Source organism: Pinus tabuliformis, chromosome X (genome assembly GCF_031772625.1).
Source record: "Pinus tabuliformis cultivar Carrire ecotype Pingquan chromosome X, CPIR1, whole genome shotgun sequence".
NCBI classification, from domain to species: domain Eukaryota; kingdom Viridiplantae; phylum Streptophyta; class Pinopsida; order Pinales; family Pinaceae; genus Pinus; species Pinus tabuliformis.
In genome coordinates, this window is record NC_142308.1 from 343,065,959 (window position 1) to 343,210,137 (window position 144,179).

The 144,179-nt window shown below is 40.9% G+C and overlaps 1 protein-coding gene across 1 annotated transcript; it reads left to right on the forward strand.

Moving 5' to 3' along the window:
* Window positions 1–46,219: 46,219 nt before the first annotated feature.
* LOC149139871 (protein TOPLESS-RELATED PROTEIN 2-like) lies at window positions 46,220–104,367 on the forward strand. The gene is made up of 13 exons (XM_089449529.1): window positions 46,220–46,330; window positions 46,754–46,902; window positions 47,003–47,670; window positions 47,761–47,918; window positions 95,881–96,166; window positions 101,724–101,838; window positions 102,098–102,159; window positions 102,421–102,808; window positions 102,962–103,010; window positions 103,380–103,507; window positions 103,646–103,879; window positions 104,077–104,140; window positions 104,260–104,367. Exons 5-8 carry the CDS (start codon window positions 96,164–96,166, stop codon window positions 102,613–102,615), a joined length of 375 nt encoding a protein of 124 aa, XP_089305655.1. The 5' UTR covers window positions 46,220–46,330; window positions 46,754–46,902; window positions 47,003–47,670; window positions 47,761–47,918; window positions 95,881–96,163; the 3' UTR covers window positions 102,616–102,808; window positions 102,962–103,010; window positions 103,380–103,507; window positions 103,646–103,879; window positions 104,077–104,140; window positions 104,260–104,367.
* Window positions 104,368–144,179: the final 39,812 nt, after the last annotated feature.

A 144,179-nucleotide genomic window follows, 5' to 3' on the forward strand; every position in this document is an offset into this window, starting at 1 on the left:
ACCATACATTTCACAAGTAGTGGGAGTATTGAGCAGATTTATGACAAAACCAGGGAAGGAGCACTGGACAGCAGTGAAGCGGGTTTCCAGGTATTTGCGTGGCACTAGGGATTATGGTTTGTGCTACCAAGGAATACCAGGATTGGACAGAGTGTTGGATATCCGTGGCTTTGTTGATGCAAACTGGGCTGGAGATCTGGATCAGAGAAGATCTACAAGTGGGTATGTTTTTAACCTATTTGGAGGTGCAGTCAGTTGGATGAGTAAAAAACAATCTGTAGTGGCACTATCAACTACAGAGGCAGAATACATGGCAACCACTCATGCAAGCAAGGAAGCATTTTGGTTGCAGAGATTGTGCTCAAGTATGGGGTTAGTACAGGGAGCTATAAGGATAGACTGTGACAGCCGAAGTGCAATTTTCTTGGTAAAGAACCCTGCTTACCATTCAAAGGCAAAGCACATTGATGTTCAGTATCAGTTTGTGAGGGATATGATAGAAGACAAAAAGGTGTTGCTTGTAAAGGTGGACACTTTGAAGAATATTGTAGATGCATTGACAAAATCTGTGAGATCTGAGAAGTTCTCTTGGTGTAGAGAAACAATGGGCGTTGCAGGGCTGGATAAATGACTAAGCTCTCTTGTGGCTCCCTGTGGAAAGAAAACAACAAGTGGGAGAATGTTGGACTATGTTATATTCTTTCCATGACTAGCCCACGTAGTTAACCGAGGGGTTAGAAGAGGGGTGGAGCCTCCCCTTCATTGTGTCGATTGCGTAGTGAGGGGAGTCATAGGGGGTTTGAGGGGTGCAAGTAACCCCACTCTATGGGGTCCAGAAAATTTTGGTTTTGGACCCTATATTAGGTTGAGCGGACCTACCTATGGTTTTGGACGCAATGGTTTTCGGTCCATGGTTTTCGATGCTTCAACATGTATAAATATGTATTGTAACATTGAAAGGAACATAATGAAAAATCAAGCTGGTAGTCCCGATTTTGGGATCCAGGGGAAAATTTCTGTGTATATGTGTTTTATGTGTTATTCTCTCACACTGTTTATTTTCTGTGTTTTAGAATTCGTATGCAAGTAATTTTTGTACGGGGTTAAAATTTACACTAACAACAGGTGGTTACCCAGAGGGATACATGGCAACATAGAGGCAGCACTTGGTGGTTAGAGCAGCAGATTACCAGCTCATTGCTAGACACCTTTACAAAATGGGCTTGGATCAAATACTCAGACGTTGTGTCCTGCAGCATGAAAGAAACGCCATCCTATGGGAGTGCCACGCAGGGGTTGTGGGAGGCCATATAGGAGGCAAGGCCACTGTAATAAAGATACTACGTACAGGATTATGGTGGCCCACTATCCATAAGGATTCTAAAGAATTTGCCAAACAATATGACGTCTATCAGAAGGTCGGCAAGCCTTCCTGATGCGATGGGCTACCACTACACCTGGTCCATTTGGTGCAGATCTTTGATAAGTGGGCAGTAGACTTCATTGGGCCTATTTCTCCACTAGCAAGACACTCGCGAGCCCGATACATAATCACAGCGATAAAATACCTCACAAGATGGGTAGAGGTCATGCTAGTAAAAGACTGCATAGCAGAAACAACGGCAAGATTCATTTTTGAAAATATTATTTCAAGGTTCGGATGCCCGAGGAGCCTCACAAGTGACCAGGGCACCCACTTTCTAAATGAAACAATTGAAGCTATGCTAATGAATTTTATGATCTAGCATAATAAGAGTAGTCCTTACCATCTGCAAGCAAACAATGCAGTAGAAGCATTTAAAAAAATACTGGGGAAAGGGCTAACAAAAGTCGTATCTGCCAACCGGGACGACTGGGAAGAAAGAATTCCAATAACCCTGTGGGAATATAGGACCATAATCAAATGAATCCACAAACAAACTCCATTTCAACTCGTGTATAGTAGAGAGGCGATGGTACCGGCAGAATTTATAATTCCTAGCATGTTAATCTCAGAGGCTAAAGGAATGACGGATAGTAGTGCCTTGCGGAACAGGCTGAGCCAGCTGATGGAACTTGATGAAACCTAGTTCCTAGCAAAATTCCATCAATCAGTCAATAAATGAAGACAAAAGTATTGACATGATAGGCACATCAAGAAGAAATCATTTGAATTCGGAGACCAAGTGCTCCTTTATGACAACAAGTTCCTGAAATTCCCAGGAAAACTACAGATGCACTGGTTAGGTCCATTCATATTCACAGAAATAAAAGAATCGAGTGCGGTAAGACTCACGCAACTAGATGGACACCTACTGCAGGGATGGGTGAATGGTGCACGCCTGAAACTCTTCCGCAAGTACAAATAAATAAATTATTATTATTAGCTCAAATAATAAGGTTGCGGCCATGTTTGGAATACCGCAACCCATTTATGGTCGGGGGGTAGTGCTCAACGGTCATATAAGGAGGCCAAGTCACCAGAGGGTGGATAGTGCCAGGGGTCGCATTGGTAGGCCTAGTCAGCGAGACAGTAGCCACACATGTCACCCTCGTCAGCAGAAGACACGTAGGCCCGAATCTTTTCTAGAATTGATGGCCGCACAAGTACCTGTCTCATCCACCGTACAAGTAGTTATTTTTCGATTAAGTAATCAATAAGGCAACTATGAATATAGGGTCTCAAAATATTTCCTGTTAAGCATAAAATTAGTTAATAAATAAACCCATCACAGCCAAATAAAGACACCATGCAACCCACTCTATACCTTCCAGACCACATCATAGTTGTCACGTACCAGTCGGCTGACGATGACAAAATATAGCTAGAATAAGTTGAAAGGTCACCGGAGTAATTAGTTGAATGAAGTGTCGTCATTCAGGGGACGTCATGTCAGAGTTGGCTACATAAATCGCAGGAGGATGTAGGGAACGCTAGAGTTTCAAACCATAGAAGAATTCCAGGATCACTCGGAAGAAAAGGAGTAGAAGAAGAGAAGCAAGAAACCTCTAGTACATATTGTTTACTGCATAAGAGAAGCAATGGAAAAAGGAATAATATCAGTCCCACAAAATGATTTTGATGCACAAATTGAAGTAGTGGACGATCTATATGGGAAGTATGACAAGTTGAATCTGATCGACAATGACTTCACCGATGGATTCCAGTTTCCAGCCATGAAGAGGGAGGTGTATGCGGAAGAATTTCAAAGGGAGGATGGCACCAGGGCCTCCAGAATCATAGATGACTTCAAAGGGATACAGAGGTCCACGTTGTTCCACCTACGAAATTTTCCCGTATTCGGCACCCAATTTGCTGCCATGCAGTGCACAAAATTACTAGCAAGCAGGATGCATGGTGGGTCGCTATGGTTGGACAAGGAATACCCCATTCATGTTGAGGACATCTATCGACTCACTGGGTTGGCAGAAGTTGGGAATGTAGTCAACACAACGTTCCAAGCTGGGGTCAAGCAGGGAAAGAAGCAGACGGAGGACAACATCTATGCCAGATACGAGATAGAGCGAGGTGGGAGGGGCGCGAAGCTAGAAAAAATCAACAAGGATAATATCAGGTTTGCTTGCTATCTTATCGCAGGAAAAACAATGAGGCATTTCACGAGGAACGAGTGCACCTTGGACATTGTTTCAATTGTGGAATACTGCTGCCAAGGAGAATTACTCAACTGGTCATCTTTCGTGCTCAACAAACTATTCGAGGCCTATGAAGACGTCTATAGGAGGAGTACTGGGTTTGTGTTCAGATACTTGGTAATGGCACTAACAATGTGGAAATGGAGGCCACCACCAGAAAGGCAAATGGCAACCATTACTGAAGACCAGCCAATTGCACTCAGGTACGAACCGTGGAAGGCATCGGGGGATCCCAACACAAAGGAGATCAACGAGAGGGCTTTCAAGAGCTAGTACGAGCAGATGGTGGGCACCATTCAGTCCGCTGAGAGGATACCCAAGGCTCTCTTAGATGATTTCTCATGCAACCTTTGATTTGTCACGTCCCATGCACACACTTATCTAAGACCGTAGTGTGTCAACCCGAACACATTCAAATTGAGGCCACAGAGGTTTAGCCTAACGGAGGAAGCCTTATGCAGAGAAGTGGAGTCCTGGCTGGGAGTGGCCTACGAGATAAGGGAAGGGAAGCTAAGGTACCTTTTAAGAGCTATAATGCCACAAGACCGAGAGGGAGATGGGGCAGAAAGCAGTCGGAAGTGGGCAGTCGATGAAGTACTCTAACCAATGTTGCTCCAAATGGAAGGAAAAAATTTTGAAGCAAGAAGAACAGTCGCTAGCTTCGACCCAGGTAAGAGTGACTATCCTGAGCACTTTCAAGGTTCCACCATGCTTTTCCCCATTGTAATGCCACCACTCGCTATGGCACTTCCTGTAGGAGCCGCTCAGGCTCCCTCCCAGATGACGGTCCCCAAACCATAAAAGAAGCGAGTCATCCGCACCCCACAAGTCAAAAAGTCGGCTACTAAAAAGCTGAAAATTAACCCACCAGCTCCAGTCGTCAACCTCATTGTTGAGGTCGAACAGCCAATTCCCACAACCACCATAGTCGAGGAGATCCCTGCCACTACATCCACCGCAATACAGTCATCGTGGAGTCATCCCTGCAAACTGCTTCCACTTCCGCGCCTTGTCCGAGATCCTCCCTTTTGACCGCCGAAGGACTACTGCAAAAGCAAAATTTCAGTTGGTTGGCCGGGCAGAGGGCACCACATCGACCATAGGGATGCCACCAGCAGATAGTACAACACCAATGCTTGGGTTGGACCCACCAGCAAGGAGACGCCTGGATACCATTTGGCAGAGAGAAAGGACTGACCCATACTTACCCGCTCTCCCTATAAAGCTCGCAGTCCCTCCAAACCCTAGCATTACTCCAGCCACACCACAGTTCACTCCACCATCCCAGCAAGAACACTCACCCACCTCCCATTCAGATAAGTCCATTGCAAGTGGCCTACCCCTACAACAACAATTCTTGGAACCAAGCACAATGCAGGTTGATACACTCCATCACTGGTCATCAACCCAATTATTTTCTTTTATTCAGCAAGCAGCCCACAAGGCCGAGAGCCTCCATGAAGACCTGGCCAAAGAACATGAGCAACAGAAGATGCAGTTGCTCCTAGTGACGGAAGAGCAATATCACCTACGGGAAGCAAACACGGGATTGCAAGCCTAGGTGGATCAGATTACACAACGGTTCCAATCCATATGTCCAACCGTCACCAAAGCCAACACTGAAGCACCAGCGGACATGTTCGCCTGCATGTTGATCGACTGCTACAATCACATACATACATCGTGCACGTGCCTAGCAACCACAAATGCTGAGATGAGGCGGAAGCTAGAGACAGTAAGGTCCGCACTACCAGATCCCATGGAAATCTACACGCGGACGGTTGAAGGAAAGGTCAGGGAACTGGAAGTAAAGAAAAAAGCCTTGGCCGAAGCCCTCACTGATGGATACGCCCTAATGGGCAAGGTCCACGACTGGTCAGGCAGTTACCACTCAAGAACCACCAAGTTTACCTGTTAAGAGAATAGATTCAAACATTGTTTTCCGACACAAGGGATTGCATAGGCCATGCTCAGCTGCAGCAAATCAATGAGAAAATCAACATCCTCCAGGTCCAGGTTGACAGCATTGAGGAGGAATCAACAAGCATGAAACGGATAATCAAAGACATGCAGCCCCAGTTCGTATGCGGGTTCTACTCTTAAAGGAGGCATGCGACTCAAGCGACCAACAATGGGACAACCTGTAGAAACAGTGACCAACATCTCTAACATCGCAATCTGTCGAGGCGTTCACTCAAGGTGCCGATGCAATCCTCGCCAACTGGGAGCTGGAAATTCAAAGATACACTGAGTTTAGGCAACAAACAACAACCTTAGTCCCAGAGTTGGAGCCTTTGTTTGGAATGGAAGAGCCACAATGGCAAGAAAGGGCCATAGGAACAAATGCCATGCCGCAAGCTAGGATTGAGACAGAAGAGGTGCCTACTCCGCAAGCAAGTATCGACGCAGCAAAAGTGCCAGCACAACAGAGAGCGGAGACAACGCCAGTAGTAACGCAGCCACTACCAGTAGAGCACATGGAAGTAGCAGTAGGACTGCCAGAGGTTAAAATGACTTGACTCGGGAACAAGTCAAAAAGTTGTGGTTGGGGCCTTCATTAATTTTGAATTATTTTGACCAGTTTTGACTGACCGAAGGGTGGGAAAGAGACAGATGGCAACAATGGTTGGGTGGTAGAACGAAAAGTTGCGGAGGAGTGATGGCAAGGTGGCAGCGAAAGGCAAAGGAAGCCAAGGAGACGGGAAGGCGCAGAAGTAGCCAAGCGAGACCTGGCAGTCCAGGCAGCCGGGAAGGACATAAAAGGGGAAGACCAGAAAGGAAGAAGGTTGTTGTTGAACTCGCCAGAGGAAGAAGGAGTTGGTTGCAGAAGAGGTACATAGGTGTAGATGCTGAAGGAGGGAGTGTTGGGATCTGAGGGACTTGGTTGCGAAACTGATCTAACCCGAGCGACTGAGCCGGGTATTTTATGTAATGTTTATGGCGAATGTTGGATGATGATGTATTCTGTTATGTTAAGTTAATGTAAGACAGAGTTGATGGTTATTGAGACTTCTAATGTATTGAGTATCATGCTTAGTGGGTCCATTAAAATTTTAAATAGTCTATCTAATTGCATGTAGATGGTAATTCATAGATTGATGCAAGGATGTTGTTAGTTCTGTGTTCTTTATAATGGATCTATGTGTATGATTTAAGGATATTGTTATCATTGTTTCACATATTATGGATACATATGTGCATGATCACCTGTGCCCGGTTGATATTCCCTCAACCCTATGTTGAACCCTTCTCCCTTTTGGTCGCGGTGCGCCTTGGGTGAGACTCCTTGCCGTTCAGGGTGAGGTGAAAATGTTGGCACTATCCTAGACTACAACGAATCACTGTTGGCCTCTTGTGCCCGAACCTGGGGTCTTTTCCCTGATGACTCTTTCGAGCCAAAAAATTGGGCCTTCTTCTTAGCTAAGACAAAATGAAAATCATCCATATTGATCATTTTCTTGATATACTCCAATGAGAAAATTCTCATAGGAATGTATTTTGGCAATCTATATGGTGGCATCTCACAACCATGCACTCTGATTTTTGTGTAGTTCTGGTACAAGTACCAATCTCCTATTTTGGCTTGATCACTGAGGTGTAAGGTTCTTTGAATGTCATAACCTATTATGGGTTCTACATTGTTGTTTAGAAGACACACCACTATATGTATAAACTAGTCAATGAAGTCACTAAAGGTAAAATCACTTGAATTCTTCCTTACTAAAGAGGTCCACTATATAACTAACTATGCATTACCTTGATCATCCAATTTCTACAAGGTCGTTGGAAATATATCTGCCTAATGAAACAAAAACATGTACACTAACACTGATGAATGTTTAAACATTCCTTCTGTTGTGATCAAGGAATTGGTCATGGATGATGTCTACAAGGAAATGGATAAAATTAAATATTACAGAAGGTTTGTCTTATGTGGAAAAGATGGACATAAAACCTAAAATAGATTCATCTACCCATTGATTTGAGTGGCATCCTAGTAGACAAGACACTAATGACACAATTTGTTTAGTTTTTTCAGGAAACATAGAGGTTGGGTATGGTGGATTCTTCTTTGGGAGTTTAACATCTTCTGGTAGGAAAATCTCAAATATCCTAGCTCTCTAAGGGAAGGTCAACTTCTAGTAGAGTTCCATGAGGGAATCTACAGAAAAAGGGCTCAAAGATTCATTATGGGGGACTTGCAACATTTGGTTAATGGACTCTAGGGTTATGGTTAGCCGAATGTCACCATTATGGGCCATAATGGCTCTCTGATTAGGAATATATTTGGATTGACACCATATGATAAAGTTTGAGAAAGGGTGAGCCTGGGGAAAATAAAATTGAGGCAAAAGGGATTCCCATAGGTTTATTTCATCACTGTGGTCCAAGAAGATTTTCTTGAGCCAATTGTGCAGTTCAAACAAGTCGAACTCACAATTGGTCTCTGCAATTTTGTAGTGTTGGTCTACAAATGGTATATGGTCTAAGTCAATTGTAGGAGGGATCATCGGATTTTCACTGGTTTTCTTTGACTTTCCTTTAGTTGCAATTGTTCATAATAATGAGGAACAAAGCTGAGGACTTTTGTCTTTTCCCTGAGAAGATTTGAATGTTTTTTGAGTAATCTGTTTTCCGTAACAGGTACGCGCCAGAGAGCAGTTGTCTAGAATCTGAAATTGTAATGGGGCTTTCTAGTTGATAATGTGGCAATCTTAAATTTATGTAACTCCTATCTGAAATGAATGGGGGGAATAGAAAAGGACCACACTAGACAATTTGGGGGTTTTTATAAGCAAATTGGGAATTTCCCGTTATCAATAGTTCGTTATGGAGCGGATCGGTTTCCAGATGGTGAATGTTCGAGAGGTAATGGGCATGGTGTAACGAACAAATTGCAATAGAAATGGAGGGGTGTCAATGAAAAAGACAAGTGGCAGAGGGAAAATAAAGGCATATGAGAGCTGGGATATCACGTGGTGGAATAGGAGTGGAGGAGAAGTGAGGATGTGACGAGAAGATATAAACGTTCGCTAGAAGATGAGCGATTTTCAAGGGGGGTGCGAAATAAAAAGTGCCTGCCATGTATCGTGGGGCTCGGGGATAGGAAAACAACTTTTCAGACCCCCCCTACTGATAAAGATAGAATAGGAATTGGGGTCCAAAATTGGTTCTGCGCCGTTGATCTGGGGGGGGTAAATCACAACCGATGGATGATGCACGCCAGATATCATAAGCCGACAAAAGAAGTATTTTCGCTTTTCAAACTTATAATAAAATCACAACTTTAGTGCCCAAGCATAATATTACAATTTTATTAATCATGTTTAATTAACATAATTAAACTAAGATTAATCTTTTCAAAATATAGCTAATGTATCCTAAGGGCGCATTTAATCTAGCTGGCCCTTTTTATTTTTCTCAGGTTGCTTCCAACCCTATTCTAATGCATATTTAAGCAATTAACCACGTTTAGACACTTTCGTTAATATTCCTCTAATCTACCTATTTATTTCTGTTAGAAATAATATTGAGAGGGGGGGTGAATCAGTATTATCAGGTCAATTATTTTTTATTTCATAATCAGATTTGCATACGCTACTTCAGTTAGTGAAAACAGCGTATATACGCAACTACAGTTAAGGAAACTCGCGGATAACTTACAGACTTATAATTTAATTTATTCTTCAGATGTTGATCATTAATCTGTGTGTTAGAACCATATAACCAGTAACCAGGAACATTAAAATAGAACAGATAGTCACACACAAGAATGCAAGATATAAGGTGGAAACCCAATGTGGGTGAAAACCACCTGCTGCAATTCGTCTCTATCTTCTTTCAATTAGAAACTTATTTTTAAAAATGGATCTGTACCGGTGCAGTCTTATACTAGTACGTAGGCTTCTACCTGCAGAAGGCTACAACCTTCTCTCGTTCTCCAGCTTCTCCTGGAAGGAAGCTACAACCCCCTTAGCTCTTGTACTAGCTGATGTACTAGTACATAGGTGCTGACCTACAGAAGGCTACAACCTTTTCTTTTCTTCCAGGGACCAAGTTTCATAAATTTTCAGTCTGGATCCATCAATGACAATAATCAAACATCAAATACATCTGCATCAACCAATCTCCTTTGCTTCAATCAAAACTGAATCAAACAACTACTTCTTTGAACGCTGTAACTAGACTACATTGATAGTAACCATAAACCAATCCTGAACCCAGAACTGCAACAATAAACAGAAGTAACATATTTCATGAGACGTACACTAGTTCAATATGTACAACCTGCATACATGCACTTCTGTATTAAGACCAACCAGCGTATACGTAGCTTTGACTTACGTAACCAACATGTATACACGCCTCTGCTTTGTTGAACCTGCATACAGATCTATAAAAGATAATTTACCCTTTTCACTTATTCAGACATGAGTTATACCCAGATTATCAGATCAACTCATGCACCAAATATAACAGATCAAAATCACACAAAGATACTACTATTTAAGCCTTAAGATCTTGACCCAACAATAGAACTTATCCTTCTTCTTGCGCTCAGGTTCCTCCTTGGTTCAGATCCAGCTATGCACCATAACCTAATTCTAGATCTTGCTCTTCATAAGATATTCAATGCTTGAGTGAATGCCTTTGCCAAATGATCTCCTTCCCTTTTTATAGTCTTAGGCCTTACTCAATACCATGGTCCAAAACCATAAAGAATCAATACCATGGACCCGTTCAACACTTCGTACAAGATACCACGGTCCAAAACCATAGGTCCAAATACCAAGGACTAAATACCATGGACCAAAAATAATTTTTCCCACATGTACGCGCTTTTCCTTGCATAAAAGTGCGTGCATACGTATATGCGCCTTATGATCGTCGAACCCGCGTGTATACGCAACTTGGTTAAGAGGAACCTACGTATATCTCTTTTTCTTTCATTCTGAGAGCATGAACTGTGATCTATCATTTGAGTGAGTTGCCATCAAGGACAACACCTGTGTCATAACGCCAAACCTGTGTCATAATGCCAACAATCTCCCCCTTTGGACTTGATGGCAACCCCAAGTCACTCAAATTCATTCTCCCCCTTTGTCATCAAGGTCAAAGGGTTATGCTTCCCTTGAGTACATAAATCTTTGCTCCCCCTGACTGTAGGCAAGGTTTGCACGAAGATGTTCTACAAGAAGAAACATGACTTTATACATCATAAATGACTTTCCTGTCACCAAAGACTCATACACACATCCATCTCCCAACCAAGTGGGGATATACCAATATTGACTCATCCACCCAACCAAGTGGGGATACACCAAAAGTTTACACATGATAAAACAAGAATATTACATCCTTCATCCCAGGCATAGTGGGGAAACCAACATAGGCCGTTACATGACCTTGACAATAAAAGAAATACATGACATAGAGACTAAATATTTAAGACAAGGCTATGATAGTCATCAACAGCATCTGTCAATCAAAACCAACAACCATGATCTCCCTCTGCACTTGTTCCACCTGAAGAAAAAATGAACCAAAAATATTCTAAGATAATGCCAACAATGCATTATTAGAAGTATATGCTCCCCCTGAACCTGTGCCAAATGGTCTCTGTCACACCCATATCAGAATCTTTTCATCCTGAGTCTGGCCCCACTGTTTGTCTTCAAACCAACATATACGCGACTGTACCCATAGAAACTGGCATATGTACACGGATACACTTCATGAAACTCGCGTACAACCATTGTTTTCTGAAACAAATAGTTTCAACAGCAATATGATGCATCAACTACTCCCAGCTTCTGTCTGAGGTATTCAAATGTCTCCCTGGGCAATGGTTTGGTGAATATATCAGCAACTTGTTCCTTGGAGGAGACATACTCCAATTTGACCTTTTGTTCAAGCACTTGTTCTCGGGGAAAATTATATTTGATAGGTATGTGCTTGGTCTTCGAATGCATGACTAGATTCTTTGAAATACTAATTGCACTTGTATTATCACAAAAAATGGAGATAGGTGGAGTACAAGTGATTTGAATATATTGCAATGTTTGCATCATCCAAGGAGTTGTGTGCAGCAATATGCAGCAGCCACATATTCCGCTTCAACTATAGATAATGCAATTGAGCTTTGTTTCTTGCTGAACCAAGATACTAATCTGGAACCCATAAAGAATGCACCACCACTAGTGCTTTTTCTGTCATCCACGCTTCCTGCCCAATCTGCATCTGTATATGCATGAAGTGTGAGATCTGTATCTCTAGGATACCATAAGCCATAATTTTGAGTTCCTTGAAGATACTTGAAAATTCTTTTGACTGCCTGAAGATGAGTTTCCTTTGGATTTGCCTAAAATCTTCCGACTATTCCAACTGCATACATGATGTCTGGTAAGGTACCTATTTCTTCAAATCCTCCATCCCATATTTCTTCAAGATCTGCTTGAGGTACTTGGTTTGTGATAGAAAAATACTGTCTTTGTTTTGTTGGACTTGTAAACCAAGAAAATATGTGAGCTCACCAAGTAAGGACATTTCAAATTCTTTCTGCATCACCAAAGCGAAGTTTTTACTCATGGTTTCTTCATTGCTACCAAAGATGATGTCATCAACATACACAACAAGTATTAGCAATTTATCATTATCAATTTTTATATATAGATTGCTATCTTTTGATCCTTTTGAAAAACCTTGTTGATGGAGGTACTTATCCAAACGATAATACCAAGCCCTTGGAGCTTGTTTAAGGTCATAGAGAGCCTTTTTGAGTCTGCACACAAGTTTTGGATCATTCCCAAGGATGAATCCATCTGGTTGCTCAATGTACACTTCTTCTTCTAAGTCTCCATTTAGAAAGGCAGATTTCACATCCATTTGATATACTTTGAACTTCTGAAAGCTAGAAAGAGCAAGGAACATTCTTATGGCATCAAGTCTAGCAACTGGTGCAAAAGTTTCTTCAAAGTCTACACCTTCTTGTTGAGCATACCCTTTGCAAACAAGTCTGGCCTTGTTTCTAATAACATCTCCATTCTCATTCAGCTTTCTTTTGAATATCTATCTTGTCCCTATGACATTCTTATCATTTGGTCTGGGAACTAACTCCCAAGTGTTATTCTTTTCAATCTGATCAAGTTCTTCATTCATGGCCTTGACCTAGCATTCATCTTTGCATGCTTCACTTACATTTCGTGGTTCATTGGAGGAGAGAAATGCTAGATAGCTTGAAGCTTCTGAAATTTTTCTTCTTGTTTGTACACCTGCCTCTTTCTGCCCCACTGGGAACTGACTCCCAAGTGTTATTCTTTTCAATCTGATCAAGTTCTTCATTCATGGCCTTGACCTAGCATTCATCTTTGCATGCTTCACTTACATTTCGTGGTTCAATGGAGGAGAGCAATGCTAGATAGCTTGAAGCTTCTGAAATTTTTCTTCTTTTTTGTACAGTTGCCTCTTTCTGCCCCAAAATTTGGGTTTCTGGATGATTCTTCTGGACATACCTCGATGGAGTCTTTTCTTCTACCCTTATCTATTCTTTTGGTTCCTCATAGGTGTCTTCTTCATCATTAGTCTAATTTGATGTTGAATGATAGTCATCATCATCTTCGACATATTCGGATTTAACCTGCCTTGGAATGTTTCCTTCTTCATCAACCACTACATCAATACTTTCAACAATTTTTCTAAGTCTTTTATTGTAACACTTATATCCTTTGCTTTGGGGAGAGTAACCAAGGAGAAAGCCTTCATCTTCTCTAGGTTCAAACTTGCCAAGGTTTTCATCAGTCCTTTTGATGTAGCATTTTCTTCCAAAAATTTTGAAGTATTTTACCGTAGGAGTCTTACCATACCAGAGTTCATGAGGAGTTTGAGTGTTGTTCACATGGACGTTTGTCTTGTTGAGAATAGTAACGGCAGCAAATGCAGCTTCACCCCATAAGGTTGCAGGAGTTCCAGACTCATCAAGCATAGCACGAGCCATTTGTTGAACCGTTCTGTTCATCCTTTCTACTACTCCATTTTGCTAAGGAGTCCTTGGAGTAGAAAATTCCCTTCTTATTCCATGTTCTTCACAAAAATCGACAAATTCATTCGAGGTAAATTCCCCTCCTCGATCAGAGCTGAGGCATTTGATTTTGCGATCTGATTCATTTTCAACCAAGGCTTTGAATGCTTTGAACTTTTCGAAATCTTTGTCTTTATGCTTCAGAAGTCCTATCCAACACATCCTAGAAAAGTCGTCAATGAACAATATGAAGTATTCTTCTCCTCGAGGTGACCTTTTCCTGGATGGACCACATACATTTGTATGGACAAGTTCAAGTGGCTTAGTTGCTGATCCTTCCTTCTCAGGGAAATTAGTTCTGGTTTGCTTACCAAACTGACATGATTTGCATATAGTATTGTCTGGAATTCTGATGTCAGGGAGATCATGAACTGCCTGATATTTGCATGCTTTCCTTATCTGAGAGAAGCTTAGATGCCCCAATATTCTGTGCCATAGCCAGTGTTCATCATTCTTGCTTAGATAGCATTGTTGTTGTCCTCCCTTGAGTATGTATAAATTATTTGGAGTTCTTATGCCTTTGACCACTGTTTCTCCTGTATCAAGCTCACGAACAATACATCCATTTGATCGAAATATTACCTCATTTCCTTGATCACATATTTGACTGACAGTCAATAGTTTATGTTTTCAACCATCAACATACATAACATTTCCAGCTTTGACTTTTTCTTTCAAAATAACAGAACCTTTACCTTTTATGAAAGCAAGGCGTCATTTCCAAATGAGACCTTCCTTTCCTTTTCAAAGGCACTATATGACTAAATTTTTCTTTATCACCTGTCATATGTTTCGAGCAACCACTGTCGATGTACCACTGATTTTCCTGTCCTTTCGCATATAAGGCTATACCACATCTTTCTGGTTGTGGTTCTTTCTTCCTCCATGTTTTGGGACTCAATGAAGCTTGCTCCTTCTGAGTTGTTTGCCGAAACCTAATCCTGCATTCAGAATCTTCATGATCGAAGTTGTTACAAATAGAACATTCTATTTCATTTTCAAGAGAAGAAAAGTTATTGTAGGTTCTTTTCATGATTCCAGTCACACTCCTTTGATTTCGTGCTTCTCTGGTCATGATGGTCTTGTAGGCAACACATTGAGCTACTTTGTGTCCAAAGTTAAGACAAGAGAAACATTGGCCATTGAATAAATTCCTGCGATTATCAAACCTTCCGTCTAGGTGATTGTAGTTTCCATAGCCATTTGTTCTTGAGGCAAATTGAGAATGATTTACCTGCGATTGGTTGTAGCTTATGTTCATCCTTGAAGTAGATTGTCACTGATGTACTTGGTGATCTCTGTTCAGCCTTGAGGTAGATTGACCCTGATTTACCTGGTGATCTGCTTTATGCCTTTGCTGTCGATTGTCAACCTATTCACTTCTCCTTGCTGCATCAAGATAACTTTTGGAGGTGGATGGCTTCTGTGCTTGAGATGCTTCTTCAGTATATCCAAGACCTGTCTTGATTAGTGGAGAACACTGCACTTTGATAATCTCATCTAAAGTTTCAGATCCTTTAGCAAATCTAAGATTAAGAGCTTTTGTTTTCTCAATATCTTTTCTAAGTCCCACAATTTCACATTCTAACTTTTCATTGTGTTTTTCCCTTTCAGCAAGTTGGAATGTCAAAGTATCTATGATCATACTCTTTTCTTCTAAACAGATTTTAAGTTTAGAAATTTCTTCATAGAGATCATTTTCATCTATATCATCCAAGAAATCATCATCTTCAAAAACCATCAAAAGTCTATAATCATTACATTGTTCATCTTCATCACTAATTGAAAATCCATCACTGTCTTCATGTGTATAATAACTCTTCTTACTTACATTTTGTTTTCTATTCCATCTAATTGGCTCCTTACCTTTATCAAGCTTATCTTTATGTGGACACTTGGCTGCATAGTGACCGACTCTTCCACAAGCAAAGCATTTGAAAGGTAGCTTACCTCTGAATCTTCCAGAACCCCGTTGAAGGTTCTTGACAAAGTTTGATTCTTCCTCTCCTTCTAATATATGTCCTAACTCATTGTAATCTCCTTTCCTGAAGCTTTGAATGCAGCTTCTCTCCTGTCTGATGGTCCCCCTTTTCTCATTTCGAAAGCAGTGAGGATTCTGTGCAGCTGTGACATGGTAATACTCTGTAGATCCTGTTTTTCTTCTATGGCAAAGAATTTTGATTCAAACTTAGAAGACAAAGATCTTAGAACCTTTTCAACCAAAGTAACTTCTTTTATCTCTTCACCCAAGTTTTTCATACGATTAACAATCTCATCTATATGTAAGAAATAATTAGCCACACTTTCATCATTGTACATTCTGAGATTTTCATATTGAATTCTGAGAGTTTGTAGTTTTGCACATTTTACCTGATCGTCTCCTTCATAGTTCAGAACGATCTTGTCCCATATTTCCTTTGTGGTTTTGAGCTTCATAACCTTGAAAAATTCTTATTGAGATAAACTCCCTAATAGAGTATTGACAGCCTTTGCATTTGTTTCATACTGCTTCTTACCAGCCGTATCTGTAGGAGTTGCTGATGGAAATGTGTATCCTGCTTCCACAATATCCCAAACTTCTATACCAAGAGATTGAAGATAGGCTATGATTCTTACCTTCCAATAGGCGAAGTTGCTCCCATCAAAGATTGGTGGCCTGATCGATGCCTCTTTTTCGTAGTTGCTCATGATGATAGATCTTCCTTAAAGTGATCAAGCTTCTTTTGAAGGACCTACTCTAATACCAATTGTTGGAAATAATACTAAGAGGGGGGGTGAATCAGTATTATCAGGTCAATTATTTTTCATTTCATAATCAGATTTTCATATGCTACTTCAGTTAGTGAAAACGGCGTATATACGCAACTACAGTTAAGGAAACTCACAGATAACTTGCAGACTTATAATTTAATTTATTCTTCAGATGTTGATCATTAATCTGTGTGTCATAACCATATAACCAGTAACCAGGAACAGTAAAACAGAACAGACAGTCACACACAAGAACACAAGATATAAGGTGGAAACCCAATGTGGGTGAAAAACCACCTGCTGCAATTCGTCTTTATCTTCTTTCAATTAGAAACTTATTTTTAAAAATGGATCTGTACCGGTGCAGTCTTATACGAGTACGTAGGCTTCTACCTGCAGAAGGCTACAACCTTCTCTCGTTCTCCAGCTTCTCCTGGAAGGGAGCTACAACCCCCTTAGCTCTTGTACTAGCTGATGTACTAGTACATAGGTGCTGACCTACAGAAGGCTACAACCTTTTCTTTTCTTCCAGGGACCAAGTTTCATAAATTTTCAGACTGGATCCATCAATGACAATAATCAAACATCAAATACATCTGCATCAACCAATCTCCTTTTCTTCAATCAAAACTGAATCAAACAACTACTTCTCTGAACGTTGTAACTAGACTACATTGATAGTAACCATAAACCAATCCTGAACCCAGAACTGCAACAATAAACAGAAGTAACATATTTCATGAGACGTACGCTAGTTCAATATGTACAACCTGCATACATACGCTTCTGTATTAAGACCAACCAGCGTATATGCAGCTTTGACTTACGTAACCAGCGTGTATACGCGCCTCTGCTTTGCCGAACCTGCGTACAGATCTATAAAAGATAATTTACCCTTTTCACTTATTCAGACATGAGTTATACCCAGATTATCAGATCAACTCATGCACCAAATATAAAATATCAAAATCACACAAAGATACTACTATTCAAGCCTTAAGATCTTGACCCAACAATAGAACTTATCCTTCTTCTTGCGCTCAGGTTCCTCCTTGGTTCAGATCCAGCTATGCACCATAACCTAATTCTAGATCTTGCTCTTCATAAGATATTCAATGCTTGAGTGAATGCCTTTGCCAAATGATCTCCTTCCCTTTTTATAGTCTTAGGCCTTACTCAATACCATGGTCCAAAACCATAAAGAATCAATACCATGGACCCAATACCTAGGTTCAACACTTTGGATGAGATACCATGGTCCAAAACCATAGGTCCAAATACCAAGGACTAAATACCATGGACCAAAAATAAGCTTTCCCACATGTACACACTTTTCCTTGCATGAAAGTGCGTGCATACGTATACGTGCCTTATGTTCGTCGAACCCGCGACTTGGTTAAGAGGAACCTGCATATATCTCTTTTTCTTTCATTCTGAGAGCCTGAACTGTGATCTGTCATCTGATTGAGTTGCCATCAAGGAAAACACCTATGTCATAGCGCCAAACCTTTGTCATAATGCCAACAATTTCAACCAAGATTAGGCTTGATGGTTGATTTATTATCTAACCTATACAACCTTTTTATTTGGCTTAATCATGATTAAATTGTATGACCAAACTATAAAATTTATCCCTATGTGGCATTTAAACGAGCTGCACACTTTTATTTGAAAAATTTCTGAAGTAACTTCAATGCATTTTGTTCTTTTTTTTTATGTGGTGGCATTTAGACTTGCTCACTTGCATACATATATTTCTTTTTGGGGTTTTCATTCTTTTATTTTTTCCTTTTTATTCTATTTTTCTTTTCTCACATACATTTTTATCCCCTTTTTCATCATCATTTTTTATACGTATTTTTGTAAATAATTTGCAGAATACAATATTATTTACAATTTCTATCAACTGAAAGATAATATCCAATCATCATTTGATCCTATGAATTATAGGACCATAGCAGAACCTAGTAGCAGTAAGGTAAAGAGAAGCAAAAGAAAATTGTCTGAAAACCCTACTGATAACCCACTTCCACAACCAGAGCAACATTCATAAGATGAAATTCCCCTTGTAAATGTTTTAGAAAACATAAAGAAGAAAGGTGTTAGAAGAAAGAAAGGTAGTGAAAAAGAAGAAAATACACCCAAAAAGAAAACAGAGGAAAAAAAGAAAACTAATGACAAGGAAGGAAGTATGTCTAGAAAGGAATTAGAGGAAATGGAAGAGGAAAAAATTGAACATGCAAAAGCTCAAATTTCTTCGACCTTGATTTGTGTGTAGATGGAGGCAAATATAAAAAAATTGAGCATATGGGATTTTTTCCAATATAGAAAATTATATAAAACCAAAACCATTTCCAAAAATTTGCTATGGTTAGGAAGATACATGAGGTTCTTAGAGGCAGTTTTGTAAAAAAATGCAACTTTTTTCTAGAATTCTAGGATCTTGTCCAAATTTAGAGAAAATAGAATTTTCAATTTCTAATACACCAGATCTCAATTTCTTGGTTTTTAATATGGGTGCAATAAACTTCCATCAATGGAAAATTGTTGGATCACCATTTATCTTATTCTGTATTCAATTTGTAATGTAAAAATTTGTATATAAACAAGGTTATGGCTCCAAGCCTACCTAGCAGAGAGCTATTCCATTTTACATTCTCATGTTGTGGGATTAAGTTATGGGGGTGTTCCCCCATCTTATATCAACTGGATATGATTGATTGGCCTCAAATGTAACAAGCGACTGAGCATTATTAATAAAAGCTTTAATGCTAGGTTTTTCTTCTCATTTTCTAGTGTATTTCATGATCATTTTTGCTCTGTGATCTAAGTTTTTAAAAGAGTGTATGAGTTGTACTAGTAGGGTCCGCCAGACTAGCTCAACACCTCTCTGGTTGAATATTTTTAGCATGCTTTGTAGGTATGGTGAATGGTGTGCATATTACGATACTATTAGCATATCAACGGTGTGGCTCATTTCCAAATTCAACAAATCTATGTTTGTTATTTTCTTACACTGAGTTTTCTCTACATTTGCATAATGCTTCGATTGATGGTCATTTGATATTTGGATATGGAAGATTAAGGTTTGTGTGTGATAAATCTTCCTGGATTCATTATATATATTCCATTGTGTGAATGAAATATCGTAAACTTTAAATTCCATGTTATGTGCTTAGAGGTAACTTATTTGACAAAGATTTGATACTAGATTTATCTTGAGGTTTTGATCTTGTTGAAGATTCAATTTATATTTGTTTGATTTGAAGATTGTAAACAATGATAACCTTGGTGACAACAATTTGAAGAGTGATATGAAACCATCCTTTGAGTTAAGTTTTAGTTGCAAACCTTATGGTAACATTGGACTTATTTCATATGAAACAAAGCTTGTACATTGAGCTTGTATGATTATTTATTCATTGAATTCACACAGTTAATCATTGTTGAAGCGAATTATATTCATAAGAATCACACACTTATAATTTTGATAAATATTGTGTGCAGGAAGAGCTATTGAAAGGAGACTTCAATTATTTGCATTAGATACTTGTAGCCGTGTTTACTAGATTTGCATTTCAAGATTATGAAATACTCTGTCTTTTGTACCTCTCTTCCTTAAGCATTATTAGCATTTGAGAAATTATTTGTTGAGGTGTGTTTTGAGGCTTTGAGAAAACATCAAATTAAAATGAGTAACTTGCTTTTATTTGCACGCACAAAGAATGTTTATTAAGTTGATACATGTAATTACATTGGTAACTCTAGGAATGGATTCAAACCATGCTTTTAGCTTTATGTTTGCACATAGAGCGGAGTGGATTTCAACTTTTAGGTGGCACATAGGATTGAATGAAATTAATTCAGGAACTTTCAAAGAATTTCCGTTTCTAGTTAAGTATCCTGTTGGAATTAAAAGCATTTGAATTAAATGATGGTTTTGCATGCTTGAGTCTCTAGTTGATCAAAACAATCTTTAGGTTTGATTTGCTTAGTGAGTTAGGGGGATAATGCTTAGGTTTCCATTAAGTTAGTAGCTAGGACTTGCACTTCAATAGTTAGTGTTTTATCTTTATTACCAATAGGTAGGGCTTGTTTTCAATTGATCAATAATTAAGGTTTACTTTTCTGTTATTAGGGTTTACTTGCAATTATTGATGGATTGCGGGATTGGTGTTTATGTTTTCTTAAGTTGACTTTGAGTGTAGGATTCAAATTAATTGTTGTTTGTGGGAATCTATAAAGGGATTGATGCTCAAGTTAGACTAGAATCTGATTTGCATGTTACTAGGGGCTCTCTTTGGCATTTCTAGTGTTGTGCCTCAAAGTCCACAGACTCTGAATTGACATTAAATGTTGGTTTAATAATCCACCATATATTGCACCCAGTAAGAGGTTCATCTTGATGAGTGATCACAACGGATTAACATACTTATTTGACCAACCTAATTTGAATGCTAAGCAAGCTAGGTGGTTGGATACACTTAGTGAGTATGACTTGGAGATCGGATATATTAAGGGTAAAGAGAACATGGTTGAAGATGCTCTTAGCAGAAGAGTACAGGTAAATCACATAAAAACTATGAGTTCATATGGAACATATTTACATGATCAGATCTTGTAGGCAGGACAATAGGATGACATGTACCAACAACTTAAGCACAAGGTATAAGTGAACACGATGTGGACTATTGTTGTAGTGTGTTCTTCTCAATGATGTATGAAAAGAACCCACTTAAGATTGTGGATGACAAACAATCTCAACAATAGAAATGATTGCTAAACATTGTAGATCTGCAGCTATTGATAGAAACAAAACCTGCCAAAATTTTGATCTATGCTACGATCATAGTTAAATAGTGAAAGAAAGAGTAATAACCCTAAACATCCAATGGAAACCAGATATGTAAAGAATAATTTAATAATAACACCTGTGAAGAGAATAGATAAATGTTACCAGTCCCCCTCTATGGGATGGGTTCTTGGCTATCCTCAAACGTCTTCAGCTTCTGTAGAGTCTCTCTCCTCTATAATGCATAAACCCAACAAAAATATGGTGTGCGACAATGAAAATAATCAGAGTTACAACAACAAGTGCAACAATGAAAATAATCAAAAGTGAATAATGAATGGAAAATCCTCCTATTTATAACAAAATATTGAGTTATCTTCGAATAATAAGCAATAATTATATATTATTGATCCCATTCTTGGAATTACTACTTGGAATATTTTATTATATTAGTTTAGGAGGGAAAAAAATCAAACTTTTATCTAGAAATAATAAATAAATAAATGATTTATTTCTTATCTCAATGAATTAGTTAAGGAATAATAAAAAAATAATGATTTATTTAGTTATTCCTAAGGGATTTAGTCAAATTTAACAAAGAATAGTAATTAATTAATGATTACTTAGTTATTCTAAGAGAAAAAAAGGTAAATAATGATTTATCTCTTTATTTTTCATGATTGGGTCAAATTTAACAAGGAATAATAATAAAACAATGGTTTAATTAATTATTCCCAAAAGAAAACCAAATAAATAGTGATTTATTTAATTATTCTTCATGGGTTTAACTATAAATTACTTAATAAAGATGGTTTATTAAGTAGTTTCTCACAGTGAAAGCAATTTTGTAGGGTAAAATTGGCTTTACATGGTTTACTTCGATCCATCTAGTAAATTAGGCTAGATGATCAATTTTTTGGTGATAACATATTGCCCCCAAACGTACGAGTGTTAGAAGAAAAATGTATGACCGAAGTATGTTGTAAAGACACAATCACTTAGACAACACATGGGAGTCAAGGAGGGAGAGAGAGAGAGATACCAATGAAGATGAAGCTGAGAGAGGATAGTGACAGAGGGGGTGAGACTAATGCAAGTCTCCTTTCATGTTGTGGTACCGGACCTGAATGAGGTGGGGGAGGCATACCCATACCCACTGAGATAACTTAGTACAAAAATAATGGTTTTCCCATAAATATAAAACTGAGCAATAAAGCACATGTTGAATGGTACATGATATGCTGGCATAACAAAGCCAAAAAATAATACAATGTGTCCCATATACATAATGCACCTAGTAAAAAACATGAGCTAGGACTGAATACAATAATATCTGAGTACATGAGATACAAAGCCCCTTCCCTCAAGAAATGAGTGGGAGGGAGATTAGAAAAACTGGAGAAGCCATGCTGAATAGGGAAGCACTTTGTAAAACTGAACGGATCATCTGAAGGAAACGTGCATGCTATGGACACTACGATCGGTAGGAACCGAATCCATCAACTCTGTGGAATTGCACCTAAGTCTGTAGCATAATAGGTATGCATCCGGGCATGTGGGGGGCTACCTGAAGGGCCACCCCCTCATGAGGTCTGAAACATCTCACACACACCCAGGAATCACTGGTACAATTTGATGCATCACTAGGCCATCAAGTGTATGGATCACGAACATGAAATGATCAAGTCAAAGGGAAATAATGAGACCCTCTGCTCGATCCAAGGCGTCATTCAAGAATGGAAGCAGGAATTGAGATACATTGCCCTCTAGGCCATTCTTCTAAAATAAATGAGCTGATGTCGACATAATAGGGCCCGTGATAGATGAGGCAATGAGGATCCTCAACTAAAGCATGAGGGAAAATAGCAGTGTGACTGATGGACCAACACAAGGGATAATGGGAAAAGTGGGACTGAGGGACAAATAGATGACTTCCCTTGTCATAGCATAAAGTGCATGGTTGACTTGGCAGCAACTGACTCAACTTCGTAGGGGATGGGGACAGTATGACTGGAGGCCAAAATGGGCAACACAGGATGAACAATAGGCAAATATGGATGGAATATTGTGACATGATATGATGGGACATGAAATAGACTCCAAAAATGCAAGGGTGACTCGTCTCGGATGTTCTGAACAAGGGTGACTCGATGAAGTTGCCACACAGTGTTGGGCGTGGGATCCCCCCAAGGCAAGTTGCAGGGTTTGAAGCCCAAGTTTTGACTAAGTTCGATATAAAGACTCCGCAATTTTTGGGCGTGAAGCGCGAAGTTGTAATTGAGTCATAGGGTTGTTCGCCCTTACTTTTGTAAATGTAGTCAACTTGAGAGTTCTACCCATGGTCCGCGAACCATGGGAGTGTATAAGTAGAGTGAGGCTCTAAGTGTAGAGGGACATTGGATAGAGGAAATAGAAGAAGATCTAATGATGAAGCATTGAGTCTAAGTGGAAAGTCGAGTCTTTGGATCATAGAGTAGGAGAAGGCTCTGCACCTGAGTGTGCAGAGGCCTAGTAGTCTGCAGTTGAGTGTGCAGAGTCCTAGTAGTCCGCAGCTGAGTGCGCGGACCCCTGCAGCTGAGTGCATAGGATAGGTCAAGTCTATAACCGATTGAAGCATTAATAAAGAGAAGTTTTACATTATTTCTGTGTATCGTTTCTTGTTTTATGCATTGAAGTATATTGGGCATGAATTGCAAGTTTATTGTTTATTTGTTACGCATACTTATATGAATATGTTGAATAAGTGAATATAAGATAAAGTATCTACTTACGCAAAGACAACGAACTATTATAAGAAGATAAGTAAGATCCGCAGTGTAACTTGGGGAAATAGCGCAGATCGCTGCTCTAGCAGCACAAAAGCTCCACAACCCCTAGTTAGGGCTGCGCGAAGGTCTCGTAGGTTTAAGGAAACTGTGCGAAGTGACCCGCGTGAAGGTAGTCACAGTTGGACTAAATCCACCCCTCAGACATCTCAAGGGTGTGGAAACTTGGTTATAGTACCCCCCATACTGCGTCGGGTGAGACCTCTGTCTGTGCTCCACGGACTGTTGCTGAAAGGGCCAGTAGTACAGGGATTTGTTTGGATAAATAACTCCAAACCTCGGTCAGGCCCCATCAAGCCAAAAAATGGTTCCGTTGTCAGGACCGTATTCTACATAGAGATGTCCAATGTTGTATCATTGGTATCCAAATAAGAAGGAAATTGAAGGTTGGTTAGATAGGAGAATCCACGAGTTCGTGGTGCAGGAGAACAGGAATTCGTGACTATCAAAAGAAGAGTGGTTAGACTGCTACATGTACACGAAGATCCACGAAATTTTATTCGCATCTTTCCCTACTAAGTTGTACGAGTGGATCACAAAGCTAGAAGATAGCCAAGGAAGGTGGAAACTCGACAATACTATTGTGTGGACCCCAGAGTTGGTGCGCAAATTGGAAGCATCAGAGGATAAGATCGCACGCACTGTTGACCACTGGCTCGATTAGATTATAGGAGGATTCATTACTAAGTTCGTGGTAGATACTTCAGTCAGCTATAGCAAGGCAGAGCGACGCTTTCTCAAAGGACCACGAGGTAAGTACGTAAAGTCTCTGAATACTTGGATTAAAATGTTATTGTGTGAAAAGAGGGTTATGCAATTACCTTGATGTCTAGAGCTACGCGAAGTGAAAAAAACTACACAAACGAAGGAAGTAAGGGACCCTAGAATAACCCTTTGATTTCACCTCTGCGAAGGGACGAGGAAGAGCTCGCGAAGGTCTCACCAAGAAGTGAAATCAATTTGATAAGGCAGAGGATTTCATGCATACCACCCCCGTCCACACCACCAACAGCTTCACCGCTTTCACCCCCATCTTCACCCATACCACCTCCACCACCACCGCTAGTCAATATGGCAAGCGCGATAAAATTGCCTGTGTTCAAGGGAGTAGGAAATGAAGATCCGAACTAGTTTTGGTTCGTCATAAGGGTTGTATGGGAAGCGCAGGGAGTCACAGATGATAATATAAAGAAAGCGACGCTAGTCAACGCCCTAGGATCGCACACTGAATTGGTATAGTACGCATTCCAATGACAATCTGAATGTGGGGATTGCGGACATCCGAATTGCGCTGAACAGAGAATTTAACAGGCCAAAGTCAGAGTCGTAGTCGATCATTGGGTTCAAGGAGATCACAATGCTACCAGGCAAGACCCCTTGGGAATTGGATCAGAGATTGAAGTACACGATTCACGAAGCTAATATGACTTTGACGGAGGGACAACATCGCAAATGGTTTGTAGCATCGCTAACGCTGCATTTGAGGAACGCGTTGTCACAACAGAGGTTAACAACTCAAGCAGAGGCCTTGGAGATCGTGATGAGGCTGCATGAGACCCCGATACAGGATCCTAACTTGGGAGTTCAACAGATCCATGCGCAGTTGAAAAACTTATGCCTTGAGATGCAGAGTCTGAAACAAGACAGGACAGCCCGACCAGAAGTGCGCGAAGAAGTATGGTGCATTAAATGTAAGGGTCAAGGTCATGATAAGGACCACTGCCCGGTGTTCGCAAATTACCTCACGGGAGGAGGACCGATGCTGTTAATACCAGAGGCACAAGCAGGACCTAGTGCGACACCTGCTTTGTGGTGCGCGATTTGTCAAATAGGATGGAAACATGCTACGAACAACTGCCATTTGTTACAGAAGTACACACAAAATTCGTAACAGTTGTTTTGTAATTATTGTAGATCGGTTGGACACGATGAGCGCACCTGTAGAAGCTATGAGCTGATGATGGATAGGACTCCCACCTATAGAGTTCAAGCCGAAACACAGACCCTTGACCAAAATGCAGGAGTGGCGCAAATCGGATTTCAGGGGCACAGATGAGGCCGAGGTGGAGGAGGACCTCGAAGAGGTCACAGATAGTTGATATGTTATAATTGCGGGGGGCTAGGACATTATGCCTGTGATTGTATGAATCCAACGCGTCCATCATGTATGTATTGTACCTTGTTTGATCATGAGACTGAGGATTGTCCCACACTGATAGTTAGGTTGTGCGACAAGGGAGTGCTCCAACCTCCCCCGACTCAAAACCTGCAAATGATGAGGTCTTAGTCGCGCGAGGAAGACCTAAATGTGAACATTGCGCTCCGAAGTGGAATTACGACAGGAGATGATAAAGGCAAACAACCTGAAGATAGTACTTGGGTTCACAAGGCTCCGACGAAAGAACTAGATTTTGATTTGGAGCACGCTAAGGAAACCTTCGTGGAAGCTGGGAAGAGCTTCGATGATGCCTCCACTTCAGGAAGCAAAGATAGCTCGAAGCCAAAAATGGACCCATCTATGCTTACGATGTTCCTATAAACATTCATGAAGCTACTGCGCGATAGTAAGTCTATAAAGGGATTGTAGGAACTCATTAACAGATGCGCTGGGACCATGCCAGGAGAGCCACACATATTCCGGAAGATTGGAAAGCATGCGACGATGACGGGAAGAGAAATGAGGTTGACCGTGCAAATTGTAGAATATGAGATGGACCAAGTAATTCTAGACCTAGGATCAAACGCAAACGTTCTACCGAAGCAGACATGGGAGTGCATGGGAAGGCCTATGTTGCAATGGTCTCCTATCCAGCTATGAATGGAAAACTAGCAAATGATCATATCTATGGGGAGATTGTAGGGAATCACTATGGATATTGAAGGGGCAAGCGTGCTAGCAGACTTTGAAGTGATAGAGATTGTTTATGGCAACAATCCCTACCCAGTGCTCTTAGGAATCGATTGGGTCGTTGACATGAATGGCGTGATTAATTTGAAGAAGTGTAAGATGATTTTTTAGAAAAATTCTATGTGCGTAATCGTACCTTTCGACCTTGCGGAAGGATTTCACTACACAGAGCTAGTGCGCGACTATGAAAGTGACGACGATTTGGACTACAGCTACAAGATAACCACGCGAGAGCAAGACTGGGTAAATCCCACTGCGAATGGACAAATCTCATGGGAGTGTGAAAGCTCCTATATGTCAGATTTGAATGAAAAAATAGAGCGATAGCAAAACTGGTTACATGAGATAACCACGTTGAACTGTAATATGATGACAAGATCGCTGCCATGCGTATTAATGGAAGTAAGGGATCTACCTACTTATGATGGGTAAAGTGAGGTAGATGTTTTCTTGAACAGATTTGAAAGGGAGGTGTCGGAACAACAACGTTTCGAGGCTTTGAAGTGGGTACTACACGCTACGCCTGTGAGGTGGTGGGGTACACACCAAGGAAGCTTTGAGGATTGGCACGAATGTAGGAGAATGATGCGCATGTGTTTTGAGAAGCCTCAGATGTGGCTAAAAAATAAATACAATGTATGGGATGGTCCGCGTGCACATCTGTCCAGGTGGGTACAAGCATATGGTAAAAAACCTGCGCAGATGCACATGGACTTCGCGTTGGGGAACACGGTCAATAAGCATGTGTTGGCGAGGCAATTGCGTGAATGGTCCCTCTAGTTGGGACGACAGAGTGTGGAAAGAACGAGTGTGCAAAAGGTTACCCATGCAAAATCCTTTAATGAAGTGTGCGAAGCACTGAACAGGGTATATAATGCGCAGCGAAGTGATTGGGACCTGCGCGTACCAGTAGTTTTGTGGGCTTATAGGACAACGTACAAGAAACTAATGGGACAGACGCCTTCTAGGTTGGCCTATGGAGCAAACACTGTAGTCCCAATAGGGTATATTATGCCTAGTCCATGCATATCAGCGCCCGTGGATATGATGGTTTGCGGAGCCTTGGAAGAAGGGATCGCGCAACTGAACGAAGAAGAACATTTGGGACCTGAGGAAGAAATCCAACAGGGCGATCTTGGGCTCCAAGACCTCATGAAAGTAAGAGTGTGATTAAGAGATAAAAGTGCTCTGATGGAAGCGGAAGTCAAGAAGCTTGAGGAAGAAATAAAGAAGGATTTTTTAGATAAGAAAAATGTGGTGATAAAATAAGGTGCGCACGATTACATTGATAAAATTGGGGACTACCGTGGAGAGTTGATCAGCTTGATGCCTTGGATTGGACTTTATATTACTAGAGGGATCACCCATGGTGGTGCGATGCAAATGGTACAGTGTGCGACGCAGACAGTAAAAATAAAAGGCAGATTTTTTCCAGGAAAAGTGATGGATGGTCGGTTGAAGCCGTATACAGGTGGCTCGACCAGCTGATCAGCCATGGGAAGCATAGTCTTAGCACTCTAGGTAGTTGAAAGGAGGCGCGGGACTATAAACTACTCTACCCAAGAGCTACGCAATGTCAGGGTTGTGCATAAGAGCGAAGTGTCACAGGGTCCGTGAAAGCGCAAGGGTGGTTGTGCCACCGCGTGGGTTGGTTGGAAAGTGACCGTTCTAGTAACTATTTATGATGTGATGCTTGACTTGAGACCAAATGGAGCGGGTGGCAGGCATTTAAAACAAGATTTATGGGCAAGATTTGGGAAAATCTGCCGCCAAGGGTGCATTAATGGACTGGATTTGGGGGGGACGGTCGAATTTGAATTCAAAAGGCACTATAAATTACAAAGGGCTTCCTAGTAAACAACACTTGGTCATTTGCGAATTGAGTTGTCGTGTGCCTAGGCTATTCTAAACCAAGACTAGTTTAACCTGTTGAGAGCATTGTTTGAGCTGCCGGTGGCGCAGTTGAGATATTTTTGGAAAACATAATGGCAGCGTTTGAAGAAGCCAGGGAAATCAGAGAAATGACTGCCAAAGAGGCCGCGCAGGCCATGACAGTAGAAGATGCCCCTAAGAGCGTCGGGATAGTTGTGGAAATCATAAATCATCACGCACACCAAGGCCTAAGAAAGATAAGCAGCCCATGATTCTGGTGCGCATGTCCCCTTACAACCTGCTAAGAACTAAATTGACCATGGAGGAAAAAGGGAAAGCAGTTAATTTGGAAACTGATGAGGAGGAGGAAGATCTTGAGGACATCTTAATCAAAGAGGACAAGGACGAAGAAATTGAGGAAGAAACCGAGGGCGGGCACCCTCCAACCAGGCTGCCCTGTATGTTCCACCGTGGAAGGGGAAGGTAAAGGTGCCTAAGGGCCTCGATGAAAGCAAGAGATCTTTGCAGACTCCGCTTCTCCCGAACGATATCATATTTGAAGGAACGCGCCTGGGAAAGGTGCCAAGTTTGAAGTTCGAAGATTGAGATCTTGCTGACCATGAGAAATTCCCTCACTTGGTGACCGTGCAACTCATGAAGCCGAAGCAAAACACCACGGCGGGAGTCATAGAGTTGGAGTTGTGTAAGTGGTTACGCGAAGTCGAAAAGGCAGGGTTATTGAACCTGCTCTGGGTGCCACATTACCATCGCGCCCCAGTGACTATCTTCATCATCAGGCAGCTGCTCTGCTTGGTGCATGGTGGGTGTTTGTGCTAGAGGAGCCCATCGCCATCACGGACCACCTAATCCATAGAGTTACCCAACTCCCTTGTAAATGGGAAGATCCAACAGACATTTCGGAGGGTAAAAGTAGTGATTTGGCCATTGCGGAGGCCATGAAAAAGAAATACAAGCTGGAGAAGAAAAAGGGTGCTACGCGATCTCCAGTATCAATAACAAGGCAGTTAGAGTTGCGACTCAGATACTGGTGGTTAAGGTCATGGGGAAGTGTCATGCGGATGAGGTGCCTGAGCCAATGATTGCACTTGCCGAACAGTGCGCAGAGGGGGTCCAATTTAATTGGTTCGAATTCTTGGGCAAGGAGTTCCTAGAGAATTTCCACGAGGCATAGGAACAAGGGAAAACCTTCCACTATGCATGGCTTCTGTTGTCCATAGCGCTGGTGGCTGGGGAATTGCCTAAGAACAACCAGTTCCCCACAATTTCAAGGGATCTCTCGGAGGCCGCGAAGTACGCTTCGTTATGGGCCACTAAAGATGCGCATCGGATCTAAGACAGTAAAATATTCTAGGTGTTCATGGAGATGAACATTAGAATGGGGATTAACTGCAAGCCACGGTTATCACCCACTGTCTATAACAACTTACAAAGCTTTGTGGAGTTCAAGGTGGACTTCACCACATCTACATCACGGCGCGCAAGGACCCTACGAAGAAGTGGAATCAACTCCCATACATGGCCATGGATGATGTTATCTTCGATGTACTTGAGGCATGGTTGCCGGAGTGGCGCGCTCTAGCCACTTCCGCGACAGAAATGGAAAAGTCTGTTGCACAGTAGAGGAAGGAGGAGACAAACCTACGGATGGCGCAGTTGGCAGAGAAAAGAAGAAAAGAGGTAGCAACAACACAGGCGCATGAGGTTCGGGACGCTGCGAAGGCAGCAGAGAAGGATCACGAGGGTCAGAAGTCGCCTTCACCTGAGCAAGAGCAAGAAATGGAGACAGAGACAGAGGAGGCTGGTGCGGACCTAGAAACAACATCTACACAGTTAAAGCGCCAGTGCTCGAGAGAGCAATTGGGGCTGCGAAAGAATTCGAAAGCGTCTAAGACTTCTTTCGACCCAATCACCCTCACTGAGGGAGATATGCATGATATAGGGGAGACGGTGTGCGAAGTCACAACGGAAGCCCTCTAGTAGTTGGCGGAGGAGAATCAAATTATGTTTGGGGCCCTCCGGACACAGATTCAAGAGTTGCAGGTGTGCACTCCCCAGGTTGGTACTCTCTCGACCATCGTCGCAGTAGGAATGGCCGCGATTGAGGAAATGCTGCGCACCCGCACAACCAACACAATAGCGCTGCCAGAGGGGGCACTGGTTACAGAAAACGAGGCTATGCCTACGGTCAGTGTGCTGAAAGGGGTAGTGTCACACGGAATGAGTCGTTCTTGCAGACAAGATCGTCCTCCCTAGTATCTAATGATATCTAGTGACAAGCAAGCCAATCAAACTCTATCTTTCTCTAAATATGTAATTTATAAATAAAGGAAAACAAGTGTTTTAGGCCTACCTTGGGTCCAATGCAAGTTTGTGGAAGCCTCGCTCCTTTGATCCAAATGAGCTCCCTTGTAGCGAATCTGCAAACACAAACAAGCACACAAATTAAATAGCACCTGGAAAGCCAATGTAATAAAGCATACTTATCATGATGATCAAGGAATTCATGAAACAAATGACATAAGACAATTTGTTGAGAAAAATGAATCTGATTGTATTAATTCAAATCAAAGAAGAACTTTACAACCTATGCCTTGATGCTGTACAAGCTCCTCCCAAGGTCCAACAAGAAGTCTCCTCTACTTTGACAAGTTTCACTCTCTTCCCAATGAAGCCAAAAGGTATGTGATCTCTCCTCTCAAGCTTAACTAGGAAGTCTCAATTCCACCAGCATTTACCCTAAAAAATGTCCAGCTTCTAACCTCCCTAGCAACCAGCCCAATGCCTTAATTTATAGTGCAATGGAGGGAAGTTACTGGGTCCACCTTCAAAGGGATAGAGCCCTCCTTCAAAGGGATAGCTCCTCTCATCAAGGGATTAGCTCCTTCTCTTTTGGGATGCATGAACCACTTAAGAGCGAACCATCCACGTCAAAATTCCTTCTATAATCATCTAGAATTAACCCAAAGTGAGTTTTTAAGAATAAACTTGTGTCTTTTTTACTTTCACAGGGGTCCGCACCCACTCCTTTAGAGACAGAGCGGGCAGGTCCGCAGGTAATATGAACAGGGGGTGCGAGACCGCAGGAAACAGTGAGAGAAAGTGCGGAACCATAACTTTAATGATTTTTAAGGTCTTTCTCTCATTTTCAAAGCTTGACATGAAGAGCTGAGGTCTGAGACTTGCTTAGGAGGACAGTATGAATGATGATAGACCCATACTGACTGCAAATAGTCATGGTGACAATATTTTGTGTAACAGGTAGGAATCAACATGGCTACGCTCCCTCAGGAGATGCTCTATGTCCTGCAGGATGGAGTGACTAAAGAGTTGCAAGCTAGGGAGGGCCACACGCTACAGATGTTGAGTGAACAAAGAATCAACATGGAACAACTAAGCCTGCAACGTGACGAGGTTGTGGCACAAAACTGACATATGGTGCAGGTGGTTGAGGAGGCCTACCAGATGGTCCTTGAGTTGGCCATCCCAGCAGAAGCACCAGTAGAGGCACGCATTCAGAGGTTAGCAGCAGGAGTGCGCGAGGCGCGAGAAGAAATGGCCAAGGTTCAGCTGGAGTTGAACCTTCAGATAGCAGAGTTGCAGTTGAAGGCACAACCTTCAACTCCTCCAGAGGTAAGGGAACAACGCGCTAGTGCCATTACATCAGGGATGGAGGAGATCAGCAGTGCCGTGAGTGACTGCACCAACATGTTGGAAGAATCGTTCAAGGTCCTCACTGGGAATAGTGCGCTAGCGCCATTACATCGAGGATGGAGGAGATCAATAGTGCAATGAGGGACTGCACCAAAATGTTGGAAGAATTGTTTGAAGTCCAAACATACAGTGCTTAGAAACAGAGGCGTGTGAGCTACAACAACAGTATGACAACGTCAAAGGGACTGCATAGATGGTGGCCCTCACACAGAGGCTCGCATGAATGCAACAGGCCAAAGCGCTTAAGGAGCAAGTAGACGCAGTGCGACACAGAGAAGTGGTTTTGAAGGCGCACATTTAGCCTTGGATCGACGAGGCCTTTGTAATCACAACAACAATTGAAGGCAAGCTCGCGCATATGTAGGGGACGCGGGAACAGATATAGGGGAGCAGTTCCAACACCGCGATCTTCGAACAACATGTCCAAGAGATATAGCAGGCAGTCGCTCAATGCATTGCCGACCTTGCAACAGTCTGAGCAGAGTTGGGAGGTCTCCACGTGAAGATCTCTGCACCAATAGAGTGACTCGAGGGTGAGTCACAATGTTTGTGTTGAGGGCCTGTTGGGCGTGGGATCCCCCCAAGGCAAGTTACGGGGCTTAAAGCCCAAGTTTTGACTAAGTCCGATATAAATACTTTGCGATTTATGGGCGCGGAGCGTGAAGTTGTAATTGAGTCATAGGGTTGTCTACCCTTAATTTTGTAAATGTAGTGTCGGCTTGAGAGTTCTACCCATGGTCCGTGGACCATGGGAGTGTATAAATAGAGCGAGGCTCTAAGTGTAAAGGGACATCAGATAGAGGAAATAGAAGAAGATCTAATGATGAAACATTGAGTCTAAGTGGAAAGTCGAGTCTTTGGGTTGTAGAGTAGGAGAATGCTCTGCAACTGAGTGCGCAGAGGCCTAGTAGTCCGCAGCTGAGTGTGCGGACCCCTACAGCTGGGTGCGCAGGGCAGGTCGAGTCTGTAACCGATTGAAGCATTAATAAAGAGAAGTTTTACATTATTTATGTGTATCGTTCTTGCTTTTATTTGCATGCACATAGAGTGTTTTTTTAGTTGATACATGTAATTGCATTGGTATCTCTAGGAACGAGTTCAAACCATGCTTTTAGATTTATGTTTGCACATAGAGTGGAGTGGATTTCAACCTTTAGTTTCGCATAGGATTGAGTTAAATTAATGCAGGAACTTTGAGAGAATTTCCATTCTAGTTTAAGTATCATGTTCGCATTAAAATCAGTTGGACAGAATTATGGTTTTGCATGCTTGAGTCTCTAGTTGATCAAAACAGTCTTTAGGTTCTTAGTGAGTCAGGGGGCTAATGATTAGGTTTCCATTAAGTTATTAGTTATGGATTTCAATTCAATAGTTATTGTTTTCTGTTTTTTGTCAATAAGTAGGTCTTGTTTTCAATTGATCAAAAATTAAGGTTTGCTTTTCTGTTATTAGGCTTTGCTTACAATTGTTGATGGATTGTAGTATTGTTGTTCATGTTTTCTTAAGTTGCATTTGAGTGCAATATTCAAAATAATTGTTGTTTGAAAGAATCTATAAAGGGAGTGATGCGCAAGTTAGACTATAATTTGATTTGCAGGTTGCTAGGGGCTCTCTCTGACATTTCTAGTGCTCGCCTCGAAGTCCACATACCTCATATTGACATTAAATGTTGGTTCATTAATCCACCATATATTGCACCCAACAGGAGGTTCATATTGATGAGTGATCACAGTGGATTGAGATACTTATTTGACCAACCTAATTTCAATGCCAAGCAAGCTAGGTGGTTGGATATGATCAGTGAGTTTGACTTCGAGGTCAGATATATTAAGGGTAAAGAGAACAGGGTTGCAGATGCTATTAGCATAAGAGTACAAGTAAATCACATAGAAGTTATGAGTTCATATGGAACATATATACATGATCATATCTTGCAGTCAAAACAACGGGATGACAAGTACGAGCAACTTAAGCATAGGTTACAACAACAGGGTACATGTGAACAAGATGTGGACTATCATCTCACGACAGATGGTTTGGTCGATTTAGAGACATGATCTATGTGCTAGACAACAGTGAGCTCAAGAAGCTTATCTTGCGGGAATTTCATGTTAAGCCGTATTCAGGTCACCTGGGATATCATAAAACTTTGACAACAATCAAGAAGTTCTACTATTGGTCGAATCTAAACAAAGAGGTGACAAATTTTGTTGTGATATGTTTGGATTGCCAACAGGTAAAATCAGAGTGTAAGCATCCACGTGGGTTATTACAGTCGATTATGATTCCATAGTAGAAATGGGAGGTCATTTCCATGGACTTCATTACAGGTTTGATGAGGACATCTAGGCAACATGATTCTATTATGGTTGTGGTGGACGGGTCGACTAAGGTGGCTCACTTCATTTTAGTGAAGTCTACTAATTCAACTAGTGAGGTAGCACTGGTATTCATGATAGATATAATGAGGTTGCGTGGTATTCTGAAGAAGATTGTCTCTGACAAAGATGCCAAGTTCACTTCCAGGTTCTAGAAATAGTTATTTGCAGGTTTGGGTACAAATTTGGCCTTCAGTACAACTTATCATCTGTAGATAAATGGAAAAATAGAGAGGTTCAACATGATTTTAGAGGACATGTTGAGAATATATGCCACACATCAACAATGAAAGTAGGAAGACTATCTACCACTTGTTGATTTTTCTTAAAACAATGGGTATCATGAGTCACTAAGGATGAGTCCGTTTGAGGCACTTTGTGGTTAGAGTTGCAATACTACCATTCGTTGGAGTGATCTAGTGAATAGGGTATTGATTATACTGGACATGTTGGTAGAGATGGAACAAGAAATGTAGATATCAAGAAGAATCTATAGGTAGCATAAGACAGGAAGAAGAGTTATGCAGATCAACACAGGGTATCTAAGGAATTTCAGGTTGGGGAACAAGTGCACTTGCACATCAAGCCAAAGAAGAGCTCCTTGAGGATTATATCACATGCCAAGTTGGCACCTCGGTATTGTGGGCCTTTCAAGATTCTTGAGAGGATTTGACCAGTAGTCTACCCACTTACACTACCTCAGAGAGTGAAAGTCCATGATGTTTTCCATGTGTCATTGATTAAGAAGTATGTGAAAGATGTTGATCATGTGATTGACTAGTTTGTATTGCAAGTGGAGCTAGAAGGAGAATTCCAGCTGGAACCTCAGTGCATTTTGTAGCAAAAGATGAATATGCTCCAGAATCGAGCAATCAAGCAAGTTAAAGCGTAATGGAATCACTTTGGGCCCAATGAATCTACATGAGAGATGGTTGATTAGATGCGACATATGTATCCTTCTCTATTCACTACTTAAGCAGATGTACTCTGGTATATGCTTTGATTTTGTGTGTTTTGTTTATATATATATATATATATATATATATATATATATATATATATATATATATATATATATATATATATATACATACAAGCTGTATAATGTTCATGATATGTTGGTTATGTCTTCAGTAGTATGATATGATGTAAATGTTGCATCGAGCTGTGTTATAAAGCTCCGTGGGGAGCATGTGTTTTGCTGGTTTATAACTATCATTAAACACCGAGGACGATGTTCCCCAAAGGGAGAGGATTCTGTAACAACCCAAGTTAAAAATCCATGTAATAAAGTTAATAAAGGCAAAAATAAGACCAAAGTCATGGGACATATATTCCAAGTTGAATTTTGGGCAAAACATAGTGATGGGTATAGCTTGTGATTAATAAATGGCTATGGAATTTGGCAAAGGAAAAGTGGCATTGATTGGTATTTTATTTATGAAATAATGGAAAATAGGAGAAAAGGAAGGTGAAAGGTCACAAAATTGTATGTGAGAAAAATTGAGGAAAATGAAGAAAATAGAGGCCTCAATGATAAAAAAGACTTATGAGGATCAGTTCACAGATTTTGTTAGTTCGATTTGGAACTCTCTATTTATTCTCTCTCTCTCTCTCACTCTTTCACACTTAAAGAAATCTTGGAACATGCTTAGAGCACTCTAGTTTCATTGGATTTGGAGAAAGAAGGCAAAGGAAAGTAGGAAAAGTGCAAGGGAATAAAGGGATTAACAACTATAATGGGATTGTTTTGCAGGTACCGAGTTGCATGTATGATTTCCTTGCTAGTTTTGGCATTCATGACATTTGCATGTGATTATTTGGTTATGATATGTCATTGGCATGGAGGATTTCCTGGATTGACAATGGTTTTGCTTAGCCTTGTTGTTTCCTAGATAATCATGGTGTTGTTGGTTTTCCCATTTGTTTTTTGATTGGTTCCCATGTTCCTTATGCCTATGGGTTGAGTTACTAGTTCCTAGAGCCTTGGTTAGACAAATGCTCTATAAGCCCCAGAACAAATTGGGTTGAGTTACTAGTCTTGGAGCTTTGGTTGGACAAATCCTTTGGAGCCCTGCGACATCTATGGGTTGAGTTACTAGTCCTGGAGCTGGGTTGGAACAAACTCTCTAGAGCCATGGAGAGCTTGGGTACATACTGATTTGTTGATGTTAGTGATGTCCAACTGTGAGGTAGAATCACTGGTTGAGGTTTGAGGTGGTTTGTCCTATGGAAGCCCTTGTTTGGTTTATTCCATGAGATCCCACATTCATGCTTGGAATATGGCACGAGGACGATTAGTTGAAAGAAATATTTGGTTCAGCCTAATGTATGGTCGGGTGGTACGTGGAAGTCCTTGACTTTGTTGGATTTGCATATTTTAATAAGAGCTCTTTTCCTCTTGTATTTCACGAGTAATTATACTTGTTATTATGTGGCTTTGATGGTTATTCTATCACTGTTGTTATTCTGGTTATAGTTGATTATAAGCATGGTTTCATGATAGGTTCTAGTTATGGATCTTGACATGTTTGAATTGTAAATGAATGGTTATTGAATGAATGACCTAATATATGTTATTGTAGTTATTATGATAGGGCATTAGACCTTCTTGATGATTCTCAGATAAGTATGAGACCCTTATGTTCAAATAGGCATTCATGGCTTGTAGATTACATGTTTTTAATGTGTTTGACAAAATGATTGTCATGGTTGGGCCTAGTTAGCTCAAGTACTTGATCAATTTTTGTGTTAAAGGATTTGTCTTTGTGTCATTTATAATTTTGGAAGGTCTCATTAAGTTTTGGGTAGTGGTTGGGAGTTAGGCCCTTAAAAGGTAGCTCAGATTCTGGGGTCGCATGCTCATAACTGGGAAATCTAGATTGTAGTTGCTGGGAGGTAGGGTTTTCAAACGACTTAAGGGTCATAATAGCTTGCTTTCCTTGTCATGCAGGCAACTGGGGCTCCAGATCACTAAAAAGGAAAGTTAACTCAGGGTTTGGGCACTTGGGGTGGTTGTTTAGCTTCAAAGTGCCCAGTAACTCTTGTAGGATGTTAGTTTGTCATTGATAGGTTCAGTTGTTAGCCCCACTTCCTTAACAGAACCTAGGAGGTTGGGGAATGTCATAGTAGCTCCTCTTCTCATGTTTACCCTAGGAGGCTGGTGAAACTGGGTAGATATGGTAGGGGTGGTTACATCAAACCTAACCATTAAGAGGCTATTGGATTGTGTTATAAGTAGGCCATTGGGAGGAAAAGGAGTTCCATTTTTTCAAGTGCTTTTTCTTTCATAGACGAGCTAAGTAGACAATAGAGTTAACAAAAGAGCACATGGAGAGGATTTGTGCACATGGCTTACTTGTTTGTACCCACATCCATTTTCTATTCAGAGAAAGAGAGTAGAGCAACCTCACTTTCTAGATGGGTTCCCCCCTGAACAAGTTTCCCAAGATATATCTTGTGCCAATTATGGTTTGTGAGATTTTATTTCATTGTTATCTATTTATTGTATAAATATAATTTGCATGCATATGCATTAAACAATAATTAGCAAATCCAAAAATATAAGGAGAAATAAAACCTCATAATGTACATTTGAAATTTTTGAATTTATTTAGTAGATTTGTTGTGATGAATTGTCAAGTGGAATATCCATGGTAGTTTAGGAATCAACAATAGCGTTCATTCTCATGAATCTTTATGGTGAATGAAAGAACTGAGGGCCCTACAACACCCAATGGACTCTTTGTCCCAATGAAGGGCTCTCTAGATGTATAAGGCCTCCCTATTCTCAATGGAATTAATGAATGAGTGACATTGCCAACTTTATTAGAAAAGAAGTTGGACCTAGACACCAAAAACACCTTGTTATTTTCCCAATTAACTAGGGGAAACCTAGATTGCAAGAGCCAAATAGGGGTACTAGAGCCCCCAAAAAATAAATACTATTTACAAATAGGAAAACCATCCACACTATTGATGACACAAAAATAAAGTAAACCTTCAATCTCAAAGAGACATTTGGCTTTCAAAATAGAATAGACAAATTCAACACACAAGAGCCAATATTCAATAACCAAATTGTGGAAACCTAAGCCAAAATCCCTTAAACTTAAGTTATAAAGAATTATCCATAAATAGGGTTAGGTTGTTACTAGATTGTTGTTATCACTGTAGCATGTAGAGTGCACACTAATGAGTAATTCCATTATCCCGCCAACATTAAAACAAATTCACAAACAACATTCAAAGAGCAGGCTAAAGTTAACATTATGCATGCAAAAGGGTTATACACAAGTCCTATTCAATCCCTTCACCTCAAATGCAATCCATCTATCTTGATTGTGCACCATGTGGTTAATTAATGTGATGGTAGTTGGAAATGAGATAGACAAAGGTGATGAGCCTTGGTATTGCAACAATAATGTTGCAACTCCCAAGGCTACCAACTTTAATAATCAACCCGAGGTTCATACAAACTTAAGAGGTATCAGTACTATATGTGCAACATACAATATGTACTTCCTTTACTGTCATGATGTAATGGAGTGCATGTACTGGAGTCAAGTCTTAAACTAATTGTAGAAAATGAAATGCTCGAAATGGAAACTTCAACCTATTGCAAAAGAGAAAGTATAAGGAAATAAACCTATTCTAATTGCATAAAGTAAAGATCATGAACTAAATGTCAACCATTAAATTTCAAAGACTTTAGATCCATTAACAAAGTTCATTGGATGTGGCAATCAATAAAATCATCATTATATTATCCATTTCATAAGTCTGTCCATTAGCCCAAATCGCTGAAATGTTTTGCATGGGTAAAGAGGCAAGTCGTAAGTGGTCTTTAGTCTTCCCTAATCATTGATTTAGAGCCTAAGGGTCCTTATCCAACCCTAAGGGATCATAACCAAGCTTCTTGAGCGAATATGGGCAAGTATATACACGTTGGAAGGCTACTATAGGGTTTCTTGTAGTACCACTACATGAAACAATAGATTTGTTAGAGGGAGTCATAATTCATCGAATGACCAACCAAATCAAATGCAAATTGGATGGGACAAGTTTTTTTATTTACTAGGATGTATTAGGTATCCATTCCAAGTGGAATCAATCAAAAATACCTCTGTTAACCCATGCTAAAAAATGGCAGAAAATTACTAGTTTAAAATCTAGAAATTCGAGAACTAGTGAGCTAGTAAATCTATCAAATGCCTAACCTAATCAAGTGCAAATGCAATGGGGTAATTTTTGTTATTAACTAGATTTTTTTTGTGATCTAATGCAAGTGGAACCAACTCGATTGAAGCTCGTTAACATGCTCTAAAAAATAGTATAAATTTACTGTTATTTGCCACAAAGGAGTTACAAAAATCTAGATTTGGGAACAAGCAAACTAACCCAAGTAGCTCAATGATTACTATGACCTTCCAAAGATTTTTCAAGGATGAAATGATGTTTGTGATCTTGAATTTACATCAACCATTTAACCCAATCCTACAACAAGAAATCATTAATACTGAATGTATAAATAGAAAGAAACAAGAACAAGAGATGCATGTGAATAAGAAGTGAAAAGAAGAAAAACAAATGATACAAAATGGCTCTAAGGCTCCTAGGATGGCCAAGCCCAAGGAAAATCAGAGTCCTATGAAGGAAACCAAGATCTAGAAGCTGAACATGTCACTAATCTTTATTATTTCCATCAATACAATTACATCCCTGTAAGAAATGACAATGGAGTTGCAAAAATATGAGTTCTCTCCGCAAGAGGACTAATAAAAATCCACCCCTAGAGGCAAATTTGACTTGGTACTTATAAAAAATGATTAGGAATCATTCCTCATGAAAGGAGGTAGCTTCCCCACCAAAATCCCTTGATTAGTGGAGTTGGTTTCCAATACTATGAATTTGCATTAAATGGTAGGAAACACATTCCTAAATTTTCTCAATCATTGGAGCTCCACAATTTGTGCCATAATTCTTGAATATCTTGTTGATTTATTATTTTATATTGATCCTCCTTTAGTAGGGAGTAGGTCCCTAGATTATCTCCTCCTTCAAATCTCCGTAATCTGCTTAATATTCTCGCAATATTCCATAAAAATAAATAATATTAGGCACAAATATGCAATTATCCATAAACCTTTCTAATGAACATATTAAAGTTAAAAATACATTATCTAATACAAAAAGAGAGGTTTAAGGTGTTGAAGGATGGTGAAATGGGCCTTTATTTATGTCTAATTTAAAGGCACGAGCCTTAATCTATGTCTAATTTAGAGGCCCATAAAAAGGGATAAAGTGATAATATAACATTCCTCTTTTGCTTAACATTCCTTCTCAATGTTGTGACACATTATTGGCTTGATTGCTTGCTTGATAATTTTGATCCAAGAACTTGAAAGAACAAGATATTTTGGATATGACTAGCTTCCTCATAAGATTGAGATATAATGGATGCAACTATGTTACTATAAGGGAGGGCTTTCTAAACCATTAGATTGATTATTAAATTTAAAAATTGATAACTATTAAACTCCTTATTTCTAGTTAAGTGCAAGGAGTAGGCCCCTAAAGAAGAGTGTAAACTTTAGTTTGATTATTAAATATTCTCAAAGACCCTATACAATGTTTGTTTCTTAGTTTCTTCTGGGATCAAGAATGCTCCCTCCCTCCTCTGCGACCCCTCCATATCTTCCCTCCCTCCTCTGCGACCCCTCCATATCTTAGTATGGTTAACGAAATATGTATATGATTTGGGACAAGTGTTAAGCACTAATAAACATGCCATATGCATCTTGATGTTTTGACATCAAGGCTCCAGGGCAAGCATATTTTATGGCAAGTTTGTTTGGTGTTTAAAGCTTCTAAATGTTTTTGCAAGAGTAAGCTAATCTTATAGCGAAGGGACTTTGTTTATGACCATAAATTTGATAGGAATTTGGTAGAAATTTCAAGTACAAGCAAAGTTTTACAAATGATTCAAGATCTTCACATGGTGGAACAATGCCCTTAAATATTTTGTCCAAGTTTGAATGGACCAAGATTATTAAAATTTTGAATCATTGAGAACTTTGATATAATTATTTATTTATTTATTACAAATGTATGACAACTTTTATACACTCACTTAAATACCACTTGCGTGAGTTTAATGGTTAAGAGAATGTTTTTTTTCCTAAGAGATTCATAGGTAAAAGTGAGGTTATAAGCCAACCTACAACCATATTCACTTAAGAGTCAATCACTTGAGATAATAAGAAATTATTATTTATGTTATAAACAATTTCTATATTATTTCAATTACGTGGAAATTACTAAAATAAATAAAATATCATTAATAATGGTGTAGTCTAACTAATAGACGAAATGACTTTTTTCACAACATTTTTCCTGGTTAATTTTAACCAAAATCCGACAAAGATATTTAAAAGCTTGAGTTTAAGTTGTTTAATTTGCATAATTTGAGTGCCTCAAGGGTTTTTAGGGCACTAAATCTGTTTATGCATTCAAAAATGTATTCTAAACAACAAAAATTCACAATCTTACTTGAAATTGTGTCGGTGGATGACGATGAAAAATGTTAATTCGTTTATAAGTTAGACTACACCATTAATAATTATATGTTATTATAAAAAATCATTAATCAATTTCACAATTTAAATATAAATAAAATAATATAAATATCTAGATAATTGATTTTAATTTATGTTGTAGTATCCTTTAGTGACTCTTTACAAATCACACATTACAATGGCTCATTCGTTTGGATTCATTTCTTCCCGAAGTGGACTTTATTGCCACTCTATCTAAAAAAATAAGCCTACAACAATCATCCATGTATTATAAATATCAAATAATCTTAGGCTTCAATAAATACCATGGACAATGGAGCTTTAACATTTGTGATTCATGATCAAATGTAGTCTCTCCCTACACTTATTGTAATTCCTTAAATATATATATATATATATATATATATCGGTTCACAAACTTCGAATATTAATGACCGCTATGTCCACAAAAATGCTATTATAGGTACATCCACTTGAACGGATCACTTCCTGTCGGCTCAACCACAAAGCCTAACCTTAAGAGCATCGATGGGAGTTGAACTCGTGACCTCTCAATAATGAGGTGCTTTAACAACCCAAGGGATTCCTATTAGAACAATGTTGATGAAAATTTAAGGTGTTTTAAGCAAAGACATTTGAACATTTCACAAGGAACATAACATGTATGATTAGACTTGCTAGTATGATTGACTAGAGCTTGAATTGTAACTGAATTTATTAGTGAGTTTACGCTTCAATCTTTCAATTTTTGAGTAATCAAATAGTATTCTTCAATTAAAATATTAAAAATAAAATTCCAAATATACCTTTGAAATTATGTAAATCACGTGCTTTACATCTTAGAAATTGAACTTTTGATAATCTTCTTAAAAACACAAACCATTTTCACTGAGCCTTAAGAATCCACCAAACAACCTTATAATCTTATTTCCTTTTTGAAGCAGTAGCAAATGTGACCATACTCATACACGTGATATAGAAAAAATGTCATATATACAATTATTAAATGAAGTAAGTGACTTGAAACCTTACAAAGACCCTCCCTACATTTAACTTTAAAAGAAAGCTTTAATTTGTTTGTATTTTGCAATTTGAAAATATGCTCAAAAATCTATATGTTTCTTATCATCAAAAGAATATTTAACACTATAAAAACTAACCTAAATCTATTAATATAAAATTAATTAATGATATATCATAATTCTTACCATAAAATGATAAAAAATCTCTCTTCAATTTAGATCCATTAAGCTCTCTCCTCACTTTGCTCCATCTAAGTCTAGTTGGTCTCTAAATAACAAAATCCTTCCTATGCAAGAAAGTGATAAGACTATAAAGATCTTGCCCGTTATGTGTTAAAGAAAGTGATAAGACTCAGTACCCAGATAAACAAAGCTGTTGTAGACAAACCGATGCGCCCCCATCAAGATTTGCAAGACTCAGTACCCAGATAAACAAAGCTGTTGCAGACAACCGATGCGCCCCCATCAAGATTTGCAAGAATATCTCTTTGTCACACAATTTGTTTGTTGACGATATTCTTCTTTTTGCCATGCTTCACAAATCGAGCTGGTCATGCCTCCATGGAATATTTCAATTGTTTCAATCAGCAACATGCTTGATTATTAACAAAGCTAAATCCCTCTTATATCATAATCACACAAATGAGGAATTAAATTTGTGGATTGCATCGCTCTTTGGTATCAACCTCGCTCCAATCAAAGATGGCTTCAAGTATTTGGGGTTTTTTCTCAAGCCAAAAGGAAACCGCAGGCTGGACTGGACATGGTTGATTGATCGCTATTACAAAAAAATTTCTCGGTGGGAGTTGCGATTTTTATCATTAGGAGGCAGATTTATCCTTCTTCAGTCAGTATTATCGCAACTTGCGGTGTATTGGGCACACCTTTACTTCCTCCCCTCATCTATTATCAACAGCATGGTTTCTCTATCCGCAAATTTCCTATGGGGCGGCAAATCTCAATTTTACAAGATGCACTTAGTTAAGATGGACACAATTTCAAGACCAAAGAGATCTGGCGGATGGGGTCTGCTTCATATGAGATCTTTTGGTAAAGCTCTCCTGTGTAATTCTTTGCAGCGTGGTATCTCCGGAAAGGGAAAATGGAGCTCCATCATCAACCAAAAATACCTGAAAGGAAAGCCTCTGGTATATTGGTATCGGAGAAAGTCTCTCGGCTCTGCAGGGGGTTCAGCTATATGGCGTGGATTCAGAAAGATTCAGCTGCTCTTCTTTGATTTCCTTCGATGGCGTTTTAACACTGGCTCTAATATACTTATTGGCCTCGAACCGACTGTTCTTGGACTGGAAGAATCCCTCTCCCCTGTTCTCATTTCTTTTTTGCACTCTCAGGGTCTATTTACATGGAACAAGCTCATTCTACATTGGTCCTCATCGACTCCTATCTGGAAGACTGCCGACGACCTTCATCTGCCTCCTTCCCTTTATCAGCCATGGGCATCAGCGGTTATGAGTTTCGATGGGAAAGGAATAAAGCAATCTGGGATCAATGACGTATTGGTTTGGTCGAAGTCGAAATCTACAATGCCAGTCACTGTCAAAGACCTCTACGCCGCTGCTTCGTTGTCTCTACAGCCGCTCCACATGCCCTTGTTCCCCATGAAGTTCTGGAAATCATCATGCTCGCTCAAAGCTACATTATTTTCCTGGTTGGTTTTTTCCAATAGGAATCTTACATGGGAGGTTTTGCAAAAAAAAGGCTGGACGGGTCCTGGCAGATGCGTCATGTGCTGTCAAGCACTGGAAACAAACTCCCATATGTTTTTTCAATGCCCTGCATCGGCCAAAATATGGTATGATCTTTCATTATCACATGGTTTTCCTCATCAACTTTTCTCCTCTGTTCAGGAGGCTTTCAGGTGGTGGAGTAATCAGAATCTAGCTTGGCGATCGATTTTTATCCTCACTTGCTGGTTTCTCTGGAAGTGGAGAAATGCTCGTATTTTCCAGGACTCTAATGCTCCTATTGATTCGGTGATGGATTCCATAACTGCACTGCTGGCTTTGGGCTGATATGTTTTTCTCTTTATTTTGCTTTCCGCACATAGCTATGGGGACCTCTACTTTTTGGTTCAATACCGGAAGGATATTATGCATTTGCTCATGATCTGTTGATCGAACTTGGTAACAGCTTCTTTTTTTATTAGGCTCATAGGTAGCGCCTATTGTTCTATGGGCTGCTCTGTTATTTCCTCTTATGTATGCAGCTGTATGCAGCTTATTATATTTCCTTAATATAATTTACATCGTGATTTTTCCTCTGAAAAAGACTATAAAGATCTTGCCTTATGATAAGACTATAAAGATCTTGCCCCTTATGTGTTATCATAACAGGGATTGTTCAATCACATAATTATGATGCATATGGAAAACAATAATCAATTTCATAATTCTAATGTGCCTAAAAAATGATTCAAAGTCCTTACTATTCCAATGCATTACAATTTATCTTTATTTTTATGAATGCTGAAGCTAAGTCTGGTTTTTAAGGCACGTGGTGACTTCGTGTTGTTTTGTAAAGCTTGGTTAAAAAAGCCATAACGGTTATATTGAAAAAAGCATTAGATAACCAAATAAATATAATCACCAGCGCTCCATCCAACGGTTATATTGAAAAAAGCATCAAATAACCAAATAAATATAATCACCCGCTATCCATTCAAACTGTGGTGAATTTGGAGGGAGGCTTTGGCCGGGAGAGGTTTCGGCTGGACCTAATGCCATGCGATGCACACAGAACAGGTGCTTTCGTTGGTTGTCTATGGCGAATAGAGTGTGATTTTTCGTTTTTTTTGTTGGGTGTTTGTTTATAAATATTTTTGGAGATTGCCACCGATTCTCTGGTTATAACCTTTTGTTGTTGCCCTACATTTTGGCTTTTGTGCTTCTGCGTTTTTCAAAATAATTTCTGTTCTTCTTCTGATTTTAATAAGCATGGCCATGCTAGTTGCGGGTTTGGTATCTGGTCCTTTTTTCCTGCTTATTTACCAATTTTTTCATGATTTTATTCCTTTGAATTTAATAGATGTGAAATGAAAGCTGCCCAAAATAGCCCATTGGGCACAGGTGAAGGTAGATATGATTAGATTCATTTATTTTCTTTTTGGTGAATTTGTAAATTGTGGTTGCTGACATTAAATCTTGTCTTATGTGTTATAATTGTAGGATCTGGCTGTAGCAGAACCCTCTGGACTATGCTTGCAGTTGCCTTCTGGAGTATGCTGGCACTGCAACTGCGATGACAAGGAAAAAAATTTATCTCTGGAGGCAGCTTTTACCTGACGCTAGTGGGAAACTACTAATGAAGCTTACAGGTATTAATGTATGAAAGGGTATACAAGCCTTGCATGAAAATCACTGTATATTATTATTGTTTATATTTGTGGATGGGGACCCTAAGAATCGGTGGAACAGGAGCTTAAACAGCGAAAGACGTGCTGGAGAATGGCCAGGGTTCACTATGGATGATGCCGGAAGCTGCTTTAACGGTCCCATACTGAAACACCTAATTCACAAATTCAAGAAAGAAGGCAAAACCATTTACAATTCGAGGCCCTCAAGATTTAGGTACTTTCTTCCATGGCACGAACTCAATTTCGACGACGGGAATCAGAGAGATGGTGATTATCAGGGCTAGGGTTTGTCCTTGTCTCCCGTGAACCATGGGAAGTCTGCGGGCGCTCAAACGCTAAAAAGCACTAAAAGATATACGACATCTGGAAGTTATTCGACCCTGCAAGCCATAGGCCTCTGCATCTTCAACATAATTTTTGCTGTTCTGCATTTTTATCTTGTTTTTCTATTCTGTTTCTTTACCAATTTTTTCATAGTTTTCATAGTTTAATGGATGTAGGTATGGTTTTTTTAATTTATTTCATTTTTGGTGAATTTATGAATCTTGGTTGCTGACATCAAATCCTGTCTGTTGTGCTATAGTTGTAGGATCTGGCCGCAGCAGAACCCTCTGGATTATGCTCACACTACTACTGCGTTGACAAAGATTTTTTTTTTTTTTTTATCTATGGAGGCACCTTTTACCTACCGCCAATGGAAAACTAGTAATGGAGGTTGCAGGTGTCAAGGTATAAAACGTTATACAAGTTTACATGTATAATAATTATCACTGTATATTATTATTTAAACTTTTGGTTAATCATGATAATGATGAACAGGCGGCCAAATATTGGTGCACGCAAATATTTCATTCTCCAACTTCGTTAGATCAGTGGAGGAGGTGGGACTGTTCGGACAGCTAATCGTTCATAGGTGCAGTGGGGGCAGGGGAAGGTGAGACGAGATGTGGTTGGGCCAGAGGAAGGCGAAGGAGGAGGTATGCTTCAATTTAACACCTATTCTGCTACATATTTATATCATGCGTGTTTCCGATATGCTATTTATTTACGTCATTTGCATTTCCAATATGCTATTTATTTATATCATGCGTGTTTCCGATATGCATGCTATTTATTTACGCCATTTGTGTTTCCAATATGCTATTTATTTATATCATTTGACCCAAGAGCTATATGCTTTTCTTTAATCATTTTTTTCTTTAAGCCTTCATTCTTGTCAAATAGGCTCGGTTCATTCCTTGTCAAATAGGCTAGGCTTTTTGTTGCGAAAGTTTTTCAAATAGATGAATATTTTTAAATCTTCTACACTACTTTTGGTTTTGCAAACTTTTTTCTATTAAGCAATGGTATTCCTTCTGTTTCTGTTTTTCTTGTCCACATGAAGCTAAAAAACTTTTTCCTAATTTTTTTTCCCAACATTCCTTTCGATATGTAAGCTAAAGAATGCCAACAAATAGTATAATTTGACCAATGGCATTCCCTCCAAAGGCTAATTTGACCAAAGCTTCATTGGATAACCACCAATAACATGAATTAGTCATCCTTTCTTTGATCTTTTTATAGAGCCAATTCCAATCCTTGAATCTGTAGTTAGTGTGTTCGAGGAAAAACTTTAAATATTTGAGGATTTATGAACATTAACCTACATCCATTTTTCCTCCTTATATAACTCTTTATAGTTTTCTACTTCCCTAATTGTTCCCATGCCAAACAAAACTGCATCACCTACAAATAATAAATAGGATAAAGAAAATAGTTTCTCAATTTAACGCCCTTTATAGTACCTTCCCTTTATATGCATTTACCATTTTTCTCAAACCTTTTGCAACATCTCTGCATTAGACCCCTATTAGTAAAGTGTAGACCCCTATTAGTAAAGTCTAAAGAAGAAATTGGATGTCGACCCATTGATTGATATGACAAAGGAAGTTGAGATAATGCACCCCATAATCTAGTTTACTACTTAAGATGCACCCCATAATCTAATTCACTACTTAAGATCTCATGTCGAATTGAATCAAAATAATCCCATGGTCACCTTATTATCGTTAGCTAAGTTTAATCTCATTATCGTTAGCTAAGTTTAATCTCATTATCATAGTTGAATTTTTTTTACTTTTATTATATGTAGTCCTCCTTGCTATTCTCACCACATCATGACTTTTCATATTGTGAAGAAAACGAAACAACTCTTCTCAGATGAAGTTAGGGAAAATTCTTTTAAGCCTATTTGTTGAAATGTTGCACAAAGAATTGCGTAGTGAGATAGGGTCATAATCATCAAAGCTTTATGGATAATTTTTCCTTGGAATTAGAACTATAAATGTTTTATTTAGTGCACCCAGTAGTTCATGAGCAACTCTTCTAGTAAGTCGTAGAAACAAATAAAATTCCACTGTCATGAGAAACTTTAGATTCTTGTATCAGTCTTAGCAACTCCTCTTCTAGTAAGTCGTAGAAATAAATAAAATTCCATTGTCCAATTGTGGACTTGGATTATTTGCAATCTTAAAAGATTGTAGAACTGGTTTGAGTCCTTTGGTTACTTTAGCTTCAAATTCCTCATTTTGTTGTTCTTAATTCTCTTTAATGTTTGCCTTAGGAGGTTTTAGCTCCTTCCCATCTTTCTTACTTGTCTTCCATGTATTTTGATGCTCTTTTGATGTTTTACATAGTTTTGGAAGAATTTAGTATTCTCGTTACCCTTTACCAACCAAGTACCCCTATTCTTCATTGTCCACCTTACTTCTTGTTCTAATAGCTTCATTTTTATTCCTTCTCACGTTTCTGTAAGGATTCCTTCCTTATCTGTTTCAAACAATTTCTTAATATGTTCTTTTGGTCTCTGTTACCAAAAAATCTATCAGGCCCACTGTCACCACAACCAAGGTCCCTTGCTCTTTATGGACTTTCACTAATGGGAGGAGTCCCGGTAAGATAATAATTACCTTTAATAGATTTTCTGGGGTTTAAGGTGCAAGGTGATGGATTAGGACCTCTGAAGGAATGCTCAAGGTTATGATATAATGCTTCACAAGGTGCTTCACTCCTTGTGAGAGACCTACTAATGGATTGCAGAAGACCTTGGGTTTCATGAATTATCGTGGATGAGTGTACTTAAAAGATCAAGGCAATGAGGAGAAAGGGCTTCTTATGATATATTTTACTAAGTGCTAAGCTCATACAACCCTCAAAGAAGTCTCCAAGTTGAGGAAAAACTATCTAGGGTTTCCCTCTTAGGACAACGCCTAGGGCAAGATATTTTATGGATGGAATCCAAGTGGATGCCCACCAAAATTTGAGGTCAAGTAGTCAAGATTCAAGACCCTAGGCTTGATGTTTAGGCTCTTGGAATCCCACCAAACCTCCTCCTATGCAATTTGCTCCTACATTAAGAGGACCCAAATTTAGAGAGGAAAATTTATGGAGAGAAATTGAGTTTGACCACCAAGGACTTGGATTAGTGCCTTGCCCTTTGGGCATATGGAGTTTTAGGAATTTTAAGATGAGCTAAATTGTCTCTAAGGAGGCCTAAAATTGATGCCCTAGGTACCGATTTTATGCATTTACCCACTTCAAGAGATGGGAGGAGTCATGGTAAGATAATAATTACCTTTAATAGATTTTCTGGGGTTTAAGGTCCAAGGTGATGGATTAGGACCTCTCAAGGAATGCTCAAGGTTATGATATAATGCTTCACAAGGTGGTTCACTCCTTGTGAGAGACTTAGTAATGGATTGCAGAAGATCTCGGGTTTCATGATTATCGTGGATGAGTGTACTTCAAAGATCAAGGCAATGAGGAGAAAGGGTTTCTTATGATATATTTCACCATGTACTAAGCTCATACAATCCTCAAAGAAGTCCCCAAGTTGAGGAAAAACTATCTAGGGTTTCCCTCTTAGGGCAACGCCTAGGGCAAGATATTTTATGGATGGGATCCAAGTGGATGCCCACCAAAATTTGAGGTTAAGTAGTCAAGATTCAAGACCCTAGGCTTGATGTTTAGGCTCTTGGAATCCCACCAAACCTCCTCCTATGCAATTTGCTCTAAGCCCTAGATAGTTGTCTTACATTAAGAGGATTGAAATTTAGAGAGGAGAATTTATGGAGAGAAATTGAGTTTTACCACCAAGGACTTGGATTAGTGCCTTGTCCTTTGGGCATATGGAGTTGTAGGATGTTCAAGATGAGCTATATTGTCTCCAAGAAGGCCTAAAATTGATGCCCTAGGTGCTGAGTTTAAGCATTTACCGACTTCAAGAGATAATGGAGTCTCATTTAGAGTTCAAGGTTTTCCTCCACTAAGAACATTCATTACATGCCATACACTAAAAAACATATGCAATACTCGACTAGAAAGCTTCTTAAAATTATTTTTTAACAATTTTGGCACAATTTAGCATGTTCTAGAAGGAACAATTCCATATATTAGACAAATTCAAGAGAAAATTTTTATCAACATAAAGTACTTACAAGATGACATGCAATATATCCATCTTCTTGGGGTTTCTTCTCATTCTTTTCTAATTGTAGCAATATGGCTAAGTGGTCTAAAGGTCTCTCTACCTATAACCATGAGTTAAAGTCTTTCCATGTCCTCCAAAATCTTTTCTATTACCAAAACCCTATCTAATCTCCTTGATGCTCCTCCCTTCCTTTTTTAAATATCCTTCATGTTGAAACTCGACTAATAGGTTTCACATCGTAGAGCCCTGAATATTTAAACCTCCAAGACAGATAATCTATCAATGGGTCTCGTTTGAGATTCCTTTGCCCACGCATGCACACAAAAGAAAAAAGAGAATATTTATCCAAGCTTCATTACTAGATTTAGATCACTCTCTATGATGTCATAGCTTTGACTACTGCCTGAACTATAAAATTGTCCTAAAACAACTTTCTATCTCCATACGGGCCATAAAGATCGATGAAGGAAAACACACAAATTCTCTACTAAATTTTGCAACGGAATAGTAACAAAAAAAACACACCATCACAATAATCAAGGGACAATTTTCTAGGGAACCCAACTGGGAAAACCCTTTGCTTGTTTGAGAATTTTATTGAAGAAATTTAAGCAATACAACTTGTTTCAATAGAGAATACAATCTGATTCCCTCTGCTTGCTCTAAGCTGAAACACTCCTTGCAAGACCTCTGGTCTACTCCTAGATTTCCTCCTAATTCCTTGCTCATAGGCTGCTCCTAAATTCTTGCGTAATTCCCATGGAAATTCCTCTCTCCAATAATGAGCACAAGCTACTCTTAGCACACTTTTCTCTCACAAGCTCCACACATAAACTTGTGCAACCTTCTCTCAAACTTGTGAGCTCTATTGTCTAGTCTCACCAACTCGTGCTCACAAGACAATGATCAATTTTTTCGTTTCTCCTTTTAAAGAAATTCGAATGGCTCAGTTCAATGAGTTTCTAATTAAGGAGTTTTCTTTTGTGATTGATTGAGTTAGCATGACTTAACTACTCATGCAACTCATCCTAGGATTTGAGGACTCAAAAACACATTCTTTTCCTCAATTATCTCGCACTAGAAGACTAATAACACGACCTTCCACTTTAACACATCAGTTAATTGCTTCTAAACTCGTCTTGATTTTTAGGAATGATTCCTAAATTTTAGGAAATCGTCCCAAATTATAGGAAACTCAAGCATGCCAAGGAGAAACTCATTGTGGTTCCTTAGATTAAGGCACAAATCAAGGAACCCTTTCTCGCTATTATTTTCAACACTCCCTCTTAGTGAGGAAGGTGTTCCTGGAAGAACCTCATCCACTTGGATTTGTCTCCAACACTACCAAGTTCTCCGCTACTGCAGCTAGAAGACTCCCCAACTTTCTTTTGCAGTACTTGCTTTGAAGACTTATTCTTTCCCACCATGTTCTGTGAGTCCATCACTTCAGTGATAAGTGCCATGTACCTTGTGTACCTCTGTGACTGCTTCCTTTGGCTGGAAGTGACACTGGAAGATTCAACTTTCTTTTGATCTTCCTTACCCAAAACCTCTGCCCACTTGGCTCAAACTCTCTCTATACTAGGAGTCACTGATTAGGTGGCTACCTCCTCTTGCCATGGGCTATGCTCCTCATCATCTTGCTAGTCAGCCCAACTCCCAACTAGCTTAGATTCAAATTGAGACACTGGCTGAGGCTCCATCTTGAGAGCTCTATCTTGCTCTCGCTCAACCACCACTTCTTTACTCTGAGAATTCCCTTCCTTGTTGCTCAAGGCTACACCTTTGCCCACTATCTGCTCTCCTGCTCCCCTAAGATCATCAACTTAGGGTCTTCAACAAATTGCCTACTAGCCACTAATATGGCTGCTCCATCATCACCGCTCTTAAGGATTTTTGGAAGTTCCCTCTTATCAACCATATAGCTCCTTCCATGAACACTGTATTTGAGGTCTTCAACAAGGTTGGCTTCTCACAACAAATAAGTACATCTACCCACTGCATACTCGCCCATAAGAAACATTGTTCACAACTTCATTTGTGAACAATACTTTGTTTCCTAAAATAACTTATGACTGCATTCCCATGTGCTAGTCTATATTCTATTCACTACTTTGATACTATGTAGAAAATATACGAAATAATGCAATTGCTAATATGAACAATTTGAAAACTGCTTTCTTTTCATATAGACACAAAATTTCTCTACTAAATTTTACAACAGAATGGGAATATAAATAAACACACCGTCACAATAATCAAGGCACAAAATTTTGTAGGGAACCCAACTGGGAAAACCCTCTGCTTGTTTGAGAATTTTGTTGAAGAAATTTGAGCATTAGATCTCTTACAAATATAACTTGTTTCAATAGAGAATACAATCTGATTCCCAATGCTTGCACTAAGCTGAAACACTCCTTGCAAGACCTCTGATTTGCTCCTCGATTTTCTCCTAAATTCTTGCGCAATTCCAAGGAAATTCCTCTCTCCAATAATGTGCACAAGCTACTTTTGGCACACCTTTCTCTCACAAGATCCACACATAAACCCATGCAACGTTCTCACAAACCTGTGAGCTCTATTGTCTTGTCTCACCAACTCGTGCTCACAAGACAATGATTAAATTGTGCCTTTTTTCCTCTTAAAGCAATTCGAATGACTAAGTTTAGTGAGTTTCTAATTAAGGAGTTTACTTTTGTGAGTTAGTATGAGTTAACTACTCATGCAACTTGTCTTATCTCAAATTGTTAAATTTAGGTATGTTCTATGCTGATAGCAAATTTACTTCAATTTTCCATTTTAGCTCAATATCAATTCTAGGTTAGCAATCACATTTAACATGATAGTAAAATGCAGATAGAACATAAACATAAATTGCAGAAGACAAGGCAAGACAAGAGGGCACAAGATGTGGCGCTAGCCAGGGACAAACCCCAATGTGTGGAAACCCTTGATTAGTTCTTCTTATATGTTCTTCAATAGTTCATCAGAAGTCAGCCTTTTGACTTATCTAAATAAGAGCAGAGAACTTCTCTAAGAAGATGGCATATAGCTGATCTGAGCTTAGGTGAAGGCATACTGCTTCCACTGATCCAAGGTGACTCCATCACCATGCTGCTCCTCACTGTGCTGCATCAAATCATCATGCTTACGCCTGTGCTGCATCCATCACTATGCTGCACCTTGTTGGTTGAATCAACCTCAACACAGTCTTTTGAACATCATGTTGCTGGCTATGGCCTGTGGCCTAGCTCAACAAGACTGAACCTGAATAAGGTCCAAAGTACTGTCTCCTAACAGTCACAAAATCTGCCCAAATTTGTCTGCAATTATCCTCTAAGGGAAGGCTGTCTCCTATGCCTTCCACAAGACCGTTCTCACTTGTCATCACAGGATATGGCATCATGGCACTGATATTCCACACAATCATAAACCCAAATACTCTGTCCATTCATTATTGCATGTATATATCTGACATGCCATACATCAAACTGAAGATATCACAGTCATATGTTCACAAGATTTTATTGCTGTGCTTTACTGTCATTAGCACATGAGTTACTTTCATACAACATATTTATAACCTTACACTGATGATAGTTGCCCACACATGGTAATTTCTTTACTTGACACTTCATTGACCAAGGGCTCTCTGTACTGGCCCAACACAAACTGTCCATCCAAAACTTATATTAGGGCTTTGACCTCGCACTCCTTGTGCAATCTGCTGTCCCAAAACAATGCTAAACATATGGTTGGGCTTCCTCTATATAGCGTATAGGAGCCTTCTTCAACAATGGATGTAGGGCACACCTAGACTGACAAGGGCACAAACTGTGCTGTGGATTTAGCCTCACACTAGGCATGTCTTCTAGCACTAATTAGGCCTCATCCTGGGCTGCGGCTAGGGCTCCTAGACTGTGGATTTAAGGCCTCCTCATGATAGCGGATTAGGGCTACCTTGCTGCGAATTGAAGCTCCCCTAGGTATCCCTTCAATCTGCAGCTAGATCTTGCTTTTGCTACGGATCAAGAGCCTCTCTTGACTGCGACTAGGGCATCCCTCTTTTGCTGCGGAATGGAGTCTTCCTTTTCCAGCCTATATGGCCTCCTAGGCTGTTGCCAGATGTCTCCCTTGAATTGCTGCTAGACCTCCTCACAAGACTGCTGCTAGATCTTGCTTTCAACCATTGTTTTAAAAAACGGCCGAGTCGGAGTTAGACCGAGCCAATGCTTGTCTGGGTCGGCTCGGTGGCCGAAATGGAACGACTGGCCGGGTTGTTACCGAGCCGGTCATTGGCTTGGTTGACTCGGTAACAACTCGGTCGATTCAGTAATGACTCGGCAAACACAGTAACAACTCGGCCGACTCGGCTCTTTGATTAAAATCTTGAAGCACATTTGTCAAAAGTTGTTTCGCCTCCTACATATCAATGGCTGGGTTGTTGTTTATTGCATATTTATAGCCCTAAAGTAATCTATCACTGTGAGAAAGTTTTGAAAATTACAAGGCCGAAGTATGGTTATCCTAGTAGCATGAATTAGAAAACTGAAACAATGCATTGAGCCATACAATGTTTTTAAAAAGGCAAACATTCTAGTAATGGACTAATAAATACATATTTACCTTTGATTGTTCTGGAGCTTGACCATAATTAAATCAAGGGTTTTGAGACTTCATTAGGGGCAGAGAATTGGTGTTATTGTTGTTGTAGTCTAGTGATTGTCCTTAGGTTGAGGCAGAAAAGAATCCTGACATTGGTGGCTAAGTATGAACTTTGTATTGGAGAGTGCACTGGGTGCCATTTTGATATAATGGATATATTCATGAGCCTATTTTGATATAATGGATATATTCATGAGCCTATTTTGATTATATGTTGTCTTCTCTCTATATTCTAAAGCTTTGTGTTTGGAAACATGAATGAAAATCTTTAAAATTATGTTTTTTTCTATGTTGCGAGGAAACATGGGTTCGGGGACGGGTAGGGGTGCGAGGACGGGTACGTCATTTTTTGAAACAGGGTGCATGGGTTCGTCGGGGGTGTATATATATATATATATATGAATTTGTATATTTTTCAATTTTAAACAAGAAAACTAAAATATTTATGATTTAAACTTTAAATATTTAAACATGCACATCATTGAACATTCAACATTCACAATGAAATTTCAAAATTTCTAGTTTGATATCAAGTGCAAATTGGAGTTTACATATTAACAAGAACCATGATATATGTCCATTGCCATACTACTTTCAAAATTTGTCTTAAGGCATCTCCATACAAGAACTAGGAAATTTTAAAATACTAAAATAAAAATAGCTAATAGTGAACAATGGTTTCCTCAAGCCATGTCATCAACATCACTCAGATCTTCAGTTAGCATGCTCTCCAGGTAGGAATCACTCTCATCTTGAGGCTCTTGCTCATCCATAGCAACTGGAGGTAGATCAATAAGGCCATCTGGTTGTATCTCCTCGTCCACACACATAACATGGTTTGTGTATTGGTCCCATCTCTTGAAAGAACCCTCCTTGTATCCAGGGTCTTTTCGAGATATGAGACAAAGTGTGCTATGAACGTACACTAAGTTCTCTGCGTTCTTTGAGCCCAACATATTTCTCTTTACTAAATGGATAAAGGCATAAGTACTCCAATTCTTCTCGCAAGATGAAGAACTAGCTAACTAGAATATTAGGGGAAGCCTATTAAATTAATAAAAAAATAAAAAAATAAAAACTAAAATGAACCCAAAAGAACCTGATTTTGGGGTTCCAAGTACCCATCATCAGGGTTCTCCATACCCGTTCAGACAAAAGAACCCATTCTTTTTAATGAAGAACCCGGTTCTCTGCGTTCTTTGAGCCCAACATATTTCTCTTTACTAAATGGATAAAGGCATAAGTACTCCAATTCCTCTCGCAAGATGAAGAACTAGCTAACTAGAATATTAGGGGAAGCCCATTAAATTAATTAAAAAATAAAAAATAAAAACTAAAATGAACCCAAAAGAACCTGATTTTGGGGTTCCAAGTACCCATCATCAGGGTTCTCCGTACCCGTTAAGACAAAAGAACCCATTTTTTTAATGAAGAACCTGGTTCTTCATAGAAGAACCCGGTTCTTATGGGTTCTTCTCAGAAGCACCCGAACCCGAATTCGGTACATGGGGACAAGAACTTGGGACTGGTTCGGGAATCCATGCAACATAGGTTTTTTTATTATAAAAAATCAATATTTAATGTCTTTTTTACAACGACTGAGTCATTGAAATCAAACCAGTTGAGTCGATACCGAGTCGGAGTCGGAGTCGACCCTCGATTGTTTCTGAACCAGAGTCGGAGTTTTAAAACATTGCTTTCAACTACGACTAGGCTTCATTATGACATCGGTTAGGGCACATTGTGATAGCTGACTTAGGGCCTCATAGATCAGTCTTGTAAGTCTCTTCTAGACCTGCGGTTAGGGCTTCATCCTCTTGGATTTATCTTGCCACTAAAACCTAAAACAAGTGGAGAGAAATCAAGAGTGAAGTGTGTCTAAATGACTCTCAGGCCACCTCCTTTTATACTAAAACGTTGAGCACAAGTGGGGGTTATTTGGTTGCTGGCCGACCTTGACGAATTGCCCCATAACCAAAATAAAATCATATTATGAATACTTATCAGAATCGGATGATCTTCAAATTAATCCACACCTCGCGATGAGAGGAATCCAAGAAAAATATCAGCTGCCATAAATAAGGTGACCCACATGGAGTTTGGCCCTAGTTGCCAATTTTAACACGAATCAAGGACTTAAGACTCAAATACATGTACTTTTCCTCAATTAACTCGCACTAGAAGACTAATATCTTGGCCTTCCACTATAAAGTCGTCCTGATTTTTAGGAATGATTCCTAAATTTTAGGAAATCGTCTTAAATTATAGGAAACTTGACCATGCCAGGGAGAAACTCATTGTGGTTCCTTTGATTAAGGCACAAATCAAGGAACCCTTTCTCGCTATTATTTTCAACACAAAACAACAATGGGAATTGAACAATATCTTTAATCCTTAACAACCTACTATTCTAGGTAGTTTTCACATTCATTAAAACTGTAGTGTGGTAGACTCCTTGCTATAGTCAGGTTGCACCTAATGTAATTTTTATGCTTTGATGCACGCGATTGAGGGTACTATTTTGTAGTTTGAATTGGTGGTCACCTTTGTACAAACAAGCCTTGATTCCAAAAGTGTTAGTGTTTTAAAATTGTGTATACAATTGTTTTCATATGTTATTTGAAGGTGGAAAGGTACGCAAATAACATACATGATAGCTACCACTTTCAATGGATCTTTTGGCTTGTGTCCTGATTTGTTACTTTCTCTGTTGTACGACTTGTTTGTGAATTTTCAACATGATGTGCAATTATATTTTATTGTGCTTGTGCTTTTGCTCTGAAAGTCTTAATGCCCCTAATCCTAGTGTAAGGGGCCAATTGAACTTCATCCCAAGGATCGTCCACTGATAATAATCATCTCCAACTACATTAAAAATTGTTTGTACCCAAACACAATCATTGCTTGATGAAAAGGGCACATGGCTCCAAACTAGCTGTTCAATGTCCAATGTCATTGTGTCATTTTGTTATGATGGAAAACTCTGAAAAAATGCATTGTCTTCTTTTTATTTGTGTTAGTGTCAGTCTTTCCAGCCTTCCTCCAGTGATCAAACATGCTCTTACAAAGTGATTTTGAAGTGTCAAGGTCAAATTTTGTCATTTCAGTGAGTCTTCAAGCAAAATTTGGTCACTAGGCATTAGATCTAGGGTTTGCTTTCACTCCTAAAGTTGCCGAAATGTCAGTCTATGTTACTATTCAGCTGAGTCTATCATCATTCATAGGGTTTTCATTATCATGTCAGTGTCTAATGAGTCATTCTACACCTTGTTCATGCTTTAGTTGCACCTAAGCAAGGTCATTTCCCTCTCCTAGGGTTTTGAAGGCAATTTCTCTTGGACGGTCAAATCATCGGCAAAACTTGTATCCAGATGTTCATACACCTTCCCCTATCCTTCACGCAAACCCTAGTTTCTTGCTACAACTTGGCAATTTTCTAGGTTGGGCCTGTGTTTTGCCCTTTTGGACCCCTTCCCCTCACTCGATCTCCGTCATTCCACTTTCCCATGCTCCCTAACATCCCTCCCTACTTCCAAAAATTTCCTCAAGAATTTAGAAGCCCCCTATCCCCTTCATTTCGCTTCATTTCAACAAAATCCCTTGTTCCACACATCGGGATAAGTTTCACTTAAAAGATGGTTCAGAGCAATCAAAGATGAATTTTGGAAAACTGAGAGAGGTTTTTGTCCACAACATGCCAAAGAAGAAAAACCTCCTTCACTTTTTACACAGGTGTCATGGTTTTAGAGAAATGTCAAAAATACAATCGCCAGATCCAAGGAGATTGAGCAAAGCACTAAAACGGAGAAAAAGTCCCGATCCACTCCATATTTTGGCTGAAGCCTCTTTGAAGGAGCATGGTACTTGATGATGCACTTCCAGCTCAAATTTCAAAAAATTTGGAGCAATTTTGATCAATTTTGACTTTTTTGTGCCACACACAGGTTTTTGCCCTCAACGCGTAGCGTGCCGCGCGCTACCCTGAAGATGGGCAAGTCCATTTCTCAAAAACTCAGCATTTTTGGATTTGTCATAACAAATTACACTTGCTCAGCAATTGCCAAGACATTTCATCAGGTTTTGAGCCCTCAGAAGGTCAAAAAACATGCAAAAAATGACTTTCTGCCACTTTTTGGACACACAGGAAGCAGTCTTGGGAGATTGCAATTTTGGAGGGGCAAATGACCACCAAATTGAGAAATTCCACCTGGGCTGGAAAGTAGACATCCAGACCTTTCCAACAAGCCTACTTTTGCCTCATTTGGATGCCAGGAAATGCCTCAAACGTTGGCTCAAAGGCGCGCTACACGTAGAGAATTGGGGTGCTACGCATCAGGGAAATTTGCCAGATTTTCACCTACAGCTCAGCAAAACGCAGATTTGACTAGTTTTGACTTTTTGGAGTGATTTTTCATCCTCCTTGATGTAATTTTATGTTGGCATGACACTTTTTAACCTATTCTAGAAGAGTCATTCATAAAATGGCAAAAAATTAATGAATGAATTGGTTTCCTAGCTTATAGAGGCAAGTTGTTTTGACTGCCTAGATTGTAGTGCTCAGTTTAGAATTGGTTGAAACAGCTCCTAGGATGATGAGCTCGACCCCTAGAGGCTAGGGAATGGGTTGGCATGGTCTATATTATGTATTTTCTAAATCATTTTCATGGTTGGAGAGGTTGGACTCTTGAGGGATAAGCTTCTATTGTATTACACTTTGTATCTCTGCAATTTTGGCAAAGGAAAGACCAGGGTTTTGCAGCACTTTTTGGGATTCCTGTGGTTATTTGTGTTGATGGTGTGCTTCTCTCATGTACTTGTAAGTGTGTTATGTGTATCATTTTCCCACTTTTCTTTTCTGCACATTAAGTAAATGAAGTGTTAAGGTAGAATTCATAATTTATATGCTCTGCCTTTAAGTTTGCTTAATATCTATGTTTTCCTCTGTCTAAAGAGAACTCTCGAAAGTTTCTTGCTCTCTTTAGCTCCTCACCGGTCATTCCTATCCATTCACTTAAATCAAAGGCATCAATACAATCTCCTACCTTGCCCCAAAAAGACCTCTGCAAAAGCTGTGTCCCATCCCCGCACCCAAAATTGCTCTCCTCCTGTTTTCCACCAAAACCCTAAAAATCTGAAATCAAACCTTCTCAATCAGTTTACTAGCCTAAAATCAGTGTTCTTTATTAGTCATCTCCGCCCTTTGAATACCTTTTGCCGAGATAGACCCGGAGAGAGCCCTCTCCTGCCCCGTAGGGCTAGCTACGAGGCTAAGTGGTTTGATGTTGCCTTGGATTTTGTCTTTTTCAGCCTGAGGCCAAATTCAAGCCTAACAATTTGACTCCATTTTTCCATTAGCAAGATTAACAAGAAATTTGCTATTGTCTGTGTTCACCAACATCAATCCCTTATCTACCATATGCACTTCTTGTTGAGATTGGTACCTTGGGAGGTACTCCAAACCCTAAGAATTGGCACCATAAAAGGGATTTGTGGGCTGAGAACCCAAGAGGTGGGTTTTGCACCTAGGCTTGTGGGTTTGAAACCATGCATGGTTTTGTTGATTTGACACCTGGAGATTATAAGGTACCCTTTGTGGAGCAAGGCGCTCCCAAGAACACCAAGAGAGTGTGCCAAATGGGAGATTTTTTTTGTTTTTTTGTTATGTATGTGTGGGCAAAGTGGCACAAATAATAAAGTTGGCTTGACTTTATGGAAGCCCAAGAGAAGGCTAGACATTGCCACACAAGATCATATAAATACAAGTGATGTGAGATCTCATTTGACATCCAATCAAGGAATTTGTTTCTCATGTAAAGACAAGCAAAGAGGGTTGAATACTCTTGAGATAGCCACAACCCTAGAAGCCTAGCGAAGTAGGAGATCAAGTCTGGTTTTAGGCTGATTCTTTATGTTTTACTTGGGCTATGGTTGGGTTCGCACACACAACAAAGAAGAGGAGACTAGGCTGAGACTTTTGAGGATGAAATCTGAGCATAAAAATATAAGTACTCTCTCTCTAATAGGCCGAGAATTTCTGAGGTGTTACAGGTGGGTGGATTTGTGGTTTTTGGAGGGTTTACTTGGCTGCAAAGACTAGGCTGCATACACCTAGAGCAGGAGCGAAGAGATCATGGGTTTTTAGAGTGGTTTTGTAGGTCGTTTGGAGCTACTTCAGGTTGCCTTAGATAGGGTCGAGTTCCTTGAAATTTTTTTGCTCAGATCTGAGGTGTTTTGGGAGAGCAGAAAAGACGTTTTCAAGGAGAACAAGTGCAGGATTGAGGTACAGATTTTGGACTGTAGTTGGAGTAATCAAATGTAATATTCTTAATTAGCCCGAGCTAATTGGAATATTCGATTTTGTCAAATTTTGCCTTCTATAGTTATTTTGTAAATAAAAAAGTGAGAAAGGGGGACATAACTCACTTTTAGAATAAAAGTCACTTCCTAGTAGCACAACGTTGTGACTTAAAGGGAGAGCCAAGGGGGCCAAAAGGGGGACGCAGAAATGGAGCCCACGCAGACACATGGAGGGGGACGCAGAAATGGAGCCCACGCAGACACATGGAGGGACTGCGCATGAGGGGAGGAACACGTGGCAAAAGGGGGGAATCACGCAGGAGAAGGTGAGCATTGGGATTGAGAGAGGCAGAAGCTATAAAAGAGAGAGGAACCCCCTCATTTTGATCATTTGGTTATGTGCATTTGTGATAGTCGTTTTGGCCTAGAGCACGTTGGCTGTTTAGCTAGTCTGCAACACTGTTTAGTGCATTGAGTGTCTCCGTTCGGAGATCTCACCCTTAGACCCGGGGGACTTCGAGTGCCTGCTCGGGCAAGGTATTTTCGTTGGAATTTCAGCAGCAGTATCTTCAACATTTCAGCAGTGGTTTTATCAGTGTTCTGGAGGATTGCGTAGCACTGAGAGGGACGCAGTTCTTTCTGGGAGCAGTCCGGATTGAGGGTTTGTGGAGGTTTTGAGCCAAGGGATTGAGCAAGAGTTCAACTCTTGCATATTGGATGAGTTTGGCAGAGTTTTGGGCTAAGTCGGAGGGTTCTATTCAGTGGCAGCGCAGAGCAGTGAGGAACTACGCAGAACCCCAAGGGAGTGATTTTCGGGGATCGGCCATTCTAGGAAAGCTTTTTGGGTTTTTTTGGGTTTCTTGAGTAGAGTCCGATTCCAGAGTTTCAACTTTTTCTGAGGAGGGGAGCAGTCCCAAATCCTCGTTTGATTTCTAGTAGTAACAACAACACAACAGTTTCCTAGCAGCTTGGATGCAGATCAGAGAAGGGCCATTCCTTTGCTATTCTGAGTGTATATCTTCACTTGCCTTGTGCAAGTAGAGGTGCCATCTTCCTGATCACCTCCTGTACTCATTTTATTACTCAGTATAATAAAATGGCTTAGCATTCTCTCTGCATTTCTTGTGTATCTGTTTATGATTTATTTGATATATATAGTATCATTGTTACTTGTATCTCTGTGAGCATTCTTGGCTATTATACCACTTGTGTGTTTCTATTATACTCTTAGACAGAGTCTGGAAAGGGCCAGGTAGCCTCCGGATCTCGTCCTCTTTTTAGAGGCGACATATCTGGTAAATGCCCTCCCAGTCCATCTCTGGTTGGAGTTTGCTTGTGTTTGGGGTATATTCCTGATATGGGATATTACAGTGGTATCAAAGCATAGATCTGGCTCAGCCTGTGGAGCTAGCAATCTATGACACTGGGGGAGAAACCCTATATCTGTTATAGAGGTCGGAGATACAGAGACGCTAGGCGTAGGTTGGAGAATACTTATGGAGAGGGAGACTGTGTTTCGGTGATGGATGCAGAATAGGAGGAGCTTGTGGTGGACGCAGAGCAGGAGGCTCCAATGGCAGATGATGACAGGAAGAGATTTGTGGATATGCTCCTCAAATCAGTGCAGGATTTGTCGAGGCAGATTGAGGTGATGGGGCAGAGATTCACAGCAGTAGAGGCCAGACAGCGTGAGAGCCCACAGGTTTTCCAGGTTGGTGAGGGATCGGGTGCATCCCACCATTTGCCAGAGCAGCGTGATACTGCGCAGCAGGTGGCCTCACATGCCCCTACACGCTCTACCATGCCCACTTTCTTAGGAGCAGACACGGGGGCCATAGCCCAGCAGGAGGCAGAGCCTGGACACATGGGTGATTATTTTGCAGAGTACCAGGCCTATGGGCAGGAGTTCAGGGAAGCCCTCTCATTCCGTGATTTTGTTCAGCTCCAGCGAGATAGTAGACCCCGCGACCATCACAGAGGGTATCGACATTATCATGATGGTGACACCCACCGTGCAGCGAGTAGATTCCACTTGCCTACGTTTGATGGCTCATCAAACAGTTCGGCAAGGTCTTGGGTGGAGAAGTTGGACATTTATTTCCAGCTTAACCAGATGTCGGAGACAGAGGCCATCAAGGTGGCGACATTGCATTTGGATGGTGAGGCCCAGGATTGGTGGTTTCATGGGATGGTTACACTAGGACACTCCATGGTGACGACATATGCTGAGTTCACCAGGAGATTGATGGAGCGATTTGATCGGAGGGATCCAGAGCAGCATTTTGTTGAGCAAGGCTCAAACAGATAGGGAGCCTAGAGATCTACATTGCAGATTCCTTGAGGGTCTCAGTGATGGTGCTAGATCTATCCACGACACGGAGGATCTATATGTATGTTGAGGGGTTAGCAGAGCCACTTCGAGGTCTAGTCAGATCCGCTAGACTGACCACCCTTCAGGACGCTATCAACAGGGCCCGGGACCTACAGGATGTCTTACCTAGGACCCGGACACTTTACCCCCAGAGATAGACTTTCCAGTCTAAGGGGAAGGATGTGAGGATCCCACCTCCAAAGGGGAATCCAGGACGAGTGCAGATTGACGATGATGTCAAGAGGGAGTTGAAGAAGAAGCGGTTGTGCTTCACATGTCAGGAGCCATGGGCACTAGGACATAGATGTGCTGCTGGCAAGGCACAATTCATTGAGGTTTTCTTCGAGAGCAGTGGAGAAGAGGATGACGAGGATGGTGTGGAGGCAGGAGATAGCCATGATGGACAGGGACCTTTGCCACCTCCATCGCCAGCAGCAGGTGGTGCATCTTTTGCACCCATCGGAGGGGCCCTTGCCGCATTGCGAGGAGTTCCCAAGTATTTGACACTCGTGTACAAGGGACGGTACGTGGCCAACGAGTGTCAGTTTTGGTTGATAGTGGGGCGACCCACAACTTCATCAATGTACAGATGGTTGAGCGGTGAGGCATACAGACAGAGAGCTTCGATGGGTTTTCAGTCTTGGTCCCAGGAGATCAGACCATGATGTGTGCTCGATATGTTCCAAAGCATTCAGTGACGATGGGCACATACACATTGACTGACCACTTTTTCGTGGTCGATATTTCGGACACCAACATGATACTGGGTGTTCAATGGCTCATCACTCTAGGGAAGGTCACGATGGATTGCAAGACCCTAGAGATGGAGTGGGATGATGAGAAGACAGGGAGGCATGAGAAGATACGGGGACAACATACGTATCCGCCTCAGACTATTTCGGCTCATCGGATGGAGGCAGTCTTTCGGAAGGGAGACATAGAGTGGGCAGTAGAGCTGCGTGCATCGGGGGCAGGGACTACAAGGCTCATCACTCTAGGGAAGGTCACGATGGATTGCAAGACCCTAGAGATGGAGTGGGATGATGAGAAGATGGGAGGCATGAGAAGATACGGGGACATCATACGTATTCGCCTCAGACTATTTCGGCTCATCAGATGGAGGTAGTCTTCCGGAAGGGAGACATAGAGTGGGCAGTAGAGCTGCGTGCATCGGAGGCAGGGACTACAGGGCAGACAGTGCACCCGAAGATACAGTCCATCCTTGATCGGTATGCCATAGTATTTGGGGAGATTCTGTCGGGTCAACCACTGGACCGGGGGTTTGAGCACACTATTGAGCTTGAGCAGGGCATACAGGCAGTGATTACTACCCCCTATAGGCATCCCAAGACCTATCGGGACGAGATAGAGCGGGCCATTCAGGAGTTGCTAGCTCTTGGGCACATCAGACCGAGCACGAGTCCTTTTGCTTCTTTTGTGGTGTTGGTGAATAAGGACGGTAGATTGAGGATGTGCATTGACTATAGGTCCCTGAACAAGAGGACACTAAAGAACAGGTACCCCATACCCAGGATCGATGAGTTGAGAGGAGCACGATTCTTCTCAAAGATTGATTTGAGACCAGGGTACCATCAGATTCGCGTGAGGGAGCAGGACATTCCCAAGACCGCCTTCAGATGTCACTATGGGCACTTTGAGTTTTTGGTGATGCCCTTCGGGTTAACCAACGCCCCAACTACATTCCAGTCTTGCATGAGTCACATCTTTCGTAGTCACTTGAGGAAGTTTGTGTTGGTGTTCTTTGATGATATACTCATTTACAGCAGGACGTGGGAGGAGCATCTCCAGCATATTGAGACAGTATTATGCATCTTGGAAAAGCAGCAGTTCTATGCCAAGCTCTCCAAATGTGAGTTCGGGTTGACGGAGATGTTATACTTGGGACCTATGAAACCAGATTCGTCCAAAACCCTGGACGAATCTCGAATCGGACGAATCGGACACGATTCTGTCCTGACACGTGTCATTCTGGAAGGACTCGTCGTGTCCTCTTGTGGCATGTCGTGTCCAGGGGCGTGTTCAAAAAATGGAAAACGTGTCACGATTTTCAGATCGAGCCCTGGTTTCGGATTCGTTTTTCGGGTCTGCTGCTAGGTTTAAATGCGCTGTCTCTCCCATTTGACGGCAATTGCAAAGGAGTCGGGTCGTAAAACAGCGATTTGGCAAAGCCGCAAAGGATTCATTCACCAGTTGCAGCGAGGAGCGGACTGCATTTAGGTTTATATTCGCATTCAATCAGCGATTCACTGTTCAACAATCTTGCAGGTTAGTTTTGGCAGTGACTTGTCTTCGTTGTTCTCCTTTCACGCTGCCGCGGACATCCTCCTCTTTACCCTCACGCTGCTGTTTAATAGTTTAAGGCTTAATGCAGCCATTGTTTGGCTGGCTCTTGCTGCCTGTAGCAGCCCTTGAGGCTTAACGCAACACCCTCCTTATGGCCTCACGACCCTCACCTATTTGCCTAACGCTATCCTTTAAACTTACAATCTGCCATTCTATATTAATATTGAATCCCATAAGTCCTGCAGTAACTCCAATATCTAAAGGTAGAAGGGACTGATTCTATATTCATATTCTATCCAATTAGTCCTCCAATCCGATATCTAAAGGTAGAAGAAGGGACCCTTAACTTCTGAGAGAACAAACCTGTGCAGAAGATATCGCATAAGCATTGAGTTGGCAATCTATATAATAGCAGCTCAGTGTCAATGTTATATTGATTTCTGTATTCAATTAAGAAAAACAGGGCTACCGCCAGGTCTGTCTTGCGTTGAGAACAAAAAAATTGTTATTGCCGGTCTAGAGTGCAGGTGCCGAGAGTAATAAAGTAGTTATTTTTTGTTTGTTTAAGAAGCTCATTTTTTAGTTTGTAACGAGGGCTGGTTAGATTTCGGTTGATAGGTTTTTGGCAGCTCACAGACAAATCTTCACTGTTAAAGCCTTTGCTGCAACCTTCCTTTCCTTCCAGCCCAGATCTGCCTCATTGAGCCACTTTTCTCCGCTTTGCGGGATTCGTTTTAGCCCGAGCTTATCACTGTGGACTGGAGAGATTAATTTCTGGGTTGATAAATTGTCAATTTTTGCAGAGTGCCGAGAGTAATAAAGTAGTTATTTTTTGTTTGTTTAAGAAGCTCATTTTTTAGTATGTAACAAGGGTTGGTTAGATTTCGGTTGATAGGTTTTTGGCAGCTCACGGACAAATCTTCACTGTTAAAGCCTTTGCTGCAACCTTCCTTTCCTTCCAGCCCAGATCTGCCTCATTGAGCCACTTTTCTCTGCTTTGCGGGATTCGTTTTAGCCCGAGCTTATCACTGTGGACTGGAGAGATTAATTTCTGGGTTGATAAATTGTCAATTTTTGCAGAGAAGTATAGATAAACAGTATATGTGATCAGTATCACTGAGTTAAAATCTTACTTTTATACGGTTTTGTCTGTTGAATCTTCTATTACTTTCTTTAACAAGAAGTCTATAATATCCAAGCGTTTGCAATACAACTGGATTGCTTCCATTCCTCAATTATTTTATCATTTCAGTCCCACCTGTAATGTCCCTTCTCACCTGTACAGTCCCTAATAAAAACTTGTGTTTCAACTTCTGCTGCATCCTCCTCGTTCTGATGACACTCAAGAACTTCAACTGAATCATCAGCCACATCAACTGAATCATGAATCTCTACAACGGTGGATGGATAATCTGATTTTTATACAGCAACATAGAATACAGCCAGTGAGCCACTGATATATACTATAAAATGAACTTGATTCTTGTTCATTTCTTTTGCTGTTTGCATTTTTAAATTTTTACAGCAGTTTGACTGTTTGTTCATTTTTTTTACAGGTTGAGGTAACATGGCTCAATCAAAGGCAGCAAGGAAGGGCAAGAATGTCATGGGTAGAGATGCTCTTCCTCCCCCAATATCATCAGAGTCTGCTGCAAGTAATGTTGAGGGAAGAGGACTTAAAGACAATGAAAAATATCCATTGTGGAAATGTGTCACAAGAGAGGATGGGCCAAACAACAAGGGAAAGGGAGGAGGCAATGTGCAATGGAAATGCAACTTTTGTAACATTTCTTTCAAAAGCACATATTACCGTGTGAAATCACATTTGTTGGCTATACCTGGTTGTGGGATTGGATCTTGTAAAGTTATTATTTCACAAGAGAGAAACGAATTGGAAAAGGAGGCCAATGTTGGTATGGAACATGTGGCACTGGCTTCAAAATCAAAAGCACCCAAGGGCAAGAATGAAGACCCCCTTCCATTTTTGAGGAAAGCCACCACCAAATTTCCATTTGAGTGTTCTACTTCTACTGGGGGACAAGCATTAAAAAGAAGATCACTTGGTCCAATGGACAGGATTTTCCAAAAAGAGAGACGGGAAGAGCTTGATCTCACCATTGCCTTCTTCTTCTATCAAAACTTCATATCATTTAATGTTGCACGTTCACCTTTATTTGTTGAGATGTGCCGAGCTCTAACTCAAGGGGCTCCAGCAGGGTATGTGCCTCCTGGGTCAGAGAAGCTGAGAACCACATTGTTGACGAAGGCAAAAAAAGAGGTGCAAAAAATGCTCGAGCCTATTAAGGTATCATGGCCAACATCTGGGGTTAGCATTGTTTCTGATGGATGGACAGATCCAGCACGACACCCAATCATCAACTTCATGGTGTCTTCCTTGAATGGTCCAGTTTTCCTGAAAGCAGTGGATACACTTGGCGAATACAAGGATGCACAATTTATGGGTGAGTTATTTATTAGAGTTGTTGAAGAGGTAGGTGTTGATTCTTGTGTGCAAATCATTACAGATAATGCACCTGTTTGCAAGGCGGCTGCATGATTGTGGAAGCTAAATATCCACAAGTGTTTTGGACACCTTGCATTGTCCATTCATTGAACTTAGCACTGAAATCCATTGCTTCTGATGTGCTTTGGATTGGAAGCATTATTGAGGATGCAAGACATATCCGTAACTTTGTGCAAAATCATACAAATGCCCTCACTATCTACAAGGAGTACAGCAATCTATCATTGTTGAAGATTGCTGATACACGGTTTGCATCTTCATTCATGATGTTGAAGAGGTTGAGGGAGGTCAAGACTGCTCTTGGGTCCATGGTTATTTTTGAGTTTTGGTCTTTTTGGAGAAAGACAGATCAGACAACCTCTAAAAGAGTGAAGGACACGGTACTAGATGATGCTTGGTGGGAGAGGGTAGATCTAATTATTCGGATCATGGACCCTATCATCTCTTTGCTTCGAGTTGCAGATACAGACAAACCCATCCTAGGAGAGGTTTATGAGGGATGGGATTCCATGATTGAGTCTGTGAGGAGCATTATTCTACAGAGTGAGTGCCCCCAGTATGAGACATCACCAGAGGCCTTCTGCGATACCATACATGATATTCTTGTCCGCAGATGGGACAAGAATTGTACACCTTTACATTGTTTGGCTCACTCATTGAACCCCAAATACTACAGCCATGAGTGGCTGAATGGTGGACCTTCCCGCAGATTCCCTCCTCACATGGATGGTGAAATCTCACAGGGGAGGAAAGAGGCATTGAAGCGGATTTATCAGGATAGTGCATTGCTTGCTGAGGTGGAGGATGCCTTTGCAGAGTTTTCCACTGGCACTGGACGATTTGGAGGTTATGATGTGATTAGAGACAGGGGGCTTAAGAAGCCCTACTCTTGGTGGGCAAATCATGGGGCAACAAGCCTCCTCTTCAGCAGTTAGCCATGAGGCTCCTCTCTCAGGTGACTTCATCCTCTTGTTGCGAGAGGAATTGGAGCACATATGGGAATTTTCATACTGTGAAGAAGAACAGGCTTGAGTAGTCCAGGGCAGAGACAATGGTGTATGTGCACACCAACCTTCGTCTTATTTACAGGCAGAGGGAAGAGTGGTTGAGGGGAAAGACAAAGATGTGGGATGTCTTTCCTGAAGATATGGGTCTGAACACCACTGTTGAGTTGGCATTGGCCAACATGGATCTCGGTGATCCAGTGTTAGACCCTATTAGTTTTGATGACTTAGAGGGGTCAACCTCCATACCAGCAGATGCAGAGGCGACTATGGATACAGGGGAGGAGGAGGATGCAGAGGAGAGCAGTGGGGACCATGATGATGGGGACAGTGATGCTGATTGATGCCTTGAGGCTTGTATACCTATAGTTATATATTTTCTATTTCTATTTGCCATTGACATTGCACCAACACTACCTATGTAACAGATTTTGATTTGATGACTTAATGAGAAAACTACAGTTGTCAGTGTGTTTATCTTACTATCTTGTAGTTGTAAGTTGTCTTTCTGTTATGAATTATGAATCATGATTTAAATTTTTAATAGATTTATCATTTATGTGACCAGTACCACTGACATTTATTTGAATTTTGTATGTACTATGCATGCTAATAGCTATAGATGAAGATCTATGTTTGAAATCAATAAATTTGTATCATTAATTAAAATTTGTGTAAGAAATATGCTAATAACTAATTTTTAATATATATATATATATATATATATATATATACATTTTTAAATATATATATATATATATATATATATATATATATATTTTTAGTAATAAAATAATATATAACGTGTCCTAACGTGTCCTGTTCCGGGGTCAGCGTGTCCCGAATCCGACACCACGAATCCCGAATCCTACGTGTCACGAATCCCCGTGTCAGGTGACTTAGCTTGGGACACATCATTGGAGTGGACGGAGTGAGGTTCCACGAGGAGAAGATTAGGGCCATCAGAGATTGGCCAGAGCTGAGAAACGTGACGGAACTTCGAGGATTCATTGGCATTTGTACTTACTACTGGAAGTTCGTCAAAGGTTTCTCACAACTTGTTGCACCCTTGACAGATTTGACGAGGAAGGGGTCATTCAGTTGGTCGGATACAGCGCAGTGAGCCTTTGACAGGCTCAATGTTAAGTTATGGTATGTTCTATGCTTATAACAGTTTACTTCTTTTTCTTATTATATTCCACCGATTAGCAATCACATGTACATAAAGTAAAGTGCAGATAGAACATTAAACGATCGACAGAAAACAAGCCAAGACAAGAGACACAAGATGTGGCGGCTAGCGAGGGACAAACCCCACAATGTTTGGGGAAACCTTTTGATCAATTCTTCTTTTATCTTCAATAATTCAGCAGGAGAAATAGTACAATAAATCTGATTCATATCAGCAGTAGCAAACCCTAGATTAGTAGCATCAGTAGCTTCATTATCAAACTAGGGCAGACCATATCTCACAAACCGACAGTCGGATTGACTTCATTCCACCACCAAAAGTTTCGGCTTCCAGAGGAGGTTCAGATGAACCTTTAACGCAGTTCAGATGAGGAGATCTTCTAGGCCACGCAAGTCAATCTTTACTTCTGCAGTTGCAGCTTCAGTTTCAGCAGTTTCCGGCTTCAAACTAGGGCAGTCGATATCTTGCAAACCGTTCGTCGGATTGACTTCATTCCACCACCAAAAGTTGCGGCTTTCAAAGGAGGTTCAGATGAACCTATAGCGCAGTTCCAAAGAGGAGATCTTCTAGGCCACGCAAGTCAATCTTTACTTCTGCAGTTGCAGCTTCGGTTTCAGCAGTTTCCGGCTTCAAACTAGGGCAGTCGATATCTTGCAAACCGTTTGTCGGATTGACTTCATTCCACCACCAAAAGGTGCGGCTTTCAAAGGAGGTTCATATGAACCTACATTGCAGTTCCAAAGAGGAGATCTTCTAGGCCACGCAAGTCAATCTTTACTTCTGCAGTTGCAGCTTCAAATTCAACAGCTTCCGGCTTCACATGTGTGAGAGAGAGAGAGACCCATTTCAGCGCAGTAGAGAAGAGACTCATATCTGCGCAGTAGAGAGAGAGAGATGTGATGAGCTGAGTGAGTCCAAATGAGGAAAAGTCCTCTTATATTTATACACAACGTTGGTGAGTGAAAAGATGCGACTGTTGGGCTTCTGAGCCTACATGAGTTGTAGGTCGGCTTGATAATAATTCCATAATCAAAATAAATTCATATCTCCATGATACTTATCGGAATTGGATGATCTTTATATCAATCTTACACCTCTCGACAAGAGGAATCTAATAAAAATATTATTAGCCATGAATAAGATGACCCACATGAAGTTTTGCCTTGGTTGCCAATTTTAACACTCCCTCTCAACCATGGAGAACTTCATCTGCAATCTGTCTATTGGTCGTTACTATTCATCCATCAAATGCACTGCCTTGTACAGCCTGACCCTTGCCCTGCTCTGCTCTATTTTGCCTGTTCTGCTTTGTCTTGTTCTACCCTGCACTGATCTGTACTGTTTTGTTCTGTTCTGCTCTGCTCTTGCATTGTTCTGTTCTACTCTGCTTTTGTCCGAATTATGAAGAAGAAGAAATGATCGAGGATGTATCATACTGACTCAAAGTCAGTCTCAGAGTATGTACCACTGGTCCCAGACCAGTCTCAACCAACCCAAAGTCAGCGTCATAGTGAGTACAGCTCCAATGGTCCCAGACCAATATCATCCTCCACTGACTCAAAGTCAGTCTCAGAGTATGTACCACTGATCCCAGACCAGTCTCAACCGACCTGAAGTCAGCGTCATAGTATGGTACAACTCCTACCACTGGTCCCAGACCAGTATCATTGATCCCAGATCAATGGAGGTCATCCTAGCGTAGGGAGTACGGTAGTTACAACGATGCGTCCATCGGTACTACTATGGTCCCTAACTTCATTTCCCTGCTCATTGATCAGATGAGAGGTACTGGGTAGGATGCCTCGACAGGAGAACTAATCAATCCTGTCCTCACAGGAGAACACATCAATCCTGCTACAATTGCCATGGAGAACACATCAATCCAGGCCTCACAGGAGAACACATCAATCCTACTACAATTGCCATGGAGAACACATCAATTCAGGCCTCACAGGAGAACACATCAATCCTGCTACAATTGCCATGGAGAACACATCAATCCAGGCCTCACAGGAGAACACATCAATCCTGCTACAATTGCCATGGAGAACACATCAATCCAGGCCGCCATGGAGAACACATCAATCCAGGCCTCATAGGAGAACTAATCATCCGCTACATAGGAGAGCGAGTCATCCTATTCCACAAGAGAGCGAATCATCTTGTCCCACAAGAGAGCGAATCATCTTGTTCCAATGCGCACCACCAGGGGAGGGTGAGTCAGTCACCCTGTGGTCGTATGTTGCTCCAGTAATAACCGCAAGCCCTCAGAGCTCCCAGAGCTCAATGTATGCAACATGCAGGACCCTTGTACAAGGGCTTCTCGCCAACTCCAAGTCGTTTGGGAAAATCACAGATTAGACCTTTCCTCGGGGCTTTGACAAGGTGTATCAACCTGTACATCATCTTAATGCGATGGAGCATCCTTGCTCATCAAATTACCATATCCCAGATGATGTCTATCTGTTGGAGCAATCGACGAATACGAGATTCCTCAATAATCGAATCCCACCTCTGGTTGTTATAGAGAATCACAGTGGTATCCAATGTAAATCCAAACAGCTCACTGAAGAGCTTTCGCAACCAGACTGCCTCAGACGAGGTCATGTTAGCAACAATATATCTTGCTTTGGCGGTGCTCAAAGCCACCGACTTCTGCTTCCTGCTCATCCAGGATATCGAAGTAGATCCCAAGGTGAAACAGCACCCGAAAGTGCTCTTATGGTCCACCACACTGCCTGCCCAATCAACATCAATATATCCAAGTAGTCTCACATCTCCTGGCAGTGTATCTTAATCCATGAGAGATTGTGTCCTGAAGACATCTCAGAAGATTCCTGGCATCAATCCAGTGAGGCTCAACCAAATATGAGCTCACAATGCTAACTGCAAAACATATGTTCGGATGGAGGTTCACCAAGAACATCAATGCGAATGAGTTTTTGAAACTTAGAGGCATTTTCCAAGTCTGGTCCGACATCACTACCATATAACTTCTAAAAGTTAAGATCCTCGAGGTAGTCACAGGCTTGCAGTCCATCATACCGAATCTTTCCAATATATTTACCACATATTTTCCTTGAGATAGGAAAATTTCCCTTGGCTTCTGCCACACTTCAAGTCCTTGGTCCTTCATTTCAAATTCAGAGGCCAGCTCCCTCTTACATTTGTGAATGAGAGGGTCTGCACTTGTTAGAAAGAGGTCATCCACATACAACACCCAATATGAGAGGCTTGTCATCTTCAACCTTAAAGTAAAGGTTAGGATTGGCTTCACTCCTAGTGAATCCCAGCTTCATCAAGTAGCTATCGATCCTCTCATACCATGCTCGGGGTGCTTGCTTCAGCCCATAGAGAGCTTTCTTCAACCTGCATACATGAGATTTTCGATCATAAATCTCAAATCCTTCGGGTTGCTCCACGTAGACCTCTTCTTTGATCGAGCCATGCAAGAACTCAGTCTTGACATCCATCTGATGTAGGTTCCATCCTTGTGAAGCGGCAAGGGCTATGATCGAGCGGATGTCGTATATCTGGCAACAGGTGCAAATATCTCATCATAGTCTATACCTTCCTTTTGGGAGAAACCTCGAGCAACAAAACGAGCCTTATACTTTTCCATGCTTCCATCTGCTGCATGCTTTATCTTGTAAAGCCATTTGGAAGTAACAACAGTCTTGTCCTGGGGTCTGGGAACTACTTCCCAAACATCATTCTTTATGATAGGCTCATATTCTTCGGTCATAGCATCCTTCCATACTTGATGCTTGACGGCATCTGAGAATGACGAAGGCTCATTTTGTATGATCGTGCTCATGATGGTTAGGTATCCTTGATACCTATTAGGTTTCTTATTTTCACGAAAGGTTCCTCGGGGTGCAGCATGTCCTTCAGCATCATCAAGTAACCCCTTAAGCCATGAAGGCCTCTTCTTAGAAGAGGAAGGCTCATATGGAGGAGGATCAATCGGATCCATGGGTTCTTCTACATCAGGCATTGATTCATCATCCTTTTCTTTCGGTTCCCTGGTGTCGGCTTCTTGAGAGCTCCTCAAAGTCGGAAGATTGATCACCTTGCTGAGAGCCATATCTTCGTCAAAGGTGACATCATGACTAATTATGACTTCCCTTTGACCAGCTACATAGATTCTATAGCCTTTAGTATTTTCACCATAGCCCACGAAAATTCCCTTCTTTCCAGATGCTCCCAATTTATTTCTTTTCTCTTTCGGCACATGAAAGTATACAGGACTTCCAAAAATTTTAAAATGAGAAACATTAGGTTTCTTACCGGTGAATTTTTCTTCAGGAGTCTTGGAACCCAATGCTTGATGAGGGCATCGATTTTATACATATACGGCAGTGTTTGCAGCGTCAGCCCATAGAAACTTAGGAAGACTTTGATCATGTCGCATGGCCCGGACAGCTTCCATAATTGTGCGGTTCTTCCTTTCTGCCACACCATTTTGTTCAGGAGTATATGGTGTAGTAGTCTCCCTCTTGATGCTAGCCTCTTTACAAAATTCATGGAACTCATTAGATTCATATTCAGTCCCATTGTCAGTTCTTAAGATCTTGATCTTCTTTTCGGTTTGATTTTCGATTAGGGCTTTGAAGTGTCGGAACCAAGGGAACACTTCATCCTTCTTTTTCAAGAAGTATATCCAGGTCTTTCGAGAATGGTCATTTGTAAAAGTGAGATAATATGAGTATCCTCCCAAGGATTTCACAGGCATCATACTTGATATGTTTGAGTGAACTAGTTGTAATATATCAGAGGTCTTGCTTTGACTTGAAGGGAATGGTCCCCTTTTGAGCTTTCCTTCGGCACATCCCGGACATACACCTTCTTTCTCTTCTTGGAATTCAGGCATCCCTGTTACCATCTGTCTTACATCGGGTAGAGCTTTGCAATGAAGGTGGGAAAACCTCCGATGCCAAAGTTCAGACTGAAGCGATCTGTCACAAGACATGACACCTAGCGGACTTCCATGGACCTGATATAATGAATCAACACTAAACCCAAGAGTAAAGGCATCTTTAACATTATTTTTCCATATACATACCTTGCCATTGCTGAAGGTTACCTTGTAGCCTCTGTCTTCCATTGCCAAGATGGACACTAGGTTCCTTTTGAGGTCAGGTGCATTTAATACATGCTAGAATTTCTAGCCTTCTTGAATGGTTGTCCTCTTCCTCGATCTCCAGCTCTCCTCTTACCTTTGCTATTGAATTTGTCATTCCTTTGATTTGCCATCAGAGGGATTTTGATCATCGTCCTGGTGTGAGTCATTTCTTTTCTTTGCATGAGAAGAAAAAGCAGCAGGAGGACCTTTAGGCATGGGCATTTCTTGCACTTCTTCCCTTGTTTCTTCTTGAATGCATCTAGCCATTAATTCCTCGAAACCAAGAATTACATTATAGTTCAGAAGAGTAGTCTTGAACACGTACCATTCGGATGGTAATCCTCCAAGAGTTGTGAGTGCCATTTCTCTGTCAGTAATAGTTTCCCCAATAGATAGGAGATCGTTCTTGATCTCGGTGATTCTTAAGAAGTATGCTTGCATACTTTCATCTTTACCCTTCTTGATTTCCCTCAACTTATTTCTAAGAAACAAAACTTGATTTACATCATTAACTTTAAATAAACTCACCAGTCTGTCGTAGATTTCCTTGGAGGTGTCTAGATCAGAGATGTAGGCCACCAAGCGCTTGTCGATAGAGTCCCGGATGATCTTCTTTGTTTTGACTTCTCCATTTTTCCATTTGTTCCAGGCAGCAGCAGATGCATTTGATGAAGGCTCAACAATATTGCCTCTTACATGATCCAACACTCCTTGATTCTCAAGGGTTAGATCGATAGACATCTTCCATCTGTGATAGTCAACTTTTTCACGGAGCTTGTCTTCAGCAGGAAAGAGTGTTGAGGACCCCATAGTTCTTTTAGGATAGCCTTGCCAATCTTCTCTTCAATGATTTCTCTTGCTCTTGCTCGGGCTTTGTCTTCACCTCAGCTCTGATACCATGTTAAGTTATGGTATGTTCTATGCTTATAACAGTTTACTTCTTTTTCTTATTATATTCCATCGATTAGCAATCACATGTACATAAAGTAAAGTGCAGATAGAACATTAAAGGACCGACAGAAAACAAGCCAAGACAAGAGACACAAGATGTGGCGGCTAGCCAGGGACAAACCCCACAATGTGTGGGGAAACCCTTTGATCAAATCTTCTTTTATCTTCAATAATTCAGCAGAGAGAAATAGTACAATAAATCTGATTCATATCGGCAGTAGCAAACCCTAGATCAGTAGCATCAGCATTAGCGACTTCATTATCAAACTAGGGCAGACCATATCTCACAAATCGACAGTCGGATTGACTTCATTCCACCACCAAAAGTTTCGGCCTCCAGAGATTCAGATGAACCTACAACGCAGTTCAGATGAGGAGATCTTCTAGGCCACGCAAGTCAATCTTTACTTCTGCAGTTGCAGCTTCAGTTTCAGCAGTTTCCGGCTTCAAACTAGGGCAGTCGATATCTTGCAAACCGTTCGTCGGATTGACTTCATTTCACCACCAAAAGTTGCGGCTTTCAAAGGAGGTTCAGATGAACCTACAGCGCAGTTCCAAAGAGGAGATCTTCTAGGCCACGCAAGTCAATCTTTACTTCTGCAGTTGCAGCTTCAATTTCAGCAGTTTCCGGCTTCAAACTAGGGCAGTCGATATCTTGCAAACCGTTTGTCGGATTGACTTCATTCCACCACCAAAAGTTGCGGCTTTCAAAGGAGGTTCAGATGAACCTACAACGCAGTTCCAAAGAGGAGATCTTGCAGCTTCAAATTCAACAGCTTCCGGCTTCACATGTGTGAGAGAGAGAGAGACCCATTTCAGCGCAGTAGAGAAGAGACTCATATCTGTGCAGTAGAGAGAGAGAGATGTGATGAGATGAGTCCAAATGAGGAAACGTCCTCTTATATTTTTATACACAACGTTGGTGAGTGAATAGATGCGACTGTTGGGCTTCTGAGCCTACATGAGTTGTAGGTCGGCTTGATAATAATTCCATAATCAAAATAAATTCATATCTCCATGAATACTTATCGGAATTGGATGATCTTTATATCAATCCTACACCTCTCGACGAGAGGAATCTAATAAAAATATTATTAGCCATGAATAAGATCAACCACATGAAGTTTTGCCCTGGTTGCCAATTTTAACACTCAAGGAGGTTATGAGCAGCTGCCCAGTGCTTGCATCGCCAGATTTTACGCAGCCATTTGTTTTGGAGTGTGATGCGTCGGGAGAGGGGATCGGCGCAGTATTGATGCAGGGAGGTCACCCTATAGCCTTTGAGCGTCGGAAGCTCTTTCCGCACGAGAGGTTTTATTCTATATACGACAAGGAGATGCTGGCCATCATGCATGCATTGGCTAAGTACCGACAGTATTTGGTGGGGAATAGGTTCAGGGTGAGGACTGATCACAACAACTTCAAGTTCTTTTTGAAGCAGAAGCAGTTGCAGGAGAGGCAGCAGAAGTAAATCAGTAAGATCCAAGCATATGACTTTGACATTGAGTTTGTCAAGGGTAAGAACAATGCGGTAGCAGATGCCCTTTCACGTAGACCAGCCACATTGTCTCTTATGAGCTTGGATACAGACTGGAGGGCTTGACTCTTAGTAGAGTACTCCAAGGAAAGGTTTGCATGTGAGATTCTGGACGGGCAGGTGGCAGATGCTAGGTTCAGGGTGATTGATGAGATCATCTATTACAGGGATCGGATCTTCTTGACTGAGGGGTCTCAGCTCAAGAAGAAGATACTCTAGGCATCACATGATTCACCATTGGCAGGCCATCAGGGGTTTACCAAAACCTCCAGGGTCATTAGAGAGAGGTTCTCCTGGAAGGGCCTCAAGGAGGACGTACTCCGGCATATCAGGGAGTGTGATGTTTGCCAGCGGAACAAGGGAGAGATGAGCCATCCCGCGGGTTTATTGTAGCCGTTACCCATTCCGGAGGGGAAATGGGAGAGCATTTCGATGGACTTCATCACGGGATTGCCCACGGTATAGGGCAAGGATTGTATCTTTGTCGTCGTTGACTGACTGATAAAGTACACACATTTCTTTGCCATATCCACACACTACACAGCAACACAGGTGGCCAAATTGTTTTTTAGGGAGATCTTCAGGCTACATGGTCTTCCTAAGACCATCCTCAGTGACAGGGACAACCGTTTCATGGGCGGGTTTTGGCAGGAGTTTTTCTGGTTGGTGGGGACGGAGTTGACTCCGAGTACCAGTTATTATCCACAGACAGATGGGCAGACAAAGATAGTTAACAAGTGGCTAGAGGGCTACTTGCGTAACTATGTCAGTGGGTAGCAGCGAGCATGGCTGAAGTGGCTGCATCTGGGGGAGTATTGCTACAATACTTCACATCACATATCCATTGGTATGTCACCATTCTATGCCTTATATGGGTATCATCCTTTATCTTTTGTTGATGTGATGTCTGGTGACAGCAGGGCTCTTAGAGCCAAGATTTGGATCCAAGAGAGTCAGGATATCCTCCGAGCTCTCAAGGATAACATGGCTATAGCGCAGAACCAGCAGAAGCTGTATGCCGACAGGGGTTTACCAAAACCTACAGGGTCATTAGAGAGAGGTTCTCCTGGAAGGGCCTCAAGGAGGACGTACTCCGGCATATCAGGGAGTGCGATGTTTGCCAGCGGAACAAGGGAGAGATGAGCCATCCCGCGGGTTTATTGCAGCCGTTACCCATTCTGGAGGGGAAATGGGAGAGCATTTCGATGGACTTCATCACAGGATTGCCCACGGTATAGGGCAAGGATTGTATCTTTGTCGTCGTTGACTGACTGATAAAGTACGCACATTTCTTTGCCATATCCACACACTACACAGCAGCACAGGTGGCCAAACTGTTCTTTAGGGAGATCTTCCTAAGGCCATCCTCAATGACAGGGACAACCGTTTCATGGGCGGGTTTTGGCAGGAGTTTTTCCGGTTGGTGGGGACGGAGTTGACTCTGAGTACCAGTTATTATCCACAGACGGATGGGCAGACAAAGATAGTTAACAAGTGGCTGGAGGGCTACTTGCGTAACTATGTCAGTGGGTAGCAGCGAGCATGGCTGAAGTGGCTGCATCTGGGGGAGTATTGCTACAATACTTCACATCACATATCCATTGGTATGTCACCATTCTATGCCTTATATGGGTATCATCCTTTATCTTTTGTTGACGTGATGTCTGGTGACAACAGTGCTCCTAGAGCCAAGATTTGGATCCAAGAGAGTCAAGATATCCTCCGAGCTCTCAAGGATAACATGGCTACAACGCAGAACCAGCAGAAGCTGTATGCCGACAGGGGTCGGGTAGAGAGGCAGTTCGAGGTGGGGGACATGGTCTACCTACGATTACAGCCATACCGACAGTCGTCACTGAAGCAGAAGGGGGCTGAAAAGCTCAAGCCCCGCTTTTATGGGCCATACAGGGTGATACGCAGGATTGGACAGGTTGCATATGAGTTGGAGCTGCCCCAAGGCAGCAAGATTCATAACATTTTTCATGTATCATGCCTGAAAAAGGCATTGGGGCAGCAGGTAACAGTGACAGATGAGCTACCACCTATGGATGATGAGGGGCATTTGGTATTGCAGCCAGAGGCTATCATTGATACCAGGGAGAGGCAGCTGCGAAGCAGGACGGTCCAGGAATTCTTGGTGAGGTGGAAGAATTTGCCAGATGAGGATGCCACTTGGGAGAATGAGAAGATCTTACAACATCCATCACTTCAGTTGCTTGAGGACAAGCAACATTTTGTTGGGGGAGACTGTAATATTCCTAATTAGCCCCAAATAATTGGAATATTCGATTTTGCCAAATTTTGTCTTCTATAGTTATTTTGTAAATAAAAAAGTGAGAAAGGGGAACATAACTCACTTTTAGAATAAAAGTCACTTCCTAGTAGCACAACGTTGTGACTTAAAAGGAGAGCCAAAGGGGCCAAAAGGGGGACGCAGAAATGGAGCCCACGTAGACACATGGAGGGACTGCGCAGGAGGGGAGGAACACGTGGCAAAAGGGGAATCACGCAGGAGAAGGTGAGCATTGGGATTGAGAGAGGCAGAAGCTATAAAAGAGAGAGGAGCCCCCTCATTTTGATCATTCGGTTATGTGCATTTGTGATAGTTGTTTTGGCTTAGAGCACGCTGGTTGTTTAGCTAGTCTGTAGCACTGTTTTAGTGCACTAAGTGTCTTCGTTCGGAGATCTCACCCTTAGCCCCGGGGGACTTCGAGTGCCTGCTCGGGCAAGGTATTTTCGTTGGCATTTCAGCAGTAGTATCTTCAGCATTTCAGCAGTGGTTTTATCAGTGTTCTGGAGGACTGCGCAACACTGGGAGAGGGACGCAGTTCTTTTTGGGAGCAGTCTAGATTGAGGGTTTGTGGAGGATTTGAGCCGAGGGATTGGGCAAGAGTTCAACTCTTGCATATTGGAGGAGTTTGGCAGAGTTCTGGGTTGAGTTTCGGAGGGTTCTATTCAGTGGCAGCGCAGAGCAGTGAAGAACTACGCAGAACCCCAAGGGGGTGACTTTCGCGGGTCGACCATTCTAGGAAAGCATTCTGGGTTTTTCTGGGTTTCTTGAGTAGAGTCTGATTCCAAAGTTTCAACTTTTTCTGAGGAGGGGAGTAGTCCCAAATCCTCGTTTGATTTCTAGCAGCAACAACAGCACAACAGTTTCCCAGCAGCGTGGACGCAGATCAGAGAAGGGCCATTCCTTTGCTATTCTGAGTGTATTTCTTCACTTTCCTTGTGCAAGTAGAGGTGCCATCTTCCTGATCACCTCCTGTACTCATTTTATTACTCAGTATAATAAAATGGCTTAACATTCTCTCTGCATTTCTTGCGTATCTGTTTATGGTTTATTTGATATATATAGTATCATTATTACTTGTATCTCTGTGAGCATTCTCGGATATTATACTACTTGTGTGTTTCTATTACACTCTTAGACCTAGTCTGGAAAGGGCTAGGTAGCCTCTGGATCTCGTCCTCTTTTTAGAGGCAACATATCTAGTAAATGCCCTCCAGTCCATCTCTGGTTGGAGTTTGCTTGTGTTTGGGGTATATTCCTGATATGGGATATTACATCAAAGATCAGTTTTGGAGGGTTGTAGTGGCTTGTTCCAAAGCCCTAAGTACAACTTGAAGACCAAAGAGCAGCTGCTACAAGGGCAGAAGAAGAAAAAAATCCCTAAGGGTTGATCCTTGAAGGAATAAGAACCAACCAAGTGGGAAAGTAATCAAGCCCTAAGTTTACTGTTGAGAAGGATTTCTACAGTGATAGAGGAAGTCCTCCATGCCTTAAGCTTCTGTTAAATTTAGGCAATAATGGTACGTTCTATGCTTTAGAGCAATTTTACTTCAATTTCTTTATGAGCCCAATATCAATTTCAATTTATTAATCACATAAACATGTAAGTAAAATGCTGATAGAACATAAACATAAACAATAGAAGACAAGCCAAGACAAGAGGACACAAGATGAGGCACCAACCAGGGACAAACCCCAATGTGGGGAAACCCTTGATCAAATCTTCGTTTAGTCTTCAATAGTTCAGCAGAGAGAGAGTACAATTTACAAATTCTGATAATTTATAATAGCAGCAAAAGAGCCCTAACCAGAAAAGTCAAGGCTGGTCAACAAGGCAGATTTGATCCTCAAAGATTCGGCCAACTTCAAGCAAATTCGACCTCCAAACAACAAGATGAACAACCCTCAAAATAGTTGAAGTCTGCATAGTCAAATCTAGTCAAATAGTCAACCTGCGGTCAACCCTAACCACAGTCAAAGATGGTCAAACAATACAAATGACCTCGATTTCTGTGCCCAAAAATGCGGCATGCCCAAATAGAAATAACCCTCACAAAAATGCAGTCAAACAGGTCAATAGTGGTTGGTCAAAACACTTGCTAAAATTCGATCAATGTTGAAACAGAGAAAGTATAGTCCTTTCCTTTGCATGTGTGGAGAGACAAGCTACCCAGAAATGCGTACCCAATTAGATGAGGAGAGAGAGAGGTGTGAAGATGAGTGTGTCCAAATGAGGAGGCATCTTGTATTTATAGGAAAACGTTGAGGATGAATTGACGTCCCTGTTGGGCTTTTGAGCCTACATGAGTTTGCTGCTGACCTTGACAATTTGTCCATAATATAAATAAAGTCATATCTTCATTTGTACATATGAGAATCGGATGATCTTTGGATCAATCCTACATTTCTCAGGGAGATGAATCCAAGAAAAATATCAGCTGTCATAAATAAGATGACCCATGTGGAGTTTGGCCCTAGTTGCCAATTTTAACACTCCCTCTCAACTAGGGTGAACTCCATCTACTAATCCATCTGCCAATCTGTTCTATCTCTGCCATCAATGCACTACTCTGCTTTGCTGAACTATGAAGAAGAAGAAGTGATTGAGGCCGAAGTCAGTCCTAATCAAAAGAGAGTGTGTCATACCACTGTTACTGACTCGTAGTCAGTTCCAATCAAAAGAGAGTGTTTCATACCACTCTTACTGACCCGAAGTCAGTTCCCATTGATCCCAGATCAATATCGGACATCCTAGCATAGGGAGTACAGTAGTACACGATGCCTCCATCGGTAGTACTATGGTCCCTATCCTCATTTCCCTACTCATTAGCCAGGTTGAGAGGTACTTCCCATGAGTCCCAGACTGCATGGGTAGGATGTCTCAGCAGGAGAAGGATGAACCACTCGTCCTGCTCACATGTCGCTAAGGGGTATCACATGGGAAGGATGAACCACTAACCCTGTACACAAAAAACCACTATGGGAATGCTAAACCACTCACCCTATGGTTGCTCACCTCCCTAAGCCCCCAGAGCTCCCAGAGCTCAATGTCCATCTCATACAGGACCCTCATAAGACTCCATCTCCATGACTCCAAGTCGTTCTTGGAAGGTCAAGAATTTGACCTTTCCCAGGGGCTTTGTCAGAATATCAACGACCTGCTCATTAGTCCTAATGTAATGGAGCCTTATTGCTCCTTGTTGTACCATATCTCGGATAAAGTGGTACCTAATATCTATATGCTTGGAGTGATCATGAAACATTCTTTGATAATCGAATACCACTCTGGTTGTCGCAGAAGATCACGGTGGTATACAACACATGTCCAAACAACTCACTGAAGAAATTCCTCAACTAGACAGCTTCATGGGAGGCCATACTAGCAGTTATGTATTCGGCCTTGGCAGTGTTCAAGGCAACCGATTTCTACTTCCTGCTCATCCAGGATATCGAAGCAGAACCCAAAGAAAAACAACATCCAGAAGTGCTCTTGTGATCCACCACACTGCCAGCCCTATCAACATTAGAATAACCATGCAACCTCACTTTTTCGACAGTGTATCTGAGTCCATGAGTGATTGTGCCCTGAAGATATCTCAGAAGATTCTTGGTGGCAATCCAATGCATATGATGAGGCTCAACCATGTATTGGCTCAATGTGTTAATTGCAAAACATAAGTCCGGATGGGAGTTCACCAAGAACATCAGTGCTCCTATGAGTTGACGATACTCAGAAGCATTTCCCAATTCAGGTCCAACAACACTACCACATAACTTCTTAAAGTTAAGTTCCATCGGAGTAGTCACAGGCTTGCAGTCCACCATCCTAAATCTTTCCAATATCTTCACAACATATTTTCCTTGAGAGGAAAATTTCACCTGGTTTTTGCCAGACCTCCAAAATAGGAAGTAGTGCATTGGTCCTAGGTCCTTCATCTCAAATTCAGAAGCCAATTCCCTCTTACATTTGTGAGTGAGAGGGCCTGTCAGAAAGAGGCCATTCACATAAAGTACAAGAATGAGAGGTTTATCATTTTCAACCTTAAAGTAAAGGTTCATATCGGCTTCACTTCTAGTGAATCCCAACTTCATCAGATAGCTATCGATCCTCTCATACCAAGCCCGGGGTGCTTGCTTCAATCCATAGAAAGCTTTCTTCAACCTGCATACATGAGATTCCCGATCATGAACTTCAAACCCCTCGGGTTGTTCCACATAGACTTCCTATTTGATTGAACGATGCAAGAAGGCGATCTTGGCATCCATCTGATGTAGGTTCCATCCTTGCGAGGTAGCAAGGACTATGATTGAGCGGATGGTGGTGTATCGAGCAACAGTTGCAAATATCTCATCGTAATCTACACCTTCCTTTTGAGAGAAGCCCTGAGCAACAAGGCGAGCCTTGAACTTTTCTGCACTTCCATCAACTCCATGCTTGATTTTGTAGAGCCCCACTTAGAAGTGGCAACTGATTTGTCTTGGGGTCTAGGGACCACATCCCAGACATCATTCTTCATAATTGATTCGTATTCTTCATTCATAGCATCCTTCCATACTTGTTGCTTCACGACTTCTTCGAATGATGAAGGCTCATTTTGAATGATAGTGTTCATGGTGGTCAAATATCCTAAATACCTGTTCGGCTTCTTGATTTCACGGAAAGTCCCCCTTGGTGCGATGTGCTTCTCAGCATCTTTGAGAGTCTCCGTAAGCCATGAGGGTTTCTGTTAAGTTTTGGTATGTTCTATGCTAGAGCAATTTATTTAAATTTTCACAGTTAGCAATCACATCAGCATTACGATAAACTGCAGATAGAACATAAATGTAATATGCAGAAGACAAGCCAAGACAAGAGGACACAAGATATGGCGCAAGCCAGGGACAAACCCCACAATGTGTGGGGAAACCCTTTGATCAAATCTTCTTTTATCTTCAAAGTTCAGCAGAGAAAGAGAGAGAGAGAGAGAGAGTACAATTACAACAGAAGTCAACACTTTGACTTGTCTAGATCTAAGCATAGATCAGACATCAGAGATCTTCACCATGAAGTTGACAAAATGCAGCAGATGATAGGCCTAGAACAGCTTAACCAATTACTCAACATACTGAAGCTTTCCTTCCATAAAACTCTCCTTCCTTTGCTGCTTCACTGATCATGTCAAGGCTGCCCATCTGCAAACTTGTGTATGCTGAAAGGACTGAAGCATATCTTGGCAAACCTGATCTCTGTTCAGGGCACAAGATCTGATAGCTACTGCACCCTAAACATACTCCACAGTCCACCTATTTACCGAGGATAGCCTTCACACTGATCTCCAATGATATGATGCCTTGTAGGGTCTAAACACAACACTTAAAGAGGCCTCCAACTGCAGGCTATGGCCTGCGGCCTAGCCCAACAATTAACTATAACCTTGTCCCTTCACACAGTGACCCAATCAGCCTTTAAACAACAGTAATGTCACAGAGATTTCCATGCTGCTAGACGCTGATATATGGGTCCTTTTAATGCTGCGTGTAGGGCTCTTTAGGGCTTCTTATGCAGCGTATTGAAGTTCCTTAGACAGTTGATGAATCACACATCAAACTGCGGCTAGATTGACAGCGTAATACGTCTCCCTTTTTGCCTGCGGCCAGATCTCCTCACTGCTGTTAGGGCTTCATGACTTTCCTCTAGACAGCGTATAGAAGCCTTCTTTTGCTGCTGCCTAAACTCTTCTCAATACAGTGGCTAGGGTCTCCATTATGACAGCGGATTAGGGCCTCCTCATTACAGCGTATAGGGCTTATGTTTCACTGCTGATCAGCCCTCCTTTTGCTGCGGATAAGGCTTCTTCATAACTCCGGATTAGGGCATCACTAAACAGCAGATTAGAGTTCCCTTTTAGGCTGCGGATTTATGCCTCCTTTGACTGCGGCCAGCCCTCTTCCTTGACTACCGCTAGGGCTCTTCTTAACTGCGGCTAAGTCTCCTCTTTTACCTGCGGCTAGGGCTTTCTGCGACTAAGGCATCACTGCGGTTATGGACAGACTTCTCTGCAGCTACCTTTGTCTCCTTTTCTTTGCCCCCAAGCACAGTCTCCTTTGCATCAATTGTAGACCGAATGATGAGCCTTCTTCTTGCTGCGTATAGACTTCTCCATTACAGCTTCTAGGGCTTCTTCAGTTAGCGTATTAAGGCTCCTCCTTGACTGCGCATAAGAGCCTCTTGGACAGCAGATAAGGGCCTCCATTAAGTGTGGATTAAAGCTCTTCTTTCAACGGATCAGAACCTTCCTTAAGAGCGGATTAAGGCTCCTCTTTGACCTGTAGCTAGGGCACCTTCTACTGCGGCTAGGGCATCATCAGCGTACTCTAAGTGTCTCTCTCCTTCACCAAAAACCCAAGACGTGGTGAGGAGGAGATCACATGAAGAGTGTGTCTAAAAGACTTCACATCCTCTCTTATTTATACTAAAAGCGTAAGGTTGAATAGACATGACGTTTTGGCTTCTAGAGCCTACATAAGAGCTGGTCGGCTTGATAATAATTACATAAACAAAATAAATTCATATCTCCATAAATACTTATCGGAATCGGATGATCTTTGGATCAATCCTACACCTCTCGACGAGAGGGATCCAATAAAATTATCAGCTGCCATAAATAAGCTAACCCACATGGAGTTTGGCCCTAGTTGCCAATTTAACACTCCCTCTCAACTAGGGAGAACTCCATTCGCTGATCCATATGTACGACTGTACTATCTCTGCCATTAGTGCCTTGCACTACTCTGCCTAGCTCTGCTGGCTCTACTCAGCTCTGCTGGCTTTGCTCTGCTCTGCTCAGCTCTGCTGGCTCGGCTCTGCTCTGCTCAGCGCTGCTGGCTCTGCTCTGCTCAGCGCTGCTGGCTCTGCTAGCTTTGCTCTGCTGGCTCTGCTCATCTCCGCTGAACTATGAAGAAGAAGAATTGATCGAGAATGAGTCATATCATTCTCCACTGACCTGAAGTCAGTCTCAGAGTGCATACCACTGGTCCTAGACCAGTCTCAACTGACCTGAAGTCAGCTTCATAGTAAGTACCACTCCTACCACTGGTCTCAGACCAGTATCGCAGTCTCAGAGAGTGTACCACTGGTCCCAGACTAGTCTCAACCAACCCGAAGTCAGCGTCATAGTATGTACCACTCTCACTGGTCCCAGACCAGTACTGCATTGACACGAAGTCAGTCTCGGAGTATGTACTATTGGTCCCAGACCAGTCTCAGCCGACCCGAAGTCAGCGTCATAGCATGTACAACTCCTACCACTGGTCCCAGACCAGTATCATTGATCCCAGATCAATGGAGGACATCCTAGCGTAGGGAGTACGGTAGATACAACGATGCGTCCATCGGTACTACTATGGTCCCTAACTTCATTTCCCTGCTCATTGATCAGATGAGAGGTACTTCCCATGAGTCCCAGTCTGCATGGGTAGGATGCCTCGACAGGAGAACTTAATCAATCCTGTCCTCACAGGAGAACACATCAATCCTGCTACAATCGCCATGGAGAACACATCAATCCAGGCCTCACAGGAGAACACATCAATCCTGCTACAATCGCCATGGAGAACACATCAATCCAGGCCTCACAGGAGAACACATCAATCCTGCTACAATCGCCATGGAGAACACATCAATCCAGGCCTCACAGGAGAACACATCAATCCTGCTACACAAGAGAGCGAATCATCTTGTCCCACAAGAGAGCGAATCATCTTGTTTCAGTGCGCACCACCAGGGGAGGGTGAGTCACACTGTGGTCGTATTTTGCTCCAATAGAACTGCAAGCCCCCCAAAGCTCCTAGAGCTCAATGTATGCAGCATGCAGGAACCTTTTACAAAGGTCTCTCAACGACTCCAAGTCGTTCTGGAAAATCACAAATTTGATCTTTCCTCAGGACTCTGTCCTGTACATCATCTCAGTGTGATGGAGCCTCCTTGATCATCGACTTACCATATCCCAAATAAGGCAGTAATAGATGTCTATCTGCTGGAGCAATTGTCAAATACGGGATTCCTCAATAATCGAATCCCATCTCTGGTTGTCACAGAGATTCACAGTGGTATTCATCATGTGTACAAACAGCTCACTGAAGAGCTTTAGCAACCAAACTGCCTTACAGAAGGCCATACTATCAGCAATGTATTCTGCCTTGGTGGTGCTCAGAGTCACCGACTTCTGCTTCCTGCTCATCCAGGATATCGAGGCAGATTCCAAAGAGAAACAGCACTGAGAAGTGCTCTAGTGATCCTCTATACTGCCTGCCCACTCATCATTCGAACAGTGTATCTCAATCCATGAGAGATTGTGCCGTGAAGATATCTCAGAAGATTCTTGGCACCAATCCAGTGAGGCTCAAATATGAGCTCACCATGCTAACTGCATCCCATATGTCCAAACGGAGGTTCTCCAAATGTGAATGAGTTTATGAAACTCAAAGGCATTTCCCAAATCTGGTCCGACATCATTACCATATAACTTCTGAAAGTTAAGATCCTCGAGGCAGTCACAAGCTTGCAGCTTATCTTCTCACATTCAAAATCCAACTCCCTCTGTCTCCTATAAATGAGAGGGTCTGCACCTGTCAAACATAGGTGCTGGTATGAGAGGTTCATCATCCACAACCTTCGAGTAATGGTTTGGATCGATTTCACTCCTAGTGAATCTCAGCTGCATTGGACAACTATCAATCCTCTCATACTATGCCCGAGGTGTTTTTCTTCAAGCCATAGAGGGCTTTCTTCCATCATACTCCTCGGGTTGTTCCAAACCTGTGAACCTGTTACATGAGGGGAAAGGTCCCCTTATAATATTTTCCTTCGGTACATTTCAGACATGTACCTTCATGCTTCTTTTTGAATTCAGGCATCCTAGTCACCATCTGTCTCACAGACCTCCGGTGCTGAGTCAATGGACATGGTCCCCAGTGGACTTCCTGCAACTTGATACAACCCTGAACTCAAAAACATCTTTAAAAGATCTATTTTCAAACACGTACCTTTCCATCGATAAGTGCCACCTTTGAACCTTTGACTTCCATTGGTTCGTTGCTTCCTGGAGGAGTCGACCGTGTCTTTGATGACCTGCATCTCCAGTCATTCTTTTGATCATTGAAGATGTCCCAGGGATGATAGTTATCTTCATCAAGAGATGTGTCTCTGCCACTCGAACTTGTTTCAACAAGGCATCCGCCTTTCCTTCCTCCCTTAGATCCGAACTTCCCAATGAAGTGATCTTAAGATGGACCATCAGAATCTTCCGCTGCGCCATTCTGATAACCTTCTCTGCTTTGACTTCACCCTAAGTGAATTGTGAAGAACCCATTGATCCTTTTGTCTTGTCCCAACTGTCTTTGGTGATTGCTCTTTCACTCTTGCTTGGGCATTGTCTTCACCTCAGCTCTGATCCCATGTTAAGTTTTGGTATGTTCTATGCTAGAGCAATTTATTTAAATTTTCACAGTTAGCAATCACATCAGCATTACGATAAACTGCAGATAGAACATAAATGTAATATGCAGAAGACAAGCCAAGACAAGAGGACACAAGATATGGCGCAAGCCAGGGACAAACCCCACAATGTGTGGGGAAACCCTTTGATCAAATCTTCTTTTATCTTCAAAGTTCAGCAGAGAAAGAGAGAGAGAGAGAGAGTACAATTACAACAGAAGTCAACACTTTGACTTGTCTAGATCTAAGCATAGATCAAACATCAGAGATCTTCACCATGAAGTTGACAAAATGCAGCAGATGATAGGCCTAGAACAGCTCAACCAATTACTCAACATACTGAAGCTTTCCTTCCATAAAACTATCCTTCCTTTGCTGCTTCACTGATCATGTCAAGGTTGCCCATCTGCAAACTTGTGTATGCTGAAAGGACTGAAGCATATCTTGGCAAACCTGATCTCTGTTCAGGGCACAAGATCTGATAGCTACTGCACCCTAAACATACTCCACAGTCCACCTATTTACCGAGGATAGCCTTCACACTGATCTCCAATGATATGATGCCTTGTAGGGTCTAAACACAGCACTTAAAGAGGCCTCCAACTGCTTGTCCCTTCACACAGTGATCCAATCAACCTTTAAACAACAGTAATGCCACAGAGATTTCCATGCTGCTAGACGCTGATATATGGGTCCTTTTAATGCTGCGTGTAGGGCTCTTTAGGGCTTCTTATGCAGCGTATTGAAGTTCCTTAGACAGTTGATGAATAACACATCAAACTGCGGCTAGATTGATAGCGTAATACGTCTCCCTTTTTGCCTGCGGCCAGATCTCCTCACTGCTGTTAGGGCTTCATGACTTTCCTCTAGACAGCATATAGAAGCCTTCTTTTGCTGCTGCCTAAACTCTTCTCAATACAGTGGCTCGGGTCTCCATTATGACAGCGGATAAGGGCCTCCTCATTACAGCGTATAGGGCTTATGTTTCACTGCTGATCAGCCCTCCTTTTGCTGCGGATAAGGCTTTTCATAACTCCGGATTAGGGCATCACTAAACAGCAGATTAGAGTTCCCTTTTAGGCTGCGGATTTATGCCTCCTTTGACTGCGGCCAGCCCTCTTCCTTGACTACCGCTAGGGCTCGTCTAAACTGCGGCTAAGTCTCCTCTTTTACCTGCGGCTAGGGCTTTCTACGACTAAGGCATCACTGCGGTTATGGCATCACTGCGGTTATGGACAGACTTCTCTGCAGCTACCTTTGTCTCCTTTTCTTTGCCCCCAAGCACAGTCTCCTTTGCATCAATTGTAGACCGAATGATGAGCCTTCTTCTTGCTGCGTATAGACTTCTCCATTACAGCTTCTAGGGCTTCTTCAGTTAGCGTATTAAGGCTCCTCCTTGACTGCGCATAAGAGCCTCTTGGACAGCAGATAAGGGCCTCCATTAAGTGTGGATTAAAGCTCTTCTTTCAACGGATCAGAACCTTCCTTAAGAGCGGATTAAGGCTCCTCTTTGACCTGTAGCTAGGGCACCTTCTACTGCGGCTAGGGCATCATCAGCGTACTCTAAGTGTCTCTCTCCTTCACCAAAAACCCAAGACGTGGTGAGGAGGAGATCACATGAAGAGTGTGTCTAAAAGACTTCATATCCTCTCTTATTTATACTAAAAGCGTAAGGTTGAATAGACATGACGTTTTGGCTTCTAGAGCCTACATAAGAGCTGGTCGGCTTGATAATAATTACATAAACAAAATAAATTCATATCTCCATAAATACTTATCGGAATCGGATGATCTTTGGATCAATCCTACACCTCTCGACGAGAGGGATCCAATAAAATTATCAGCTGCCATAAATAAGCTAACCCACATGGAGTTTGGACCTAGTTGCCAATTTAACAGTTTCCTCTTGGAGAAGGCTCATGAGGGAGTGGATCAATAGGATCCATAGGTTCATCAACATCAGGCTTCGTTTCGTCCTCTTTTTCACCCTGATTTCCTGTGTCAGCTTCTTTGTCCTTCCTTAGGATAGGAAGGTTGTTGATCTTCCCAAGGGGCCATATCTTCGTCAAAGGTGACATCATGACTTATCTCAACTTCCTTTTGACCAACCACATAAATTCTATATCCCTTGGAATTTTCACTCTTGCTTGGGCTTTGTTTTCACCTCAGCTCTGATACCATGTTAATTTTAGGCAACAATGGTATGTCCCTATGCTTTAGAGCAATTTTGCTTTAATTTCTTTATGAGCTCAATATCAATTTTCAATTTAGTAATCACATAAACATGTAAGTTAAATGCTGATAGAACATAAACATAAATAGGACAAGACAAGCCAAGACAAGAGGACACAAGATGTGGCACCAGCTAGGGACAAACCCCAATGTGGGGAAACACTTGATCAAATATCTTCTTTTAGTCTTCAATAGTTGAACAGAGAGAGAGATAGTACAATTTACAAATTCTGATAATTTATAACAACAACAAAAGAGCCCTAACAAGAAAAGTCAACGTTGGTCAACAGGGCAGATTTGACCCTCAAAGATTCAGTCAACTTCAGTCAACTTTGGCCTCCAAATAGCAAGATGAAACAACCCTTAAAACAGGTGAATTCTGCTGTGTCAAAGTCTGGTCAAATAGTCAACCCGTGGTCAGCCTTAACCACAGTCCACATTGGTCAAACAATATGGATGGCCTCGATTTTTGTGCCTAGAAATGCGACCTGCCCAAATAGAAATAACCCTCACAAACACAGTCAAATAGGTCAATGGTGGTCAAAACACTTGCTGAAATTCGGTCAACGTTGGTCAACGTTGAAACAGAGAAAATACAGTGCTCTCATTCGCACGTGTGGAGAGAGAAATGCGTGCCCAATGAGATGAGGAGAGAGAGATGTGTGAAGATGAGTGTGTCCAAATGAGGATGAGCTATCATGTATTTATAGGCAAATGTTGAGGATGAATAAATGTGATTGTTGGGCTTCTGACAATTTGTCCATAATATAAATAAATTCATATCTTCATATAGGCAAACGTTGAGGATGAATAGACATGACTGTTGGGCTTCTGAGCCTACATGAGTTTGCTGGCCAACCTTGACAATTGGTCCATAATATAAATAAATTCATATCTTCATTTGTACATGTCAGAATCGGTTGATATTTAGATCAATCCTACACTTCTCGGAGAGAGGAATCCAAGAAAATATATCAGCTGTCATAAATAAGATGACCCATGTGGAGTTTGGCCTTGGTTGCCAATTTTAATAGCTTGTCTTCATATAGCAGTAGAGGAAGGCAAAAGTGGGAAGTCCCAAAGTGTTGTGTTCTTGAAGGACTAAGGAACAACAAGTGGGTAGTTGATGAATGCCCTATGTGTTGACTCATTGATGGACTAATGATCAACTGAGGGCAGATTGGAGTTGTGTTCAGTGACCTAAAGGAGCAAGATTCATTGATATAGGCAGATTGGTGGTGTTGCGGATTGGGAGAAAAGGACCAACATATGTGTTCAGGGTACATGGACCAAAAGGAGTTGTGAAGTGCACTACATCAGCTACTAGGTCGGTCGATATCTTGTTTAGGGTAGATTGGTAATGGTTTTCAAAGGACTGACACCAAACCCTAGTCGTATTTCTTGTATCATTTATTGTATGAGGGCCATGATCCTTGGTATGGGAGCCTTAGACTATTGTATTAAATATTGGTTAATATAAAGGAGTTGGGAGCCCTAGACTGTTGTATTAAATATTGGTTAATATGGCGAAGTTGGGTTGAAAAATTGTAAAAAGTTGTCTATTGTGCATATGTTGATTTAATGTTGTGTTTATTCCGTTGTGCAAAGTAGTTTGTTGTGGCATTTGAGTTGGTTGTGTCAGAGATTGTAAGACCCTAACCTAGATTCTCTAGTGCCATGGAAATTTAACACTTCATCCTTAGATATATTTGCATCTGGAGTTTGTGGCCATGCATAACATATATGTTCAAATTTGCTTCTCTACCTATGGGTTTGTTACACATAGCCATAATACGTGTTTCATTTTTGTTAGGTATGGTCCAACATCCTTTATGCTTATTCAACAAAATAATGGGTAACTTCTAGCTCCAACATGCGGACAAGTGGTCCTTTCGGGAACACTTGGAAATCATGTAATTTCATCTTTTCTTAAATATATTGCTGCTAAAATAGAGTTTGTAATCTTGTTACGCCACCTCATGATCTCCAAGGTGTAATGACCTTTTCCCCTATGTTTGATTTCCAAAGAAAAGAAAGCCATGTCAAAATGTGATTGCTAGTATGCTAGATTCTCCCATTTTTCCTTTCAGGGACAACTAAACATTTGTCCACGTGAACGATGATATCATCAAACATTACAAACTGTGCCCTTGACATGTCTAGCTTGTACCAATGGCTTTCTTTAATCAACTGGAGGTGGAGGAAGAGGCGAGTCCTTTTGGTGCAAATACCATGTCATGATTAGTTGTGAAGACTTCTTTATTTCCAATACATTGGCTCTCCCAACTTCTTATGTAGTTAGGGTTTATGATTTTTGATGTTTCTATAAGATGTATTTACTTTTGCATAAGATTTCTTATAGGATTTTTGGTCTCTATTTAAAATTTCTTGTAGGATGGTGTGGCCTTTGTTTCATATTTCTTTGAAGATACTTTGTGTGTGTATTTAATATTTTTCATAAGATATTTCAATCTCTTTTAAATAATTTAATTTGTGTTATGCAGGGTTTCTCTGTTGGCCCGTGGATGATTTTTGAGGTTTCAAAAGTAGAGTTTGTCTCTACTGTATCTCTCTATTTGTTCCTTTTTGTTTTTTCTCTTGCTTTTTGCTATTTTTGTTTGTATCTTTTGCTATTGATGATTTTTTTTTAAACATTTGTGAGCATGGCTAATTTGTTTAAATTTAGATGCGATGTAGTGCCGGTAAAAAAAGATGAGGATTATTGATGAAACTCTTGAAATTTTTGTGTGAAAGAGACGCGGGTCAGTGAAATAGTGGCAGAGGTAGATGGTGAGTTCCTTTTTTGCGTAAAACCCCTGTATGCTATGTTATGAAATTTTTCTCATTTCAAATAAAAATTTCTCCTCCCCTACCTATTTAGGGTTTGTGATTTTGATAATTGAATAAAATTTACTTAATTCTGCATAATATTTTTGTTCTTTGTTTAAGATTTCTTGTAATATTTTTATTATCTGTTTAATACTTTCGTGAGATTTAAGGTGTCTTTTTAAGATTTCCCATAAGACAGGCAATTTGAAGCAAATAGGAAAAATTGACAAATGTTTAATTTTCTAAATTCTTATTTATTTTCAATTCACAAGTTATTTTCACCACACTGATATCAACATTTTTAGGAGGGGATGGAGATGGGAGTAGACTGAACTTATAAGACATTATAATTTATATTAGCTAATATCTATATAATTTATTTTTGGTTTGTATGCTCACTTTTTTTCAGTTTTTTTTTTGGTTCAATTTAGTATATTGTTGGGGATGCATATTGTGATTAGTCCAAATCTTGTAAATACAACCTTTTGATGATTAGTTATATTTACTTTCCTGTGTAGACTATTGCGGTAGCGTGTATGTTCCTTTATGGTAATGTAGAAGAAAATTTTGTGCTTCCTTGAGATGCTACAATGTTGGCTTCGGACATTCAACAGAAGAGGAACTCAACATTTTTAGTAAAACATGACAAATTAGTATTTTCAGCTAGATAATATCTACAACTTTCTTATATGGTTCCTTCATGTTTTTATGAAGGAGCCATAGGCATCATGGACTTCTTCCATCTTTCTATCATAGAGGAATGCATGTCTTTCAAGAACTTACCACAGTCAAGCAATGTAATGAACATAAAAAATTTGGCCTTGCACAAAGCTAGGAAAGAGTGCAACCAACTTTGGTATGTTTAGGGTTTATGGAGGGCGTTTGATTTTCTGCCATTTCTTCAATCAACTTTAGTTGGGCCTTAATTTGCAAACTAACTTATATCCTATCTTGAGATGAAGCCTCATACCTCATCCTACATACATGTTTTTGCCATTCTTCTATCAACTTTCGTTGGGCCTTAAGTCCACACACTAACCTGTCTTGAGACCACACAATAACCTAGGAACATAGACTAGCTAAAACCAAAGAGGGTCTCTAATTCTAACTAGACAAATAGGAGATGAAAGTGAGCCTCAAAAGAAACAAACACATTAGAAGATTTAAACCATGGCATTCTCTTCATTCTCAACACTGTATTTACTTGGCACTCCCTATCATTCTTCCATCTTGCCACTTCGCACAATAATGTGACTTCTAGTGGTTGATTCTTGTAAAGGGTCAAAAAATTTATATTCCATCTCTTGGGGTTAAGATCCATCATTGTCATATCACGTCGCTGCATGGTTCTTCACATTACCATGTCATGCTGGTTTAAGGTGGAGGTCCCACACATTTTTGAACTTCTCTACTCATGATAGGTGTGACTACTTCCAAGCTTTGCTACTTTATAATGTTCTCATTACCCTAGGCATTAACATTAACATTGTATATCTAAGCAACACCCTTAGAATAACCTAGGAATACAACAACTAAAATGGAACATGGTCTTATACTAGACAACCGGGAGAAATAAGTATGCAACAAAAACAACAAATGCATAAAAATATTGAAGTTATTGCTTTATCTCCATTCTTAGAACCTTATCCACATGCACTTGCTATGATGCTTCTATTATACCACTCCACATAGTAATGTGACTTCTAGCCATTAATGTTAGTAAAGGGGGAAATAACCTATTTTTGATCCTTCTCTTTGCAGTTAAGATCCATAACCCTCATATCATGAGGGTGCATGGTCCTTCCCTTACATGATTGTGACGGTTTGACGTAGAGTGATTGCATTTATTTGCCTTCTTGCACTCTGGTTTGAAGTAGAGTGACCACATTTATTTGCCTTCTTACACTCATGACATATTTCAAGAAAAAAAATCAATTATTCATAATGATATAAGTAAATTTAATATTAAATAAGGCCAATTAAGTTCTCTTTGTAAAATTTGGAAAATATCAGTTTATGATGTTTAATAATTAATTACATATCGTTTTGTATGGTGACATTTTTATTCCCTCCCTCTTGTCGGGGACTATAGTTTTAGCGCAACAGTCAAAATCCTTTGAAGGTTATTAGTTTGCTCAATTCGATGATCGGCAAGCCTATTATGGGAGCATCCCCCAATTATTACATTCCATGAGGATTCATCCCTTTTAGGCATGATGTCAAACAATTGCAAAGCATCCCACAGTTTGCATACAAAGTAACGAAGGCATTCCATATAGAGATATCTGAGCAGAATTTCGTTCCCATGACACGGGCATGGACCTCCTTGCCTTCTTTTAAGGCTCCTAAGCTGGCACATCCACTGACAACGGTGGGAAAAGTGAATTTGTTTGATTTCATGCTAGCTAGCAGCATTTTGCGAAAGAGTTTCAAGACATTTTCATCGTCTCCATTTTGTGCATATCCTGCATAATTGCATTCCATGAAACACCCATCGCTCTCTGGCATCTTACCTAATATTTTAGATCTGCCAGGCCTTTTGGTGTAAAAATATCAACCTTTAAGCACATGGCTACCTAAAATTACCCATAATGCAGACAATTGTAGGGTGAAGTCCATCTCTTACAAATTCGTTATAGAGCTAACTCTTTATCAGAATGTCTTCACTGATTAACACTAAAGATTACTGGCAGCAGATAACGTTATCCATAAACATTTGCTGCTTTGAACATAGTTTTCTGTTAATGATCGTTTTCCTTCATAGCTGTAGACTTAAATGTGATAAAGGCAGTTTCTTAAATAGCCTTAGTTTCAAAACACTTTGCAAAACCAATCATTTATCTTTCTCACATGTGATTTATGATTTCTAAATGTTAGGCATTTTTTGTTTGTAACTTTATCCACAAGCAAGTACCAGAGTATTTTGTCATTTAGAAGAGCTCTAACACTATCTTTGGTCTGGGGGCTTTATTTTGAAAGAGAGCATGATTCCGGACCATACATATTTTTCATGAGATGTATTTTGGGATGTCCTTCCATGCTTTCACCATCATTGGTTTGTTGTTTAGTTTTCTGGCCATAGGATTTTTTTCCATGAAAGGCTTAGTTGCCTCCAATCCTTTGCCTACTTGAATGCTGAGATCCTTAATGGTGTAGTTCTAAACATGTTCGGTGAAGAGACAAACTAAAAATAGCTGTGGGGCAATTTCTTCCTCTGATTGACATAGAGTACATTTGGTGGGCACTTGATTACCTCTCTTTCAGAGATTCTCCACTATCAAGATTGGGTCCACCTTGGTATTTAGTTTGACTGGTTGAATCTAGTGTTGCAATAGCACTGGAAATAGTCTCCATTACTGAAGACTCTTAAGTGAATACAAGCATTTTGTATACCACTTCCATTTGCTAATTCTACTACAAAAAGAATAATATGAGAAGTCTTGTTGGTTCCTGGCATTTTTTGGTGGTAAAAAAGATGAATCCACTATGTTATCAGATCCCATCTGAAGCTTTAGTTTTGCATCGTTATCTTCACCAGCAGGAGAATTTTTTGAGTTGCTACTTTGCAACTTGTTCCCCATTTTCTAATTCGAAAATCTAAAACTGTGCTCAAAAAAAGAAATGAAAATTTCACCACTGCTTTGACTAACATGTGAAATGCTATCCAAAGAATGAATATTGAATGATAGCCTAATTTTGTCAACCTCTGTTTTGTCAATTCCATCCCTACCCGTGGATTTCTCAGCCACCACTAAGAGAAGTTGAAGATTTAGCCTTTGATCACACGCAATGAGTTTAGTGTATTGACTTCACAAGAGCTGCATCCTAACAAAAAGACTTGGCTTCACATTGCACAATATAGTATAGACATACCAACATGAAAGATGCCACAACTTGATTTACTCTTTTGCAAGTTGCAACTTACAATCAGAAAGATCAGCTACATGACTTTGTAGAAGCAGGCTACGTATGGCATATATATCATTTGATGATTAGAAGGTGGATAAGTTAACAATTCTTGGCAAGCCTTTATGGAGCCATTTTAGAACTGAACAAACTCATGTCATATGCAATATGCTAGATAGAAGATGCTGACAAAACATCCTGAAAGCTAAAACTATAGTTTGTCCATTCCATTTTTTGAAGCACAGGTAGCAACAAGCATTATATATGTTTTATAAGTTTCATCCTTAAATTTGAACCTTAAATGGTTGACAAAGTATCCACTAGTCAAAACAGTGTGCGTGTGTAAACTAGCATGGACCTGTTTCAAATAGTTGACACCAATATATGCATAAGTCACTCTATATATTTTAAGGTTATTTTTGTTCCACTGAACTGATCTTTGTGCCTAATGAACTTGCTGTGGATATCCACCACCTAGCCTACAGGTTTGATTCTCTCTCTAGATTCTTTACAACAATCCTGACCATCAACAATATTTACTTGAGTTTCACATAATTTGTCACTCTTTACATGCTTAAATGATTTCATAGGTGCTGTCATTACATGGCCATCCACACCCAATAAAATGACCTCCAATTTAACATTTTCAACTTTTCTCGAGTTTGGCCATCCACACTCAACAAAATGACCTCCAAATTACCATTTTCAACTTTTCTTGAGTCTGAAGTATCTTCCAAAGGTGGAAGATCCATATTTTTGTAATCATAAACACTATTGCCAGAAAGGAGAAAAGCATCAGTTTGTGGGGTATTTCCTGCAGATACATCTTAAGTGCCTGAGCTTCCCTCCATTGAGAGCACTGAAGCCTCTCTATAACAATCACAACCATTGTGTTAACCTCCACCTTGATATTTAGTTTGACTAGTGCATATTTCTCTCTGGAGTATTGACACAATATATTATGAATAATGATGGACGTTTCAAATCACCAATAGACGCTGGGATAGGTACAGAGAAAAACAATCACAAGTTACAACCATTGTGTTAACCTCCACCTTGATATTTAGTTTGACTGTTGCATATTTCTCTCTAGAGTATTGACACAATATATTATGAATAATGATAGACGTTTCAAATCACCAATAGACGCTGGGATAAGTACAGAGAAGTTGTCATGAAATGTCTCTGAGTATTTCTAGTGATAACTAATGAATAGTAAATGCAACAGTGAAATTGTTCACCCTGCAATATATGCTATTTATTCCGAGACTAATTGTTTAACTCAACTTATCTAAATTGATGACATGCAGCAATATCACCTTCACAACAGCTGCATCCTAACAAAAAGACTTGGCTTCACATTGCACAATATAGTATAGAGTCTATAGACATACCAACATGAAAGATGCCACAACTTGATCTACTCTGTTGCAACATACAATCAGAAAGATGAGCTACATGACTTTGTAGAGAGGCTACATCTGGTCTATATCATTTGATGATTAGAAGGCTGATAAGTTGAAAATTCTTGGCAATCCTTTATTGAGCCATTTTAGGATGTTTTTTCAGCATCTTCTATCTAACATATTGCATATTGCATCTTCTATTTCAGGCTTTCCATCCTGCTGGTGCTTCTTCAGGCAGTCTTTCGGGATGGATGGCAAATTCTAATCCTGCTGCTCCACACTCTGCTGGACCAGTGTCTCTTGCACCACCCCCAAATGCAGGTGAGTTTAATTTATTATATTTTGTAAAATGCTCTTTGGTAGGCTAACGCCATGTTGTCTCTTGGAAATTTTTTATGGCATGCTTGAATGTTACTGAGTAGGAACAGTGGAATAAGAGAGAACAGTTTATGTCCTTTGAAGTGGGATGATTTAGTAGGCCCTTTCTGTTCATATATCTCAGAAATATTTTTCCTTTTTTCTGTAACGAGTTTTCCAAATAGAGCATATTTTGACTTCTCATCAAATGGTCCTGCTGTAGACTATCAATCTGCTGATTCTGAACACCTCATGAAGCACATCCGGGGTGGTCAGTTCGAGGAGGTACATACAGAGCATTAATTATGATCGATATTCAATGATATGATGGATTGAAATTGTCTGTATGCTGTCCATGTGTTCATTACCAATTTAATGCTAAAGTCTCTTTTAGTTTTTTTGTTGTTGTTGTTTTGTTTCAAGTTTCTTAGCTTTTCTACCAGGTCCATCGACTGTTGTATGTGTTCGATTTTGAGTAGGATTTGTCAGTTATTCTACAGGGCATCGCTTTTCTACAAACGAAGAATGCTTACTTTCTAATTGTAGGTGACCTGCCCTGGCCCAGGCACAACTCATCCTCTTAACATGTACTCACAAGATGACCTGCCAAAGAGACAGGCAAGAACTCTCAATCAGGGTTCAAATGTTACGAGTATGGATTTCCATCCTGTGCAGCAAACAATTCTGCTAGATGATTTCAAATTCCATTCAATACAATTCTTCATTCAAATAAATTCCTAAAGTCAACTTGGAAGATGTACCTTTATCTTTGTATGTTCACAATGGCTAGTGGCTCAACTTTGCATTGCTGGCTTTATCGATCGGTTATAACAAATGTTGGTGACAAAGCAATTTGGGTAGTGGCATCTCGAGAAAGATTAGCTTGTAGGATCTTTAAGCTTGGGAAATTTCGGCCTCTTCGATTCCAATGCAGGTAGATGATTTTTTCATAAATTAGTTCTGTGATTTAAATTGCGAAAATTGTACCTATCAATTGATCTTGAAAAGATTTTAGAGTTCTACTGGAGTTGATTATTAGCACAGGCCTTAGGTAAACTCTTATATGTGTTTTTTTATGTTTTCACAGGCTGCTCTTGTGGAAGATCCAGCTGTATCAGTGAATCATTGTATTTGGGGTAACTTAATCTATACTTTGTATTCTTTAATAAGATGATTGGCTATCATTTCCTTCTTTATACAACAATGTAAGTGATTTGTAATAATGCCATCTACAGTGTCTCTGGTCTCCATTTGGTTTGTTGAGCACCAATACAATGGTGTGCTATTCCCTCTATTTATATTCTGACATGCCTGCATTGAGTTGCTTTTTCCGAGCATATAGTTCACATATATTCTTATACTATGGCAGGCGATTTACATTGTGTGAAGTTACATTGCATATTCTATTTTTGTTTGATGTTTGGCTTCTTGTGGTTTTTTTGCCATATGAGAAATACTTTATTTCTCTAAATATAGATGAATTATGACTCTTTGTTTGTATGCAGATTATTTTTTCTACAGCTATTTATGGAAAGATCAAAGCCTGGTTGTATGATCTTGCGGGATCTAGGGTGGACTATAATGCTCCGGGCCTCTGGTGCACTACAATGGCTTACATTGCTGACGGAACAAGGTAAAATGTTAACCTTGGAATGGTGTTTAATTTGTGAAGTGTCTTCATGGGGATCTGAGTTTTACTTCAATTTTTTATATGTACTATGTCAAGTCAATGCCCTTTCTAAAGTATATAATTATTTGTATTTTTTATTAGGCTCTTCTCTTGTGGAATGAAAGATGGTGATTCGTACTTGGTTGAGTGGAATGAAAGTGAGCGAACAATCAAGCGGACATATTCTGGTTTTAGGAAACGTTCCTTACTTGTTTTGCAAATTTTATAAAACTAGGAATAGGTTCTTCGCAGCTGGTGATTAATTTCAAATAAAGTTCTGGGGCATGGATAACACCAATATCCTAACAACAATTGACGTTGAGGGAGGGTAGTTCGGTAAGAAGTTATTTTTGAAGATGAGGATGCCTTATTTTTAGAGTTTGAGAGATAATGATTTTGAGAAAAAAAATGTTTCAATGCATTATTTCAAGTTTTCTTAATCACATCTCAATGTATAATCCTTGTGTTATTTTCCAAAAAGTTCCATTCTAGTCCTCACCTTCGTTTCAGTGAAGATGGTTCCCTGTTGGCAGTCACAATGAATGACATAGCATAAAGATCTTAGCCAATGCAGAGAAATTTCGCTTGGCAACAAAGGTAAATTGCTTCCATGAACATCTACTATGTACCTGCACTGCTAATTAATGGTAAAGTTTAAACTCTAATCAAATCATTTTTATTATGCATACTTCAATTGTGAATGCCATGTCCTGCAGTCACTGCTCCTCGTTCCCTCCTTGGTGCTATAGACCGTTCAAAGAGACTTCCACCTGCAGTGTCGATGACCAAGTTTGTAAGAGCTTTCTCCTAGTATTATTTCTTTAGAGTCTAGAATATTTGTCCAGCCATATTCAGTTTAGTTTGTCACATATATCTTATCAGTGTCTAAACTTTCACTCCAGAGTACAGATATTGTTGTTTTTAAGTTTCCATATAGCAGAGGATTTTGTTAGGGGCACAAAATTGGTATTATTGTTGTTGTAGTCTAGTGATTGTCCTTAGGCTGAGGCAGAAAAGAATCTTGGCATTGGTGGCTAAGTATGAACTTTGTATTGGAGAGTGCACTGGGTGCCATTTTGATATAATGGATATATTCATGGACCTACTTTGATTATATGTTGTCTTCTCTCTATATTCTAAAGCTGTGTGTTTGGAAACATGAATGAAAATCTTTAAAATTACGTTTTTTTACTATGTTGCGAGGAAACGTGGGTTCGGGGACGGGTAGGGGTGCGGGGATGGGAATGGGGACGGAGACGGGGATGGGTACGCCATTTTTTGAAACAGGGTGCGTGGGGTCGTCGGGGGTATATATATATATATAATATAAATTTTATAGTATATATGAATTTGTATATTTTTCAACTTTAAACAAGAAAACTAAAATATTTATGATTTAAACTTTAAATATTTAAACATGCACATTATTGAACATTCAACATTCACATTGAAATTTCTAGTTTGATATCAGGTGCAAATTGGAGTTTACATATTAATAAGAACCATGATACATTTTTTTTGGATCCCTCTCATCGAGAGGTGTAGGATTGATCTAAAGATCATCCGATTCCGATAAGTATTCATGGACATATGAATTTATTTGTGTTATGGGACAATTCGTTAGGTCGGCCAACAACCAAATAAACCCCACTTGTGCTCAACGTTTTAGTATAAATAGAGGTGGCCTTCAAGTCATTTTCAACACACTTGGGATCTCTTCCTCTCTACTTGTCTTTGGGTTTTAGTAGGAGGAGAGATCCTAAGGGATAACACTGCCCTAATCTAGAGGGCAGAAGCAAGAACTGCCGGGAACTTCCAGAACTGTCGGGAACTGCCGAGAACAACAGGAACAACTGGAACTGCCAGAATAGTCGGAATTGCCGGGAATAGCTAGAATTGCCGGAACTGCTAGAATTGTCGGAACTGCTGGAATTGCCGAGAACAACTGGAATTGCCGAAATTGACGGAACAGCCGGAATAGGTGTGAAAGTTGGCGCAGAGGGCAGAAGCCGGAACTGCCGGAAGTGTCGGGAATAGCCGGAAATGCCGAAACTGCCGGGAACAACCGGAATTGCTGGAACTGTCGGAACAGGCAGGAAATTTGATGCAAAGGGCAGAAGCCAGAACTGCCGGGAACAATCGGAATTGTCGGAACTGCCAGAACTGCCGGGAATAGTTGGAACTGTTGGGAACTGCTGGAATAGCCAGAGCATCTGTGTCCGAAGGAGAGTAGCATGCATTGGTACAGTTGTATGGTACTTAGCAACAAATACACAAAGCATGGAATGTTACAGCGATCATGCAAGGGACAACTAGCATGCAACAACAAGCATGCTAAGGACAAAAAGCATGTTCGGGACAATAAGCAAGCAAGATGCAGCCAACACATAGGTCAGTATGGCAACATGGTGCAACATTGGAACATAATGCAGTACAGTGATGGTTACAGTCATGATTAATGAATGAAACATGATGAGATGCAGCATTGTGATGATGGGTGTAGCATGGTGTAGCGCGATGAGGTACATCATGATGACGAAATGCAACACAACGATAGGTGGATTTTCCTTGCAGAATCAGTTGAAGCAGCATGTCTTCAACTGATCTCATGTATCATCTTCTTAGAGATGATTTTTGCTCTTATCTAGATAAGTCAAAGTGTTGACTTCTGTTGTAAACATACTATCTCTCTCTCTCTCTGCTGAACTATTGAAGAACATATAAGAAGAATTGATCAAGGGTTTCCCCACATTGGGGTTTGTCCTTATTGGGAAAACTAGTGTCCATTCAGAGCTTCTAGTCCCACTAAGACGGGTAGCTATCTTAGAAACAAACAAACTAAAGTTACTTGTGTTTTCCTTTATGAGAGATAGATGAGAGAGAAGCAGAGAGTACCAACCTCAGTCTCCTTGCTTGTTTCCTCTCTCCTTTGATAGAGCTTTCACCACTCCTTTCTTACTTGTTCCGTTTCAAAGAACACCTGTAGAGTCAAAGCAACAAAATACCATCAAAGCATAGAGATCTATAACCATAAACAATGTAGGATCATATGTACATTAACCATATAAATGCATATACAAATACAAGATTCAGAGATATACAAGCATATGAAGGAAAACTCAATTAGCTTTATTGATAGAAGTAGTAGAAGAGAGGATTACAACCAAGCTGTCTGATCCAGTATCATCCTCCTAGCATGAAATCCCTATTCACCTCATACAAAGCAAGATCACCCAACAATACAATGTTTTCAAAGAGAAACCAACAACACTTTCTTACAAATTACAAAATTCCAGCCTCTGGATCTCTAAGATGAGGGATCCATATATAGATAGATGTTTGCGGGAGAGTGAGTCAGCTTCTGGGATTTTGATTAGTGTCATTTCCCTGATAGTTCTTGGTTCCACTTGGAGATTTTCATGATCTCTTACTCATCCCTGGGCGAATTCAGAGAGGCAAGTGTCATATGAGCAGTTTCTAGAAGATTCTTTGAGTTTCCACCTAGCAAACTGCCTCTGCCAATTGTCTGCTCTTGCTCATTGCACCCTACAAAAGGGTTTTACAGTATGCATCGCACCCCCCGTGTGTAACAGGTGAGATGCATTGCACCCTTAGCATGGAGCAGTCTGTATGGTCCAGTTTTGACCAGTTCTGAGCAGTTTTTCAAGGAGAACTTCTGGAAAATGATATAATCAGCTGACCTTGTTCCTTTAGGGTATGAACAATACTTTTAGGGGTTTAGAAGCCCTTGGTTTATGGACATATGTGATCGGGGTTGCAGTGCCCAAATATGTCTATAACAGTTGCCCCATAAAGCATGAGGTCGTAAATCTTCTGATGTCCGGTGAAATTCTTTATCATGAGGATCCGAGGTTTTTCGAACTGGAAGGTGATCTGTAATAAGATACAATACAATGCATTATCTTCATAATATTTTCATGATCTAGCTGAGGCGAGCATTCCCATGCTCAACTTTATAAATTCATATTCATGTACATAGGACAAACAATCGTCTGTGTGGCAAACTGATGATTCTGGTAGAGCCATCATCCCTTAGTTTGGATGATTATCTGTGCAGTAATGATGTACATATGATGTCTTTATTTTCCTGAATATAGCGCAGCTCGGACGGATGAAACTAGATCCGGGGTTTTCAATTTCATTCAATCTTTGCCCGAAGTACAAGTCGATCCATGTGAAAAGATGTTCTGATGTCGAACATGGAAAGACATCGCCTGATTACCAGCCAACGATGTAAGCTGTTAACAGGCGCGAAAGGAATGACCGATAATGATAATGACCCTCAAGGTATTGCAGTGCAATTCACGTGGTGTGAATACATGAGTTGATGTCAAACACCATGCAAAATCTTTCGATTGGAGGCCATTGATGTAAAATTGTTTCCGGAAGTGAGAAACTTGCCATTGAGGCATGCAAGCTTCAAAGTACTGAAAGGGTTGTTCCTAAGTCAACTTCTTGGATAATGAGCTGATGTTGACAAGAAGTGACCCATCGTAGGAGGGCCTTAATGAATCCCATATCTACGACACGAAACGGAGCAAATGATTTTGTGGAGGTGAAAACGATCTGATGATACAAGGTTCAGGGTGGTGGTCATGAAAAATGGAGAGTGAAGGTATTGCAGCAGATGAGGTGTTAACTGGGTTGGTGAATTCTCTAAGCGACTTCTCTTGAACATATCGACGACACTGAAATGGATTTGTAGGCATTGACCCTAAAATGGATGGTACGATGGACCAATGGTGATACGACCGGTGAACGGAATAACCCAACTCGACTCAATCATGGTGATGGAGTGAAAGTTTCATGTTCAAGAGCGACCTGCTACCAATGAAGTTATTCAAGTTTTCTTCCCTTTTTCCCCAGTCATTGTTGACCAATACCTCTTTATTTTTGTCAAGCTTGAGGAGGATAACATATGCTTGTTCTATAATTTGCCCTTCGGGCAAACCTGTCGCTATGTTTTAACGAGCCTAGTGACAGTGAAACTCGCTCTTGTCTGCATGGACAAGTTTGTCGCTATTGTTTTAACGAGTTTAATGACAAAGATAACTCGGTCCTTTTCAATTTTAGAGAGTCTAAAAAGAGACGGAAAGGCAACTCCAGTAGTCCTTTTTCGTAATATAATCCCTTAAGTCCGAAAAAGTATAAAACAATACGAAAGGGATGACTTTTCGATAGTTTTAACGAGCCGAACAAGACAAGCGCTAGATCTTTTTGTGTAATGATCCCTCAAGTTCAAAAAGATTAAAATCTAGAGGAGGGATGGCACTTCCGATCGCTTTAACGCGCTGGAGAGGCCAATTGCTCGGCAATCTTTTTATATTTTACAAGTCAGATGAAAAGAGCTTAAAGGAGACTCGTTTTTTGAGGAACGAGTGATGTTTTCGGATAGCAACTGGTTCCAGGTAAGGTTTGGAACTTTTCAATCACCGTAGTGTAAAGAGCTAACAATAAAGCCGCCAAAGGGAGTAGTACACAAATCGACATTTAATCCTCCTGCCCGAGTAGCACAAAATTATAATATAGTATAGGATTTGGCCCAATCGCCGTCTGCCATGTCGACACTTGAAGTACTGCAAAATTGCCCCTCCCAAAAGTAGGCTCTATTATTAGCAATAGGTGGGATTGACCCAACGGATTCCAATCTTGTGGCCTTTAATCATAAAGGATATGAACCTTAGTTACCAGCTCAACTCGCTTTCCTCATACAAGTGAAAGCCCTCAACAAAACTGTTCATTGAACAATTATTGATGAGGGGGCATCTACTTGCATTATGTCAATGAGTTGCTGGAAAACTTTAGGCTTATCGCCCTTGTCAAGATCATCAACAACATTAAAAGCATTTGATGGACGAACATACACTCCATACGGGATTTTAAGTAACTTGCAAGTTGAACTGGGGGGCAAAACAATAGAAATTGACGTCGAAGTTATCGATGGAAACCTCAATTACAATATCCTACTAGGAAGGCCCTGGATTTATGCTATGGCTGCTGTTGTATCAACTTACTTTAGAAAGATTGCATTTCCTTTTCAAGGAGGAATTACAATCATTGATCAACAAACCTTTCTCCCCAACAGTTCACAAGTTACAGGAAGCATTCCAATGATCCATGGAAGCTCTCATTCACTTCAAAATGTCGGAGTAGGCCTACTAAAAGACCTTGCCTTAATGGGTACTTTTGCCCTACCGCCTCCAAGTAATCTGGCGGAAGTGGCCACTGTAGAAACCTGCAATATGATATCTTCCATTCAGAAGATTTCCGAACATTTTATTAGAAATTGCCTCCAAGCCCAATAGAAATTTTGTAGCAATCAATTTCCTCGGCCTGGGCGGCAAACCCAAATCAACGCTCATCGAGTGTTTGGGTAGATAGGTCAAAGGAATATGGCACCTCTTCAGATCCTTGGTCACATGTACATTATACAGACGAAGGAATTATTTAGTCGATGATGATAAGAGAGGCACCATGGGAAGATTACCACCATCATTCCCGTCTTCCGGATTACAACGAAGATTATTCTAACGACCTTGATCATCTTTCAATTTTTGATTTTCTATCAAACATTGTAAATACAGTGGATTCCGAGCAAAATTTGTCAAATATTGAAGAAACTATCGCCATAAATATCTCGACCAAACCTAATGTTGTAGAGAATATTCATGTCGGCAAATCTTGTTCTTCTTCAGAACTGGAAATATATTGTGCTCTCTTTCGCGAATTCAGAGATGTCTTTGCATGGTCATATGAAGAAATGCCAGGCATTGACTCGAGCATAGTTGAACACGAAATCAAGATGTATCTAGATGTCAAACCGGTACGACAACGGCTTCGGCAGGTGCACCCGAAGAAAGCCACTGCCATCAAGGCAGAAGTTGAAAAACTTTTACATGCTGGTTTCATTTACCTGGTTCCTCTAACTGATTGGGTATCGAATATTGTTCCTGTGATGAAAAAGCAAGGAACGATTAGAGTGTGCATTGATTACAGGGATGTAAATCAAGCTTGTCCAAAGGACAACTACCCTACACCCTTCATCGACCAGATAATTGATGAATGTGCTGGATGCGAAATCTTTTCATTTATGGATGGATTTTCCGGGTATAATCAAATAAATATCCGCCCACAGGACCAGTCGAAGACTGCATTTATATGTCCGTGGGGCACATTCGCATACCGTAAACTACCTTTCGGTTTAAAGAATGCAGGGGCAACTTTTCAGAGGGCTATGAATTATGCCTTTCATGACATCAAGAACATCGTTCAACCATATCTCGACGATCTTCCGGCTCATTCGCGAAAGCGGACTGATCATCCGCAGCATTTGAGAGCTATATTTCTACGTTGCCGACACTACAAGATACGACTCAATCCACACAAGTGTGTGTTTTGTGTCGGTTCTGGTCGTTTACTTGGTTTCGTGGTTTCTAAGGACGGAATTCGACTCGACCCATGTAAGGTTTAGGCAATCATCGATATGCCTCCACCTTCAAATTTGCTTCAGATTCAAAAACTCCAAGGGAAAGCAAACTTTCTGAGGAGGTTCATTCCAAATTACGCCGAACTTGCTAAAGGTTATACGTGTCTTTTGAAAAAAGAAGTACCCTTCAACTGGGATCAGGTTGCGCAAGCTTCCTTTGATGCTCTAAAGGAATCCCTAATAAAAGCATCATTAATGTACGCTCCTGATTATCAAAAAGACTTTAACCTGTATCTAGCTGCAGCAGATACAACCATCGCAATGGTTTTAGTTCAAGAAGAAAATGGAATTGAACATCCTGTCTATTATTTAAGCCGAAACTTAAATGATACAAAAAGCAAATACTCCTATGTTGAAAAGCTGGCTCTTGCAGTTGTTCAAGCAGTACAAAGATTTCGACACTATATCCTCTTTCGCAAAACTACCATTTTGTCAGATTGCAACCCTATGACTTACATTCTATTGCGTCAATTACTTGGGGGCAAATATTCAAAATGGATAGCTATTTTGCAAGAGTTTGATTTGGAATTCGTAAAATCCAAATCAAAGAAATATCTAGTATTCGCGGAGTCACTATGTGACTTTCCATCGTCATCCAACGGTTCAACATCCAAAGCATCAATCGTGGATGAATATTTGTTTTTGATATTGTCGAGCAATCCATGCTATGGAGATATAATCATCTATCTTCAAACCCAAACATACAGGTCTAATACTTCTCGCTCAGAACAACGACGTACTCGATACTAAGCAAAAGACTACATGATCGTCGGTGATACACTTTACCATCGCGGTATCAATACAGTTCTGCCAAGGTGCCTCACCCATGAGGAGGCCGAAAAAGTCTTGAATGATTGTCATTCAAGCGCGTGTGGGGAGCATCAATTTGGTTACGCTACGGTACAAAAGATTTTACGAGCTGGTTACTTTTGGCCAACAATGTTCAAAGATTGCATAACCGCAGTCAAAAGTTGCCATGCTTGTCAAATCTTCGACCGCAAAACCAGAATACCACCCGCACCTCTGCATCCAGTAGTTGCTGTTGGGCCATTTGCCTAATGGGTCATAGATTTCATAACATGTAACCCCACCTCGGTCGGGGGGTATGGGTATATCATAGTCGCAGTTGACTATTTTACAAAATGGGCCGAGGCGATGCCTACATTAAACAACAATGACGAAACGACTGCTCTTTTCTTTTTCAATCATGTAGTCTCTAGGTTCGGTGTTCCACAGGCTATAGTCACAGATCATGGATCGCATTTTCGCAATCACATGATGGTTGAATTAACTGCCAAATTAGGACTGTCCCATGATAGTTCTACTCCATATTATCTGCAGGCTAATGGACAAGTTGAAGTGATCAACAAAGTCCTCAAGCGTATGCTGCAGAGAATGATTGGAACCCACAAACGGGATTGGCATTTAATCTTGTACTCAGCTCTATGGGCATACAGAACCTCGGTAAGGAGTGCGATCGGGTTTACACCCTTTCAACTAGTGTATGGCCTGGAAGCCGTCTTACCAATTCAGTGTGATATTTCCTCTCTCAAGCTCGCAGTTGACCTTCTCCCCGGAACTTTAGAGGAAGAGGCTCGTTTCTTGGAACTAATCCAATTGGATGAAACCCGTCGTGATGCCGCCTTGGCTAATGAAGCTCATAAGAAACGAGTTAAGGCGCAATTTGATAAAAATGTCAAACCCCGTGTCTTCTCAGAAGGTGACTTGGTCTTATTTTACAATCAGGAATCCGATAAATTGGGAGCAAGTACGTTTCAATCTTTGTGGATGGGTCCCTATATTGTTAAACGAGTATTAGCAAAAGGGGCCTACGAGCTAGTAGATTACAATGGAATTCCACTGGTGCAACCCCGAAACGGCTTGTACCTTAAGCGTTACTATGCTTGACTAAGTGTAGTAATCTCTTTATATGCTTTTGTTACGTTTTTGTTTTCATCAAGAGTGATCGTTTTGGTTAGGTAATCCACTTTTGCGTTTGTTGTAGTTGTTGAACCTATTGGAAACATTTGTTGGATATGCCGACGGAGTTAGTCGTAGTATGCGGAACCTATATTCTACAGCTTGGGCCATTTTTGATGCAAGCGGTGAGTTAGTGAGTTTCAGAGGGGTATGTATTGGTCGGTCAACGAACAACATCGCTGAGTATAGCGCGTTGATAAAACTTCTCGCTGATGCTATCACACGTGGCATACGCCGACTTATTGTCAGGCTAGACTCACAACTTGTCATCCTACAGCTTACTGGCATCTATTTTGTTTGGAATCCAGCTATCTATTGTATGTTCTTAAGGGTCAGGATTTTGGAAAGGCAATTTGATTCTATTCAATATCAACACATTTCCGGAAACTTAAACACGTTAACTGATTCATTAGCATATTATGTGTTAGATAGACATTTACAGCATTTATAAAAGAAAGAATTTCAATCAACATTTGCATCAGGATCATATAACTTAACTAAAATAAAGCTTTGAAAATAAAAAATATATATAACTGTTTATAGTTTGTCAAAATGTTTTGCGTCCAAGACAAAATCGGTCACATGACCCAAAAACTCAAAAATGCAGGAAAAGTACCCTAGACTAATGGTGCTGGTGATAACAAGTCACTGCCTATGCAATCATACGTAAGAGCCTAGTCCATCGACTCGGCATGCCAGTAGTATGGCGCTATAATCTCAGAGGTAACTTGTCGGTCCTCACATCCTGAATACCAAGGGTGAGACCCTCGATCTGATCTTGCAATACTGCAAGGGTCTCGGCTACGTCCAGATCGCGAAGGACAACCCTCCCTATAGCCTCTCCTGCTGGAATGGCAGCTGCTACCCTCGGGCGCACTGCTGGTCGCACTGGTCCAATGTCTGCACGAATATATGGGTTTGATTAGTCTTGATAACATTTAAAAAACACAAGAACATTATAAAAGCAATAAACAGAGATATGGTCAGATCTTTTTACCTATAACACCCCACTGCTCGCCAGCCGGCAACACCAAATCTCGGTCACCCCGGAAATCCATCCCAGCATACGGATACTTGGCAAAGACCATCTGCTGACGGTTGAACCACTCAAAGAAGGCATCAAAGAATGAAATCTGCGATTGACCAGCATGTCTGGCCATAAGATCAACCCATCTATGCATCCGTGGTTCTGTCGGCGCTGGCACTCTAAGCGAAATGTACTGTGGCTGCATCAGTGGTATCTTTTGCAAAGTGAAAGCGGTCAGAATAGAACCATAACCAAAGTTCTTAGATCTTTCGTTCTTCACCTTGGTAAGCTGTTCTTTTATAACCGGAAGTACTGCATCACACCAGTTGAATACCTTTGGTTCAAGGCATTCCAAAGCATACTGCATATAGGACTTGTTGGCCAAATGAAGAGCCACACTACTAGCCAATCTATCAAAGGTGAATTAGATAGTCCTCAAGGACCGGTCAGTGACATCTCGAATACTGATCTTGTCGTCCTTGCTCGGTTGAGATCCATCTCTACAAAACCGACAAATATAATCCCTCACGGATTCATCCCCATGGGCGGATCCTGATAGTGAGAAAGGGGCACCACGCCTTGATAAACCGGTCAAGAAGTAGATATCCTCAACTATCAAAGGGATGGATTTACCTCGAATCTGGAACACTTGGTTGGTAGGATCATTGTTTTAAAAACCGGCCGTTTCGAAACCGAAACGGTCGAGTTGATCCGAGTTGATGCTGTTGGGAGTGACCCGGCCTTGGAAACGGTCCGGTTGGCCAAGTCATGGGTGACTCGGCCAACCCGACCGTTTCCAATATGACTCGGCTGAGTCACAAAGGGACAACCCTCGACACGTAAACAACATTTAAAAATTGATTTTTTTGGGATTTTTAAATTGTTTAATGTTTGTTTTGGATCTCAAACTGTTATACCAACCACTGTCTTACTAGAGCTCTGCTATATCGTTATAAGTTGTGCATTATTGTCATGCATATGTATAGATTATATATATAGTATATACTGTGTCAACTATTATCATTATGTATAGATTACTGCTATGTTTAATATGTATACTGTTATGTAGGCTGTGTATACTATGTAAACAACCAAGTCAAGAGATCAAGTTGTTGATGAGAAACTGCACTGTTCTGAGGCCTTAAGAGAATATCAATCATCGCAACAAAACTAGAAACCAATGATTGGCTTAGTGCATATGATCCACAACATACCTTTGTACCAAATCACAACGAAATTTGAAGTCAATGATTGGCGTGGTGCATTTATTTCTTGAAGTTACTCACTAATATACAAAGTGATTACTGCCACTGTCTTATAGTGAGAGTCAACAACATATATTGACAATCGGATGTCAATGTCTTGCAAAAGTTTCGTTTATGCAATAAGGTATCGTCCAAATTACAATTGAAATGTCAAAGGATGCCCTGGATGAGGGCCTACTCTTGCACTCAACAGAATACCTAAGAGACTCAAAGTTACAAAACAAATTAATGCAAAAAAGACCTAAACAGTACTATGCTGCTGGTTATAAGGCCTAAAATCTGCAGTTAATATAACTTTTCCTCAAGCCCTACTACACATGTCCGAGCCCTAAACACTTTACTTGAGTCTTCAGTGCAAATGATTATCCACAGTCAAGCATAAGTCCTGTAGTTCATTGTTAGTGGATGTCGAGTTCTTTGGAGCAGGTCTGTAATAAAATTCTGGGTGTGCAATTGAAAAGGAATCCCAACCGAATCACAAGGGAAAAATGAAGAGAACAGATCTTAAGGATAAAATAACCCTAGACTCAAGGTAAAACAACACCAGCGGATCAAAAATACAATAAAGTTATGAAATTATACTCAAAGAATTACCCAAACAAATTCCATTGGAACACACAAAGGAATACAAATTGAAACCCTTACCTTGACCCCTAGAGCTACTGTATTTTTTTTTCACTCTTCTGATGATGATGATCCAGAGATTGGTCGAGATGATCTTGGCTCCTCTGGCAGTAGCTACTAGCCAGTAGTAGTGTAGCTGCTAGCAGTGCTGCAGTAGTACTAGTATTGGAGTCTGGTCACCATCACAATTTACTTTTGTTGTAGAGGTCATTTCTAGCCTCCTTGGTTATTTGTATTTTGTTTTGAGTCTTTGATCATGTATGACAGTTGACTATGTAATTGTATTGCCATTGGGTACCATTTTGATATAATGGATTGGTTCATGAGCCTACTTTGATCATATGTTGTCTTCCATCTATATTATAATGTTGTGTGTTTGGAAACATGAATGAAAATCTTTAAAATTATGTTTAAAATATTTAAAATTATGTTTTTTAATAAAAAAAATAAATATTTAATGTATTTTTTACAACGATCGAGTCATTGAAATCGAGCCGGCTGAGTCATTACCGTTTCGGAGTCGGAGTCGGAGTCGATCCTCGGTCGAGTCGGAGTCGGAGTCGGAGTTTTAAAACATTGGGTAGGATCCCATGCATCGAGAAAATATTGCAACAAATTGATTTGTTGCCTTATGTTGGATATGCAGAAGAATTTGAGCAAGCCACAGTTCCGCAATGCAGTCACCGTATTGGATCATGTAAAGCAACCATATCCTCTTCATGCTCGTGTTCACGCCATGTAACAACCATCATGATTCGATGAATCTCTGAAAAACAAACAAGAGAAGGATTAGGATCCTGATTCACTCAAAAACAACCAAAATTTCCATGAAAAAACAATACATAAACTTTCCTCTTTGCGCCCATCACACCCCAGCTGTGTACTAGGTGGGATGCATATTAACTGGCCAATGGCCAGCTCAGTATGCATTGCATCTTTTGATGTATACTAGGTGCGATGGGGAGAGAACGAATTGTTCAAACCCTAGAGGCTCAGAAAAACAGGAAAACATGCTCAGAATCAGAAAAAGAAAGAATGCAATTGAAGAGCTCAGGGTTAGCTCCTACCTGGTCCAGACGGCGCCGAAAATAGTCCACAGAATCTCCCGGAATCAGTTGGTGAAAATCGAGAGGGAAAACACCTCCAGAACTCCAAAAATCCAAATTTGAATGAAATGGTAAAAATGAGAGGTAAAAACTACTTTTATGTTACTATTCACATAGTTCAAGTAAAATATTGTTGTTTAACTCATTTTTCAAGCATGTATTTACATTTCTAATCAATTTGATGGAGTAATTTAACAGGCAGTATGACCGTCAAAAGAACATAGTGTTAATGGTGAAATCAACGTCTCTGACTATTATCACAAGCAGCGTTACGCGGAGTTCAAGCTCGTTAAAAATAAACCTAGCAATGAGCAAATGTTCCCCCAGAGTTCAAGCTCATTAAAAAATGAACCCACCGTCAATAAATAACCATTGCGATCGCATAATTATCAACTTTTGAACCTTGGTTGTGTTCTCACCATCACCTCCACTCTTTTTTAGTCGATCATTTGCCTCCATTTGATTGTTTACCCCTTTTGAGGAACAACTGCTACGAGTGATTCTATTAGCCACCTTCTTTACACTGCCGTGATTGAAAAGTTCCAAACCTTACCTGGAACCAGTTGCTATCCGAAAACATCACTCGTTCCTAAAAAACGAGTCTCCTTTAAGCTCTTTTTATCTCACTTATAAAATATGAAAAGATTGCTGAGAAATTGGCCTCTTCAGCTCGTTAAAGTCATTGGAAGTGCCATCCCTCTATATTTTAATCTTTTTGGACCTGAGGGATCATTACACAAAAAGATCGAGCGCTTGTCTTGTTCGACTTGTTAAAACTATCGAAAAGTCATCCCTTTTGTATTATTTTATACTTTTTCGGACTTAAGGGATTATATTATGAAAAATGACTACTGGAGTTGCCTTTCCGTCTCTTTTTAGACTCTCTAAAATTGAAAAGGACCGAGTTATCTTTGTCATTAAACTCGTTAAAACAATAGCGACAAACTTGTCCATGCAGACAAGAGTGAGTTTCATTGTCGCTAGGCTCGTTAAAACATAGCGACAGGTTTGCCTGAGGGGCAAATTATAGAATAAGCATATGTTATCCTCTTTAAGCTTGACAAAGATAAAGAGAAACTGGTCAACAATGACTGGGGAAAAAGGGAAGAAAACTTGAATAACTGTATCATTTGATGCAGTTGCAGCAAAATCTTCTGTTTCTACACTTTCAATGTTTTCTGCTACACCTGAGTCACACTTATATGATGCATAATCCATTCTGGTTGGTTATCAATCACTAGCTGGAACCCGCTCAGGGGTTGCTTCTGCACCATGGTCAACTCTCATTTACTCGTCCGAAATTCCATCTGGTTTTTCTCACATGGAAACTCAGCAATTTGATCCTGCATATCAGTATCAATTTGGGCAAACCAGTTATCAAAGACCGATATATCCGTTAAACACTGGACTGCCACCATATGGAGAGCAGTATGCTTACTCACCGTTTCCTCCTTTTTCCAGGGGACAACCATATGAGAGTTTCCCACAGTATTCAGGTCAAACTGGAGTTAGAGTTAGTGGTTGGCTACCAGTATTGCAAGATCAACCAAGGATTGTATATCCAACACAACCAATCCAACTTGTGTCCAATATTCCCACTACACCTGTTGTTACGACTGTGTCACAATCACAAGCACAACTTGTTGTATCTCAACCGGTAAAAACTGTTCCTTCTTCCTTGCAACCTCAGGTTTCAAGGCAAAGGGCTCAAGTTTCTCAGGTTGTTATACAACAGCTGCTTATTTTTGGGGCTCAATAGCAACCTCAGGTTAGTGTTCCTTTATCTGGAATGACTCAGGCACACACAGGTACAGTTAATCTGCAACTTGGTGAGTCTTCCAGTACTGGACAACAGCAATCAGTCCAACAACCGTGGCTGTCGCAATATCAACAACCTCAATTCCAGCAATCCCAACCCCAGTTCGGACTTGGTTCACAAGCTCAAACTGGTTTTCGTCAATATCAAGCTTACCAAAGATTTGGGCAACAAGTCTTTGTAGGTTATGAACAACAACGTTTCCAAAGTTTCCAAACTGGTTATCAACAACCTCCTTATACTGGTTATGTCCAACAACCTTACCAAGGTTACCAGATGCAGATGCCCTACATTGGTATGCAAAGACCTATGGCACAAGCAATTCCATCCTATCCTGGGTATGCTCAACCTGACCTGAATCGATAGTTGCCATTTGTAGCAACTCTTGAACTACCAGATTTGAACCGGCTCACTAATGATCCAATTGCATACGCCCCTTGGTGGCCGGCGATTCCACATAAATTGCCATCTGACATTCCAAAGTTCAATGGAAATCCAGGAGAAGACCCATCGAATCACGTAATGACTTTTCATTTATGGTGTTCATCCAACACCCTGAATGATGATTCGATTAGACTTCGTCTTTTCCAAAGAACGCTTACTGGTCCAGCTGCAAAATGGTATATTGAATTACCTAGAGCTTCTTTTGATAACTTCACCATTCTAGCCACTACCTTTCTAACCCACTTTCAGTTACCTATCAAGTACGAAACTGGAACAAAACTTCTTACCAACTTTAAATAGACTACATCCACTCACATATCAGATCATATTCATGAGTGGCGACGTCGTCGTTGAATGGTTAAGACATATGTTCCTGATTAGATTTTAGTTGAGTGGTTTATAAAGTCCTTATTGCCATCTGTCATTGAGGATGTGGCGAAAGGAGTTGTCACAGAAGTCAATATTTGGATCTGATTTATACACAATCAGGCACGCTCTATGACAAAATTCCTGATGCACCTAGACCAACTTTCACCATTCCACCACCTCCAAAATCGAGTAGGGACTCTCATGCTGGCGATGGCGTGATCGGTTCCTCGAGCACACAAACGATGAGAGGACCATCTGGTCAAGCTCTTGTTATTTCCAGTCAAAATGCAAAGTCATTCGAAAACACTCTTGCCTATGAGATTAATGTCGTGTCATCTGACAAAGGCAAAAATCCAAAGCAACCAGGAGGCAGGTAAAAAGGGAAGAATAATAAGAAGAACCAGGAGAATTCCACTCCTGAAAAATCATCTGAAACCCCTACTGTGGCTAGGAAACCTCGTTATCCATGTTTGATATGTAATGACGAGCATTTTATAAGAGATTGTCCACATCGATCTGAGGTCTCTAAGCTTTTAAAGGCTTCAAATACCTCAACGGTGCTGACAGATCTGTTTCTGAACCTAGAAACACATTTGGTTGCCATTGATAATGCTTCCACGTCCCAAGTGCTTATGATATCCATCGCAAATAAACAAAATGATGTTTTGGTATCGACAAGGAATAAAGATTACGGGAATCCATTGTCGTTGAACAACCAGGTTACTGATCAACCTAGTACTTCGACCATGACTTCATCGGAAGTTCTTTCGCCGATTATTCCTGAATTAACAATTAAGCCATCAAAGGGAGCTGCACACAAATCGACATTTAATCCTCGTGCTTGAGCAGCCCAAAATTATAATATAGTGGAGGATCTAGCTCAATCACCTTTTGCTATGTCGACACTCGAGGTATTGCAAAATTGTCCCTCCCAAAAGCATGCTTTGTTATCAGTGATAGGTGGGATCGATCCCACAGATTCCAATCTTGTGGTATTTAATCATACAGGATATACACCATAGTTACCAACACAACTAGCTTTCCTTATACAAGTAAAAGCCCTCAACAAAAGTATTCATCGAACCATTATTGATGAGGGGGCATCTACCTGTATCATGTCAATGAGTTGTTGGAAAACTCTTGGTTCACCACCCTTGTCACGATCATCAACAACACTAAAAGCTTTCGATGGAAGAATGTACACTCCGTATGGGATTTTAAATAGCTTGCAAGTTGAACTAGAGGGCAACACAATAGATATTGAAGTCGAGGTCGTTGATGGACTCCTTGATTACAATATTTTACTGGGAAGGCCTTGGGTATATGCAATGGCTGCGGTTGTTTCCACATACTTTCGAACGATTGCATTTCCCTTGAAAGGTGGAATCACAGTCATCGACCAACTAGCCTTCTTTGCTAATAGCTCATAAGCTACGGGAAGCATTCCATTGATACATGGAAATTCACAATCACTTCAAATGTTGGAGTAGGTCTCCTAAAAGATCCTTCCTTGATGGGTACTTTTACCGTCACCATCTAGTCTTGCGGAAGTGGCAATAGTGGAAACTTGCAACATGATCTCTTCTACATCATCTTAGTTTAAGAAGAGTTCCAACTATTTTGAGAGTGATGATCACGGCGAGGCGATGCCGCCAAGCCCCATCGAATCTTTGTAGCAATAAATCTATTTGGATTGTGCGGCAAACCCCTAATTTGCACTCAACAATTGTATGGGTAGATAGGTCTCCTATACATTCTGATCCTTGGTCACGTATACATTCTACAGACGAAGGAATCATCCAATCAATGATGATAGGAGAAACGCCATGAGAAGATTATCATCATCGTTCCCACCTTCGAGATGACGATGAAAATTACTAAAAGAGCTCAATCACCTTTCAATCGTTGATTTTTTATCGAATTCTATAAATACAATCGATTCTGAGCGAAATTTGTCTAACATTGAAGAAACAATCTCCATAAACATTTCGACCAAACCCAATGTTGTAGAAAATATTCACGTCGGCAAATCTTGTTCTCCATCAGAACTAGATAATTACTGTGCTCTTTTTCGCGAATTCAGAGACGTCTTTGCATGGTCTTATGAAGAAATGCCAAGCATTGACTCAAGCATTGTTGAACATGAGATCAAAATGTATTCTGATGTCAAACCAGTACGACAACGGCTTCGACCTTTTCATCTAAAGAAAGCTGTTTCCATTAAAGCAGAGGTTGATAAACTTTTGCGTGCTGGCTTCATTTTCCCTGTATCTCTCACTGATTGGGTATCAAATATTGTTTCAATGTTGAAAAAACAAGCATGTCTGAAGGACAACTATCCTACACCCTTTATCGACCAGATCATTGATGAATGTGCCGGATGAGAAATCTTTTCATTCATGGATGGATTTTCTGGCTACAATCAAATCAATATCTGCCCACAGGACCAATCAAAAACTGCATATATATGTCTGTGGGGCACATTCGCATATCGCAAATTACCTTCGGTTTGAAGAACGCAGGGGCTACATTTCAAATGGCAATGAATTATGCCTTCCATTACATCAAACACATAGTTCAACCATATCTTGACGATCTGCTTGCTCATTCACGAAAACAGACTGATCACTTTTAACATTTGAGAGCAATATTTTTGCGTTGTCGACACTACAAAATAAGACTCAATCCACACAAATGTGTGTTTTGTGTTGGCTCTGGTCGACTGCTTGGATTTGTAGTTTCTAAAGACGGAATTCAACTCGATCCAATAAAGGTTCAGGCAATTCTTGACATGCCTCCACCTTCAAATTTGTTATAGATCCAGAGACTTCAAGGGAAGGCAAACTTTCTGAGAAGGTTCATTCCAAATTATGCTGAGCTAGCTAAAGGTTACACACATCTATTGAAGAAAGGGGTACCCTTCCATTCGCATCGGGTTGCGCAAGCTTCCTTTGATGCTCTCAAAGATTCCTTGATAAAAGCATCATTAATGTATGCCCCAAACTATCAAAAAGACTTTTACTTGTATCTCGCCGCTGTAGATACAACCATCGGTATGGTTTTAGTGCAAGAAGATAATGGAATTGAACATCCTATATATTATTTGAGTCGTAATCTTAATGATATAGAAAGTAAATATTCATACGTTGAAAAGTTAGCTTTAGCAGCCGTTCAAGCTGTACAGAGATTTCGACATTATATTCTCCTTCGCAAAACTACCATTATATCAGATTGCAACCCTATGACATACATTTTGTCATGTCAATTGCTGGGGGGCAAATACTCCAAATGGACAGTAATCGTGCAGGAGTTTGATTTGGAATTCATTAAATCCAAATCAAAGAAATCTCTTGTCTTTGCAGAGCTACTTTGCGACCTTCCCTCGTCCTCCATTGATTTAACATCAAAAGCATCAATCTTGGATGAGTCTCTGTTTCTAATTTCGTCAAGTGATCCATGGTATGGAGATATACTGATCTATCTCCAGACCCAAGCTTTTAGGCCTAACACCTCTCGCTCTGAACAACGACGTACTCGATACCAAGCCAAAGATTATCTGATCGTTGGTGATACACTTTATCGTCGTGGTGTCGATACGATTTTACGAAGGTGCCTTATGCATGAGGAGGCCGAAAAAGCTTTGAATGAATGCCATTTAGGTGCTTGTGGGGGGCATTTATCTGGTTACGCAACTGCACAAAAAATCCTACGAGCTAGTTACTTCTGGCCAACTATATTCAAAGATTGCATACTTGCTGTCAGAAAGTGTCATGCTTGTCAGATTTTTTTATCGTAAAACCAGATTACCACCTGCACCACTGCATCCAGTGGTTGTTGTTGGCCGCAAATGGGGCATTGATTTCATGACACGTAAACCCACCTCGGCCGGGGGGCATGAGTATATTATAGTCGCTGTCGACTACTTCATCAAATGGGCCAAGGCGATGCATACATTGAACAACAGTGGCGAAACAGCTGCTCTTTTTTTTTCAATCATATGGTTTCTAGATTCGATGTGCCACAAGCTATAGTCACAGATCATGGGTCGCATTTTCGCAATCACATGATGATCGAGTTAACTACCAAGTTAGGACTATCTCATGACAATTCTACTCCATATTATCCGCAGGCTAACGGACAAGTTGAGGCAATCAACAAAGTCCTTAAGCGCATGCTGCAAAGAATGATTGGAGTCCATAAGCGGAATTGGCATTTAATCCTGTACTCAGCTTTGTGGGCATATCGGACCTTGGTGAGAAATGCGACCGGATTTACGCCTTTTCAGTTGGTGTATGGTTTGGAAGCAGTCTTACCAATTCAATGTGAAATCTCATCCCTCAAGCTCGCAATTGACCTGCTACCCGACACTTCTGAAGAAGAAGCTCGTTTCTTGGAATTAATCCATCTGGATGAAACCCGTCGTGATGCCGCATTGGCTAACGAAGCACATAAGAAACGCATCAAGGCACAATATGACAAAAATGTTAAGTCTACGAGTGTTGACAAAAGAAGCCTACGAGTTAGTCGATTATGATGGGATTCCATTGTCGCAACCTCGAAACGGGTTGTATCTGGTTGTATCTCAAATGTTACTATGCTTGATTAAGTGTAGTAAAACTCACTGTGCATATGCTTTCATTGCTTTTTTGTGTTAGTTTTTCTTTTAGAGGTTCAATTTGGTTAGGTAATCCATTTCACATTTGTTGCAGATGTCAAACTTTTCAGAACCATTTGTTGGGTATGCCGATGGAGCTAGTCATAGTACGCAAAACTTATCTTTTGCATCCTGGGCCATCTTCGCTCCAAGCGGCGAGTTAGTGAGTTTCAGGGGTATATGTATTGGTCGATCGACAAACAACATTGCTGAGTATAGCGCGTTGATTGAACTCCTCGCTGATGCCATTTGACATGGCATACATAGAATCATGGTTAGGCTAGATTCACAAGTTGTCATTCTATAGCTTACTGGCGTTTATTCCGTCCGAAACCCAACTATTCATCGCATGTTCCTAAGAGTTAGAATTTTGGAAAGACATTTTGATTTCATATGTAAAGAAAGCATATCACATCATCATTTGCATAGGATTTCATCACTTAACCACAAAAAAACTCTAAAAGTCAAATAGATAGCTGTTTATAAGTTTTCACAAATATTTTGTGTTCAAGACAAAATTGGTCATCTGACCCTAGAAACTCAAAATGAATGCAGAAAACATCCTAGACTAGTTATGCTGATGATAACAGGTCATTGCCTATGCTATCATACGCAGGAGCCTCGTCCAACGACTCGGCACACCAGTGGTATGGCGCTGCAGCCTCATGGGTAACTCATTAATCCGGACATTCGGAATGCTGAGAGTTAAGCTCTCTACATGATCCTGCAACTGAGCCAAGGTCTCTGCTATGTCCAAATCTCTAAGGACTGCCCTTCCGACAGCTCCCTCCACTGGAGCATTTGCTTCCCATGGGTGTGCCACAGGTCGAACTAGTCCAATATCTGCATACACATATGAGTTTATTTAGTCTTGGTAACAATCAAAAAACAAAAAATGGAAAACTGAAAAAGAAAAAGTGTGGTCAAAACAATTTACTGATAACACTCCACTGCTCCCCAACTGGTAATGCTAAATTTGGATTGCCTCGGAAATCCATCCCCACATATGGATATTCCGCAAAAGCCATCTCCTGACGGTTGAACCACTCGAAGAAGGCAGATGAAAATGAGATCTGTGATTGGCCAGCATGCCTAGCCATAAGGTCTACCCATCGCTGCATCCGTGGTTCTCTTGGTCCAGGCACTCCTAGAGAAATGTTCTGTGGTTGCATGAGTGGGATTCTTTCCAAAGCAAAGGAAATCAAAATGGACCCATAACCAAAATTTTTGGTCTTTCCAACCTTCACTTTGGTCAGTTGATCTTTCATAAGTGGAAGAACCGCCTCACACCAGTTGAATACCTTCGGTTCCAGGCATTCCAAGGCATACTGCATATAAGATCTGTTTGCTAAATGTAAAGCCGCACTGCTAGCCAATCTAGCAAGGGTAAAGAGAATAGTCCTCAAAGGTCAATCAATAACATCTCGGATATGAATCTTTCCATCTCTGCTGGGTTGAGATCCTTCCCGACAAAACTGACGAATATAATCTCTCACCGATTCGCCTCCTCGGGCGAGTCCTGATAATGAAAGAGGGGCACCCCGCCTCGATAAACCCATTAGAAAATAAATATCCTCGATGGTGATAGGAATAGCTTTACCCCTGATCTGAAACACCTAGTCAATAGGATCCCAAGCATGAACAAGATACTGCAGCAAATCCATCTGTTGTCTCATGCTAGACAAGCGGAAAAACTTTAGCAAACCATAGTTCCTTAATGCATTTACTGTGCCCTGGTCATTTAAGGCAATCATGTCCTGCTCTTCGTGCTCTCGTTCTCGCCATGTAATGACCATTTTGATCCAATGAATATCTGAAATACAAACATTAGATAAGTTAGGATCCAATTTGGGCAAAAATCAGTTCAAAATTTGATGAAAAACAACTGTTCAAACTTGGTTCTCTGCGCCCATTGCACTTAGCCCTTCAGGACAGTGCTATGCATAGCAGGTTGCCTTATAGTAGCCCAGTATGCATCGCACTTTTCGATAGGGGTAGGGTGCGATGGTTGAAAAACGCATGTTTAAACCCTAGGGGCCCAGAAAGATGAGAAAAGTTGCCCAAAAATGAAAAAGAATGGAATAGAATTGAAGAGCATAAGGATAGCTCCTACCTGGTCCTGACGGCGCAGGAAATGATTCACAAAATCTCTCGCAATCGACTGGTGAAATTTGGGGGAAAAACCGCTTCAGAGCTTCAAAATCCAATGTTAGAAATGAAATGATAAAACTTGTTTTCAACTTTTTATATTTACTTTTACATGTAAATCAAATAGATGACGGTTTTATTCATTTTTCATCCATAGATATGTATATTTAATCATTTTGATGGAGTTTTGAGCAGGATGAACAACTCAGAACAGAATTTGATGTGCTGATGGTAAATTGTGCATCTTTGACCACCAAGCAAACTTTTTGTTTTTTTTTTTTGAGCTTTGATTTAAAAATGAAAAGAAAACTATAGAGTCCTCTTTAAACTCTTTTCAGACTCTTTAAATAAGAAAAGATAGTCGAACGCTTATCTCTTCTCGCTCGTTAAAGTATTGGAAATGACATCCCTCTTGTATTATTTTATCTTTTTCGGACCCGAGGGATTATTTTACGAAAAAGAACTTATGGAGTTTCCTTTTCATCTCTTTTCAAACTCTCTAAACATGAAAAGAACCGAGTTATCTTTGTCCTTAAACTCGTTAAAATAATAGCGACAAACTTGTCCATCTAGACAAGACCGAGTTTCATCGTCGCTAGACTCGTTAAAACATCAAATAGTGATGGGTTTGCCCAAAGGGTGAATCATAGAACAAGCATATGTAATCCTCCTCAAGCTTGATAAAAAATTAAGAGGTACTGGTCAGCAATGACTGGGGAAAAAGGGGAAAAAATCTTGAAAACGTATGGTAGCAAGTTTCTCTTGAACATGACACTTTCACTTCACCTCCATGATTGAGCTGGGTTGGGACATTCTGTTTGATGGTTATCATACTGTTGGTCTATCACACCATCCATCACTTTTGTTTTGGGTCAACGCTACCAATTCATCTCAGTGTCACCGATATGTTCAAGAGAAGTCATCCAGTTAAAGTCTCATCCGTTGCAATACCACAAACCTTCATTTTCATGACCGCCATTCCTGAACCTTGTGTCGTCAGTTCGTTTTCATCTCCAAAAATCATTTACTTCGTTTCGTGTCATAGATGTGGGATACATCAAGGCCCTCCTACGACAAGTCGCTTCTTGTTGACATCAACTCATTATCCAAGAAGTCGACCTAGAAACACATTTCCAGTGCTTTGAAGCTTGCATACATCAATGGCAAGTTTCTCTCTTCCGGCGACATGTTGACATCAATGACCTTCGATCGAAAGATTTTGCGTGGTGTTCGACATCGAATCATCTATTCACACCACATGAAATGTACTGTTGTACCTTGAGGATCATCTCCATTATTGGTGATTCCTCTCGCGTCTGTTAACAACTTACATCATTGGCTGGTAATCAGACAATGCCTCTCCATGTTCGACCTCAGAACATCTTTTCGCATGGTTTGACTTGTACATTGAGTGAAGATTGAATGAGTTTGAAGACTAAGAATCTAGTTTCATCCATTCGGGCTGCTGTATATTCAGAAGTACAAAAGCATCAAGTGTGCACAGGCTTTACACAAATCGTCATCCTAATCATGGATTACAAGTTTATATCTGCATATGACTGTCTGATCTATGTACATGTAATGAAAGTTTATAAAGCTGAGCATAGGGATGCCTCCCTCAGCGAATTCATGAAAAATCATATTATCATGATGTACTGTATTGTAATTGATGCAGGTCACCTTCCAGTTCGAAACTTCCGATCCTCATGATAAAGAATTTCACCCGACATGAACATTTACGACCTCATGTTTTAGGGGGCAACTGTAATAGAGATATTTGGGCTAAAACCAAAAAGAGAGTAAGGCGGGAACAATACTGAAACACAATCGATAGATAAAACTGAAAACAAAAAATGCTAAGGACACAAAATTATGCAAAACAAATCTCTTGTATTATCAAACTAGTTTCGTCCTCATGGACTCATCAGTGATACAAAAGAAATGAGATACAAGCTTTCCTTATATAGCAAAAATGGACAGGGCAAGTGCCATGTTAGAAACTTCTAGAATAGAGACTTCTAGAAATATTTTCAAAATATTTTAAAATATTTAATTTTAAATATTAAAAATAAATATTAAAAAATATTTTAAAATTTCAGAAAAAGATGCACTACTCCTGAAGGAATCATGGCCGTGGATTTGTGCTGCTCATGTAGAATGTCCCGATCTTTTGCGGATTTCTCTAACAGATCAAAGGTTTAGGAATATGCTGTAGCAAAGGGTAGCACTGGAATTCTCCATAAAGTTTTAGGATTTACGAAACCCCCAAGGTTTAAAGCTCTAGTGGCTTCGCAGAAGTCCAGCTTCAACACCAGGGGGCCCGTTTTGAGGCCAGAAGAGTAAAGAGGACATCGCGCATAGACCTGCTGCATTAGAGCATTCCTTTGATCCCAATGAACTTTGGCAAAACAAGCTTGGAGAAAATCCGGTGGGTAACCTCTCAATCGAACCCTGGTGTACACTGTAGAACGCTCACCTGAGTTCAAGAAACCCCATCTGACTGCTCTCTCTCGAAGATATCTTTGCAGCTCATTGACCACAAATGCCACTTTCTGGTGCCGAGGATGCCATGAAGTAAAAGGAATATAGTGATAGGCATTCAATGGTTTCTGAAAGCATCTAGTAGAAAGCTTCCCAGAGGCCTAAAAATCTGCGCCTTTGAAAAGCACGATGTCCAGAATGTTGACACTAGTGGATGAGATGCAAGAAGTGATTCGGATGTGCTCTGGATAGATGGATTGATAGCAATCCAAAAACTAAAACAATCTGTCTCTGGAGCCATGCCAAACCATGCAACCATCATCAATGAAGCGTCTAAAGAGCTGGATCTCGAGAGCAGGAAATCTTCTGAAGACTTCTTGCTCAAAGGTGGCAAAGAAAAAGGCAAACATAAACTACAGCAAAGTTGCTGCCCATAGCTGTGCCTTGAATCTGTTGGTAGAAAGAGCCATCAAACTGAAGAAAGTGCCGCTTAAGCACCAATTCTGCTGTGCTGACCAAGAAGTTGATATCTTCTGGAGTAAACAGTTTGGCAGTGCTTTGCTCAAGCATTTCCCGTAAGGCATGCAAGCCTTCCTGAGTGGGAATGCTGGGATACAGAGACTCAACATCAAAAGTTACAAGAAATTAATTTGCAGCGAAACACTTGGATTCAATATCCTGTAATAAAGTGAGAGAATCTGGAAGATGGTTCGGTTGAGCGAGCAAGGTGCTGAGAAGTTTATAATGCAGGAATTTGGAAAGAGGTTCGAGCATAAAACTGTTGTAGGCACAAATAGGCCTACCAACAGGGGGGTTTTTATGAACTTTCCAAATGAAATAGAGCCTGCAAGCTCTAGCATTATGAGTTTTGACTTGCATTATGTATTCCCATTGTTGCACTGAAAGAAGATTTCTATATCTGGCTTGAAGATGGTTGAGAGATCTCCTGATGGCCATTCATGAAACTACTGCATACTACCTGTAGACATTGAGATTCGAGAGTTGCTGGTGAGCTTCAACAACATAACTATCTCTGTCGAGAACAACAATGCCCAAATTTTTGTTTGCCGGTTTGATTACAATAGGGAGGTGACGAAGACTCCTTAGTGCAAGCAGCTGGGATCTAGAGAATCTGGGTTTGGAGGAAAAGTTTACAGAAGCAATGCGGTCATGAAGGATGGATAAGCCAATATGAAGAGAGTGATTAAGGTTAGGATCATTGATAGGCAGTTCCCAAGTGGGATTGGGCAAACGGAAGGGATTGTAGGACTCATCTACAGAAAGTCTGAAAAACCACCTAAGACGATAAAGTCGAGAAAAATATGCATACTCCTTGAGAATGTCATCTATGGCCATAGGGGGAGGCCGAGGAATGTATTTGTGCCCTAGGCCCAACAATTTGGTTTGGCTGAAGGAAAGAGGAGTGGAAGAAAGATTGTGGATAGCAAGATTGCTAATCCTACGATCTATCTGGGAAGGAGTCATTTTTCCAAGCAGATAAGCCAAGTAAGAGGCTGGACTAATGGAGGGCAACCAAAAAAGATGACGGAGCTTGCTTACACTAAAGGAGCCTTGCCTTTGTTCCGTGCAAGGTTCTGGGGCAAACTTTGCTGCAGTGGTGCATATGGGGCAGCTTCTGGATTTAAACCAGTGTTCTGGAAAAACTGGTTTTGAGTGGAGGCCGACTGTTCAGCAACAGATTGAGTGGAGCGTTTCTCTCTTCAGAACCGCACCCTGCCAACCCCATTTTTTGGCTGAGGTTGCTATGCAATAGGTTGCTGGGGCAGCTGCTGAAACTGCTATTGCATCTGAGGCTATCAGTGGAGTTGCTGGGGTTGACTGCGCAGAGGCTGTTGGAGCAGCTGCTGCCTATTCTGACTGCGCAGGGGCTGCTTCTGTTGCTGGAGTTGCTACTGTCTGCGCTGCTGGGGCTATCTGCGATGCTGAGTATGTTGCTGTTGCTGCTGCTGTTGTGGTGCTGCTGGGATGCCAGAAGTCTGAAGCTCTATGAGATAGGCAAGTTGATCTTGCAGGGGCTTCAGAGTAGCATCAAATTTCTGTTGTTGGGTCGGAAGAGATTTAGCAACTTCTTTTTGGACTAATACAGAAATTGCTTCCTCACGGGGAATGTCATTAGCATGCTTAGCTAATTCTTCCCGTGCAACATTTCTGGCGGCTTGAGCAGCAGTCCAAGCGGAACGACGTTCAACAAGCTCAATTTGGAATTGATTGACTTGTCGATTGTAAGATGACAAGGCAAGCGAAATCCATTGAGCAGCAATAGTGCTACCATCAACAGGACCGAAAGAGCTGGTGAACTGGATATGCTGAAATGGAATGGCAAGCTGTTGAAGATTGTTGTGGAAGTCTGAGGCAAGTTGCGAAACCCTTGCTTCATTTTTCTCAACAATTGTTCTCCCATGCTGCAAGTAGAATGCATGGCATTCTTTTCTATATCTGGCAGTAATTGATTCCAGCCCAGATTTAAGAGAAGCAATAGCATCAGGGTTAGATGACACAAGACCCGGAGTTTTTACCATAAGGCTCTGGATGACTCTATTGTCTTGCTCTAGTTTTTCAACAAGCGACTGAGATCTGAGCAAGATTTCAGTGGCTTTTTCCAAGTCTTTCACGACACATTGTATAACTTCCGCCCAAGAATTAGGCATAGGCGGAATTTCTTCTTTACCCAGATGCTGGCGAGCATTAGACGATTCTGGAGCATGATTAATGGCTGGCTGAGAAGATGTTGCTGGGCCCATCTGCACAGTCTCTGAGAGAGGAACTCTTGGAGGGACCTGCGCAGTATTGGCAAAAGAAGCTGGGTCTAGCTGTGCAGTTTCTGGAGGTTATTGCGCAGTCCCAGCAACACCAATGGTTGCAGTAATTTTGGGTTCTAGAGTTGGATGAGCATCGTAAAAATCCTGCCCAGGCTGAATAGGAAGAAAATTAGGCTCGGTAGCATTCTCACAACGAGGAAGAGAATTCTCCCGCAAAAACTATTTAAAGATCCTGTCATAAGAAGCAGAGTCATGTTCTTGAGCATCTTGAGCATTCTGAATATTATGAGAATGTTGAGAATTCTGAGCCGACTTGGATCTAGTAACAGGACCAGTGTTTTCAGTAGTGTTCCACACCATGGACTGAGTATAGGGCTAAAACCAAAAAGAGAGTAAGGCGGGAACAATATTGAAACATAACCGATAGATAAAACTGAAAACAGAAAAAATGCTAAGGACACAAAATTATGCAAAACAAATCTCTTGTATTATCAAACTAGTTTCGTCCTCATGGACTCATCAGTGATACAAAAGAAATGAGATACATGCTGTCTTTATATAGCAAAAATGGACAGGGCAATTGCCATATTAGAAACTTCTAGAATAGAGACTTCTAGAAATATTTTTAAAATATTTTAAAATATTTAATTTTAAATATTAAAAATAAATATTAAAAATATTTTAAAATTTCAGAAAAATATGCACTGCTCTTGAAAGAATCATGGCCGAGGATCTCCGTTGCTCATGTAGAATGTCTCGATCTTTCGCGGATTTCTCCAACAGATCAAAGGTTTAGGAATATGCTGTAGCAAAGGGTAGTGCTGGAATTCTCCATAAAGTTTAGGGTTTAGGGAACCCCCAAGGTTTAAAGCTCTAGTGGCTTCGTAGAAGTCCAATGTCAACACCAAGGGGGCCCTTTAGAGGCCATAAGAGTGAAGAGAACCTCGTGCATAGACCTGCTGCATTAGAGCATCCCTTTGATCCCAATGAACTTTGGCAAAACAAGCCTGGAGAAAATCCGGTGGGTAACCTCTCGACTGAAGCCTGGTGTAGAACGCTCGCCTGAGTTCAAGAAACTCCATCTGACTGCTCTCTCTCAAATATATCTTTGCAACTCATTGACGACAAATGCCACTTTCTGGTGCCGAGGATGCCATGAAGTAAACGGAATATACTGATAGGCATTCAATGGCTTCTGAAAGGATCGAGTAGAAAGCTTTCTAGAGGCCTGAAAATCTGGGCCTTTGAAAAGCATGATGTCCAGAATGTTGACACTAGTGGATGAGATGCAAGAAGTGATCTGGATGTGCTCTGGATAGATGGATTGATAGCAATCCAAAAACTAAACCAATCTGTCTCTGGAGCCATGCCAAAACATGCAACCATCATTGATGAAGTGTTTGAAGAGCTGGATCTCGGGTGCACGAAATCTTTTGAAGACTTCTTGATCAAGGTGGCAAAGAAAAAGGCAAGCATAAACCACAACAAAGGTTCTGCCCATTGCTGTGCCTCGAATTTGCTGGTAGAAAGAGCCATCAAACTAAAGAAAGTGCCACTTAAGCACCAATTCTGCTGCGCTGACCAGGAAGTTGACATCTTCTGGAGTAAACAACTCGGTAGTGCTTTGCTCAAGCATTTCTCGTAAGGCATGCAAGCCTTCCTGAGTGGGAATGCTGGGATACAGAGACTCAACATCAAAGGTTACAAGAAATGAATCTGCAGCAAAACGCTTGGATTCAATATCCTGTAATAAAGTGAGAGAATCTGGAAGATGGTTTGGTTGAGCAAGCAAGGTGCTGAGAAGTTTATAATGCAAGAATTTGGAAAGAGGTTCAAGCATAAAACCATTGTAGGCACAGATAGGCCTACCAACAGGCGGGTTTTTATGAACTTTCCAAATGAAATAGAGCCTGCAAGCTCTAGCATTATGAGTTTTGACTTGCATTATGTATTCCCATTGTTGCATTGAAAGAAGATTTCTATATCTGGCTTGAAGCTAGCTGAGAGATCTCCTGATGGCCATCCATGGAACTGCTGCATACTGCCTGTAAACATTAAGATCCGAGAGTTGCCGGTGAGCTTCAGCAACATAACTATCTCTGTCGAGAACAACAATGCCTAGATTTTTGTCTGTCGGTTTGATTACAATAGGGAGGCGACGAAGACTCCTTAGTGCAAGCAACTGGGATCAAGAGAATCTGGGTTTGGAAGAAAGGCTTATAGAAGCAATACACTCATGAAGGATGGATAAGCGAATATGAAGAGAGTGATTAAGGTTAGGATCATTGATAGGTGGTTCCCAAGTGGGATTGGGCAAACGAAAGGGATTGTAGGATTCATCTACAGAAAGTCTGAAAAACCGCCTAAGACGACAAATTTGAGAGAAATATGCATACTCCTTGAGAATGTCATCTAAGGGCATGGGGGGAGGCCGAGGAATGTATTTGTGCCCTAGGCCCAACAATTTGGTTTGGCTGAAGGAAAGAGGAGTGGAAGAAAGATTGTGGATAGCAAGATTGCTAATCCTATGATCTATCTGGGAAGGAGTCATTTTTCCTAGCAGATAAGTGAAGTAAGAGGCTGGAGTAATGGAGGGCAACCAAAAAAGATGACGGAGCTTGCTTACACCAAAGGAGCCTTGCCTTTGTTCCGTACAAGGTTCTGGGGCAAACTTTGCTGCAGTGGCGCATATGGGGCAGCTTCCGGATTTAAACTAGTGTTCTGGAAAAATTGGTTTTGAGCGGAGACCAACTGTGGAACAACAGATTGAGTGGAGCGTTTCCCTCGGTGGAAATGCACCCTTCCAACCCTGTTTTTTGGCTGAGGTTGCTGTGCAGTAGGTTGTTGGGGCAACTGATGCCTATTTTGACTGCACAGGCGCTGCTTCTGCCGTTGCTGTTGCTGGAGCTGCCGCTGCTGCTATTGTGGTGCTGCTGGGATCACATAAGTCTGAAGTTCTATGAGATAGGCAAGTTGATCTTGCTGGGGCTTCAGAGTAGCATCAAATTTCTGTTGCTGGGCCTGAAGAGATTTAGCAACATCTCTTTGGACCAGTACAAAAATTGCTTCTTCACGGGGAATGTAATTAGCATGCTTAGCTAATTCTTCCCGTGCAACATTTCTAGCGGCTTGAGTAGCGGTCCGAGTGGAACGACGTTCAACAAGCTCTATTTGGAATTGATTGACTTGTCGATTGTTAGATGACAAGGCAAGCGAAATCCATTGAGCAACAATAGTTCTACCGTCAATAGGACCGGAGGCGCTGGTGAACTGAATATGCTGAAATGCAATGGCGAGCTGCTAAATATTGTTGCAGAAATCTGAGGCAAGTTGCGAAACCCTTGCTTCCTATTTTCTCAACAATTGTTCTCTCATGCTGCAAGTAGAATGCATGACATTCTTTTCTATATCTGGCAGTAATTGATTCCATCCCATATTTAAGAGAAGCAATAGCATCAGGGTCAGATGCCACAAGACCCGGAGTTTTTACCATAAGGCTCTGGATGACTCTAATGTCTTGCGCAAGAGTCTCCAGTTTTTCAACAAGCGACTGATATCTGAGCAAGATTTCAGTGGCTTTTTGAAAGTCTTTCACGGCACATTGTATAACTTCCGCCTAAGAATTAGGAATAGGTGGAATTTCTTCATTACCCGGATGCTGGTGAGAATTAGACGATTCTGGAGCATGATTAATGGTTGGTTGAGCAGATGTTGCTGGGCCCATCTGCGCAATCCCTGAAAGAGGAACTCTTGGAGGGACCTGCGCAGTATTGGCAAAAGCAGCTGGGTCTAGCTGTGCAGTTTCTGGAGGGTATTGCGCAGTCCAAGCAACACCAATGGCTGCAGTAATTTCGGGCAGCAAAAGTCTCTATTCTAGAATTTTCTAACATGGCACTTGCCCTGTTATTGCTGGAGCCCGAAATTATTGCTGCCATGGGTGTTGCTGGGACTGCGCAGTACCCTCCGGAAACTGTGCAGCTAGACCCAGCTGCTTTTGCCAATACTACGCAGGTTCCTCCAAGAGTTCCTCTCTCAAGGACTGCGCAAATGGGCCCAACAACATCTGCTTAGCCATTTTCTGCGCAGCCAGCCATTCACCATGCTCCAGAATCGTCTAATGCTCGCCGGCATTCGGGTAATGAAGAAATTCCGCCTATGCCAAATTCTTGGGCACAAGTTATACAATGTGTTGTGAAAGACTTTCAAAAAGCCACTGAATTCTAGCTCAAATCTCAGTCGCTTGTGAAAAACTGGAGGCTCTTGAGCAAGACAATAGAGTCATCTAGAGCCTTATGGTAAAAAGTCCGGGTCTTGTGGCATCTGACCCTGATGCTACTGCTTCTCTTAAATCTGGGCTGGAATCAATTACTGCCAGATATAGAAAATAATGCCATTCATTCTACTTGCAGCATGAGAGAACAATTGTTGAGAAAAATGAAGCAAGGTTTTCACAACTTGCGTCAGATTTCCGCAACAATCTTCAGCAACTTGCCATTCCATTTCAGCATATCCATTTCACCAGCTCTTCCGGTCCTGTGGATGGTAGCACTATTGCTGCTCAATGGATTTCGCTTGCCTTGTCATCTTATAATCGACAAGTGAATCAATTCCAAATAGAGCTTGTTGAATGTCATTCCGCCCAGACCGCTGCTCAAGCCGCCAGAAATGCTGCACGGGAAGAATTGGCTAAGCATGTTAATGAAATTCCTCATGAAGAAGCAATTTCTGTACTGGTCCAAAGAGAAGCTACTAAATCTCTTCAGGGCTAGCAACAAAAATTTGATGCTACTCTGAAGCCCCTGCAAGATCAACTTGCCTATCTCATAGAGCTTCAGACTTCTGGCATCCCAACAGCACTACAACAACAACAACATACTCAGTAGCGCAGACAACCCCAACATCGTAGACAGCAGCAGCCCCAACAACAGCAGCAACAGCCCTTGTGCAGTCAGAATACGCAGTAGCTGCCTCAACAACCTTTGTGCAGTCAGCTAGCAACTGTGCAGACAGCCTCAAAGGTAGCAACAGTTTTAGCAGCTACCCCAACAACCTACTACGCAGCAACCTCAGCCAAAAAACGGGTTGGCAGGGTGCCGTTCCGCCGAGGGAAACGCTCCACTCAATCTGTTGCTGGACAGTCGGCCTCCGCTCAAAACCAGTTTTTCCAGAACACTGGTTTAAATCCGGAAGCTGCCCCATATGCGCCACTGCAGCAAAGTTTGCCCCAGAACCTTACACTGAACAAAGGCAAGGCTCCTTTAGTGTAAGCAAGCTCTGTCATCTTTTTTGGTTGCCCTCCATTAGTCCAACTTCTTGCTTGGCTTATCGGCTAGGAAAAATAACTCCTTCCCAGATAGATCGTAGGATTAGCAATCTTGCTATCCACAATCTTTCTTCCACTCCTCTTTCTTTCAGCCAAACGAAATTGCTGGGCCTAGGGCACAAATACATTCCTCGGCCTCCCCCCATGGCCATAGATGACATTCTCAAAGAGTATGCATATTTCTCTCGACTTTATCGCCTTAGGCGGTTTTTCAGACTTTCTGTAGATGAGTCCTACAATCCCTTTCGTTTGCCCAATCCCACTTGGGAATCGCCTATCAATGATTCTGACCTTAATCACTCTCTTCATATTGGCTTATCTATCCTTCATGAGCGTATTGCTTCTATAAACTTTTCCTCCAAACCCAGATTCTCTAGATCCCAGCTGCTTGCACTAAGGAGTCTTCGTCGCCTCCCTATTGTAATCAAACCGACAGACAAAAATCTGGGCATTGTTGTTCTCGACAGAGATAGTTATTTTGCTGAAGCTGACCGGCAACTCTCGAATCTCAATGTCTACAGGCAGTGTGCAACAATTCCATGGATGGCCATCAGGAGATCTCTCAGCCAGCTTCAAGCCAGATATAGAAATCTTCTTTCAGTGCAACAATGGGAATACATAATGCAAGTCAAAACTCATAATGCTAGAGCTTGCAGGCTCTATTTCATTTGGAAAGTTCATAAAAAACCGCCTATTGGTAGGCCTATCTGTGCCTACAATGGTCTTATGCTTGAACCTCTTTCCAAATTCTTGCATTATAAACTTCTCAACGCCTTGCTCGCTCAACTGAACCATCTTCCAGATTCTCTCACTTTATTACAGGATATTGAATCCAAGCATTTTGTTGCAGATTCATTTCTTGTAACCTTTGATGTTGAGTCTTTGTATCCCAGCATTCCCACTCAGGAAGGCTTGCATGCCTTACGGGAAATGCTTGAGCAAAGCACTGCTGAGCTGTTTACTCTAGAAGATGTCAACTTCCTGGTCAGCGCAGCAGAATTGGTGCTTAAGTGGCACTTTCTTCAGTTTGATGGCTCTTTCTACTGGCAGATTCGAGGCACATCTATGGGCAGCAACTTTGTTGTGGTTTATGCTTGCCTTTTTCTTTGCCACCTTGATTAAGAAGTCTTCAGAAGATTTCCTTCTCTCGAGATCCAACTCTTTAGACGCTTCATTGATGATGGCTGCATGGTTTGGCATGGCTCCAGAGACAGATTGGTTCAGTTTTTGGATTGCTATCAGTCCATCTATCTAGAGCACATCCGGATCACTTCTTACATCTCGTCCACTAGTGTCAACATTCTGGACATCGTGCTTTTCAAAGGCCCCCAGATTTTCAGGCCTCTGGAAAGCTTTCTACTCTATGCTATCAGTTTATTCCTTTTACTTCATGGCATCCTCAGGACCAGAAAGTGGCATTTGTGGTCAATGAGCTGCAAAGATATCTTCGAGAGAGAGCAGTCAGATGGGGTTTCTTAAACTCAGGTGAGCGTTCTGCACCAGGCTTCGGTCGAGAGGTTACCCACCGTATTTTCTCTAGGCTTGTTTTGCCAAAGTTCATTGGGATCAATGGGATGCTCTAATGCAGCAGGTCTATGCGCGAGGTCCTCTTCACTCTTCTGGCCTCAAAAGGGCCCCCTTAGTGTTGAAGTTGGACTTCTGCGAAGCCACTAGAGCTTTAAACCTTGGGGGTTCCCTAAACCCTAAACTTTATGGAGAATTCCAGTGCTACCCTTTGCTACAACATATTCCTAAACCTTTGATCTGTTGGAGAAATCCGCGAAAGATTGGGACATTCTACATGAGCAGCGCAGATCCTCGGCCATGATTCTTTCAGGAGCAGTGCATATTTTTCTGAAATTTTAAAATATTTTTTAATATTTATTTAAAATATTTTAAATATTTAAAGTTAGATATTCTAAAATATTTTAAAAATATTTATAAAAGTCTCTATTATAGAAGTTTTTAACATGGCACTTGCCCTGTCCATTTTTGCTATATAAGGACAACTTGTATCTCATTTCTTTTGTATCACTGATGAGTCCATGAGGACGAAACTAGTTTGATAATACAAGAGATTTGTTTTGCATATTATGTGTTTTGCATAATTTTGTGTCCTTAGATTTTTCTTTGTTTTCAGTTTTATCTTTCGGTTGTGTTTCAGTATTGTTCCCGCCTTACTCTCTTTTTGGTTTTAGCCCTAAACCCTAAACCCTAAACTTTATGGAGAATTCCAGCGCTACCCTTTGCTACAACATATTCCTAAACCTTTGATCTGTTGGAGAAATCCGCAAAAGATCGAGACATTCTACATGAGCAGCGTAGAGCCTCGGCCATGATTCCTTCAGGAGCAGTGCTTATTTTTCTGAAATTTTAAAATATTTTTTAATATTTATTTAAAATATTTAAAATTAAATATTTTAAAAATATTTCTAGAAGTCTCTATTCTAGAAGTTTCTAACATGGCACTTGCCCTGTCCATTTTTGCTATATAAGGACAACTTGTATCTCATTTATTTTGTATCACTGATGAGTCCATGAGGACGAAACTAGTTTGATAATACAAGAGATTTGTTTTGCATATTATGTGTTTTGCATAATTTTGTGTCCTTAGCATTTTTTCTGTTTTCAGTTTTATCTATCGGTTGTGTTTCAGTATTGTTCCCGCCTTACTCTCTTTTTGGTTTTAGCCCTAAACTCAGTCCATGGCGTGGAACACTGCTCAAAACACTAGTTCTGTTACTAGATCCAGGTCGGCCCAGAATTCTTATCATTCTCATAATATTCAGAATGCTCAGGATGCTGAAGAACATGACTCTGCTTCTTCTTATGACAGGATTTTTGACCAGTTTTTGCAGGAGAATTCTCTTCCTCGTCGTGAGAATGCTGCCCAGCCTGATTTTCTTCCTATTCAGCCTGGGCAGGATTTTTACGATGCTCATCCAACTCTGGAGCTTGAAATTCTGCAACCATTGGTGTTGCTCAGACTGCGCAGTACCCTCCAGAAACTGCGCAGCTAGACCTAGTTGCTTTTGCCAATATTGCGCAGGTCCCTCCAAGAGTTCCTCTCTCAGGGACTACGCAAATGGGCCTAGCAACATCTACTCAGCCAGCCATTAATCATGCTCCAAAATCGTTTAATGGTCACCAGCATCCGGGTAATGAAGAAATTCCGCCTATGCCTAATTCTTGGACGGAAGTTATACAATGTGCCGTGAAAGACTTTCAAAAAGCCACTGAAATCTTGCTCAGATCTCAGTCGCTTGTTGAAAAACTAGAGGCTCTTGAGCAAGACAATAGAGTCATCCAGAGCCTTATGGTAAAAACTCCGGGTCTTGTGGCATCTGACCCTGATGCTATTGCTTCTCTTAAATCTGGGCTGGAAACAATTACTACCAGATATAGAAAAGAATGCCATGCATTCTACTTGCAGCATGAGAGAACAATTGTTGAGAAAAATGAAGCAAGGGTTTCGCAACTTGCCTCAGATTTCCGCAACAATCTTCAGCAACTTGCATATTTAGTTCACTAGCTTCTCCGGTCCTGTTGATGGTAGCACTATTTCTGCTCAATGGATTTCGCTTGCCTTGTCATCTTACAATCGACAAGTCAATCTATTCCAAATAGAGCTTGTTGAACATCATTTTGCTTGGACCGCTGCTCAAGCCGCCAAAAACGTTGCACGGGAAGAATTAGCTAAGCATGCTAATGACATTCCCCGTGAAGAAGCAATTTCTGTACTGGTCCAAAGAGAAGTTGCTAAATCTCTTCAGGCCCAACAACAAAAATTTGATGCTACTCTGAAGCCCCTGCAAGATCAACTTGCCTATCTCATAGAGCTTCAGACTTCTGGCATCCCAGCAGCACCACAGCAGCAGCAACAACATACTTAGCAGCATAGACAGCCCCAACAGTGTAGACAACAACAGCAATAGCAGCTCCAACAACAGCAGCAGTAGCAGCCCATGCGCAGTCAGAATAGGCAGTAGTTGCTCCAGCAGCCTCTGCGCAGTCAGCCCCAACAATTGCGCAGATAGCCTCAGAGGCAGCAGCAGTTTCAGTAGCTTCCCCAGCAACCTACTGCGTAGCAACCTCATCCAAAAAACAGGGTTGGCAGAGTGTGGTTCTGTCGAGGGAAACACTCCACTCAATCTGTTGCTAGACAGTTGGCCTCAATCTGTTTTTCCAAAACACTAGTTTAAATCCGGAAGCTGCCCCATATGTGCCATTGCAACGAAGTTTGCACCAGAACCTTGCACAGAACAAAGGCTCCGTCATCTTTTTTGGTTGCTCTCCATTAGTCCAACCTCTTACTTGGCTTATCTGCTAGGAAAAATGACTCCTTCCCAGATAGATTGTAGGATTAGCAATCTTGCTATCCACAATCTTTCTTCCACTCCTCTTTCCTTCAGCCAAACCAAAGTGCTGGGCCTAGGGCACAAATACATTCCTCGACCTTCCCCCACGGCCATAGATGACATTCTCAAGGAGTATGCATATTTCTCTCGACTTTGTCGTCTTAGGCGGTTTTTTAGACTTTCTATAGATGAGTCCTACAATTCCTTTCGTTTTCCCAATCCCACTTGGGAACCGCCTATTAATGATCCTGACTTTAATCACTCTCTTCATTTTGGCTTATCCATCCTTCATGACCGCATTGCTTCTGTAAACTTTTCCTCCAAACCCAGATTCTATAGATCCCAGCTACTTGCAATAAGGAGCCTTCGTCGCCTCCCTATTGTAATCAAACCGGCAGACAAAAATCTAGGCATTGTTGTTCTCGACAGAGATAGTTATGTTGTTGAAGCTCACCAACAACTCTTGGATTTCAATGTCTACAGGCAGTATGCAACAGTTCCATGGATGGCTATCGGGAGATTTCTCAGCCAGCTTCAAGCCAGATATAGAAATCTTCTTTCAGTGCAACAATGGGAATACATAATGCAAGTTAAAACTCATAATGCTAGAGCTTGCAGGCTCTATTTCATTTGGAAGGTTCATAAAAACCCGCCTGTTGGTAGGCCTATCTGTGCCTACAACGGTTTTATCCTTGAACCTGTTTCCAAATTCTTGCATTATAAATTTCTCAGCACCTTGCTCACTCAACCGAACCATCTTCCACATTCTCTAACTTTATTATAGGATATTGAATCCAAGCGTTTCGCTGCAGATTCATTTCTTGTAACTTTTGATGTTGAGTCTCTGTATCCCAGCATTCCTACTCAGGAAGGCTTGCATGCCCTACGAGAAATGCTTGAGCAAAGCACTTCCGAGCTGTTTACTCCAGAAGATGTCAACTTCTTGGTCAGCGCAGCAGAATTGGTGCTTAAGTGGCACTTTCTTCAGTTTGATGGCTCTTTCTACCGGCAGATTCGAGGCACAGCTATGGGCAACAACTTTGCTATGGTTTATGCTTGCCTTTTTCTTTGCCACCTTGAGCAAGAAGTCTTCAAAAGATTTCCTGCTCCCGAGATCCAGCTCTTCAGACGATTCATCGATGATGGCTGCATGGTTTGGCATGGCTCCAGAGACAGATTGGTTCAATTTTTGGATTGCTATCAATCCATCTATCCAGAGCACATCTGGATCACTTCTTGCATCTCATCCTCTAATGTCAACATTCTCGATATCGTGCTTTTCAAAGGCCCAGATTTTCAAGCCTTTGGAAAGCTTTCAAGTTTCTACTTGATGCTTTCAGAAACCATTGAATGCCTATCAGTATATACCTTTTACTTAATGGCATCCTCGGCACTATAAAGTGGCATTTGTGGTCAATGAGCTGCAAAGATATCTTCGAGAGAGAGCAGTCAGATGGGGTTTCTTGAACTCAGGCGAGTGTTCTACACCAGGCTTCGGTCAAGAGGTTGCCCACCGGATTTTCTCTAGGCTTGTTTTGCCAAAGTTCATTGGGATCAATGGGATGCTCTAATGCAGCTGGTCTATGCGCGAGGTCCTCTTCACTCTTCTGGCCTCAAAAGGGCCCCCCTGGTGTTGAAGCTGGACTTCTGCGAAGCCACTAGAGCTTTAAACCTTGGGGGTTCCCTAAACCCTAAACTTTATGGAGAATTCCAGCGCTACCCTTTGCTAAAGCATATTCCTAAACCTTTGATCTATTGGAGAAATCTGCGAAAGATCGGGACATTCTACATGAGCAACGCAAATCCTTCGCCATGATTCCTTCAAGAGCAGTGCATATTTTTTTGAAATTTTAAAATATTTTTTAATATTTATTTAAAATATTTTTTAATATTTATTTAAAATATTTTAAAAATATTTCTAGAAGTCTCTATTCTAGAAGTTTCTAACATGGCACTTGCCTTGTCTATTTTTTTTATTTAAGGACAACTTGTATCTCATTTCTTTTCTATCATTGATGAGTCCATGAGGTCGAAACTAGTTTGATAATACAAGAGATTTGTTTTGCATATTATGTGTTTTGTATAATTTTGTGTCCTTGGCATTTTTCTGTTTTCAGTTTTATCTATCGGTTGTGTTTCAGTATTGTTCTGCCTTACTCTCTTTTTGGTTTTTACCTCCAATTCCCCTCTTTCATGGAACCAATTCTTACAAATAGAAAGGCATTCATCATCCCCATTGATGACTCAACCTCCTGCATTCATCTATAAAAGGATCTCTCATCCAAGAGATCAAAAGGCTGAATTATTCTGAGTTTTAAGGAAGTGTTACTAGTTTCAGTATTGAGGTGAGAGCATTGTGTTATTGTTGGTATGTTCTTACTGATTCATGAGGTGAAGAAGGTTTGAAGCTGGGAGGATGGCGCTGGATCAGACTTCTTATGGGTTGTAATTCTCCTTGTTTTCAATAAAGTTCTTCAAGATTTTTCCCAATTGGTTGTGTTAACTGTAAATGCATTCATTTGTTTATCATATTTCTGATTCTATGATGATTAAGCTGTGATGGATCATTATGCTTTGACAGGTCTTTGTTTCTGTAGCTGTGTAGGTACTCTCCAAGCGTGTTAAGTACGGGGAGGAGTTACGGGATTGGCCAAAGGAGAGGGAGATCAAGTGAGGATTCAAGCGAAAGTTACAGGTTGGTCTTTCATAATCTCCTTCTTATCTATCACTCATAGGAAAGATAGTGAATTGCTT

What these genes read in the sequence shown, in the direction of transcription:
- LOC149139871 (XM_089449529.1), top strand. An exon ending in TGCACCACCCCCAAATGCAG is followed by an intron (nt 101,839 to 102,097) that starts GTGAGTTTAATT and finishes GTCCTGCTGTAG; the next exon opens with ACTATCAATCTGCTGATTCT. An exon ending in GGGGTGGTCAGTTCGAGGAG is followed by an intron (nt 102,160 to 102,420) that starts GTACATACAGAG and finishes TTCTAATTGTAG; the next exon opens with GTGACCTGCCCTGGCCCAGG.